Raw genomic sequence first — 144,179 nt, 5'->3', positions numbered from 1 at the left:
AATGGACATTAGATTTAGTTTTTCAAATAAAGGTTTGCAGTGTTGTTCTTTTTAGCTCCCACCATGGCTTAGATGATCTGTGTTTGTAGACTAAAAGTTTTGAGTAGATTAGTTTTTTCAGACCCACAGAAATGAATGAAACAAAATATACGTAATACAAGGGTAGCCATGTGGTCTAAGGCGTCTTGGCACGGTTAACGCGGCTTCCCCCATCGGAGGTTCGAGTCCTCCCTCGGGCATGGGTGTGTGAGTGTCATCCTTAGTGTAAGTGTAATGCCAAACAAAGTGACTAAAAAAGTGCCTTGCTCACAATGAAATACATGGAATAAACCTAATCTCGTGTGCACAAACAAGTTCAGTGTGTTATCAGAAAGCAGCAGCAACTCCATAAATATTGAAAGTGAACAAGCCACCCAACGTGAACATAAAAACATTGTAAGAAGCTGCAAAAACATCACCAACAGCCAGAAACAGTGAACAAAGAAACACAATGTGCTTTTTCTAGCAGACAGCTATGGAAGAAAGATAGCAAATATTCTACAGGATGTGAATACGGATCTTCGTGCAACTGGCATCGTAAAAGCTGGTCTGAGGACAGAAAATATTGTTGAAGACATCTCAGAAAACAAGAATACAACAAGGGACAGTGACTTTGTTGTTTGTGTGACTGGTGCAAATGATGTAGCACATAATGAAGCCAAAAAGTGTATAACAGGTTTGAATTTTTTTTTAGATGTAAGTAAGATGGAAAACACTTTTGTTGTGACGATACCTCATAGACATGACTTGATCTGTAATTCATGTGTTAGCAAAGAGATTCATAAAACAAATATTAAAATCAAACAACTATGTTCCATTTATGCTAAATGCAATGTAGTGGGTATTAGCGAACTGAAAAGAAATTTGCACACTGAACATGGTGAGCATCTAAATTACCAAAGGAAAACATTTTTGTGTCAGGATATAAACAAAGTTGTAAATGAAATACGAACACGCAGCAGCGTTGTCTTAAAAGACAGTCCCACAAAGCATGACTGTACACCTCCTTTTTTTTTTTAGAGAAAACGACATTGCTGACGAAGGAAAGTTAGAAACCACATTAAGTGGAAACTGCAGCAGACTAATTCAGATAATTGTGCAACCCTAGATCATGTAGCAAAAATAAATGAATACAGAATGTTCCGTGAAAGTAGAATACCAATATGCAGCAGGGACAGTTTCCCCCTCCTTCATATAAATGTACAATCTCTTAGGTGTAAAATCAATGAATTACAATATCAATAAAATCAACTGCAGTGTTCTATGCATCAATGAACACAGGATGAAAGACACTGAAATAGACTTGTGTGTTCCTCTTGGATATTCGTTAGTTACAAGCTACTGCAGAAAAAGTATTAAACGTGATGGGGTCTCAATATATGTCAAAAGTAACCTTGAATTGCATTACTCAGTTATAGACCTTAGTAGAATATGCCTTGAAGCTACAATAGAAGTATCTGGTGTGGTAATGCACAAACAGAAAACTGTAATTGTCTCAATCTATTGAATCCCAGTCTCTGATGAGATAGTATTTATAGAAAAAATTAATACTTTAATATTGCTGTTGTCAAAATATAAACAGCATAGAATTGTAATTGTAGGTAATATTAACATAGATATAAGGGCAAAGAGAAAAAATGTAATTCATATGATTAACACTCTGAAGTCATTAAACTATTACTGTCTCAATGAAAAACCCACTAGACTGAACACATGCCTTGATAATATAATTAGTAATGTACAAAGAGACTCCATACAATGTGATGTAATAGAATTAGGAATATCAGATCATGCAGGGCTATGGCTTCAAATAGAAAAGTCAGCCTTCAGTTCTACAGAGAGAGAAGTGACATGTAGAATTCTAGGTGAATCCAATGTAAACAAAATGATAAACCAGTTAAGAGAAATGGATTGGACTCATGTAATGGATAAGAAGAAAACGATTAATAAATGTTTTTCCATTTTCCTGACAGAGGTCAAGCATATAGTAGAAATGACATGCCCCTTGGTAACCAAAAGGTACCAGAGTAATATTACTCATAAGCAACAAATTACTAACAAGTGGTACACACCACAACTTAACAAACTCAGAATACTACTGATGATTATGAAAGACAAATCTCATAACAGTGATAGGGACAAGAAAAATTACACTAAAATGAGAAGCCTTTACGGATTAGAAATAAAAAATGCTAAGTGCTGTGCAAATTATGAATATATTTTAAATTCTAAAAATAAATGTAAAGCTGCCTGGACTTCCATTAAAAGGGAAATTAATAATACCAATAAAGAAAGGAGTATCCCTATTGACTGCAATATTCTCAATGAATATTTTGTAAATAGCGTCACCACCCCACCCATCAATTCTGCCTCTGATGCAGAAGCATTGCTCACTTGTGCGAAACAGACAAGAAATGAGAAGTTGACTTGGACCCGAATCACATTAAATGATATTCATAAGTCAATAAACAAATTAAGTAATTCCAAAACAGAAAACTATTATGGACTCAGTAATCTCATCATAAAATGTATAGCAAAAGAATTTAAAATGCCACTTCTCTCACTATCAAACAGAGTACTTGATGAAGGAATATTCCCTGACTGTCTTAAGCTCACAGTTACATTGCCTGTGTATAAAAAAGGTGAAAGAAACCAACTACAGGTGCATTTCAATAGTACCAATCATATCCAAGTTAGTAGAAAATTGTGTGCATAAGTAGATATACAGGTATTTTGAAACCAACAAAATTTTAAATGAACAACAGTTTGGCTTCAGGTCACACCTATCAACTATAAAAGCAGTAGAAGCTTTGGTGGGCAATGTTTATGAAGGGTATGAAAAAAGGGTATCAATGTCTGGAACCCTTTTGACCTAAGTAAAGCATTTGACTCGGTGTCACATGACATACTCATCAAAATGTTTCAATACTGTGGCATTGAAGATTATACACTCTGTCTATTCAAATCTTATCTAAGCAATAGGTTACAACTTGTTTATGCAAATAAGCAGAGGTCAGAAATACTCCCTATAGAAAGAGGAATACCCCAAGGCTCTGTTCTTGGACCTTTTCTGTTCATTGTCTATGTTAATGACTTCTCGAATTACATACCATGTAAGAGCATACTATATGCTGACGATATGACGTTAATAAGTACAGGAGAGAACTTACAGAGTGTACTGGACAAAAATAGAGAAATGATGCAAATGGCTAATTACTGGTGTCAGGCTAACCAGCTGTGCATAAATCAAACACAAACAGAAGAAATAATATTTAATCTCAAAGTAACTAAAAATGAAAACAAAATAGTGAAATTACTTGGACTAATCATAGACCAAAAGCTCCCATGGGAAGGACACACCAATTATCTATGTAGTAAACTAGCACGAGTACTTTTCTTATTGTATAAATTAAGAAACAGTGTGAGCAAGCAAGCAATTGCTACTCCACTTATACAATGCTTTTTTTCATTCCCAACTTCAATATGGAATATTGCTTTGGGGTAACTCCCCAGGGGCTGAATGTATTTTCAGATGGCAGAAGAAAGCAATCAGGTGCATGGAAGGGTTAGCACCCACAGAGTCCTACAGAAATTATTTTAAATCTCTTGGTGTAATGACAGTACCAAGCATGTACATATATAACTGTTTAATATATGCCAGAGAAAGTCTGAAAAAATTGAACATGAGATGTGATGTGCATGCACACAGTACGGACTTGCCTTCCACAAGACTTGCTGTAGTCCATAATAACTATAAGTACTTAAGCATAAAATTTTTCAATAAGTTACCATGCTCAGCTCGTGCAGTACCACTAAATAAATATAAGAATACATTGCAAACCTGGCTAAAAAACAACGAATTCTATACAACCGAATAATTCTTAGAAACTTATCATCAAAATATATGTTTTACCTAAGTTATGAAGAAAATGTTTTGATATTATATAAGCTAGTTATTTACTGTGATTCTTTTCTTATGTGTGTATTTAATTATTGTATAAAACATTGTTTTACATAATGCTGAAGAAAAGGTCTTTAGTTCCTTTTCTCCCCTTTCTGTAACTATTTGAATGTCGTACTGAAACTAAAACCCTCTGTAAACTTTGACGAAGCCAATTGTATGAAAAATATTGAAAGGCTAATAAAAATATTCTATTCTAAAAATATTCTATTCTTTTCTGTTCTAATTTAGAGTAAGTAGTGTGCAAGACTAGGGACCGATGACTTCAGCAGTTTGGTCCCTAAGTCCTTACCACAAATTTCCAATTTTCCTGCAGAAAGTGTCATCACTTCTGTCTCTAAGCTGGTCATAGTGTGATCTAAAAATGAACAGCATAGAGGCAGAAGTGATGACATTTTCTGCAGGACCTGACCATCATTTTGCAGGACAATGCTCATGCACGTACAGTGCAAACTGTTATTGATTTTTTTGGCTGATGGGGCTGCTAAGTGCTATACCACCTACTGCACTCCCCTGACTTAAGCCCTTGTGAGTTCAACTTGATTTCTAAACTGAAGGAAACACTTCATGGCATTCACTTCAGAACTGCTACAAATTTGTCAGGCAATAGACCGCATCACTTGAACTTTCAACAGAACTGGCACAGCTACGAGTAACCTACGACTTCCACATAGCTGATAATGGGCTCTACACAATGCAGGTGATGACTTTGAATGTCAGTAAAACTTTGAAACACATACCTATTTTGTACGAGCTGTAAATAAATACTTGCCACTATTAAAGTTCCAACCCTCGTGTATAGGTTTTTTGCAGCTAAATCAGTGGTATTATATAGGATATTCATGACATACATGAGACCGTAAAATTGACTTAGTATGCTGGGCATGATTGCTCCACAACATATTTTTATATAATAGTGTGCCAAGGAATTTGACAAAGTTTGCAGTGCCCAATTTTTTATCCATATAATGTATTTCGCTTACACATTATGCACATTGTTTTGTGGTGAAATGAACAATTTCTGTTTTTGCAAAATTTAATTTGAAACTATTATTTTTTACCATGTCTCTATCTCCTCAACTGTCTGCTCAAAATGACAAATTAAACTATTGCTGTTGAGTCATCTGCATAGAGGATGGTATAGGACTGAACATGGCATGGCATATAATTGGTATAATACAAAAATAAATGGTCCTAATATTGAATGTTTGGAACACCTAACTGTGTGCGTGTGTGTGTTTTTCCAGCTATAGAGAAATTTATTGCTGCTGTTATAAACAAGTAATCTTGTTTGCTAAGTATGATGATATCCAACTATGAGATTTTTCTTGAAAACCGTAGTTTGTCAGTTTTAGGAGAGGCAGATCACAATTTACAGTATCAAAAGCTCTGGTGAGGTGACATAAGATGTCTGATATACACATTCACTTCGTTATCATAACAATGAGTTCTTGATACTTTACATAGCATTAACATATCCCATCATGAGCGAATTCACTCTGGGATATGGAATGATTTAAATACATGTTACCACAGAGCTACAGATATGGTGAAATGTTTCTGTAATATTTATTAGTGGTATCCATAATTAATAATATGTGGGTAGACTCATCTATACTGTGGTATACTAATTAGGGGTGTATACCAGACAGAGTACAAATAGAATCTTACTCATTAACAGAGAAGTAACCAGTGTGGTTTTAGTTGCCTAAGACTACAGTTGTGTGTGTGTGTGTGTGTGTGTGTGTGTGTGTCAGTTGTGTGTGTGTGTGTGTGTGTGTGTGTGTGTCTTGTGTTGACGAAGGCCTTAATGGCCGAAAGCTTTAATTGTGAGTGTCTTTTTGTTGAGCCTGTCTATGACTCAGCATTTCCGCTATATGGTGAGTAGCAACTTTCCTTCTCATAATTGTTACATTCCATCCTGGATTTTCCATTGTTTAACAGGAAAGTATGCTACATTGAATGTTTTGTTCTAATTACACTAGTTAGCTGCTGTTTATTCATTACAATATATTTAAGAGTCATGTGAATACACTGTTGAAAATGGTATGTGAATACATACTACATAAAATAAAACCATATTTATATTATAACAAATAATTTGCAAACATGGAGTGCACATATTTATAAAATTTATAATAGCCCTCGCTACTGAGGACATTTATAATTTAGTTTTCAGTTTTTGAAGATTTCGCTTGGATTGGTTTAATTGAGGCCCTGGCTTTGCATCTGATTGATATGGTTTTGCAGGACTTTGTTGGTGAGGGCTAAGGATTGGAGGAATCTGAACTGGTGGAGGTCATTGTGGAAGGAGGGGTGGCAACCAGAGATGGGTAATTTGATGGTAAGGCCATTAGGGGGGATTTCATGACCCAAGCAACAATGCAGGAACAGTATGTGGGACTGGGATCTGGCTAGGAATAAGGAAACTTTTCTCTATTGATGCAGATGGAAGGAGCAAGGATCCATGGTGGTGCAAAAAATGCGAAAAATTATGTAAGAAAGTAGTATTATGTCCAAAAAATTACGCAAAAATACACCCAAATACGGGTGAAAAGTACAAAAAGGACAAAATGGATGCACATGGGGGGAAAAACGAGATTAAATCTGAGGAAGACAATGATAGTGGAAGGCGAAAACTCACTAAAATTTGCGAGAAGTCACCATCCTATGCTAACCTATTCATGGGCCATCTAGAAGAATCCTTCCTAAAAATCCAAAATCCTAAACCCCTCACCTGGTTCAGATTCATTGATGACATCTTAGCTATCTGGATTGAAGGAGAGGACACCTTATTCACATTCCTCCAGAACCTCAACAACTTCTCCCCCATTTGCTTCACCTGGTCCTACTCAACCCATCAAGCCACCTTCCTAGATGTTGACCTTCACCTCAGAGATGGCTACATCAGTACCTCCGTCCATATCAAACCTATTAACCACCAGCAATACCTCCACTTCGACAGCTGCCAACCATTCCATACCAAGAAGTCCCTTCTGTACAGCCTAGCCACCCATGGTAATCACATCTGCAGTGACGAGCAGTCCCTTTCAAAATATTCTGAGAGTCTCAGTGAAGCCTTCACTGACTGTAATTATCCTCCCATCCATGTACAAAAACAGATCTCTCGTGCCTTATCTTTCCAGTCTTCCACCACCTCTCAAAGTTCCACACTCCAGCCACAGAGGAGCATTCCCCTCATAACTGAGTACCATCCGGGACTGGAACAACTGAATTACATTCTATGCCAGGGTTTCAATTACCTCTTGTCGTGCCCTGAAATGAGAAATGTCCTGCCCACTAGCCTTCCCAGCCCTCCAGTTCCATTTATCACTGGGGCAATAACCAGCATTTCAATGGATGTTGGTGGGCCAAATACAGTATTGCTCAAAAGTATTTTGTAGTTAAACTCATAGGTTGTTAGGTGTATTTATACATACACAGAGTCAAAACAAACCAGTTGTTCAGACAGAAGACTGATTAACCTCAAATGTAGTGATTGCTGAGTGCAGGTAACCATGGACTTGAGCCATAAACAGTGTTTCCAAGGGATTCATTAGTATTTTGTAGAATGGGAAGACTGCAACAAACCTAACTACATAAAGCAGATCTAATACTAATATTTTTATTTAGCTACAGCAATGCTTAAAACTAAATAATACTCAGCAGATTTCAGACAAGGTCTCTTAACAACACTGACTCAAAGTCAAATGCAGTCCTTCATTGTGAAGGTATCTGGCATCTCACAACAGCCTGTGAGTGCCTGGGTCCAGCTTTAGAAAAAAAAGGGGGATGATGGAGAACAATGCATGAAGTTGTTAGCTCCAAAAAACCATTCAAAAAGAACATTGGATCATCCGAAGGGAATCAACAGGTGATCCCAAAAAAATCAGCCTGGGCAACATGTGATGATCTACAGGTAAATCATGGGGTGAAATTCCATGTTTCAACAGTTAAGCAGTGCTTAGCAGCTATAGATATGAATGGCAGGTGACCTTCACAAAAACCTATGGTAAGTGTGAAAAATAGAAAGGTCACACTACACTTTGCTATAAAGTTTGGATCAAGAACCACTGAAGCCTAGTTAACATTTCTGTGAAATGATGAAAGAAACTTTAATCTCTACTTCTGAGATGGCATACAGTACAATCAACAGCCAAAAAACAAGGGGAATGACAGATAGTATCAAGTACCCTGTGAAACAAGGAGGAGGAAGTACCACGGTGTATGGTGGTTTCTCACCAAGTGGTGTAGGTTCTCCCCTTGGAATTCATGGGAAAATGGATGGTCTGAAGTATGGTGAAATATTAACAGACCATATGATACCTCATGGAAGATGAAATATACCTCATAATTGGCAATTCCAGCATGACAATGATTTGAAGCATACTTCTGGCTATGTGAAGACAGTTCTAAAGCCATACAAAGTAAAGGTATTCGAATGGCCAAGCAAAGTCCAGACTTAAACCCATACAACACCTTTGGGGCGAGCTGGATGGATCAATGAAATTGCACCAACAAGGAGGCTTTCTAGAAAGAATTATGTGAGCAATGGGAAAAGTTCCTCAGGCACAATTGGTCAAACTCTTGTATTATATGTCAGCCAGATGTGCTGCAGTATACAAGCAAAGGGTTATGCAACTAAGTATTAAGTCAAGAACATCATGGGTCAAGACTTCATTATTGTATTTTTCTGTTTAGTTGTAACAAAATAATTTTGAGCCTGTGTAATTTGTTCATTTGCATTTTATCATTGATGCAAAAATTACAATTGTATAATATTTGTAAGAAATAAAGTGCACATAATAAAGATTTAATAATTAAGTTCTTTCATTTACCTTCTCACCTAAGGGATTTCAGAATTTATCATACCTACAAAATACTTTTGAGTGATACTGTACATGGCATCAGTCACAAGAACTACTCTGCCATGTATAAAAACTGGCTGTCCAGTCAGGCTGGGCATTTTGGCATAGCTGGGCTTTGGACCTGTTGTGTGCTGGCTGCTGCCATGGGGCTGCACGCCACTGCTGGATAAGGTAAGGGCTACGCCGATGCCCTCCTAGTCATCGAGATGCCTGCCAGTGCCTGACATACACCTTAGCTGTGCAGGACACAGCCACTCTGCCTGCAGCATAACAATAACATAAGGCTGCCATACCTGAAGTAGCACTGCTGATGTATGCCAACTCTGCAAGGCCTTTGCACTACTGGGGCAGAAGCTACTGCAGTTGTTGTGACACTGTTTCTCACCACCATGGGCTGTGAGATCAATGTCTGACCAGACCTGGGGAACATGGATGTCATGGGTCAATGCTGGGCCACATCACCAGATGGTGGAGCTCTCCTTTAACTATTGTAGCTAGTCAGAGCCATAATTGAGTTCACATGCATGCCATCTGTCTTCCTCCAGCCAACTTCCCTTATACCAGTCTCCCAAGGTCCTTGCCAACCCATCAAACCCACAATGCCCAGGGTGGGAGAGCCCCTGCCACCCAGACAACTGGAAGAATGGCTGTTCCAACCCAGTAGTGGTCATTGCACCTCCAACTTGCTACATTTTGGTGCCCAACATGAGGCCATCCATGTTACTGCACTGCTGCATTTTGGTGACAGCAGTGGGTTTGGCAAATTGTTATAACCTTTAATCACCAATAATTGCGTGGATATTCAAACACTCTCACTTAGGAACAATAGCTCGTTACATGATAACAACTCTGTATCTCTTATTTGACTGCCGTGGCGTGACATGCAGCCGGTGCCATTCGTAGCTAGGTGGCGCTCCCGCGCTCAGCCGAGTTGCGGAGCGCCTCTATCGCTGTTTGCGCGTACTGTCGTGGTGGCACTGTTAAATGACGTGGCACTGTCACAACACTTTTCCCCCCTTGAAAAAAACACACACACACACACACACACACTTCCTTCGAGACATGGACAGTGCGGAGACATCCATGGCCTCTTGTGAGGCCCCAAGGAGATCCTGTGGAGAGACACGAGAGTATGGTCGAAAATGTTCAGGACGGAAGCTCGTGCGTGGAATGTGCCTCCTGGACGAGATGATGGGTGAAAACTCCGGAGCAGCATCCATAGGTGTCGTGGACCTGGGGGTGTGCTCCAGTGAGATGGGTCCCGGAGAAGGCAGCGTTGCGACTGGGGCCGGTTCCGGCGTACTCGGAAGCGGTAGCGACGTCGGCTGCATCAACACGTACGGTACGGTAGATCGGCAGCAGCGACAGGACTGGCTTCTTGGGCTGGTGGAGGCGAAGGAAGGGGCAGTGGCACCGGCGTGGCCACCACTCGTGGGCGCATCTGGTTGTAATGGCGAACAACCATGCCTGTCTATCTCAGCCTTGACAGGTGCACGCAACGCCACCGGAATAGGGCGTGCCCAGAAAAACTTAGGGCGAGCTGTAGGTTTAAGAGTAATGTGGGCTTCAAAATCCTTGGCACGACCCAGACCAGCAGAGAACACAGACAAAAATTCAGAACACAATCCATCCAGCTGTTGGTACGGAATATCCTCAGATATGAGGTGCACATCATCATCAATGGAGAACCCGAACAACTGGAAAGCATCATAACCGAACAGGTTTTCAGTACCCGCATGATCCACCACATAAAACGTGAGGGGCCTAACAACAGACTTGTAGGCAGTGGAAGCATCAAACTGGCCAATGATAGGAATTTTCTGTTTATTGTAAGTTCTCAGATTTCACGTAACTGGAGACAAGGGAGGGGAGCCCAACTCCAAATACGTGCGAGAATTAATGAGAGTTACTGCAGAGCGTGTCCACTTGCATGCGAATGTCTTTATCCAGAACACGAACAGTAATAATCAACTTATTTGTTTGAGAAAGCCCACAGTTAACATCCATGTCCGATGCCTCGTCCTCGTTGACAGGAGCTTTAGGGGACTGACACACAGAAGCAATGTGGCCTTTTTTCCTACATGAATTACACGTGGCCCAACGTTTTGGACACGTGGCCCTGTCATGCTGTACGAAACAATGTGGACAAGAAGGAAGTGCGGAACGAACCTGCTTCTGTGGTTGCTGTTTTTGCTGCGAGCGTTGTGGCCCAACGCGACGTTGTTTACACGAGTGAACCGCCGACACATCTTCGTTCTCCTGTGAAACAGGCAAATTGTCTGTGTCGAAAGTTGACTGTACAGCGCCTACATCACACCACGCATCTATTTGTGCACCAGCAGCGTGACACACTTCAAAGGATTGAGCGATGCTTAGAACTTCTGACAGCAACGGGTTTGGCAGTTGTAGGGCACGTTGCCGAACTTCTTTATCAGGAGCAAGCCGTAGAATAGCATCTCTAACCATTGAATCAGCATAAGACTCATGATGAGTGTCCATGACAAACTGACATTTCCTACTCAGACCGTGTAGTTCCGCCGCCCAAGCCTGGTAAGATTGATGGGGCTGTTTACGACACCGGTAGAACGCCACGCGAGCGGCAACGACGTGGGTGTTTTTTTAGTAATAGTTAGACAATAAGTCACACATTTCTTGGAAGGACAGAGAGGCAGGTTCCCGCAGAGGGGCTAAATGAGATAGCAGCTGATAGGTCCGTGGGGAAATCCAAGATAGAAATGATGACTTACACATAGGAGCGTCGACAACGCCGAAAGCCAAGAAGTGTTGCCGCAAATGCTTCTCATAATCCTCCCAGTCTTCAGCGGCCTCATCGTAAGGAGGGAATGGAGGCAGAGAAGAGGAAGACAGATGATGAGTAAGCAACGTCGACAACGCCTGAATAGCAGCCGTCAGCTGTGTTTGTTGTTCAATGAGCGCTTGCATAAGCTGTTCCATGTCTGCCCCGTCACGAACACACAAATCCACAACGCAGTGAAAATATCCGACCTCGTCGCCAAAAAGTGTTATAACCTTTAATCACCAATAATTGCGTGGATATTCAAACACTCTCACTTAGGAACAATAGCTCGTTACATGATAACAACTCCGTATCTCTTATTTGACTGCCATGGCGTGACATGCAGCCGGCGCCGTTCGTAGCTAGGTGGTGCTCCTGCGCTCAGCCGAGTTGCAGAGCGCCTCTATCGCCGTTTGCGCGTACTGTCATGGCGGCGCTGTTAAATGTCGTGGCACTGTCACAACACAAATGTGCTACAATCATTGGCAACATATTTTATTTATTTATTTTGAGTTTGTAGATCCATATGAGAATATATCTATGGGTATAGAATGAGTCAAATTTTTACAAATTATTGTTTAGTGCACAAGTACATTGTTGTTATCATACAAATAACAGGAACAGATTAGCTAACACATAACTTTATGTATGAGTTATCATACTTGACTTCTGAATGAATATACAGTTATACATACATTTCAATTTTTAAATTACACTGTAGATAGACAAAGAATGATGATTATGGCCATAAAGGCCACAAAAATAGATTCAAGCATACTCAGGAGGTATTATGCATTTTGGCTAAGAAATTCATCTATACTATTACATTACATCATTTATCTTTTTCCATGGATCCCTTGGAGAGGAGTATCTGGGACTTTTTTTTCCAGATACATGGATATTGTACAATTCGAATGCAAATGGAGTTACGAGCTATAATCCTTGTGAATGTGGCCCCCTTTCCTCCTTACTGTGAAGAATGTGTTGGGTATTAAGCCAAATGTATGCAAAAGAGGTATAGGCAAGTGTAAGTAGGAGATGACTGTGTAAATAGTGAGTGAGTGTAGACATCATTTATTGTTGCCGTGGAGGTTATAAGATTAAGAGTTCTCTATGGGTCTGCTCTAGCAATAATGAGGGTTGTGGCCACAGGATGCCTGAGTTGTATACAGAGTAGTTTTTCCATTGCTGCACTGCACTTCTACTGCTTATTCTACTTTCTAGTAAGGTAGTTGTGAACCACAGGACAGTGTTGACAAGATGAAATGTAGATCAATGGCAGAATAGCATCTTATGGTTTGGTTTCTTTGTCTTTGCATCATGCAGCAACATGTTAAGACACAGCACAGGTGCGAGACAAGTCATTGGTTGTGGCTTTGTCAATTAAACCAGTCTGGTCTGCCGAGGAACAGCAGCTGATAGCAGAAAATCCACCTGGAATAACTGGCGGAATCAGTGTAAGGTAGAACATATCAGTTACTAGTATGTTTTATGGAGTATCATAGATGTACTAACAGATACTGATTGTAGCTGGGACAGTATCTGTGGTTAAAGTCAGTGATGTTGAGGAGCATGTAGTGCAATACACTGGACTAGTCTCTCAGGTAATTTTAAGTTGAGACATTGAGCTTTCTTATGCGATATTGAGGACTGATATTGAAGACGCTGTATTAGGGAGTTATGACATAAGGCTTATGGAATATTGTTGAGTAGTATTGAAGGACACAGGCTGTTGGTGAGAAAACACGTGTGGTTAAATACATCAGTTAGATCATGGTATTCATAAAACACAATACACCAGACAGGTTTCTCTGGGTGAGGGATACAGTTTAAGTAATAGGACTCCAGTTATTACTAGCATTATAACGCAACTATAGTGACCCTACCATGGATTTCATACTTTTTGTGAATAGATTAGGTTAAGCTCTTCTTCTGAACATGTGTGTATTTATATGTTAAGGATATGTCTGAATGCATTTAGGAATGCTGAGATTCAAATTGTACAAGATGTTACGTTCATGCAAGAGGCTTGCATAGCAGTAAGAAAAAGACATTTCACTGTAGTTAAAGTAAGTGATTAGGTAGCATGTTAATCAAATGTCTAGGTGACATGTCTAATAACAGGTATGTGTAATGTGTATAGTGTAAATTTAGTGTGGCTAATTTAATGTGGCAGGGAAACATTGATGTTATGTACCACAACATGATCATCTTGCAATGTGTGAAAACTACAATGGGATAAGTGATATGTTTTTAAGGTTAATTACGAATCAAGGAGGATAGCATATGAGGTTGATTGGGTACATAGTTTTGTAATGGGACAGGATGCCTGCTGGATCTCCACACTCCTATCCTTATGAGATGGGGCAATTGAACGACTGAAGTGTTTTATGGACTACTTTTGCCTAGGCACTCAGTGGGAATGCATAGAAAATTTTGCAGGAAGCAGTAAGTGGACTCTGAAAAGTGGACAAGAATAACCACAGTGGAGTCAAGTGTAGTAATATGTATGAGGTATACGAGTGTCTGTTCACAAGACTTGCGCAAAGTTTTCTGAATCAGCCCATGACTAGAACTACACAAACTGTAGAGAGACTTATCATTTGTAATTGTTCTCAGTGTCTGAGTCCAAAAAGGTGGAACAATGAAAACAGTGTAAGTATAAATTGGAGAACAAAGAGTAGTGACATACTGGAGCTAAATTAGATCTTGTACCCCAAACTAGTGTTCTGTAAAATATGAACTGTAGGAACAGCTCCTTTGTTTTTATTTATTTATTTATTTATTTTTTTTTTTAATTTACATGTCAAGTTCCGTAGGACCAAATTGAGGAGAAAATCTCCAAGGCCATGGAACGTGTCAGTACATGAACTTACAACATAAAAGTAATAACAGATAAAAATAAATGTTCATGAACCTGAAAGAAAATCAGTCCATAAGTTTAAGCAAACGCTATCGGCACTACAATGAGAATCAGCTTAATTTTTCAAGGAACTCCTCGACAGAATAGAAGGAGTGACCCATGAGGAAACTCTTCAGTTTTGATTTGAAAGCATGTGGATTACTGCTAAGATTTTTGAATTCAAGTGGCAGCTTATTGAAAATGGATGCAGCAGTATACTGCACACCTTTTTGCACAAGAGTTAAGGAAGTCCGATCCAAATGGGGGTTTGATTTCTGCCGAGTATTAACCGAGTGAAAGCTCCTTATTGTTGGAAATAAACTAATATTGGTAACAAGAAATGACAATAAGGAATATACATATTGAGAGGCCAATGTCAAAATACCCAGACTCGTGAACAGATGTCGACAAGAGGTTCGTGAACTCACACCACTTATTGCCCGAACCGCCCGTTTCTGAGCCAAAAATATCCTTCTAGAATGGGAAGAGTTACCCCAAAACATAATACCATACGACATAAGTGAATGAAAATAAGCAAAGTAGACTAATTTACGTGTCGAAGTATCACTCACTTTCGATACCATTCGAATAGTGAAAATGGTAGTATTAAATCTTTGAACAAGATCCTGAATGTGGGCTTTCCACAACAGCTTACTATCTATCTGAACACCTAGGAATTTGAACTGTTCAGTTTCACTAATTATATGCCCGTTCTGTGAGATTAAAATGTCGGGTTTTGTTGAATTGTGTGTTAGAAACTGTAAAAACTGAGTCTTACTGTGATTTAATGTTAGTTTATTTTCTACAAGCCATGAACTGAGGTCATGTACTGCACTACTTGAAACCGAGTCAATGTTGCACACAACATCCGTTACTACCAAGCTAGTGTCATCAGCAAACAGAAATATTTTAGAGTTACCCATAATACTAGAGGGCATATCATTTATATAAATAAGGAACAGGAGCGGCCCCAACACTCATCCCTGGGGCACCCCCCACTTGACAGTACCCCACTCAAATCCCACATCACAGCCGTTATCAACATTGTGAATAATGACCTTTTGCTGCCTGTTGCTAAAGTAAGAGGTGAACCAATTGTGAGCTACTCCCCTTATTCCGTAATGATCCAATTTCTGGAGCAATATTGTGAGATCAACACAGTCAAATGCCTTAGTTAAATCAAAAAATACGCCAAGCGTTCAAAACTTTTTGTTTAGCCCATCCAGTACCTCACAGAGAAAAGAGAATATAGCATTTTCAGTTGTCAAACGACTTCTAAAGCCGAACTGTACATTTGATAGCAAATCGTGTGATATAAAATGATCAATTAACCTTACATACACAGCCTTTTCAATAACTTTTGCAAACACTGATGGCATAGAAATATGTCTAAAATTATCTACATTATCCCTTTCTCCCTTTTTATAAAGCGGCTTCACTACTGAGTACTTTAATCACTTAGGAAACTGACCATTCCTAAAGGAAAAATTACAAATATGGCTAAATACAGGGCTAACATGTACAGCACAGTACTTTAATATTCTACTAGACACTCCATCATAACCACGAGAGTCCTTAGTCTTCAGTGATTTAATTATTGACTCAATCTCCCTCTTGCCTGTATCACAGAGGAGTATTTCAGATGTCAATCTCGGAAAGGCGTTTGCTAAGAAATTTATATGATCTCCTGTAGAAACTAAATTTTTATTTAATTCACCAGCGATGCTCAGAAAATGGTTGTTAAATACTGTACATATATCTGATTTATCAGTAACAGATATAGTATTACTGCGAACTGACTTTATATCATCAACCTTGTGCTGCTGACCAGACACTTCCTTCACAACTGACCATATGGCTTTAATTTTATCCTGTGAATTAGCTATTCTATTTGCATACCACATACTTTTTGCCCTGCTAATAACATTTTTAAGCACCTTACAATATTGTTTGTAATGGGCCACCATAGCTTGATTGTGACTACTTCTAACATTTTGATATAATTCCCGCTTTGTTCTACATGATATCCTTATCCCACTAGTCAGCCAACTGGGCTGTCCATTACTGCTAGTACCCCGTTTAGAATGTTCTAATGGAAAGCAACTCTCAAAGAGCATGATAAATGTGTTATGGAAAGCATTGTATTTAACATCTATATTATTGGCACTATAAACATCTTGCCACTCTTGTTCCTTGACAAGTTTTGAAAAACTCTCTATTGCTGTTGGATTAACTTTCCTACATAGTTTGTAATTAAATACGATGTTGGTTTGAGTACAAAAACCTTTTAATGTTAAAATTTGTGCATCATGGTCTGAAAGGCCATGACCCTTTTACTAACAGAATGCCCATCTAGTAATGAAGAATGAATGAAAATATTGTCTATGACTGTGCTACTATTCCCCTGCACCCTAGTTGGAAAAAACACAGTTTGCATCAGATCATATGCATTTAGGAGACCTACCAACATCCTTTTCCTTGCACAATCATATACAAAATTAATATTGAAGTCACCACATATAACTACTTTCTGGTACTTCCTACAAAGTGACTCAAGAACCCTCTCTAGCTTAAGCAAAAATGCTCTGAAGTCGGAGTTAGGGGACCTATAAACAACAGCAATTAGAAGTTTAGTTTCATTAAATTCAACTAATGCTGCACAACTTTCAAATATCTGTTCAGTGCAGTGTCGTGATACGTCTATGTACTCAAATGAAATACTGTTTATTACGTACAGAGCCACTCCCCCACCCCGCAAGGAACTCCTTGAGAAACAGCCAGCTAATCTGTAGCCTGGTAAAGGAAGCCTCTGAATTATCAAATTATTTAAATGGTGCTCTGATATACCAATAATTTCAGAGTTAACATCTATTAGCAGTTCACTAACTTTATCTCTAATACCTCTTATATTTTGATGAAATATGCTAATTCCTTCTCTACTTGGAAACATTACATCCTCTGGAGGTGAGCCCTTAGTTAGAAGCACTTCCTTTAAGCAGGTATACCTATCAGCTGACTTCAGTCTAAAAAAGATGCAGCTCTAACACCAACTACTACAGGAATTTTTCCATGAGTGATACCACTACCACCACCACCACCACCACCACCCACTACACTGTCACATATAAGCTTAGCCAGCCTCCCCTTCCCATACCTATTGAGGTGCAGGCCATGCCTAGTGAAACACCATCTACTGATAGACCCAACTGGCACCACTGAGATGTGATCCATGCCCTCCGCCATCAGTGCCCTCCCCAGCCCCACATTAATGCACCTAACAGCCACATTAAGGTGAGGCCGATCATGACGCTGAAACAGTTGCATGAAATGCACATTAGTGCCACCAGTTTGAGTAGCTATCTTAACCAAGTCACCACTGACATCATATTCCCCGCCCCTACCGAGACTGTTCCCTGATCCACCCACTATCACTACCTGATCCTCTTTCGTAAAATTCTTACATAACTCCCCTATGCTTTCAGTCACCTGAGCCAATCCTGCACTAGGCTTCACAATGCTGGTGACCTGGTACTCACTCCCCAACACTTGTTGCAGCTAGACATTAGCCACTCAAGAATTTGGATGGACAAATTACTCCAGGAAGGGGTGAGTGTATCAGTGCAGGAATAAGATGGGGCCCAATGCTGAAATCTGAACAGTTGCTGACACCACAAACTCTGCAGTTACACCATGCCATCACCTCTGACCATCACAGAGGCAATGACTTTGGTTTTGAGACATTTTGATGGCACTTGGCACAGCCTGTACATGACCTCAACCACAACAAGACCTGCCTTGTCCTGTACAAAAGCTGGCCATGTGGCCATGCTGGGTAGGTCGATGCAGCCAGGTTTCAAACTAACATCCACTTTGTGTTCACTGCTGGTGCGAGGCAACCAACATTCTTCTTGCTGCAGGCTGCTGTCGGATGGAGTGAGGGCCTGACCTATGCCCTCATAGTCACTGAGCTGTAGGTTGCCTGACAACATCCAACACTCACCTCAGCTGGGTGGGAAATACCCTACCAGCAGCATAAGAGCAATATAAGGCTGCCCTGTCTGATGCAGCACTACCGAAGTATACTGACTATGGAAGGCATTGGCACTAGTGGGGCAGCAGCTACTGCCATTCTTATGACAGCGCTTCTCACCACTGTGGGCTAGAAGACAGATACCTGAACACATCCATGAATGTGGATGCCTTAGATTAACACTGAGCTGCCAGATGAGGGTGCACTCCTGTAACTGCTGTATTTAGTCAAAATAATAAAGAGTTTACATGCACATCATCTGTCTTGATGCAACCACCTTCTCCTTATGCCGGTCACCTGTAGACCTTGCCAATCCTTTAGAACCATAACACCCAGAGTGGGAGAGCCCCTGTCCCCCTGACAACTAGAAGAATGGCTCCTCCAACATTCCATAGCGGTCATTGTACGCCTGAACCACTACACTGTATTATGTTAGTTAGTTAAATGTTACATAGATCATCTGAATGATATCTTTCACTGAAATGATGTGGAACAAATTAGTTTACAGGATGTATACACATGACTAATGTTAATATTATTGGATATATTATTTTTTTAGTCGTACTCATGCAACTACACTTAAAACAATTTTTTTGCTGCCTACCAGTTTTTAAACAAAAATTTGTCCATGGAATAGAAGGGATCGTCCAAGAGAAACAATTTAAAGTTAAATTTAAAACTTGCTTTGCTATGTATCAGATATCTTATGTGATTGGGAAATTGATCAAAAATGTTTGTTGCTGCATAGTGAAGCCATTTCTGAGCCATTGACACCTTTAACAATGGGGTAATAAAGGTTATTTTTCCTTGAGTGTCATAGGTATGGACACCACTATTCTTCTCAAATTGCGATTTATTATTTATGATGTATTTCATTAGGGAATATATCCCCATCATTCCCTAGCTATCGTATACGATACCTCAAGGTTTTATTTATTTTTCTTGGTGCCATATGCAGCTGAATCTTTCTGACCTGTGGCCTCATGTACAATAGGTATCACATTTGCTGCAGCTCACTTGTTTGTCCTTCTGCCAAGCACCAGAAGGTGGCAGCACTGATTGGAAAATTAAGATTCTGCAACTGCACAGCATATCTTGGCAAAATGAAGGTGAAGACATATTTTTTCTATTTACATGTTTTCACACGATTCAACAACCTAGTGACACAATACAGACATTCTTCAGTTAATGGTGAACTATAAATTAATGTTATACAGGTTATTTAAGATTTAAACTTTTGGTTATCATTTACAGTACCTTGGGACACAATGCTGATTTTGTTCAGATAATTGGAAATGAGATTATATTTGTTTTCCACGTGATTAACAGGCTTGACTGATGAAGAGATCACTGAGTTAGTCAACAGAAGTAATCCAGATATGTCTGATGTTTGATGAGTCTGTTGATGAATGTGATGTTTGATTCAAAGAAATCAAAGTGAAGAAAGTGCTAAAATTCAAGAAAGAAATGGTTACTTTAAAAAAATATTTTCTTTTTTACTTTTCAGGTGGTTGGCACTTGCAGTAATGTCCAATCTAACATTGCTGCCAGCACGTCAGCAGCCATCAGTGAACTCATGGAGCCATTTGAATATTTTTCCAAGCACTTTCTTGGTCAATTTTTTGAGGGTATGTCTCAGTTCACAAATATTAGGCACATCAGTAAAATAGGAAAATCACTTAATTTGACTGTAGAAGAAATGTACACGTTTTGAAAAGTGAGTATTGTTGCAGACTTTTAGGTGTACCACAACCAAGAATGTGCTGGGAGAGGAAAACTAAGTACCCACTAATTGCAGACAGTGTCTCAAGAGACAGTGTTTACCTACTGAGGAAAAATCTAAAATTTGTTGATGACAATACTGTTAGTGAACAGCAAAAGCAGTATTACATTTGGAAAGTAAAATCAATGTTGTCAGGAAGTGATGTTTAGAAAACATCAGTCAAAGAAAATATCTATCGATGAACAGATGATACCATTTCATGGACAAGTGAAAATGAAGCAGTAATTGCCTCCTCGACAAGTTACTGAGTAACCGGAAAATTACTGCCACTGGCACAATAATGCTGAGTCACTTCCCCTGAAGTATATTGTTTCAGGAAGATGCCACAATGAGACAAACAAGAGGAAGCCATGATCAGGTGGTAAAGAAAGACAGAAAGCTAGCAATTATCAAATGATTTGACAACAGAGTGATTTACTTCAACACAATCTGGCATTGAGCCAATTGAAAACTGCACTCAGTGGTCTTTAGAATATTAACATGGGAGGTATTGGCCTATTAGATATGATGGCACGAGAGCCTGGAGCCACAAATGGACAATCATCACATTATGGATTTTGCAATTGCTGCTGCATGGGTGGAGTACAGGGAGACTGCAATGAGGTATGGTATTGCAAAGAAATGTACAATGCTATACTATCAGTCCAAGCTTGCTATTGCAGGAAATTAATATACTTTCACCAAAGGTCAAGTTTACTGATGTAACCTGTGGAACAAGAACTAGACTCTGAAGATGAAGATTGTTCACAAGATAGAAAAAGACTAAGATGTTCTGTTCCGCTACCACTGATGGAGATAAGGCAACACACATATGTCACTTGCCTGAAATGATGTTCAAAACGCTGGGCAGAAGCAGAGGCCCCACTTTTGTATGGTGTGGGCAATGAAAAGTGTTCCTTTGCTTGACTGCTGACAGGTATTGTTTTAACAAATTCCACAAAAAATAAAATTAAATTAGGATAAGTAATTTAATATAATTTTGCTGTACATGGTAACGTAAAGAAAGCAACAGTACTTTGAAACATTTTGCCAAGGTAGTTTTGTTTATATACTTTGAATTGTTTACTTAATATAAATGAAACTTTTGATATAAAGTTTGTGTTCTGACCCATCACGAAATCTATGGAAGCATGAACAGTGTATGTAATGTTTCTGACTGGGTCTTTTTTGTAACAAAGCGACATGAGAGTGCATAGTTCTGTATATAATTGTCCTGCTTGAGTCCCAAGGTATCACATATGATACCACCTATAAAAAGTTCACTCTGGTTTAAAATTTTCTTTTAGGGTCATTCATAGTTATCTAGCATTAACACAAATGTAACTCACTTGTAGTTTTAATATGTGCTTGGGACAGAAGAGGGTATGGTCTATGATGGTGTAGTTAAAATGCCTCAATCCTTGAAGAGTAACTGTGGGTGAACATCACACATTATTCTTACTGCTTGCATTTGTGCAATAAATACTTCATTTTTAAGTGATAGGTTACTCTAGAAAATTATTCCATAAGGCAGTATTGAGTAGAAATATGCTAAATATGTCTGAAGGTTGATGTGTGTGTTCCCAAGACTAATAATTATATAAAGAACAAAAGTACCTGAACTTAATTGTTTGAGCAGGTCAGTAATATCCTTCTTCCAGTGCAAGTTTTAATCAACAGGTACACCCAAAAATTTGGAACATTCTACACTGTTTACTAATTCATGTTCATGTGCTACAATTGTTGGTACAATTCTATTTTGTGTACAGAACTGAACATAAATTAAGGAAGGCTCCATTTTCAGACAACCCATTAATAGTTATTTGAAAACCATCATTAACAATCTTTTTTACTGCTTTCTCATTAATAGGATTTATTATGTTATTAGCATCATCTGCAAAAGGTACCAGTTCTCCTCGATGAATGATGAGTGGCAGGTCATTCATATACTCACTGACAGAAAAAATTCACAACACCAATAAATGGAGAGTAATGACATTTTGGGAATACATTTGTCTAGATAACATATTTAAGTGATTATCATTGCAAGACAACAGGTTAATGTAAATGTGAGATAAGCTTCATGACCGAGTAGGTCAAGGCAACATGTTGACACTTTGTAGAGCATGCTGGGTTACAACAGTGGTAACTGGTATGTAGGTGAGTGTTATCCTGTTAGAAAACACTCCTTGGAATTCTATTCATGAATGGCAGAACAACAGGTGAAATCACCAGACTGACATACAGATTTTCAGTCGGAGTGCTTGGGATAACCAAGAGAGTGCTCCTGCTGTCATACAAAACTGTATCCAAGAACCCTAACTGCTGTTGTAGGACCAGCATGTCTAGAATGCAAACAGGTTGTTTGCAGGTCTCTAACTTGTCTCCTTCTAACCAACAACCGAGCAAGGTGGTGCAGTGGTTAGTACACTGGACTAGCATTTGGGAGGACGACAGTTCAATCCCGCATCCGGCCATCCTGATTTAGGTTTTCCATGATTTCCCTAAATTGCTCCAGGTAAATGCTGGGATGGTTCCATTCAAAAGGCATGGCCGACTTCCTTCCCCATCCTTCCTAATCTGATGAGGCCGATGACCTCGCTGTCTGGTCTCCTCCACCAAAACAACCCAACCAACTCTGTAACCAACACAGGGCCATTACTGGCACTGAGGCAGAACTGGCATTAATAAAAACACACTAGGCCTCCACTCCCACCCTCGCCCACTGAGCTCTCACTTGATGGCACTGAAGTCATGGTGGTGATTTAGAGTCAGTTGATTGCACATTACAGGGCATCTGGGATGGAACTGTCCTTGAAGTAATTGATTTGTAACAGTTCGTTGTGTCACTATGATGCCAACTGATGCTCAAATTGTGGCTGCAGATGCAGTTTGGTGCAACACAACCATACGCTGAACATGATGGTCTTCCCTCTTGGCAGTGCCATGTGGCCTCCCGGAACCTGGTCTTCTTGTGACTGTTCAATCTTGTAACCACCGCTGCCAGCTATCATGTACATTGGCTACATTCCTGCCACAACTTTCTACAATGTTGCAGAAGGAACACCCAGCTTCTCATAGCCCTATTACACATCCTCATTCACACTCAGAGAAGTGTTGATAATGGTATCTTTGTCATTTTAAAGACATTCTTTGCTAACATCAATTCACACGTCCAGTCTTAAAGGTAATCCTTACGACCATTATAATTTGTCTTTAAAGCAAACCTGATCTGCATCCTTGTAGTAACATCACTCTTATGCGACTGGTTCAAAATGTGAATAGACACCATCTTTCAGATGTAGAAACATGCCTGCCAACTTTCGTTTATGTCGCACAACTCTTGATGTTGCCATTTTCTTTTTCCGTCAGTGTATAAGGAACAGTATTGGACTCAAACTTGAACCTTGTAGGACTCCCTTTATGATTTCTCCCAATCACTAAAATTTTCTCTGCTTCCAACATTGTTTGAATTATTCAGCACAAGTTTTTGGATTGTTTGTTAAGTGTGATGCAGACGTGTTACATCTTGAGGTATAAATTCTGTAATACGTAAGTTTTCCTAAGAAACATTGGCAAACAATCTAAACAAGAACCCTAAAAAGTTTTGGTCATATGTAAAATCGGTAAGCGGATCTAAATCCCCTATTCAGTCACTCGTTGACCACGATGGCACCGAAACAGAGGACGACCGAAGAAAGGCAGAAGTACTGAATTCAGTGTTCCGAAACTGTTTCACTGCGGAAAATCGTAACACGGTCCCTGACTTCAGGCGTCGCATGGACGCCAAAATGGAAAATATTGAAATAAACGATATCGGAATTGAAAAACAACTGCTATCACTTAGTAGCGGAAAAGCATCCGGACCAGACGAGATACCCTTAAGATTCTACAGTGATTATGCTAAAGAACTTGCCCCCTTTCTATCAGCAATTTATCGTAGATCGCTGGAAGAACGTAAAGTACCTAGTGACTGGAAGAAAGCGCAGGTCGTTCCCATTTTCAAGAAGGGTCATAAATCAGATGCGAATAATTATAGGCCTATTTCGCTTACGTCAATCTGTTGTAGAATAATGGAACATGTTTTGTGTTCTCGTATTATGACGTTCTTAGATAATACAAATCTCCTTCATCATAAACAACATGGATTCCGCAAACAGAGATCATGTGAAACTCAGCTCGCCCTATTTGCCCAAGAAATTCACAGTGCCGTAGACACTGGCGAGCAGATTGATGCCATATTCCTGGACTTCAGGAAGGCATTTGATACGGTTCCGCACTTACATTTAGTGAAAAAAATACGAGCTTACGGAATATCGGACCAGGTTTGTGATTGGATTCAGGATTTCCTAGAAGAAAGAACACAACATGTCATTCTTAACGGTTCAAAATCTGCAGATGTAGAGGTAATTTCGGGAGTACCGCAGGGAAGCGTGATAGGACCTTTATTGTTTACAATATACATAAATGACTTAGTTGACAACATCGGTAGCTCCGTGAGGCTATTTGCAGATGACACGGTTGTCTACAAGAAAGTAGCAACATCAGAAGACTCGTACGTACTCCAGGAGGACCTGCAGAGGATTAATGCATGGTGCGACAGCTGGCAGCTTTCCCTAAACGTAGATAAATGTAATATAATGCGCATACATAGGGGCAGAAATCCATTCCAGTACGATTATGCCATAGGTGGTAAATCATTGGAAGCGGTAACGACCGTAAAATACTTAGGAGTTACTATCCGGAGCGATCTGAAGTGGAATGATCACATAAAACAAATAGTGGGAAAAGCAGGTGCCAGGTTGAGATTCATAGGAAGAATTCTAAGAAAATGTGACTCATCGACGAAAGAAGTAGCTTACAAAACGCTTGTTCGTCCGATTCTTGAGTATTGCTCATCAGTATGGGACCCTTACCAGGTTGGATTAATAGAAGAGATAGACATGATCCAGCGAAAAGCAGCGCGATTCGTCATGGGGACATTTAGTCAGCGCGAGAGCGTTACGGAGATGCTGAACAAGCTCCAGTGGCGGACACTTCAAGAAAGGCGTTACGCAATACGGAGAGGTTTATTATCGAAATTACGAGAGAGCACATTCCGGGAAGAGATGGGCAACATATTACTACCGCCCACATATATCTCGCGTAATGATCACAACGAAAAGATCCGAGAAATTAGAGCAAATACGGAGACTTACAAGCAGTCGTTCTTCCCACGCACAATTCGTGAATGGAACAGGGAAGGGGGGATCAGATAGTGGTACAATAAGTACCCTCCGCCACACACCGTAAGGTGGCTCGCGGAGTATAGATGTAGATGTAGATGTAGAATAGCATCATCTATGGAATCAAATGCCTTGGGAAGATCACAAAAAATACCAATTGGTGTTATCTTATCATTAAAGAAGTATAAGGTTTGGTGAGTATATATGTAATATATATGTGTTAAGAAACTGATCATATTTAAATGTGAGACTGCTCTTGAGTGCATCACTTTTTTTTCCAAATATTTTGGAAAAAGACTTCAGCAAGGAAATCTGATGATAATTATTTAAGTCCTTTTTTGTCAGCCTGAACAAGATTTATCAACCACATATTTTAATCTGACTAGAGAAATTCCCTATGCCAGTGATGCATTACATATATCACTAACAACATTACTTATTAAGTTAGAAGAGCTCTTCAGCATTTAGTACGAAATACGATCAGTGCCATATGAGCTTTTGTTTCTTAAAATTTTTATAATTCTATTAATTTCAGTGAAGTATTTTGGTTGTATTCCTAACGGCTTAAGTTTTGCGCGATGACATTTTTCACATATTCTCTTGCTTCTCAAACTGAACCATTCATTGCACACTATTTTTGTCGCTACATTAATAAAGTGCTTTTTGAAAATACTTGCAACTTGTGCATTATCAGTCACAACATTGTCATGTAGTTCTGGTATGTTGTGCACTTCTGGTTAAAGGTACCTTTATACTTCCATTCATTGTTCAAGTTTATCTGTACTAGAAGCAAAGACAAAGGTGGTTCAGAAGTGTTCCATTAACATGTATTTCTCCTCATTTTCTCTAGTTTGTGGCTGTAGATACTACTTCTGGGACAGCTGAGAATAATTTTGGTGGTAGGGGATCTCCTTCCCCAGCTCATCTTTAAGGTCCGTATTTACTACTATCCTTACAAAATCTAATGGGCACTGTGGCACTGACATATATATTTTGCAGAATACTAAATTTTGTAAAGGTTAGTGACATACAAACCTAGTGGGGCCTTGGACCAGTTTAACAACAGCGAGATATATACAGAATGCTTGTCGGAGACAGTGCATGCTATCTCCAGTTCACGTGATTACAGTTCTACCTATGACGAGAAACACTGCCCACAATAAGACAACATAGTCAAATCATAACATACTTGAGGTGCACTCCACAGATCATATCACAACTGGCTCAGATTGGTCCTTTGCTGGCTTATATGCACGATTCTGGTGTGGTCTTGGCAGAGAGTGTTTCTGATGACAAGTGATTTATGATTAGAGGTGCTATGGTAGTTGAACCATGAACCATGGACCTTGCCGTTGGTGGGGAGGCTTGCGTGCCTCAGCGATACAGATGGCCGTACCGTAGGTGCAACCACAACGGAGGGGTATCTGTTGAGAGACCAGACAAACATGTGGTTCCTGAAGAGGGGCAGCAGCCTTTTCAGTAGTTGCAGGGGCAACAGTCTGGATGATTGACTGATCTGGCCTTGTAACATTAACCAAAACGGCCTTGCTGTGCTGGTACTGCGAACGGCTGAAAGCAAGGGGAAACTACAGCTGTAATTTCTCCCGAGGACATGCAGCTTTACTGTATGATTAAATGTGATGGCATCCTCTTGGGTAAAATATTCCGGAGGTAAAATAGTCCCCCATTCTGGTCTCCGGGCAGGGACTACTCAAGAGGACGTAGTTATCAGGAGAAAGAAAACTGGCATTCTACGGATCAGAGTGTGGAATATCAGATCCCTTAATCGGGCAGGTAGGTTAGAAAATTTAAAAAGGGAAATGGATAGGTTAAAGTTAGATATAGTGGGAATTAGTGAAGTTCAGTGGCAGGAGGAACAAGACTTTTGGTCAGGTGATTACAGGCTTATAAATACAAAATCAAATAGGGGTAATGCAGGAGTAGGTTTAATAATGAATAAAAAAATAGGAGTGCGGGTTAGCTACTACAAACAGCATAGCGAACACATTATTGTGGCCAAGATAGACACAAAGCCCATGCCTACTACAGTAGTACAAGTTTATATGCCAACTAGCTCTGCAGATGATGAAGAAATTGATGAAATGTATGACGAGATAAAAGAAATTATTCAGGTAGTGAAGGGAGACGAAAATTTAATAGTCATGGGTGACTGGAATTCGTCAGTAGGAAAAAAAAGAGAAGGAAACATAGTAGGTGAATATGGATTGGGGGGAAGAAATGAAAGAGGAAGCCGCCTTGTAGAATTTTGCACAGAGCATAACTTAATCATAGCTAACACTTGGTTCAAGAATCATGAAAGAAGGTTGTATACCTGGAAGAATCCTGGAGATACTAAAAGGTATCAGATAGATTACATAATGGTAAGACAGAGATTTAGGAACCAGGTTTTAAATTGTAAGACATTTCCAGGGGCAGATGTGGATTCTGACCACAATCTATTGGTTATGAACTGCAGATTGAAACTGAAGAAACTGCAAAAAGGTGGGAATTTAAGGAGATGGGACCTGGATAAACTGAAAGAACCAGAGGTTGTACAGAGTTTCAGGGAGAGCATAAGGGAACAATTGACAGGAATGGGGGAAAGAAATACAGTCGAAGAAGAATGGGTAGCTCTGAGGGATGAAGTAGTGAAGGCAGCAGAGGGTCAAGTAGGTAAAAAGACGAGGGCTAATAGAAATCCTTGGGTAACACAAGAAATATTGAATTTAATTGATGAAAGGAGAAAATATAAAAATGCAGTAAATGAAGCAGGCAAAAAGGAATACAAACGTCTCAAAAATGAGATTGACAGGAAGTGCAAAATGGCTAAGCAGGGATGGCTAGAGGACAAATGTAAGGATGTAGAGGCTTGTCTCACTAGGGGTAAGATAGATACTGCCTACAGGAAAATTAAAGAGACCTTTGGAGATAAGAGAACCACTTGCATGAACATCAAAAGCTCAGATGGAAACCCAGTTCTAAGCAAAGAAGGGAAAGCAGAAAGGTGCAAGGAGTATATAGAAGGCCTATACAAGGGCAATGTACTTGAGGACAATATTATGGAAATGGAAGAGGATGTAGATGAAGATGAAATGGGAGATACGATACTGCGTGAAGAGCTTGACAAAGCACTGAAAGACCTGAGTCGAAACAAGGCCCCGGGAGTAGACAACATTCCATTAGAACTACTGATGGCCTTGGGAGAGCCAGTCATGACAAAACTCTACCATCTGGTGAGCAAGATGTATGAGACAGGCGAAATACCCACAGACTTCAAGAAGAATATAATAATTCCAATCCCAAGGAAAGCAGGTGTTGGCAGATGTGAAAATTACAGAACTATCAGTTTAATAAGTCACAGCTGAAAAATACTAACAAGAATTCTTTACAGACGAATCGAAAAACTGGTAGAAGCGGACCTCGGGGAAGATCAGTTTGGATTCCTTAGAAATGTTGGAACACGTGAGGCAATACTAACCTTACGACTTATCTTAGAAGAAAGATTAAGAAAAGGCAAACCTACGTTTCTAGCATTTGTAGACTTAGAGAAAGCTTTTGACAACGTTAACTGGAATACTCTCTTTCAAATTCTGAAGGTGGCAGGGTAAAATACAGGGAGCGAAAGGCTATTTACATTTTGTACAGAAACCAGATGGCAGTTATAAGAGTCGAGGGGCATGAAAGGGAAGCAGTGGTTGGGAAAGGAGTGAGACAGGGTTGTAGCCTCTCCCCGATGTTATTCAATCTGTATATAGAGCAAGCAGTAAAGGAAACAAAAGAAAAATTTGGAGTTGGTATTAAAATTCATGGAGAAGAAGTAAAAACTTTGAGGTTCGCCAACGACATTGTAATTCTGTCAGAGACAGCAAAGGACTTGGAAGAGCAGTTGAACGGAATGGACAGTGTCTTGAAAGGAGGATATAAGATGAACGTCAACAAAAGCAAAACGAGGATAATGGAATGTAGTCAAATTAAATCGGGTGATGCTGAGGGGATTAGATTAGGAAATGAGACACTTAAAGTAGTAAAGGAGTTTTGCTATTTAGGGAGTAAAATAACTGATGATGGTCGAAGTAGAGAGGATTTAAAATGTAGACTGGCAATGGCAAGGAAATCGTTTCTGAAGAAGAGAAATTTGTTAACATCGAGTATAGATTTAAGTGTCAGGAAGTCGTTTCTGAAAGTATTTGTATGGAGTGTAGCCATGTATGGAAGTGAAACATGGACGATAACCAGTTTGGACAAGAAGAGAATAGAAGCTTTCGAAATGTGGTGCTACAGAAGAATGCTGAAGATAAGGTGGGTAGATGACGTAACTAATGAGGAGGTATTGAATAGGATTGGGGAGAAGAGAAGTTTGTGGCACAACTTGACTAGAAGAAGGGATCGGTTGGTAGGACATATTTTGAGGCATCAAGGGATCACAAATTTAGCATTGGAGGGCAGCGTGGAGGATAAAAATCGTAGAGGGAGACCAAGAGATCAATACACTAAGCAGATTCAGAAGGATGTAGGTTGCAGTAGGTACTGGGAGATGAAGAAGCTTGCACAGGATAGAGTAGCATGGAGAGCTGCATCAAACCAGTCTCAGGACTGAAGACCACAACAACAACAACATGGTAGTTGAGAATAATGTTGCACTAGCTACTCAGTTTCCACAAAACTGTTGAGTGGTACCACCATATTCTGCCCTCCCCCCCACCCCCCCTCCCGAGCAGTGACCACTTGTGGAGCAGAATGTAGGTGGTGTCTGTGTGGAGGAACCACCACTGGGAATGGCTGCTGAGTGATGTACGTGCGCATTGCTGCCAAAGGCCAGGACAAGACAAGGTTCAGTGTAAGTTGTAAGAGTCAGTACAGGACTGGAGGATCCACCGAGGTCACAGAGACAGGCAGCTGCTGACCAGGATTGCGGAGGCGAAATTGATTGCAGCGATGCTGCCATGGATCCAGGAAGGGTAGCATCTGATCTCTTGGGCCCATGCTGGGGTGCCCACATGGAAGGAAGAGGCCTCGGTGATGACATTCACTGATAACAGATGCAGCATGTCTGAGAGGGTGCGGTAATGGGTGGCCATGAAATCACTCCATCTAGCCTTTAAACAGGCTTAGCCTGTAAATTGGAGGAAAACATTAGAGAACATTAGGTATTGTATTAGACAAATTTCCTTGTGCATGATGACTGCAATACAGTCCTTCACTGATGCAAATCCATTGGCTGAAGATTTGAAACCAAAATATTCCATTTATGGTTGCATGAGAAAAAGCTCACGCAGGTTCCATTTGAGTCCGTTTGCTGCTTTATGAATTGTAAAACCAAAAGTGTTAAAATAGTCTATCCCAAAAACATTTTCCAATTTGGGATCACCTACCATAAGAATATTGAATGGATGTGTTGCTTAAACTGGAAGCTTTCATAGCAAGGGCACATGATGGTGTCCAGAGGCCAACAGGTTTGTCATGGTTGTCTGCAAGGGTTATGCCGCTAAAGTTACGAAAGTAGATTGCTTTACCAAGGGCACAGATGACTAAAAGTAATTTCACATGGTGTTTGCCTACAATGTTTCATCTAAGAACATTTACTGGATTACATCCTATGAAGTCTGCTCTTCCATACATTTAATACTCACTTTGTACACTTCCATAGGCTGAAATGTATCTGCATTGGAAATGTGGCAACTTACTTCTTACAGCAGACCCCTTTGCTGGACCTGTAGCATACTGAACGCTACTGGGGGCAGAAGTTGCATACGTGGTGAAGGAAGCAATGTTTACAGCCAGGCCCTGACACTGATGTGTCACTAGTGAAGTTGTTGAAGAGGTGAATTCCATCATACATGAAATCTAGGCTGCATGGCTAGCTTCAGCTATTCACGTTTCTTCCCTCAGAGAAGAATCCAATTTCTACAATAAATGGTTTCTCACTTACGTGTTGAGGAAAGATGGACTATAATGTCCCTGATTAGTGTATCTAAATGGTTTCTCACTTATGTGTTTAAGAAAGATGGATTATAATGTCCCTGATTAGAGTATCTGTGTAGTTTTCCCTGTACCAACATCTCAAATAGCAATTCCTACTTAATACATGCGGGTTGGTGGCCCAGTATGCATCACAATGCCTAGGACCCTTTGCCCTCTACCTGAATTCTAACCTGACAGCAATAACACGCTTATTTGTCAAAAAATGTTTTTGCAATAACAAAAATATTCTAGGCAACTTAAGTCTTGGCAGGTTTGTTAAAATACATCTAATTTCTGTATTAGATGATACAGTTCAGAATTTCCTGACAAGAACATGGCCTTTTGTCTTTCTCAGTCGGAAATACGACAAACTGAAAAAAATAACTGCAGTCATCATCAGTAACTGTACTACTCTTCACTTTGTTTAGTAAGTGGTATGAAAGCCACAAACACAGGTGGCATAGAAGATGTACTTGTTACACTTGCTAATGCTTGCACTGCCTGTAATATTGCTGCTGTTATCTTGTGGTACCCTTGTGTGGTTTTTGTTAATAGTTGTAGTTCCTCCATGGCTGAATAAACCACTCTCTCACCTAATCACAAAAAATGTTCAAAGTCTGATTTGTTCACATCATGAATCCCATCCTTGTCGTCACTGTTGTAAAGACGAGTGTCACACATGACAAGTTGGTACTTGCCCACTTTTACTAACAACAAAAGATATATACATAACACTCCTCACAGGCAATACAAGTTATCTTTTGTCCATATCCAAAAGCACAGTCTAGTATTTGCCTGAGTCCCATCTATGACAAAAGAGAGTCCACAATATAAAGCTGTACAAGCCAAACCAAAAACACACTCGATGCAAACTCCAAAGACTTCATCACTGACTCAGACCAGGCTTTTGCTGGCTTATATTGTCCAGTTTGAGGTGGTCTTATCAGGGGGCTCTAATGGCAATAGGTGCCATCTGGGTAGTGATACCATGACAGTCCACAGTAATCGTGTGCTAGCTACTAGGTTTCCATTGCAACATTGGGAAGCACTATTATGATAACACAGAGTGAATCAGTGCTTTGTTCTTCAAGAGCTATTAGCACAGATTTTGTTAAAACTGAGTCAAAACCTCTTTAAAAATTATTTTGAGCAAAATGCTGTGGATACCCAATCCTCTGTTCTATAATTTTGCTCACTGACTGCAAGTGATTCATTGCACTAACAAATTTCTGAAGCTAGCTTGTTAATTTGCCTGATCAAAATCCAAGGTTTTTCTCTTATTAGCTGATTTTAATATTAATGAAGGTCTTGTGCAACACAAAAATAATACAAGGTAATTAGAGGCGGAGCACATGCTCAGACTGGGGAAGAAAGTCAGCCATGTAAAGGAGCCATTCCAATTGCTTTACTGAATTATAGAAACCACATATTTTGTTGTATGGTTAATTTGTAGATTAAAGGGACTAAACTGTGTGATTATCAGTCCCATGAAATTTGAGAGTCTAGGTCGCTGTGCAAATTAATCCCGGTTTCCCCAAATATGGGGCCAAGTTCTGATCATTGCGCCACATCTTACCTCCTTTTGTGTGAAAATGCAACAATTACAGTGGTATTACAGTTTTAATGGAAATAAATAGCGGTCTTTATGAATACTGATGGAGGAAAAACCAAAATCATTTTGCAGTATTTCATTTTTTAAACAGAGCTGTAGGAGTTAATGATTTTGTAGCTCATCTGTATGTCAAATGAAAATTTGCACCAGACTGGGATTCCAACCCAGATTTCATGCTTATCACAGGTAGCCATTTTGCCCAATTACGCCAGTCAAGCCTGCCTCCAACACTGACTAAAAAACCCTCTATGTCACTGATGTTTCCTTTTTGTTGCGCAACAACCAGAGCCTTTTCCCAAAGGGTAAGTGTTAATAAGCACTCTTGGGGGGAGCCTCTGGTTGTGGTGTTCAGAAGTGTAGGAGAGAAACATCTACCACTGAAAGTTTGAGTTAGTTGTGAAGGGACACTCAGATGGTCTATTTGCTGAAGGCAACTGCTCCTGGCAAATAGATCTGGGTTCAGATCCAGGGTTGGCACGAATTTTCAACTGGCACAAAGTGTCAGTGCATCACTGGAACTATATTATTGAACTAGTTTAAGTGCTTCCTTTGATTTCAATGTTTTAATAGATTTTGTTGACACTGAATTATAACTTTCCAGAAAGCTATGATTTATAGGCCAAATAATAACTTATACTCATTCCTCTGTACTCTAAGTACTTTCACAATCTGCAAATGGTTGACCCGCACTGTCTCTGCTTTTAAAGTGAGCTTGCTCCTATTTCTTTCAGTAGGATTGTATCTCATGTTTATCACTTTTTCTTGTAAAGCAGAAAAATTGCACCATTGCTCCAGTTATAACGGAGTGAACCAATGAAAAGGACTCAAAACTGGAGTGAACGGAGAGTCCAACAACTTCTCTGTGTTGTCTCCATCCTCACACTGGTGAAGAAACTTGCAAGCACTGTCAAGGTGTTGCTCCTTGTGTCCATCAGTCAGCATCTGGGGACCCAGCCAGCTCACACCTTGTGATAACCCAATGTTTCTTTTGAGGTTCTTTCAATTGTCCCATGGGAAGCTCCAGGAATGCATTCAACAAGTTCATGGACAGTGACCCTTCGATCTTTGAGCAGCTCACTGTTGATCTTCTGGACAATCCCAACCAAAACCGGAGGTATTCCACTCTGTTCTTATCATGAACTTCCATGCGACCCTCAGGGTAAACCCTGCACCTTTTGTGGACGTGCTGAACGGACATGCACTCTTCCCCATAAACCTCAGTCAGTTGCCGATGAATCTCTACAGGCGGTAACTTCCTTGCATGAAGAAACCGGATTACTGGTCGAAGCTCGCACTTGGCGGAAGCGGTGATCAGCACTTCCATCTCTGACGGCTGCCAAGCAAACACTGAGGGACATAGCGAATCACGGACAGAAGGGCTCGAGAGTGGGGGGAACCACTGTGCATGGCACTGCTGTCGGATTTAGCCTAGCACCTTCCCTCGAGGCTGTAGCTCATTGGGAACCTTACTTTTGGTACAACCCTCATAACTTTTTCATGTTGGAAGCAAATGATGTGTATATACTTTGAAATGTAGCGTAGCTTTTGTTTGCCCATCTAGAAGAAAGGAGACAGTTGTAATGGAAGAAAAGATCACAAAGAACAATAGTAAACTTTACTGGAAATGTACTATCCTTATATTTCAATTATGAAATGAGTAAAGGTTGTGATGAGTTTTGAAAAGTACAGTATTATCAGATGAGCTGCAGCTGACCACTAGGTAACCACGCAATGGCAGAATCAGATTTTCTGAGCTCTTACTTATTTTTTGTGACTTAGTGATATGTATAATAGGAGACTGTAACAGAAGGAAACAAATCTAGACATGTTAGTCAATTAGTCATTGTTAAAGGTCCATAATATACTTTCAGTACTAATATGTATGGACATCACGTGGAGAGTCATATGAATTTAGTATTACTAATAGTTTTACCTAATTTACATCTAATTACTGCAACATAAATATTATATTTAGATTGGAATAAATCAGACCCAAAATAGAAGAAAAAAGATTAACATTGACTTTCAACTGTAGCCTGAGCTGATAATGATTCTCAGTATAGGACAGGGCGAGCCACGGCGTGCCCAACTTCACACATGCTGCGTGTGCAAGCCGCAGGTGGGGCAGGGCCCACCATGTCACTTGCCTTTGCTTGCCCCTTCTTGGAAGTACCCAGAACAGTGTGATACTTCATTTAACATTGCGGTGCGGCATTTTTCGGTCGGCACAACTCTCTGAGTTTGGCAGAGTTATATTGTCAGCACTGTTTAACCTTCACTATTTGTTCATGGTGTGAAGGACATTCACAGGACCAATGGCTGTTTTCACAAAAAGAGGCAGTCTTCCGATCTATCTTCACAATCATTTTAAAATGAATGGGAATTCATTTATGTTAAAACAGAAGAGAAGAATGAGAGTTCTCAATTTGCATCAGCAGCAGTTACTACATATAAACTATGAAACGGCATTACAATACCACACAGAAAGAATTTAAAGATTTAGTTGACAATGAAAGAGCAAGAAATTATGATCAACAGCCTGGATTCATTAGTTTCATTGTTCTGTACATCAAAATGCACTTTGTGCTAAATTTCGAGGCCTGGAGCACATGAAGAAAATGGTGGTACAAATAATAAAATTTCTGACGTAACTCTCATTCATTATTCCATTGTCTGTTGCAACAGTTTTCAATGGCACTCAACAAATAGTGTGGATACCAGACAATAATGCAATGTATGCTGATTAAGTCAAGGGGCATCCCTGGAATGACTTTTCTATTCAAAACTTGATATTGTTAAATTTATGAAGGACAAAGGAGTGCACGAACAAAAATTAGAGCATCTGGAATGGAGTGTAGACTCCGCAGTTTTAAGTGGACTCGACTGCACACTGCTCACAGTAAGACATTGCACAGTAACTTCTTTCTGATTGATGGGGATGCTTTTAAAAAGAAAATCACATTGTAGAAGGGACACATTCTGACAAAGACAGTCCAGTTCCATGCACTCATTGGCTTTAAAGAAAATGGGAGGTTTGAAGAATTCACTGCGGCATTGAAAGAATTACAAGGATAGTTTTATAAAGATTTTGAGGATCTGTATATCTTACTTCTGCTTCCAAGCTATTATTGAGAGCATTTGCAATTCCAGTTGAAAGCGCCACTGAAAATGTGCAGATGTAACTGCCTGACTTGCAAGGTAATTCCAGGTTTCATGACAAATCTTTTTATGTTAAAACTGTCCAGGAAGTCTACACTGCCTTCCTTACGTAGAGTTTCCAAATTGCCATAATGAGACTGCAGAAGCGTGCAGAAGCGCTGCAATATTTTGATCAACATATTTGTGTGAAAGACCTTTTCTTGTTTATGGAGCTAAATAAGTAATGATTTACTGTCAAAGAATATTAGTGTTTGACAAGAAATCAGGTGTAATTAAAACCTATGAATACCGCATGGAGGTGAAATCTCATGAAATCTTTTGTAAAACCACCTATTCAAATCAGTCATCTAAGAGAGAGGCTGTGTGTCAAGAAATACGGTGCATGTTAAAGTGGGGGTCATCGAGCCTTCATTCTCCCCTAACTGCACTTAGTTTCTTTTTTTTTATTATGAAACTAATTAAGTCACAATTATGTGGAAACTTGAGTGTGAAACTCTATGAAATTGTCTGTGTCTGTCTGTATGCTGACAGTTTGTATCAGATAAAAATTATATTATGTCTTCAGCATGAAAATTTGTTTTATCTTTGACCTATGTTGTTGACAAATGTGAAATATGAAATGAAGTAGTACACAGTGCATCTGTACTGCTATTTAAATGTGATGCTTTTGCAGTTTACCCCTCTCCCCCCTACTCGCATGCAGACAGCATGGCATGGTGGTGGAGGAAATGTGAAGCAAGGCTGGGCACTTTGGCACTTGGTTCTGGGCCAGGCCCACATGCTGAATTCTTAGCCGCCCCTGATATACGCATTTTGCAAATTAAATTTTCATTCTACAGACTACATATAAAGACGAGAACAGATAGTTACTCAGAAGTTTTTGATGGAAAGGCATCTGTAGTTTCAAACTGCTGTCATATAACGCACACTCATAATTGGCTGCTCTCTTGACCTCGTGGCTCAAAAGGTGGTAAGTTCCTATGTGACCAAAATGCTGAGATCATTGGTCCTGTGGCTCAAAAGATAGAGAAGTTGTGTATATGTGTTATTCTGCTGAAAAATACCACATGTGTAAGTTGTGTTGGTGACCTTCTTTACTTGCTTATCTGCTACTCAGTTCCTCTTCTTTACAGTTCATCTTTCTTCCAATGAATAACTTTATTACACTACTAACATACTCACCTTCTATTGTTTGCAATGACAACTTTCTTTGTACAAAGGTGAAACAGGCTTTATAATGAAGACATTTTGATGATGTTGGGAACATCAGTGGTCATATGGCGTCACTCTAAAAATTTGTTTCAGGAAAAAAAATCTCAAAACTGCTTTGAAAGATAGAGTAGGTGGAGATGTCGGTGTCTTCTTTCTCAATAGGAGTACTTCATACTGACTGTGTCAGCATTCAGAAAGCTGTTCCCAAAAGAACAGATACCATTGATGACCATGCAGCTTCTCTAGAATGAAATGATAACTAAATCAAAACCCTTAGCTGCAGACAGGTGTTGTTGATACACATCAATGGGGACAGCTGAAAATGTGTGCCTTGACTGGGACTCGAACCCAGGATCTCCTGCTTACATGGCACATGCTCCATCCATCCGATCCACCGAGGGCACAGAGGATAGCGCCACTGCAGGGACTTATCCCTTGCACGCTTCCTGTGAGACCCACATTCCCAACTGTCCACAACCTACATTCGTAGTGTTCCTAATAGATATTTTCCCATTCACTCATTACTCACGCCAGACTAAGCTGACGAGTCTCGTAAGAGTTCGGGCAAAGCGTGTGCATTTGCACAGAAGGAGGTCAGTGGGTGGGCAGCCTTTAACTATATGAAGATGGTATCTACTCCCGAAAGAACAGACACCATTGATGACCGTGCAGCTTCTCTAGAATGAAATGGTAATTAAATCAAAACCCTTAGTGCCGACAGGTGTTGTTGACATACATCAATGGGGACAGCTGAAAATGCGTGCCCCAACCGGGAGTTGAACCCGGGATCTCAGAAGATACCCCAATGCTGTCCCAATACAATACATTTGAAGAATGAAGGTACTGCATTAAAAAATCCTTCATGGAATGAGGAAAAGAACATCTCCCCCCCCCCCTCCCCCCCCAAGACGTACACACACACACACACACACACACACACACACACACACACACACACACACACACACACGGAGGGGAAGGGGGAAAGGAGAGCAGGATGGAGAGTGAGGGTGGGGGAGGGAGGGAGAGAGGGAAGGAGGGAGCGAGGGAGGGAGGGAGGGAGGGAGGGAGGGAGGGAGGGAGAGGGAGAGGGAGAGGGATGCTAAAAGTTAGAAATTCAGCTAAGCTTTTACATTTTTGTGACTGACAACCCCATTAAAGATGTTCTTTGCCCAGCAATTGCTAAGTATATGCTCTACTTTTGTTACAAATTTTATTAGTGTTTCATTTTTTACTACCATTTTCGGTGTTGTGAAGCATGGAGCATAAGACACAACACATGGGAGCAAATGTGTTTATTACCCATTAGAGAAAGCAACTTAAGATAATGTAGATCAATCTGTTCCAGCTTGGGCACCTGCCCTGGTCAAGTGCCCACAGTCAGAAGCGTACAAGTGGCTAGTGAGTCCACATAGCATGGTTCAATAAGACTACCTGGAGGATAACCTATGATAGCTGCACCTTCCTGCAGGTAGCTGATGGGCGTCTAAGGCTGCCCGTGTCCCACTGGGAAGCAGAAGCAGCAGCGGAACAGCTTGATGTAGAAGGTAACTTGGAGACAATAAGTGAATGAGTGCCAAGACAGCAGCAACTGATGTCATTTAGACCTAATATCTAGATATAATGCTCCAAGTGTGATCATCTTAACTACTGCAGATTAGAAAAAATTGCAACTGATCCAGTAACAGTACAGCTTTTGATTTTCACCATTCAACTTTGCTTTCGCCATTCTTCTCAAACATTTGAGGCTTTAATAAAACAAACTGGTTACACATGTATCATTCAAAGTATTTTCCATCGCTGGCCACTACTTTCTCCCATATTTCGGGCAGCGTATGAATCCCGCATCGAAAAAATTGTTCATCTTTTGAAGCGATCCACAAATCGATCCAATTTGCGCTTTCTTCATGAGATCGGAAGTGTTGTTCAGCCAGGCCATGCGCCATTGATCTAAACAGGTGATAGTCAGAGGGAGCAATGTCTGGAAAATACGGTGGGTGGGGTAGGACTTCCGATTTTAACATTTCCAAGTACGTTTTGATCTCTTTTGCAACATGGGGTTGAGAGTTGTCACGCTGCAAAATCACTTTATCGTGCCTCTTGCTGTACTGTGGCCATTTGCCTTTTAATGTTCTGCTCAAATGCAATAACTGCATTCGATAACGAGCACCCGTGATAGTTTCACTTGGTTTTAACATCTCCTAGTACATGATGCCGAGCTGGTCCCACCAAATGCAGAGCATGATCTTGGAGCTGTGAATATTCAGTTTGGTTGTTGACGTGGAAGTATGGCTGGGATATCTCTATGATTTTTTGTGTTTAGGGTTATCATAATGAACCCATTTTTCATCCCTGGTCACAATGCAATGCAGAAATCCATTCCGTTTTTGCCTCTGAAGCAACTGTTCGCAAACAAAAAAATCGCTCTAAGCACTATGGGACTTAACATCTGAGGTCATCAGTCCCATAGACTTAGAACTACTTAAACCTAACTAACCTAAGGACAGGATTCGAACCTGCCACCATAGCAGCAGTGCCTAGAACCGCTCGGCCACAGTGGCCAGCTCACAAACCTCATTCAACGCCTCTTGGTTTCAGCTCACATACTTCTTTCTTAATCATGCCCATAGCCTTGAGACGTTTTGAAATGACTTGCTGTGCCACTCCTACTAATCATGCCAATTCTTCAAAAAATGTTAAAATGTGTGTGAATTCATAAGGGACCAAACCGCTGAGGTCATCGGTCCCTAGACTTACACACTACATAAACTAACTCAACGCTAAAGAAAACACTCACACCCATGCCCGAGGGAGGACTCGAACCTCCGGTGTGAGGGGCAATATGATTAGTGACATGGCGCCTCTAACTGCGCGGCTGTGCCAATTCTTCTTGAGTTTGACGTGAGTCTTCACTCAGCAATTTCTCCAATTCTGCATCTTCGAAAACATTCTCTCTTCCACCACTATGCCAGTCTAAGACATTAAAATCATCATTCTTGAAGCACTGAAACCACTCACGACACGTTCTTTCACTAACAGCATCCTTACCATACGTACCTGAGAGCATTCGATGAGACTCAGCTGCTGTTTTCTTCATATTGAAACAAAACAGTAACCCCTCCCGCAAAGGATGAGAATTAGGCTCGTAAACTGACATTTTCAATCAAGAACAACTTTATGATGCAGACACAAATCGATTAATGTTTGAATGATGTTATGTGACCGGAGCCCAAGGTAACTGCCTGACGTCTGCGATCTGTTTCTTTCGACTGCTACTTACCATTGTCGCCACCTATTGGCAAACAGTGGAAGCAAAGTTGTACACCTTGTATGTGTATGGCTTGTTTCATCACCACACACTGTTTATATAGCAAATTATTTTTGATCACAATTTTAGTAATGAATTCATATTACAGCACCTGAATCAATAACACTTTGTAATGATGAAAAATACAAACACAACACTTCAAGATTCATAACTAAAGATATTTTCTCACAATCTATACAGGGAAGCCATAATGGTCAGTCATAATGATCATGCCCTTATACAAAACATGTTGTATATGTGCTGTATAATTGCTTTTAATTAATAAATGTAGCATACATACTCATAATATGATGCAATCAGTACAATACAGTTCATCACCAGCAAATTCTTTATATAAATAATTACTGGAACAGAACACCAAAGTTGTGTATAAACAATAAGGAATTAATAGTCATATACTGTACTTAGGCTGCAAAACTGAAGCACAACAAATAGGCATAGATTATACTGCATTAAATTATACATTTCTTAGAGGCTACCCGTAACTGTACATTTCTGTTTTGCCCCTATACTGAGTTTCTAGGTTTGAAGTAACCAGTGCTTAGAATTCCTGCAGCAGTTGGCCAACTTTGTCTGTACATGGGCAAAACATTTGCACACCCATCTTCACTATTTGTGTTCTTACACACACAACTTAGTCTTAGTCTGTAAACAGTCATCTGTCCAGTATTTATGGAAAATGGTGTTGGCTCAGGCTTCTTTTCCACTATTTTTGTGTTATAACACTCCTTAACTACTCTCATCTTAAGAGACTCTTTTTCTGCTCCAAAATATTTGCCTGAAAAAGACAGTATAAGAGTTCATTAACAAGACCATTAAGAACTACACAAATAAAAGTTTTATGTTAGGTGTTGCAACATAATTTGTACAAATATACTTCACTTGTTTACAGGCTTTATTTTAGTGTTTCATTTAAATGTCCTTTCATTACCCAGATCACAGAAGCAAATGCTTCCTCAAACCACACCAGAATGGAAGAAGGAATCAGCCAGCTCCATAATACAGAAGCCTATCAGCATTCTACTACAGTGATTTAATTTAAAAGGCAATGGCCCCACAAAGACTGCAGCAATTGCACCATATTAATGATGAAGAAGTGGAAGTTTCTCCAATGTAACAAGATACTAGCTGGGTGGTAAAGAGAGACAGTTCACAGAAGGTTTTTTTTTTTCTTTTTTTTATGAAATCTTCTTAAGCATTACTGAGCAAGGTGATGTAGTGCTTCGGGAACAGAATTAGTATTCAGGCAAAGTGGGATTTAAATCCCCATCTGGCCATACATACAGGTAGAGCCCATTATGAGCAGATTCACTACCTGCATTTCTCCATAGAGATGATTTTAGTTTTAAGCAACGTGCTGCCATTTGTTAACGGTACATTGGAGTGGTAATAAGTCAGTGCATCTTTTTTCATGTTTGTTGAGATGTGAATTGTCAGTTCAGGTCAGTAAAGTTGTGAAGTCCCACTTGACAGAGCCTGTATTTAAAATGTCAGGTAAGAAAGTGTGCCTGTCCAGCGAAAGAAGCACGTACAAAGGTTGTATTCAGTAGGAACAAAGTTAGAAGTTTTGGATCACTATGACCTTCAGTGTGTTTTGATACTTTGTGACTCCACTGTGAGAATTATTCATAACACTGCAGAATCAATTAGAAAAACTATTCAGTTTTATCTAACTTAAGTGTGACTAAATCTTGCATCGAGGTGATGGAAGAATGGAAAAAATACTAAGCCACTGATTGAGCATGAAAACCAACAACACACGCCTCTCTCTGGAGCTTCTGTGCGAGCTAAAGCCAAGACAATCCAGCACCTTTCTCAGCCAGCTGGGGTTGGTTTTATTACAAGTTGTAAAGCTGTGATGAATGCAAGCACCATAACGTGTGTGTTCATAGCTTTTATTTTAAAATCGACATGCTGACTTTTAGTATAGCTCATGATACCAACATGGACATACATTGTACAGCACAAATTCTTGCACTGAAGGAGAAGATTGTGTGATGCTGTAAACATAGTGTTATAACGTCAAGTTGAACAATCATATTTCAAGGACAACACAATACATGTAAGTCACAGATCAAGTAAACAAAGTAAGACGTGTGTACACTGTAACAGTCAAATCAGAACTGGGTCCAAGTCTAGTGGCCGCTGGCTGGCTGGCCGCTTAGGTGGCGCTGCTGCTGCGTGGCTGGCAGACAGCGCCGCATGTAGAGGACACGTGCAACTGCGCGGCGGCACTTTGAAAGATCGGCAAGTCACAACACATAGATCCAAAGATGGCAACAGAGAACCGCGAAAACCAGTCATATATATGAATAAATGGTCTAAGGGATCTTGGCAGTTAAAAATTTATTCAGTATTCATACATTCAGTTTAATGTTCAGATGGTGATTGATGTTTTTAGAGATGCAGGGACTGACATCGTTCCAAAATGTATGAATGATCTAAGGAGGAAACTGTGTGCCAATGCTAGAAGATGGAGTGATCAGTGATATCATCAATGCAACAGGAGAAATTGCAGACATGGCATGGCCGATTGAGTTTACTGATGTTGATGAAGAGAATGTGTGTGACCTCCTAATCTCTCATTCCAAGGATATGAGAAATGAAGATCTGATACTGTTCAGTGAGAATAGTAATAAAGAAGAAATGGGAGTCAAGGAAGTTCTGCCTGCTAGCATGCTGGCATGAAGAAAATGGCCGAGGCCTTTGAAACAATCCAAGCTGCAATGACAATTTTTGAGGAATATCATCCTGAAGAAGTAAGGAGCGCAATAGTGAATGGAGAAGTTAAACATTCTCTTAAATGTTACAAAGAGTTGTACAGTCAACTGGCAAAGAAGAGTACACAGCTGACAATTAAACATTTCTTTGTAAAATGGTTTGGTACTCTGAAAACATCAACCTGGTGAGAACACTTCAACTAAAGAGGATCTGCATGTAAGGAAACTAAACTGACTGTAGTTCTATCAAATTATTCTGAACTTATATGATCCAGAGGCTATTTAGCCTAATGAAAATGATTTTAATGTGTTTAATGTGTTTCAGTGTTAAATTTCAGAATGTATAAATTTTACATTAAAATGCATTTCAGAAAGATGATAATGGTTCCTTTTGGTAAAAATATTAAAAAATTCTATTTTAAACTTAACATGTGAGTAAACAAGGACCTGACCCTAACCCTGTATTTTACACATAAAATGACTTGATTTAAAATGGATACAGTATGCGCGGTGACTCTGCGGAACATAACTATTGCATACAATGAGATTTACCTGTATTTTAAGTTTTACACAGTTTCCCAAAATAAATCAAAGAGAAAAGGTTACAGTAATAAATATTCATTTTCGGCATTTAATAACAACTATGGCTCCACAGTGGCACTACCACAAATTTTAATAGTTTTGTCCTTTTCTCTACCAATTTCATATCTTAATGAAAAATCAACAAAGTGTTAATTAAGACTTAATGAAAGGAACATTAATGGCAACAGGAAAATACTCATATAAATAGAAAATAGAAAAACCTAATAAATATCTTTGGATTCAAGTAGACCATTGACCAAAAGTCAGAAGCATTGAGTTATTGACAGGAATACACACAAAAAAGAAAACTTGCTAGCTTTTTCAACACACACACACACACACACACACACACACACACACACACACACACAAAGCGTGAGCCCATATGTGCCTATGTCACAACGCAGTGCTGGCTGGACTAACAGTGCCAATACTGTATTTCAGCACGTGTACTTGTTGTGGAGGGGTAATGTCGGGTGGAGTGAATAGAGGAAGCAGAAGGCAGAGAGAGGGACTTGGAATGGGTGGTTAGCAACTCAGAGGGAGACAGCCAGTCTTCTGCTTAGGAATGTCAGAGGGAGGGGTGATAGGTATACAGGTAGACTTGTAATGCATGACTGTATGGGCTGATAGGGAGTAGCACATCTAAATGTTTATGATGTCATATCTTCCTCAACTGTGTGTTGTACAATGATATAATTTTGCAGGTACATTCAGTGTTATATGTGGATACTGTACGCAAACTACGTTGCGAATAGAGTTGCCAGTAAAGAAATATAAACTAAATAGTCATACCTGATGTCACAGTTTTACTGCATGAAAAGAGAAAATGTACTAAGTGATAAACTATTTTCACTATTTTGAGGGTGGTGTCAGCATGAAAAAGTTTCATAAAGCTTTGTAACAACACCGTGAAAAGGAAAGTTGCTACTCACCATATAGTGGAGATGTTGAGTAGCGATAGGCACAACAAAAAGACTGTCACAAATATAGCGCACAACAAAAAGACTGTCACAAATATAGCTTTTGGCCAGTAAGGCCTTCGTCAAAATTAGATGACAAACGTACACACAAGCACTCAATCAAACGCAACTCTCTCTCTCTCTCTCTCTCTCTCTCTCTCTCTCTCTCTCTCTCTCTCTCTCTCTCACACACACACACACACACACACACACACACACACACACATGACTGCAGTCTCGGGCAACTGAGGCCACACTCAGTGTGGCCTCGTCTAATTTTGATGAAGGCCTTACTGCCTGAAAGCTATATTTGTGACATTCTTCTTGTTGTGCCTGTCATGACCCAGTATCTCCGCTATATAGTGAGCAGCAATTTTCCTTTTCATGGTGTCGTTACATTCCATCCTGGATTTTCCATTGTTTGATTTCATAAAGCTTTGAAACTATGTGTGAAGGTTGTTGAAAGTCGCTATGTGATCTAATTCTCAAATACTGATTGAATATAGTCTAGGATTTGTACATCGTCAGTTATGAGAGCTTTTTAAATTTTTAAGTTAGGCCAATAATCAAGTGAAATATTGAAAAATCAAATTTTTGATGGCCCTGGAAGCTATTAGGTAAGCAATCTGCAACTGATACTGGGTTGTGCAATAGCGGTTTAGTAATACAGATTGTAACACTCTTTTAAAAGCAATTTAATTTCATGAACAATTTTCAGTTTTACTTCTCAGAGAATTTAGTTTTACCCCAGGGTGGGAATCACTTATGTGGGAGGTTGGTGTGTGGGGTGAGTTGTGGTGAGGAGGGAGGTGGACTCAGTCAGGGGAGAGGTTCAAGAATTGCCTAAGGATTTCAATGGGCATGAAGGACATCTGGGATGGGATCACTCTGGTAGAGCTTGTAGGTGAAGGAATCAGACACTCAGCACAGGCCTCCCTTCAGGTAATCACTAATCATGACAGTGGTGGAGCCTTTGTCTGCAAGGAGGGTGATTAGGTCAGGATTTGTTTTCAGGTAGCACATCGCTGCCCTTTGTTTCGCTGGAAGGTTAGTGTTCTTAGGAAGAGACCTGGTGAAGGATGGTGAAGCCAAGTTCGATGTAAGGAATTCCTGGAAGGTGACAAGGGGGTGGTTAGGTGAGAGCAGGGGAGTGTCATGGTTGGATGGTGGTATGAACTAGGAGAGGCAAGGTTCAATGTTCGGACTAGACTGACTTTGATGGAGGTATTGGCAGCTAAAAAAGGTTTCCACTGCAGGGATTAGCAGAAGGAGAGAAGGTCTCTGACAAGTAATCATAGTTAAACCTGGGTGTAGGACTGAAGGTGATGTATGTGGATAGGACTGAAACTTCTACCTGACAGAAGGCCTTGACCAAATGCCTGATTCCTCCACCTACAAGCTCTGAGTGATCCCATCCCGGAAGACTAACATAATCTCTAATCCTTACTGAAATCTGCAGGTCCTTCCCAGAACCTCTGTCCAGAGCCTACCCCCTTCCTCATTCCAACAACACCTTGTACATACACCTCTACATGCTCCCCAAAATCCGCAACTCAGTAATCCTGGAAGCCTCATTATAGCTGGCTATTGTGTTCCCACTGAAAGAATTTCTGTTCTTCTTGACCAACACGTCAACTAAGTGCTGAAAACTTAGCCTAAACTTAGCCTCCTACATCAAAGATATTAACCAATTCCTTCACTATCTTTCCATCCCTACTTGACACTGCCGCTGTCGCCTTATACATCAACATTCCTCATGCACATGGCATTGCTGCTATCAAACACTACCTCTCCAAACGCCACTCAGACTTCAAAACCACCACTTCATTCTTATACACTTTAACTATATATATCCTGACCCACAACTACTTTTTCCTTTTAAGGAAAGGTGTACATACAAATCTGCAGCACAGTCATGGGCATCTTAATGGCACCTTCCTATGCCACCCTGTTTATGGGCCACCTAGAGGAAACCTTCCTAGCCTCCCAAAACTCCCAACCTTTAGACTAGTTCAGTTTCATTAATGATAAATTCATGATATGGACACTGGGGCAAGACACCCTATTCACAGTCTCTCACAACTTTGTCACTTTCTCTGCCTCTTGCTTCACTGTGCCCTACTCTAACCAACACACCACCTTCTTGGACATTAACTTCTGCCTCTCTGATGGCTTCACCCACACCTCTGTTCACAGCAAACCCTCTAACCACCAATAGTACTTGCATTTGAAACAACTGCCATCCTTTCGACACAAAAAAATTCCTCCCATACAGCCTAGCCGCCAATGGATGACGTATTTGCAGTGATGAGAACTCTTTTGCCCAGTATGCTGAAGTCCTCCTACAATTGTACATCACTCTTATTCATTATTTAAACATAGTTCCATAAGCATGCTCTGAACACCACTCAATGCCGACTTGCTGTCATGTCATCCTCTGCCACAAAAGCCTTTGGATTGGGTCCGTATACTTCTCTTGCAGTCAATGTTGAGAAGGAAAAATCTCTGTCAGAACTGGGAATCAAACCCCTATCCTCCACATGGCAATTAGACACGATGACTGGCCAATGACAGAGGCAGACTCTTTATTGATTACATCAACTCTAATTTTGAACAAGAGTCAGATTATCTAGTAAGAAGATGAATAAATAAATAAATAGTACCCAATGAGCTGTTGAGAATGAGTCAATCTTTGCACACTCAGTAAAGTTTGATGAAAACTGAGCTTTAATATCCAAAATCAAATAATGGAAACTACAGGTTGCAATATCAACAATGTAAGGAAAAGAAAGATTGCTACTTATCGTAAAGATGTCACTTTAAGTTGCAGCCAGGCACAATTAAATGACACACGTTAGCTTCCAGCCACTGCCTTAATCAGAAAAAGTAAGAGAAACACACACCCACATTCATTCACATAAGAAAGTACACCTCACGCACAGATGACCATTAACTCTGGCAGCTCAGACGAGAATCTGATTCTGGTTCGAGATGCTGGAGATTATGGCCATACATGTGTCAGGTGTGCTTGCTTGTGTGAATGAATATGTATATGTTTCTCTTCTTTTGCTGACTAAGGCTGTTGCCGAAAGCTAACAAGTAAGTGTCTTTTAATTGTGCCTGTCTGCAGCTTAACATGTCATGTTTATGGTAAGTAGCAGTCTATCTTTTCTTTACACTATTGATAAACTTAAATATCCAATTTTGCATGTCTCAAACTTTTTCATTTGCAATGTCTGTAAGCTGTTATTTCAATGCTACTCCTTTTCTCATCAGTTGACTGTTGCCACTTTGACATAGATTATTAAATATATTTTAAGTTCATATTTTGCATTGACTTCTCTGATTTCAGTTTTTTACATCACATAATGAATTTTAGATTCCTTAACCTTCCATTTCCCTTTTCTCCTACACTCTCTTTTCTCACTGACCTTGAAATTCTGTTTCTGAGCAAATGAAATCATATGTTCTGTTCTGCTTCTTGTGTTCATCCAGACTATAATCTTTGAAATTATAGGGAAGTTCCCAGTTTTTCACTTGTCTGTTGCAACTTGTATAACAATCCTTTGACATTCACCATATCATAAGTTGACCACCATGTTTCATGATGCTATTAATTAATTAAGATAGCGCCCCACCACAATATGTTCCAATGAAACAACAGAATATATGTTAGAGATCCATCTCTTTGACATTTATAGCTCATCACATATAGAGAAGAAGAAAATTTCCAAACAGTTTGGAAATTTTTCACGGGATACCCATTCAGACAAAAATGTCAGTTGACTTAGCAATATACAATAACAAAATGGAAACAAGCAGAATATTTTACTCTAACACCAAAAATAACAAGTAGAATCTGTACAGTACACAACTGGAGAAGAGCTTTAAAATTAGAAACTATGATTTTTAAATAATTTGTTATAAAAACTATATTTTTGTTGCAACTAACAGAAAATTCTACATAGATTAAATGAGAGAAACTAGTGGCAATATGAAGGTTCAAGTTGGCCCATGAGGTATGCTCTAACAGAATAATTTGATTCTGCAGTATGTAAGGGAGCAAGAAAGAGCCAAATTGGCTATATGAACAGACCAATGCCACATTTTGGATACTATTCAATACAGTTCCAGTTCAGTAGTTTATGATCCATATTTACTGACAATTTACTCAATATATTTAGCCCACTGCTGTCACAACACTACATTTAATTTGAGAATAATCTTTTTAATTGTGATTTTTTTTGACACATGTAAGCATAATATTTCATAATTGAAGTCCATTATTCTGTTCTTTACCTTTTGGAATATATACATTAAAAAACAGGTAGAAATCCATCAAAACTGTGAGAATGTACAATGATTTTTGTTCATTATTCTTATTTCTTATTAACTGTATTCTGAAAAGTTTGAAATCACCCAAAACAAACAAAACTTTATTTGAAGGATTAAAAATAATGATTATTATTCATTACCTTTTATTCAGTTTGCTGATTGCAATTACATAAAAAAGTTCAATGAAAATAATTCATATGATTATAGAAATGTAAACAAAACTGTGAAGTTGAGAATTTTTGTCTGATATACCCTACATTTTGCAGCATTAAATTTGTCATTGCTAAAAAGTATGATTTTGTTATAACAGTGGTCTCACATATAAAACTAGTGTATTAAAAATTGTAATCTTCAAGAAATTTCTGGCACATAAACATAGATTATAAACAGAGTAAATGAGGCACTGAGAACCGTAAGAGTTCAAAGCACAGACATGATGTTTTGAGAAAAATAGATTTTTGTGAAAATCAAATTTGTAGGCAAACAACCTGTCTCGTAGTTTTGACTTGTTTTTTGACCATGTCTAAACAAGTTAATATTTTGGATTATTAATATTAATGTTAATTCACAAAATTTTCATACATAGGCTAATGAAAATAGTGTCTTTTTGACAGATGTAAAGTTTTTAATTAATGTGAAACTAGAACCAGAATGTAAAGAACAGATACTGACTGTACCCCACCTATTTCAACACTTTGTGGTCCTTGTTATCATCATCAGTGTTATGTGACTAGAGGTTCAGATGAAACTGTCTGTCCACTTCAGGCATGGAATCTAATACTTTTGTTAAGTCTCTCTGTTTCAAGGTTGATATTTGCCTTCCACCTACATATTTGAGCACTAGGTTTTGCAGGGCATCCACAAACTGTGGTGAAATGACAAATGGTGATATCCCTCGACATGGTTAATGGAAAATGGTGGCCTCCTGAGATTCCAGTGAATAGTACATCACTTTAAACAACAGTTTCTGGTAATCTGTTGAAAAAGTAATCACTGTAAAATTTCTGAAATATACACTGTTTTCATACACATTGACTTCTGGTTGGATAATGAGGTCATTAACACTCTTAGAGGTTCTGAATTTCTCAGCATCCAATTTACTGACCAGAATGCTGAAACCACGGAAGGTGACGTTATGGTGGGAAATTTCTTTATGAGCTTCCAGCTTTTATGAAGAAATAGGCACCTGCGTAGCCAGTGAGCACTCTTACAACAATGAAACTTTGTGCTCTGAGTCCATATGGAAGTAAATGTCAGAAAAATTGGTGAGACAGCTTTTTGCGAATGTTCATATATACAGTGTGCGTCTACACCAGAGATAAAGCTGGTTCTCTGTAAGATCAACAGTTGTGAGGAGCATGCACACATCTACATCTACATCTACAACTACACTTGCGGATCGCGCGAGGGAAAAACGACTGTCTGAACGCTTTAGTACAAGCTCTTATTTCCCTTATCTTTGAATGATGATCATTACGCGATTTGAAAGTTGGTGGTAATAATATAAGCTCTACATCCTCAGTGTGCGTCTACACCAGAGATAAAGCTGGTTCTCTGTAAGATCAACAGTTGTGAGGAGCATGCACACATCTACATCTACATCTACATCTACAACTACACTTGCGGATCGCGCGAGGGAAAAACGACTGTCTGAACGCTTTAGTACGAGCTCTTATTTCCCTTATCTTTGAATGATGATCATTACGCGATTTGAAAGTTGGTGGTAATAATATAAGCTCTACATCCTCGGTGAAGATTGCATTTCGTAATTTAATGAGCAGCCCCTTCTGTTTAGCGCGTCGTCTTTCTGCAAGTGTGTCCCACTTCAAACTTTCTATGAGATTTGTAACGCTCTCACAATGGCTAAATGTACCAGTCACGAATCTTGCTGCTATTCTTTGGACCTTCTCAATCTCTTGAGTCAGACCCAACTGGTAAGGGTCCCATACAGATGAACAATACTCTAAGACTGGACGAACTAACGTATTGTAAGCTATTTCCTTTGTTGAAGGACTGCATCGCTTCAGGATTCTACCAATAAACCACAATCTAGAGTTCGCCATACCCGTTACTTGTGTAATCTGATCATTCCATTGAGACCATTTCTAATAGTCACACCCAGATACTTGACTGAGGTTACCGCTTCCAAAGACTGATCATTATTTCGTACTCATACATTAATGGGAATTTTCGCCTTGTTATACACAGTAGGTTACACTTACTAATATTGAGAGATAACTGCCAGTCATTACACCACGCATTTATTTTCTGCAAAACCTCATTGATTTGTTCACAACTTTTGCGTGATACTACTTTCCTGTAGACTACAGCATCATTGGCAAATAGTCTAAGGCTGCCGTCAATACCATCAACCAGATCGTTTATGTAAATCGTAAAAAGCAGAGGACCTATTACGCTGCCCTGGGGCACACCTGAAGTTACTCTTGTTTCTGTTGAAGTTACCCCATTCAGGACGACATACTGCTCCCTGTCTGTTAGAAAACTTTCTATCCAGCCGAATATGTCATTGGATAGACAGTAAGAGCGCACTTTTTGTAGCAAGCAACAGTGCGGAATTGAGTCGAACGCTTTTTGAAAGTCGAGAAATATGACATCAACCTGGGAGCCAGTATCTAGAGCCTGTTGTACATCATGCTTTAGTTCCTTATGGTTCTCAGCACCTCAAATGCATACTTATGTCAGTTCTGTTGTTTCTTAGCCTTTGAACACACAAACTTTATTGTAGTCTTTCAAATACACAAAATAAATGTTGATTGTTTCAATCATTGTATTGTCTTTGAGAGTTTTTTTTGATATTTACTGTAATGCAACGAAGTAGTAGTTGTGTCTTTTAAAAAAAAAAGCTATCATGTGTCACCACACAGAGAAATAACAAATTGATAATTCAGCAGAGTGTTTTAATTTCCATATACAATGAAGTGGAACCCCTAAATCAAAATAACATGACTGAGTTTACCAATAAACTTCGAGTCATCATGAGCGCAGTTAAGTAACAAAACTTGACTACATTATAGCATCCCCTTTCCAGTTTATCTACTCATGTGCTAAAATGGCTGTAAATAATGCTGAACTACACTAACTGTTTTCTATAACTGTATCATGTATGGAAAGTTGAGTTGTAATAATTGGTTTGTTAAGCTAGGATTTCATATCTCAGATACAAACTGGAAAGGTATACAGATGTTGTAAGTTTCAGCAGAGATCTGGGTTTGAGCACTTATCGGGTGCACAATTTTAAAATGACACAAATGTTGATAAAAGTCTGGCTTTTGTAATTATACTTTAGCAAACGTTCATTGACATACCTTGAAGTTTTTTCTCTATACATTCAATCTGTTTTGCTGACAGAATATTAACATTGGGAGATGGCTGTATCCAGTAAGTAGCAAAAATAACATCAATGCTTTCAGTGTCACTTGCAATTACAGTTGGTGTTGCTAACACACCTGTGAAAATTTTTTGTAAAAAATATAATTATTTGAAATATAATTTAATATAGAAAACAATTTGTACTTCAAGAACAAACAATGTCATATGCATTATATACAAAACTTAGAAACAAAAAAACAAATAATCGGTCACTTAATTTTATGCACATTGCCTTGAAGGCTATACTATATTTCAGTTCATCAGCTGAACATTTAGTCACCAGTTCTATCAAGGGTAACATCGGAGATGGTTCAAATGGCTCTGAGCATTATGGGACTTAACATCTGAGGTCATCAGTCCCCTAGAACATAGAACTACTTAAATCTAACTAACCAAAGAACATCACACACATCCATGTCCAAGGCAGGATTCGAACCTGTGACTGTAGTGGTCATGCGGTTCCAGACTGAAGCGCCTAGAACCGCTCGGCCACAGCGTCGGTCACAGCGTAACGTCAGAGATCTGTATATGATGAGAAAAAGCAGAATAGTTCGCAGCTGCATGAGAATGTAGACTAGTGGTCAGAGTGTCACCAAAGTGTTAAAGCTGAATGCATATCCTGTTCAACATGAGCAATGTTACCAAAATGCTTATGTGCCAGAATGATAAAAGGGGTACTTGGTTTCGGGCATACCAGAGAGAAGTACGTAGCAAATTTCACAGATATAATGCCATACACTGTCACAGTGATTTACCTAAATTGAAAAAAAAAATTCTAGTCAACAAGACTTTTGTGTCAGAATCTCAGTCAAGAGACACTTACAACAAACCAATACTGTGTCTCAGCTTGTAGACAGAAATTCCTCTCCACTGTAAGAAATCAATGATGGTCCTCCCATCCCATTTTCCAGTGGATGCGGCAGAGGGATTTGCATCACATGGACGTTCATCAGATAGTTCCACTGTCCAGAATGTGGCTCAATTACAGCGGTTGAACAGAAATCAACAGCAGAGTACGCAACACTAGGAATGTATTACGTGGTGAGACACATCATGTTTTTGTCTGTATGTCAATGGTAAGCCTCAGTAAGCCTTTTGGCAAGAAGGCATGTGAGAAGTTGTTCAAGGTTGATGTGACAACTATCTTGAGTAAGAATGGTTACACCGAGATGCTGAAATACGAATTTTACTGTTTGCTCATTGTAGTAATGAAGGTTGTAACACCATGAACCCTGTTCCCCAAGATCACAGTTTGCAAGCACCCTGGAATTACAATGTGACTGCAAAAACAAGGAACATCCAGCAGCAATCATACATCTCCACTGACCCACATAGTACCCAGATTTGAACTTCATTGAAGATCTTTGGGAGTACTAAGAATATTGTGCCAAACATCAAAGATAGTATTTAGACAGCTTGGCTGAACTACATGGTTCACTGTGGCAGGAATAATTAGGTGCCATTTTCTCCTACTTCCGGAACCTTGTGCAATCTAAGCCACAACAAATCTCAAAGATAGTACTGTTGCAGTAGGGCTAATTGGGAACTTTTTCCTCCTCCTTTTGGAGTTTCGTGCAGTCCACAGAAAGAGAAAGAGAAAGAGAGAGAGCGAGAGAGAGAGAGAGAGAGAGAGAGAGAGAGAGAGAGGGGGGGGGGGGGGGCGGGGGGAGGCGAAGATGAAGTAAAATAAAGAAAGGAAGATAGATGCAAGACTTAGGGAATTAGATTAGAAAATGAGACACTAAAAGTAGTAGATGAGTTTTGATAATTGTGCAGCAAAATAATTGATGCTGGCCAAAGTAGAGAGGATATAAAACGCAGAATGGCTGTAGCAATAAAAGAATTTCTGAAAAAGAGTAGCTTCTTAACATTTAATACAAATTTATTTGGTAATGAAGGGAATTGTGGGGCGCATTGTAGAGGGAGACCAGCAGAGGAATACAGTAATCAGGTTCATGTGGATGTTGCAGTAGTTATTCAGAAAGGAAGAACCTTGTACAGGATAGATTAGAGTGAAGAGTTGCATCAAACTAGTCTTCAGACTGACAACCACAACAATAACACATGCTGTTGGGGAAAAGGTGCCGTTTTTTCAGTAAGCTTTGAAGGTCTCTCTGAAAATACTGAGATTTCCTGTGTTTTTTGATTGTTTCATTCTCAAGAAAGGTGATTAGCAGTGGCACTCATAGTTAAGAAATCATACAAGTTTCAGCTTGGTCAGCCAGCAGGTTTCACTATGTATGTCACTTAGAGTAAGCCATCAATGGCACTTAACTGGTACTATTTCTACATTTGATTTTAATGCAGGATAGAATGCAAATCAGTATTTGATACACATGCAGCTGACTTTTGACGACTCTTCAAGTTCCAGAGCAACAGTCTGCTGATGATTTAATGAGTTCAGACGCAAGAGAAACACTCTTGAAAATGAAAGCCAGCCAGGATGTCCAGTAACACTCAGAAATGAAGGAAATAAGAGTCACATCTGAACATTGATTGAACAGGATCCTTGATGCACATACCATATCAACAAACTGAGTACTTTCTTAGGATTTGTTTGGCAATATTTTATAAGATCCTGCACAAGAATATTAAGGTTAGAAAGATATGCTATCATTAGATGTCACATCTTCTAATCCCTAAGAAAAAACATCTTATTGCTGAATTCTATTAGAAATCACAAAAAAAACTTTTATTTCAGCAGTCTCTCTTTAGTTTCTCCTGGTGTATTTTAAAACAAAATAATCCATGGGTGTACCACCAGCTGTTAGTCTCAAAAGGACACAGTACTTCAGTGACTGATCCTACCACCATGATCATGTGCATTGGTGAACTTACTATCTGATGGCTTGAGAGGTGCTTACATCCACGCAAACCCAATGATGCCAACTGGATCAACTGCCAAAATAACGAGCCCTTTGGACATTTGCAAACTGTCAATGTTATTTGGTACTGTTAGGGAAAAGAAACAGCAGAAACTGTTAAAGGACTACAGAATGGGTATTGAGTAGGAATTGAGGCATAACAAACAAGTTGTAGTAGATGTCATTCAAAAATATAATAGAGCATTTCACTTATCTATTTATCTGCTCATTATAGGTGGGAGAATTCTCAAAATTTCCAGTGTCAAAATTAATATCTATTTACAAAACTGATGTGAAATACATGGCAATGACCTACTGACTCATCACAATATTCTCCTTTACAGTGTGGTTATAATTAAACTTTTGCTACTTGAGATGGCCCCTGTGAAAAATAAACAATCATAGAACAATGAAACTTTGTGGAAACATTTGTAAGGGCATGCAGAAGAGACATAACAAACAAAACACTGAAAGAAACAAATTTTAACTTCTATGAGAGGGTAACTTTTGTTAATTGCATACCATGTTTACATTCCATATTACAGACATTCCTCAGTGAGATGACCATATGCAATTGATTGAAGCTCTTTTCAAATGGTGGACCATAGAATGTGCAGCTGTTGTGACACAGATTGTGTACTGCTTGAAGATAGCACACTACATTCAGCATTCTTAGCCATGGTAACAGTAATGTCTTCAACAATCTGTGGTGAAACTGGCTGTTGGCCTCTCTGGGGAATGATTTCCGAATCGCCAGATACTTCAAACTTCCAAATCACATTCTTCAACCCCAGCATGTGCCAATACTCCGCAAAGAACAGCAGCACCGTTGCTGTTGTTTTTTTAAGCAGCTTTATGAGTAAAGCCTTGCTCACCTTGCACAAACCCATGCTGATTGTCTGCAACTGTAATGCACACTGATGCTTGTGTTTCAACCTCATGTCACTGTACCAGAACCAGCACCTAAAGGCAAGTCAAGACACTAACACTACTAAGAACGCAAATCCTGCAGCACACATTCCGAACATGATTCCTATAAAGTTGGGTGCCCCTATGGTAAATAAATAGTAAATTTAATTATAACCAGTCTGTATACCTAAAATAGTGGCAAAAGCAATGGCTATCAAGATGATAAGCTTTAAAACAAGAATGGCATATGGCATATAAGGGAATCCTCAACATGACTTCGAAAGCCATAACTCAGCAGAGTCCTGGCTATGATCAAATAACACTGATTCAAAGTCAAGACAATCAGTAACATCAAACAGATGTATTTGTAGTCAACAGCAGCTTTATGGGTAACTTTGCTTGCTATTATAGCTGTCTGCCCTCGGTAGACAGCCACATCTAATTACTTGATATATCTGTTACAGAATTGACAAAGCTTTTTGAACTGTAACAGCATAATAAAATAAATTCATTTATAAATTAGTGGCTAATGGCTCCATTAACAGGTTTTCTGCTTAAAATGTGTGTAGTTTCTTGACTGAAATGCAATTAGCTTTTCATGAAATTCTTCACAGTCATTGTTTTTAGTGGTTCTTTCATAGAGTAGCAGTTTTGTGGGAGCTGGAGTAGATTTGTTACAGTGCTAAGAATGGTAAGGTACAGTTTCAACAGATTTAGTAAATCCCACATTTTTATTTCAGTAAAAATTCTATAATAATTTAAAAATTTAATATAATTCTTTATTACCTACATTTAAACTTTTAAGTAAATTAGTATAAACCAGTTTCATAAAATTAAGACATGAGCATCAATTAACACACCTGCAGAAGTGAGCCGTTGTATTCCAAGAACATCTGCACTAGATTGGATTTTTTGTTTCTGATTTAGTTCAGTTTGCTGACTACTTCTTTCGTCCCTCTGTCTTGGGTGAACAGTTAATGAGTCTTCTGCTGCTGGGTCATACATCAAGTCATAATCTGAATCATGGGTTGGCAATGAATTTTCAAGAACATCAGAAGGTGGGTTCATATTCTGATAATTATTGATTTTATGCTTGTCAACTATTCTCTCATCCTGTGTTGAGATAGGTGAGTTCTGCCACTCATGTCTCCATTCTGAATTTGATTTATGTTGTCTTGGCAAACTGATACCATGTTTCCTCACGTCTGGATAGTCATTATTTCCATTGTAACTTGGCAATGTTTCCTCATCTTCTCCAATAAACATATGGCTACTGGGCTTCCTGTTGCGACCACGATTCATGACTTGGTATGGCCCTCTTAAATAATGGTCCTGAGTATTTTTGTGCTCACTTTCTGGAATGTGAGATGAGCTGCCTTTCGATCTGAAATTAGGCTCACTCTCTGCAAGTTCCTCTCCCTCAAATTCAGCTTCTTTTCCCAGAATCTTCTGCCTTCCATACATTTCCCAAAAGTCTGGATGTTTATCAATGTAATTTTGCAATTCAGTAGACCCATTAACTGTGTTGTTATATTCAAAAGCCCTGTAGTCCTCTGAAAGTGAAAGAAAATTCTATAGTTACACTGCAATATTATTGTAGTAACTTAAGTTACACTAAGAATGAAGCCTTACAACCTCCAGTGACTAAACCTTACAGAAGACCTATGGTAAAGACTTTGGATTGAATTTACAAATTACAAATCACATGCAAAAACAAAACAATCCAGTATGCCTTCATTTGCTCTTCATAGTCTATTTTTTTAAATATTTAGAACCTATATTGTAGAGTATATGTCTGACAATATTATTAAAAAATTGTATGCTGTTACTCCTCTACTTCAAGGCATATATTGCTACATCAACTGTCAAGAGTTCTTTCATATTTCAAATTATATATCCAAAGCACAAAATAATTTAATTTGCTCACTTCAAATACCAAACTCTTCACTCACATTCTACCACGATAGCTAAAAATTTCAGTGCTCACAGATATGTTAAATTTTGCTCCCCAAGATCTTTCTTTATCAGTGGGAATCACCAAAACAGTTACTGGTAATCAAATGAAACTACATTGTTCCAGAGACCTTCTCGAGCTTCATACATTGTTGATGTATACAGGGTGGCCGGAAATTCCTGATACAGACTTCTAGGACTTGTGTAGGGGAGTGAGTACATCGTGTTATGAATAGGAACCCATGTCCGGAAATGTCATCCAATGAGACTACAGAGCGACAAAGTTATAGGCGCAGGTGTCATGATATTACAAACTTTCTAGGATGATGGAGAACAATAAATGTATTAATTTGAAGTAAGGATCCCCGTACCGGAAACGAACAAGTTGAAAGTTATAAACGAAAACCATTCTGATACCTCTAAAAGTGAAATACTAGTACCGGTTCCTGTGTTGCGAAGAGTGTAGGGTTGGTAACTTTCAGTGGTGGTAGTGTGGACAAAAACGAGAAAAAATGTGCAATAAACATGGGCTCTAAATTGCATACCTGATGAGCTATGACCATTTGTTCATCTTCGATAATGTGAAACACATCTCTCTACTGAGCAAGTGTTCATAGCTGTTAAGGTACGCACTTTAGAGCCCAAGTTTATTGGACATTTTTTCTCATTTTTGTCCACACTACCACCACTGAAAGTTACCAACCCTACACTCTTTGCAACACAAGAACCGGTACATGTATTCAACTGTCAGAGGTATCAGAATGGTTTTCGTTTATAACTTTTGACTCATTCATTTCTGGTACAGGGATCCTTACTTCAAATTAATACATTTATCATTCACCATCATCCTAGAAAGTCTGTAACATCATCACGGAACCACCCTGTGTATACATACATTTACATACACCCACACCTATAACTTTGACGCTCTGTAGTCTCGTTGGATGACATTTCTTGACATGGGTTCCTATTCATAACACAGTGTACTCACTCCCCTCTACAAGTCCTAGAAGTCTGTAACGGGAATTTCCGACCACCCTGTATATGCACACTGAAACAATGAATGCAAATTTGTACCAAGGATGGGATTTGAATCAGAGTCACCTGCTCACTTGATAGTTGTGCTAACCACTATGCCACCCTGGCACAGTGGCTTTGCACAACTGCACAGACTGCACTAGCAAGTCTCCCTCCTCAATCCAAATTCCCAATACCACCTCAGCCCACTGGTATTCCCCTAGACTCGAACATTGCAGGGGCTCTCCAACTGTGTTGCAATAGCACCTCAGCATCAAATGAAAAGCGGGATCAGGTTTAAATCTTTAAAACCAGTTGTGGCAGAGAAAATAATTATTTGGACTTCACCAAGTAAACTGCAATTAATAATAATAAATACATTCAACAGGTTTTTGACGTCTTCGGTGTATCGGTAGCTGATCACTGAAGCTACACAAATGCTTCGTAAGAAGTAGAAGCTAAAACCAGCATCTGAGAAGTGTAAAAGGAAAAGCAGTGGCTATCACCAAGTACCTGAAGAATACACAGCCACTCCAGGTGGTTCCAAATGCTGACTCAATGCTAGCAGCTTTGTTATTAATGTGGCATTGAATCGCAGCTTACAGATATTGGCTCTGCTCTGCACTTGTATAGGTGTATCTGAAATCAAATACACACAGATCACATATCTAAATAATTTGAAGCACTGATATATTGGCTGCCCTGCATTATGTAAAATGACTCTTATAAAACAAACACAGAATTATTTCCTTTGTTTTGCAGGCAGTGTATAAAATAGTTCATCCATTTTACTGGTTGTTGAGGTCCATGGCTCTGGATTACATTATTTTAATAAAGTTATGTAAGTGGTTGGTTGCTGTATTTCTTAGAATAATTGGAGGATATGTACACAACATGAACATTTTCTCATCTGTAAATGAGGCTACGTAATCTCCCCCCCCCCCCCCCCCCCCATCCCCCGTCCTCTTCTCTGCCCTTATTTCCCAGCATTCACTCATCAACAAGTAAGTCATGGCCTGCACTATATTCATACAAAACAGTTTATCCAAACCATCACAAATTATAATCTTGTATGACAGACACCTGTTGATTCAATTAGAATGGTGTTGTGTTCTTTCACTCTGAAGACTGGTTTGATGCAACTCTACACATTTGCCTGTTCTAAGCCTCCATCTCTGTGTAGATATTGCAACCTACATCTATATGAATCGGCTTAATGCAGTCAAACCCTGTGGCCCCTCTACAAGTTTTACCTCCCACACTCTCCTTCATTACTAAATAAATGGAATATTTCTGATACCACAGGATGTGTCCTATGAACTAGTCTTTTCTTTTAGTCAAATTGTATCATAATTTCTTTTTTCCCCTGTTCATTTCTGTAGCAATCCATTGGTTACATGATCTACTGGTCTAATCTTCAGCATTCTTCTATAGCACCACACTTGAAAAGCTTCTACAGGATGCGGCAGAACCGACTAAGAAGTTTCTATCGATTACCGCTGGGGCTGTGGTGGGGGTAGGTAGTTGCACGTGGTCTGCCTTTGTTCAGTTATTGACCCCATTTCAGTAGCCAACACGGTCTGGACCAGTGTACACCACGGTCTTGCCGTTCGCACTTATTATGAAAACAACAGATCTGTGATCGCTACACAACGAGCTTTTCGGTGACAGTCCAACATTCCGTGCAACAATGCTGTTCCTAATGCAAACACAAGTCGGTCCTGGGTTTGGCAGTTGGAGGAAACTGGTAGCACACTAAGAATAGATACACATTGCCAACGCAGATCTGTCAGACCGCCAGAAAATGTGTAGCAGGTGAGAAACAGCAGTTCAACAATTGCTGCAATGTTCTGCTCAAAGACGAGCTGTTGCATTGGGGATTTCAGACCACAGTTTGAGAAGGATTCTGCAACATGATTTGAAGTTCCATCCTTTCAAAATAATGATTGCTCAAGAATTACGCCCAGCAGACTGTGTCAACCATCAAAATCTGTGTGAGCAAGTGCTTGCTCAGATCCCTCCGAATGCAGCTTTCTTCAGTAGTGACGAGGCAGATCTTCATCTTAGTGGGTGCGTCAATAAGAAGAACTTTCATTGCTGGGCTGAAAATAACCCCTGAATTATTCATGAAAGACCGCAACGTTCTCCTAAAGTGACAGTGTGGTGTGCCATATCTCAATTTGGCGTGGTAGGCCCTTGCTTTTTTGAGGAAGGAATGGCCGTGACTGAATTCCACACGTTAGGTTTCAGTGTTGCAAAATTTTCTGCAACCCTGAATGGACGAGATTGTTGAAGAACATGGACTGGGGAACCTGTGTGGTTCCAACAGGATGGAGCTACTGCTCACACAGCTCGAATTTCACTTGATATTTTGAGAGAAATGTTTCCGGGATGCCTTGTCTCTTTGAGGGGTGATGTCGGGTGGCCTACATGGTCACCAGATTTGTGCATATGTGACTACTTTCTTTGGGGACATCTGAAGGAAAAGGTTTTCAAAAGCTGCCCTCAGACCTACCAGAGTTAAAAGAGCCGATTATTGATGAAGTGAATGCCATACCCCGTGATATATGTGCAAGAGTTGTTGAAACTTCAGGGACTGTCTACAACAATGTACTGATGCTAACAGCCACCATCTTGAGGATATTATTTTCAAAACTAAATGAATGTAAAATGGTATATTGTACTAATTTAGAAAATAAAAACATTTTTTCTCTATACATCCAGATTTACTTTTTATTGCTTTGCTGCTTAGTCTGTTCCGCCAAACCCTGTATTTGCTTCTTGTCTGAACTGCTTATCATCCCCACTTCACACCTGTTCAAGGATACACTCCATGCAAATACCTTCAGAAAGGACTTCTTAACACTTAAATTTATATTTGATGTTAAAAAATTCATTTTTTGCTCTTCTTGCTATAGGCAATCTGGATTTTCTACGCTGTCTAAGTTGGCCTTCATCAGTTATTTAGCTGCCCAAACAGCAAAACCCATCTACTTTTAATGTCTCATTCACCAATCTACTTCTTTCAGCATCTCCTGATTTAATTCGACTACATTGGATTCACCATGTTTTACGTTTTTCGATGCTCATCGTATAACCTCTTTTCAAGACCATACGCATTCCATTCAACTGCTCTTCCAAGTTTGACTTTCTATAAACTACCTTCTAAGATAAGTTTTAGGGACAGTATTGCATCATGTGTTCCTATATTTTTCTGGCACCCTAGCTGATTTTCCTGAAGGTGGAATTCTACCAGTTTTTCGATTCTTCTGCAAGGAATTCACATCAGTATTTTGCAACTATGACTTATTAAACTGATCAGCTGTATAATATTCACACCTATCAGCTCTTGCTTTCTTTGGAATTGGAATTATTCCGCATTTCTTAACATCTGAAGCATTTCGATTGGATCATATATTCACACCAGTCAGCACCTGCTTCCTTTAGAATTGGAATTATTCCATTCTTCTTTAAGTCGGAAATATTCTCTTTGTACCTAGTTGATCCTCTGCTGCCTTCACTATTTCATTTCTCAAAGCTATGCTTTTGTATACAGCAGTATATCCCATACATATGTATATCTTGATCATAATTTTACAGGAACAGGTATACTCGCATAATGATTCATGTTTTATAACACCATCCAAGATTTAAAAAAAAAGCTTTGGTAATTTTATGTGACAGTATATATAAAGAAAGTCATGTATCTGAATTTTAAAGGAGATGATGAAATTATTGAATCAGTGACAAAAAATTTCAATGGTCTCATTCAAGATCATTATATCTGACATGTAGGTCCAATACTTACACTTTTAACTGAATAATAACATGCTACACTCCTGGAAATGGAAAAAAGAACACATTGACACCGGTGTGTCAGACCCACCATACTTGCTCCGGACATTGCGAGAGGGCTGTACAAGCAATGATCACACGCACGGCACAGCGGACACACCAGGAACCGCGGTGTTGGCCGTCGAATGGCGCTAGCTGCACAGCATTTGTGCACCGCCGCCGTCAGTGTCAGCCAGTTTGCCGTGGCATACGAAGCTCCATCGCAGTCTTTAACACTGGTAGCATGCCGCGACAGCGTGGACGTGAACCGTATGTGCAGTTGACGGACTTTGAGCGAGGGCGTATAGTGGGCATGCGGGAGGCCGGGTGGATGTACAGCCGAATTGCTCAACACGTGGGGCGTGAGGTCTCCACAGTACATCGATGTTGTCGCCAGTGGTCGGCGGAAGGTGCACGTGCCCGTCGACCTGGGACCGGACCGCAGCGACGCACGGATGCACGCCAAGACCGTAGGATCCTACGCAGTGCCGTAGGGGACCGCACCGCCACTTCCCAGCAAATTAGGGACACTGTTGCTCCTGGGGTATCGGCGAGGACCATTCGCAACCGTCTCCATGAAGCTGGGCTACGGTCCCGCACACCGTTAGGCCGTCTTCCGCTCACGCCCCAACATCGTGCAGCCCGCCTCCAGTGGTGTCGCGACAGGCGTGAATGGAGGGACGAATGGAGACGTGTCGTCTTCAGCGATGAGAGTCGCTTCTGCCTTGGTGCCAATGATGGTCGTATGTGTGTTTGGCGCCGTGCAGGTGAGCGCCACAATCAGGACTGCATACGACCGAGGCATACAGGGCCAACACCCAGCATCATGGTGTGGGGAGCGATCTCCTACACTGGCCGTACACCACTGGTGATCGTCGAGGGGACACTGAATAGTGCACGGTACATCCAAACCGTCATCGAACCCATCGTTCTACCACTCCTAGACCGGCAAGGGAACTTGCTGTTCCAACAGGACAATGCACGTTCGCATGTATCCCGTGCCACCCAACGTGCTCTAGAAGGTGTAAGTCAACTACCCTGGCCAGCAAGATCTCCGGATCTGTCCCCCATTGAGCATGTTTGGGACTGGATGAAGCGTCGTCTCACGCGGTCTGCACGTCCAGCACGAACGCTGGTCCAACTGAGGCGCCAGGTGGAAATAGCATGGCAAGCCGTTCCACAGGACTACATCCAGCATCTCTACGATTGTCTCCATGGGAGAATAGCAGCCTGCATTGCTGCGAAAGGTGGATATACACTGTACTAGTGCCGACATTGTGCATGCTCTGTTGCCTGTGTCTATGTGCCTGTGGTTCTGTCAGTGTGATCATGTGATGTATCTGACCCCAGGAATGTGTCAATAAAGTTTCCCCTTCCTGGGACAATGAATTCACGGTGCTCTTATTTCAATTTCCAGAAGTGTATTTTATGCTTGTTGGGTTGAAACAGGAATTTTTATGACTGATATGCAAAACTCCACACAAGCCCATGGAGAGACAGGATGGGCCCTGGAGTAGGTCTCATTGGGTCCTCTGACTCGACAACAAAAAGTATTCTGTATCTTTGGCAACTTCTGAAGTCCTGTAAGTGGGCTATGAACCAATAATTTTGGGGAAAAAGTTACATTTAATACTCTGTATGTCATTTGAAAGTCTCAATGGGACCATTAGGCAATGATTAACTGAAGCAGGGGAAAGGAACACAACAGAAGACAAATAGGTACTTTTGAGAGATGCAGATTTTAAGGCTGCAGAAGAACAAGAAGGCATAAAGACAAGGCCAAATGGGAAACCTTGGATAACACATGAGATACTGAATTTAACTTTGCTAACACGTGGGATACTGAATTTAGTTGATGAAAGGAGAAAATATAAAAATGCACCAAATGAAATCAATGGAAACCTCAGGTTGGAATATCAACAGCATAAAGACACATTGCTACTCATTGTAAAGATGAAGTGATGAATTGTACACAGGCACAATGAAAAGAGACTTACACATTAGCTTTCAACCAAAGAGTTCTTCAGAAACAGAAATACACACACATTCGTCCACATAAGCAACCACACCTCATGCACACATGACAGCCACCTCCAGCAGTCCAGGCTAGAATGTAACTATTATGTAGAATGGAAGCAGCAATCTGGAAGGGGCAGAGAAGGGGAAGGTATAGCAGGGTATAGGTAGGGGGATTGAATATCGCTGTCTGACAGAGTGTGCAGGGACTAGAATGCCAACAGGCACAGCATCAAGAGGTAGTGGGTCAGGGAGGTGGGGAGGAGATGGGCAGGGGGGGGGGGGGGGGGGGGAGGGAACGGGAGCAGAAAAGGAGAAAGGAGAAAGACGAGCTGGTGCATTGGTAGAGGGTGACACACGCAGAGGATGTGGTGACAAGAATATGGAGGAAATGATATGACAGAGGCAGTGGAAACTATTGATTGGAGCATGTGGGGACAGTAGGTTTCCATAGGTTGAGGCCAGGATGATTTCGGGAGTAGAGAGTGATGTTGTAAGGATAACTCTCATTTGCGCAATTCAGAAAAGCTTGACGTGGAGGGGAGCACCAGACGGCTTGGGTACTGACGCAACCATTGAAACCGAGATCCTTGGGAGAACATACACGGACAAAACTACTCTATTTCATGTGCAACACATGTGAGACTGACAAAATAACATAACTCTGAGAAGAGTGTGACAATTACAATTTCACAAAACATTATTTATAGAAGAATGGAAAGAGTGATACAAGCTGACCTCAGGGATGTTTGGATTAGAGAGAAAAGTAGGAACATGTATGGCAATGCTGACGCTATGACTTATCTTAGAAGACAGGTTGAAGAAAGTCCAATTCATGTTCACAGCATTTGTAGATCTAGAGAAAGCTTTTGAAAATGTAGAATTAAATATACTCTTTGAAATAATGAAGGCAGCTGGGATAAAACACAGGAAATGGAAGGTTATCTATAACTTGTACAAAATAAAAAAAAAAGGACATGAAAGAGAAACAGTAGTTGAGGATTGTGAGAAACAGGGGTGTGTCTATGGCCTATCCCACATGTTAATATTTGAGATATTTTCACAATGCTTTGCACACACATACAAAAACTCAAAAAGTTTTTTTAGGCATTCACAAATGTTCGATATGTGCCCCTTTAGTGATTCGGCAGACATCAAGCTGGTAATCAAGTTCCTCCCACACTCAGCGCAGCATGTCCCCATCAATGAGTTCGAAAGCATTGTTGATGCGAGCTCGCAGTTCAGGCACGTTTCTTGGTAGAGGAGGTTTAAACACTGAATCTTTCACATAACCCCACAGAAAGAAATCGCATGGGGTTAAGTCGGGAGAGCGTGGAGGCCATGACATGGAATTGCTGATCATGATCTCCACCACGACCGATCCATCGGTTTTCCAATCTCCTGTTTAAGAAATGGCAAACATCATGATGGAAGTGCGGTGGAGCACCACCCTGTTGAAAGATGAAGTTGGCGCTGTCAGTCTCCAGTTGTGGAATGAGCCAATTTTCCAGCATGTCCAGATACACGTGTCCTGTAACGTTTTTTTCGCAGAAAAAAAAGAGGCCGTAAACTTTAAACCGTGAGATTGCACAAAACACGTTTTTGGTGAATTGCGAATTTGCTGCACGAATGCGTGAGGATTCTCTACCGTCCAGATTCGCACATTGTGTCTGTTCACTTCACCATTAAGAAAAAATGTTGCTTCATCACTGAAAACAAGTTTCGCACTGAATGCATCCTCTTCCATGAGCTGTTGCAACCGCGCCGAAAATTCAAAGCGTTTGACTTTGTCATTGGGTGTCAGGGCTTGTAGCAATTGTAAACGGTAAGGCTTCTGCTTTAGCCTTTTCCGTAAGATTTTCCAAACCGTCGGCTGTGGTATGTTTAGCTCCCTGCTTGCTTTATTCGTCGACTTCTGCGGGCTACGCATGAAGCTTGCACGCACGCGTTCAACCGTTTCTTCGCTCACTGCAGGCCGACCCGTTGATTTCCCCTTACAGAGGCATCCAGAAGCTTTAAACTGCGCATAACATCGCCGAATGGAGTTAGCAGTTGGTGGATCTTTGTTGAACTTCGTCCTGAAGTGTCGTTGCACTGTTATGACTGACTGATGTGAGTGCATTTCAAGCACAACATACGCTTTCTCGGCTCCTGTCGCCATTTTGTCTCACTGCACTCTCGAGCACTCTGGCGGCAGAAACTTGAAGTGCGGCTTCAGCCGAACAAAACTTTATGAGTTTTTCTACGTATCTGTAGTGTGTCGTGACTATATGTCAATGAATGGAGCTACAGTGAATTTATGAAATCGCTTCAATCATTTGTAATAGCCCTGTATGTCAATGGACTTGGAAGGTCAACTGAATGGAATGGATAGTGTCTTGAAATGAAGTTATAGGATTACCATTAAGAAAAGTAAAACAATGGTAATGGAATGCTTTTGGATTAAAACAGGCGAAGCCAAGGGGTTAGATTAGGAAATCAGACACTGAAAACAGCAGATAAGTTTTGCAATTTGAGCTGTAAAATAACTGACAATGGCCTAAGTAAAGATGACATAAACTGCAGATTGCTAATAGCAAAAGAAGGATTTCTGAAAAAGAGGAAGTTCTTAATACTGAATATGAATTTAAGTGTTAGGGAGCATTTTCTTAAGTACCTGTCTGGAGTGTAGTCTCATACAGAAGTGATACATGAATGATAATCAGTTCAGTCATGAGGGCAATAGTAGTTTTCAAAATGCAGAACTAGAAAAGAACAGTGAAGATCAGGTGGGTAGATTCAATAACTAATGAAGAAGTAATGAATCAAGTAGCGATAAAAGAAATTTATGCACATCTTGACACAAAGAAGTGATTGCTTGATAGGACACATCCTGCAGCATCACAGAATCTTCCTTTTTTTTGGTGATGAAGGGAAGTGGTGGTGGTGGTGGTGGTGGTGGAGTGGGGGAGGAGGGGATAAAAATTATAGAGGGGGCCCAAGGGATGACTACAATAAGCAGGTACCAACACTGTAAACACAGACTGCAATAGTTCAGATTGATGACCAAAACATCATCATCATCATCATCATCATCATCAACAACAACAACAACAACAACAACAATTAATTATAACAATACACACACAGCAAATGACTCAGGCATTAGAAAAGCATCTCACAATATTTTGTGTCATTGTTGCTTGTACAACATTCATTATAATTTACGATGTGCTGAACAATTTTTCAACTGAGCTACAGATACTGACAGTGAAGAACATGTTCTTGGAGGAATGAAGATGTCTGGAATGTTGTTCAGTTTTCAGTCAAGAAATGCACTATGACTATGATGGAAAAATAGATTACATCAATAGTGGATACAAAGCAGGAACTGAAAGTGAGGGAGGCAAAGCAAAAATAGGAATGCTTAGCTACGTTTCCAAATGTTCCTTTACAAAGTAAAATCCAAATCCCTGTACCACTGAAAAGTGGAGTAAAGCATCTCAGTGTCAGTGGTGTTGAGAAACAACTGAAATCATGAAAACTGAACAAATCTCCAGGGCCTGATAGAATCCCTATCAGATTATATATTGAATTTGTGGCTGAGTGAGGCCCTCTTTTAACAACAACCTATTGTAGAGTCCTTGAACAAAAAACTGTGCCCAGTACTTGGAAGAAAGCACATGTGACACCAGTTTACAAGAAGGGTGGTAGAAGTGATCCACAAAACCACCGTCCAATATCCTTGACATCGATTTGTTTGACTTTAAACATAAGGAGGTATCTCAAACAAAATAACCTTCTCCATGCCAATCAGCATGGATTCCAAAAACATAGATCATGTGAAACCTATTTTGCATTTTTCTCACACAACACACTGAAAGCTTTGGATCAAGGCAGGCAGGTAGATACAGTATTATTTGATTTTCAAAAAGCATATGACTAAGTATCACACCTATGCTTATTATCAAAAGTATGATCATATGGGGTATCAAGTTAAATTTATGACTGTATTGAGAATCTTTTGGCAGAGAGGACAGAACAATTTATCTTGGATTGAGAGTCATTGTCAAATGCAGAAGTAACTTTAGGAGTGTTCTGGGGAAGTGTATTGAGACCCTTGCTATTCACGTTGTATATCAATGGCCTTGTTACAATATTAACAGTAACATCAGACTTTTTGCAGATAGCACAGTTATCTATAATGAGTGCTCGTGAAAGAAGATGCATAAGATTTAAAAGTGGTGCAAAGATTGGTGACTTGCTTTTAATGTTCAGAAATGTAACTCTTGTGTGTTTCACACACACACACACACACACACACACACACACACAAATTAATAATATCTTATGACTTTTAATCTCAATGAGTCAGTTTCAATCAGTTAAGCCATAGAAATACCTGCGTGTAATACTTTGCAGGGGTTTGAAATGGAATGGTCACACAGACTCTTGTCATGGGTAAAGCAGGTGGTAGACTTCAGTTTAATGGGGGAATACTAGGGAAATGCAATTAGTCTACAATGGACATTATAAATAACTTGTACGAACCATCCCAGATTATTGCTCAAGTGTGTGGGACTCATACCATGTAGGAATAACAGGAGATACTGAATGTATACAGAGAAGAGTAGCACAAAGGGTCATGTTTCTTTAATCCACTGGAGAGTGTCACAGAGATGCTGAGGAAACTTAATTGTCAGACTCTTGAAGATAGACACAAACTATCCAGAGAAAAGCTACTTACAAGTTTCAAGAGGCGGCTTTAGGTACTGACTCTGGGAATATACTACAACCCCAAACATATTGCTTCCTTAACGATCGTGAGGACAAGATTAAATTAGTTGCAAATAGTTGGAAGCATTTAAATAATCATTTTTTCCAAGCTCCGTATGTGAATGGAACAGGAAGAAACCATACTAACTGATACCGTAGGGTGTACCTCTCACCATGCACTTCACAGTGGTTTACAGAGTGTAGATGTAGATGTTACTAACTCTCTAACAGCTCCACAAAACCTCTGTCCATGTCCAGTCCACTAACCATCAACAGCATCTCAGTTTTGGTAGCTGTCATCTCCCCACACTAAAAAATTTTTCTCATGTAGTCTGGGCACCCACGAATGGCACATCTGTAATGACAAATAATACCTTGAAGAGCATGCTGAAGGTCTTAGTAAGGCCTTCACATATGTGTCCCATTTCTATGTATGCCTCTAACCCTTCAATTGCTCCCATGAACAAGCTGCAAAGGAGCTCTCTTCCCCGTCATCGCTCAATATGATCTCAGACTGGAACTACTACACTATGTCTGTAAATGAGGAACATCCTGCACTTAATCCTCCCATCCCTCCCAGTGTTATGTATCACCTCACACCTAATGTATTGCATATACTAGTCCATCCTTATGCTACATGTACTCTCAGCCCTTCCCACATGGGTCTGACACCTAAGGAAGACCTAGGTGCAAGACATGTCCTATGAACCCACTCAGAACACCGTATTCCAGTGCTGTAACAGGCATATCCTGTCTTGTTAGAGACATGGTCACCTGTGAAAGCAGTTGTAGGATTTGTGAGGAGTACAAACCTGGAACATACAATATATTGAAGATATCACTACAAATAATTTAAATTCTTCAAAATATAACCTTTTGGGATCTACATAATTCTGTCAATGAGTTTACACACTTGGGAAAGTGTCCTGGGTGTCTCTTTCCAGAATGTCCTCCAAGCAGTGCATTAGGTTTCTGCTATGGCCTTGTAGTGTTGCCCTTTCGGGATGTTTTCATTTGGGAGAACACGAAAAAGTCTGCCAGGATCACCCATAGGAAGGCTGGGGAAGTTTTGCAATGACAGGTGGTCACTGATCACGAAACATGTATGACTTAATGCATCGTCATGATCCAGCTTTCAACTGATGGCAATACCTGACCTTATTCAGTTATCACTTTGCACAGTCATTTTATCAATTCCGTAATCCTTTGAACATTTAACGGTTGATCTGAGTAACACATCATGCAGATGTTGCACACTGTCCTTGTTTTTAATTGTGGATGGGCCTCATGCTGAGGGTTCACTTTGCACACTCTCTCTCTCTTCTTGGCACTTCTGCAATCTCAAAAGAGCAGCTTTTGATAGGTTTTCACTTCTGCACACTTGCTAGAGTATGGCCAACACCTCCATAGTCAGTTTCCCAAGTCCCACACAGTATTTAGTAACATAGTGCTGTTTGCTTAGAATGTTGCAATTTTAAATTTCACTTGAGCCTATAGACAGAGGCAGAGCAAACATGCTCATCTTCTATCACTGCTTCAAAACCCAAGACAGCAGGTTGCTCACCCCAATACAAGATTCTGTGAATCACATGGATGGAAAATGTCAATACAATGCATCCTTTGATCCCACAATCCATTTGACCTTAATCTCTGTCACACACCCGCATCCACCCCTACTCCATGCTCCCACTTCACTCATCCTGCACTCAGATACTCCTCTTAGCAATCTACTTCTTCCTCTGTTGTATCCTCTTCTCTCGTTCCACACTGCACACCACACCCAACTTCCCCTGCCTGGACTAGAGTGAGTTCACCAGTACCACATTCCTACCCTGTGAACTTGCTACCTCTGTGTGTGTGTGTGTGTGTGTGTGTGTGGGCGCACACGACTGTGCGCATGTGCACTGTCAGATAGTTCTACAGGAATATTTTCCTAAGGTTTAATAATGTTCTAAGTCTTGTTTATGTGGCTACCAATGACCCAATACCTCATATGTATGGTGAGTTGTTACCTTCACTCCTTCCATTATTTATTTTCCACCAAGGACATTTCTCTATCATATTCCAACTGATGATTTGTTTTGTCTATACATTTTCCATTTCTGAAATTCATCATAAACTCTGAACCAGCTCCTAAATTGGATGCCTTCTCATAGATATATTTGTATAACACACAAACTAGTACACGCACATGCACATGCACATGCACATGCACCTACTGTATACGGTCATTATCACTGTTAAGACTCGTAGTACAAATTTGATACCAGTGACTCACGCATTAATAAATTTGCCTCATAATACATCTGGACAATGAAAAACATGGTCAATACTGAGTGTCCTCCTCTACAAATTCTCCTCTATCTTATGTTAGTTTTTTATCCTAGTACCTCTTGCAACATTCATTAAGTATCTCAAAATTTTGGATAGTTACACTAGGCCATAAACTGATGTTCAAATCTCCAAAGTGCAATCACATTTCAGTATGAATGATTACAGTAGAATTTACATTTTGACTATAGGCTGCACAACACTCTCCCCATTCAATTGTGTACAAACAACAGAGAATATGTGTGTGATTTTATTTCATCTCAAAATTTCCATTTGTGTCAAATAAAAGCTATTTTAATCAAATTACTGTCTTTTGCAATCATCAAATGAACTATTATCACCTGAATAATTTTTCAGTTTCTAAGATGATGAATATTCTTCCCCCACAATCATATTTTTCTGGGTTCAGACCTGACACTGTTAAAAATAAGTAAATTAATGAAGATGTTTGCTTCCTTTTTTAAGCTGATTCTGTTGATACAGACAGATATTGTCAACTGTTTTGTGCTGGTGTTTGGTTTATATGAGACGAGAGAGGTTTCAAATAACGAAAATGCCCATACACTGTATAGTTTTATTCCTTTCCCCCCTGTTACTGTTTTTTTTCCCTTTTTGCTTCCATCAGTAGTTAAAACATTGGTGATAATTTCAAGGAGATTTTACAGTGAGGCTTAAGGTCAAATTGTGAGGGATATTAAGAGTACTGCCCATAGAAGACTAAAGTTTGAGTCATGAATATGCAGACAATTGTAATCTCTCTGGAAGCTTGTTCTCAGTGAGCAATCAGCTACAGAGTGAACAAGTCATTCTGGAACAATCTCTATCTATAATATCAATTTGTTACCAGAAAGTGATGACTAAAAAAACTCATTACCTTTAACATTAGCATTTGAAAGTGGTGACCACTGGTGCCAATGAAACATTAGACTCAATGACTGTATTAAGGATATAAATTTTAAAATCAGAAATTCGTTTCAATGGAATGCAAGCCAAAAGCACTTGCAACCTATTAAGAGCAACATTCATTTTCAATGATGAAGCCAGCATAGACACGAAGTAACAATTTTCACTATTCATAAGCCCTTTTACTTACTTGGCATGAACGCATACACATCCTGGGCTTTTTCATGTCCCAGACAGTCAGCACTCCAATACAAAAACACGTCATTTCCCATTCCATCCATGCTAATAGTGAGGCCTCCAGTTTGAGAGCCTGCAGTGTCAATTAGTGGTTCATCTATGATAAGAGCACCACTTTTGCCATCAAGTATTAATGTCTGAAAATTGACAAATACTGCTTATATAATTTAATTTTGTTTTGGACATAGTTGTACAGACAAACACTGTGATAAAAACAAGACTGATGAGAGATGAAACAAAAAAAGGCAATTTTCTTGAATAAGGTGTGGGCACTATAAACATTACTGTTGATGAATAAATAACAAAAGACACTTTTATCTACATTTGTGGACAAATTACACTTATATCAGTATCAAAATGAAGCTGTGGAATTTTTTAAAGTTATTATTAAATGTACATTACCCTACAGCTATGAATGCAGGGAAATATATAATTACAGGCACAAAGTATTACACAGAGATAGCACAGTGTGGTGTCACCGCCAGACACCACACTTGCTAGATGGTAGCCTTTAAATCGGCCGCGGTCCGGTAGTATACGTCGGACCTGCGTGTTGCCACTGTCAGTGATTGCAGACCGAGCGCCACCACACGGCAGGTCTAGAGAGTCGTCCTAGCACTCGCCCCAGTTGTACAGCCGACGTTGCTAGGAATGGTTCACTGACAATTACGCCCTCATTTGCTGAGACGATAGTTAGATTAGCCTTCAGCTACGTCATTTGCTACGACCTAGCAAGGCGCCATTACCGGTTTATATTGAGATTGTAATTATGTATCATCAAGAGCGATGTTCTCCAATTATGGATTAAAGTTAAGTATTCCAGAAGCTATGTACTATTTTTGGCTACTATAATTACTTTACCTTGTTCCAGACCTCACGCCAGTCTGCGTGAGCTTACACGCGTGCATTTCAGCCTCCTCTAGCAACACGGTGTTGGCTCTTCTGCCAACACATCATATGGATCCCATCCTCGTCGCCATGCGCGACACATGGGTCTGACGTATACTACCGGACCGCGGCCGATTTAAAGGCTACCACCTAGCAAGTGTGGTGTCTGGCGGTGACACCACACACAGAACACTAATGTCGTAATGTAAGGACATGATAATAAAACTTATTGAAATATTTTACATAGAAGAAGATGAAAGGAGTTCAGCAAGAAATTAAATGAGGTTTTAAGGGCAGAATACAATACAGCTGAAAGTGAATATGGAAGTAACAGAAAAATAAAGGAAATAATAAAAAAACAAAGCTGTAGAATAGTATAATGGATGCAGAAAATATCAACTGGGACAAAATGTAGGAAAGAATAAATGGACAAATAAGAATGATGGTAATGGAGTTAATGACTAGGGGTAAAGTGACAATCAGTGTTTGTGAGATTTATAATTGTGAATTTAACCATCACCTGTCTGGCAAAAAATGATGTGTGGGCACTGAGGCTTGCTTTAACACTACTGCTAGACCTAAAGGGCCAGTTTTATGGCTTAGCTGGCATTTATCTTCAAGAGTCTGCCAGTTCAGGTTTTGTAGCATTTCTGTGACATTTTCCTATAGGGATTGGAACAACTGAATGAAAACAATCAATTCATCAGGTTACCCTCCATTCAGAGGCTGTTGCATACAGCGACTGTTATATTGACTTGTAAATAATAGATTTCAGCTATCAGTCGTCCTTTGGAATTTTTATTGGCAGATCTAGATTTCAGCTAGAAACTAGCCATTCTCAATGCACTATCATTTTTGATCAATGTATGTAGTGCCTGTTGGTCGGGCTTCATCCACAGTTCATTGAATACTAATGTTGCATTACATTACATTAGTATTCAATGAACTGTGGATGAAGCCCGACCAACAGGCATTACATGCATTGATCAAAAATGATAGTGCATTGAGAAGGGCTGGTTTCTAGCTGACATCTAGATCTGACAATAAAAATTCCGAAGGATGACTGATAGCTGAAATCTATTATTTACAAGACAATCAATTCAGCTGGTTGTTGGAAAACAGTTGATTCACTTGACTGTACTTTCTGCATACCAGTTGAATTATTTATTCATTCTTTTGAGTGAAACCTGTCTGTGGAATCAACTGAATAAAACAATCAATTCAATCAGTTGTAGTTTTACATATTGGTTGGATTATTATTCACTCCTTCCTTTCAAGTAAAACCAGTCTGCAATTTTACTGCTGGCTGAAATTTGAATTTGTTTTTTCAACTGAAACCATCCTTTACTGTTTTAGCTGACTGAACTGTCCATTCATTCTTTCGAGTGGAATCAGCCTGCAGTATTTTTGTAAGTTGGACTCATGCAATGGTATACATCCTGGTTATACATCCACTCAGAGGGTAGCCTTATCCCTCGTGGCAAGTGAAGACATCTCAGGAGGTACACCAAAGTTAAAATAAACTTCATATATTTTCATTTAATTATTTTATGAGTAAACTAATACTTCTTTTCATCATGGAAAGTTGATCAATATATTGCTGTGGAATAAGTTGTTCCAGATGCAGTTAACACATAACTGATGAAGCCGATGTATCATTAGGGGTATAAAACTGAGAATAAAATTTCTGCTAGGGGTACATGAAGAAGAAAGAAACATCGCTGAATTTAGTGACATTTGCAAATACTTCTTCAGCCATTTATTTATGTCAAAGGTAAATATATTGTGCAGAAAATTACATTATCAGCTAGGTATGTAAAAATCATACTCAAGCACACAAATCTATTTCCAGCCTTTGAAAAGTACCATGTACAGTATTTCACAGGAATCAAGAAATACTATTCACATTTATATATTGGTACTTCAATTTAACAGTTTTGCCTATCTCTAGCCATTACTTAAAGAGTGTGACACAACATTTGAACTTTTCTGGACTGCTGGGAGTCACATATTACATCACCTGCACTGCTGTGTAGGGCAGCAGGAGCAGTCTCTCAGCTGCCAGTGGAGATACATGTGACCTCTTGGTGGTGTGTATTGACTGCCAGTTACAACTGCCGATTATAGCACCAGTGTTTGCAACCTAATGCACTTTCCTGCCCTCCTGACTGACCAGAAGACTGGCATACACTCTGTCCTGCATGGCAGGCATGCAAATTGCTGGAGGAGGAGGAGGAGGAGGAGGAGGAGTGAAGGAGGGAGGGAGTTAATATAAGTAGTAACCTCCTGCTCATATGAAGCCGCTCTCAGAACCGTTGTTGCTGCACTACCTAGTAATGGTCTGCTGAGAGTCCCTTAATTTGAAAACGAAAAATAATGTTTCCACCAACAAACTACTATTTTTATAAATATACTTTTTATTAACACCTCCTTGAAATAAGATATATTACTTGACTCTAAAAAAGTTGGCAACCAAAGCCATAGTTCATGTATAACTAAAAAGACTGACGAAGTAAGTGAAATTAATCAAACATGAGAATGAATTGAAAACACTCATGTAACAGACATAACCATCATGTGTCTGTGACTTATCTCACAATAAATGAAACCACTCAAACCTGGAGATTGAGTGAAAAAACTTTCATATAGCTGACATGGTCGCAGAGACTAGTTTCATTCGAATGAAAAATCAACTAAATGAAAAAGCAATTGAGTGGACAATTGGTTGTTAAACATAGTCGATTCTCCCATCACTACTTTCCTGCGAGTCAAACAAACTTGTCATAATTCATGTGGCTCCTCTGTACACATTCACTATCACCCTTTACTTCTATTTGGTATAGCTCCCATACATTTGAGCAATATTCTAGGATGGGTTGCATGTGTGTTATCTACATAATTGATTGAATTTCCCTATTATTCTACAAATGAACTGAAGTCTGCCACTGCTTTACCTATGATTGAGCCTTTGTGACTATTCCATTTTGTATATGCACATATTATTATACCAAACAATGGAAAATCCAGAATGGAAAGCAACTATACCACAGAAGGAAAGTTGCTACTCACCATATAGTGGAGATGCTGAGTCGTGATAGGCACAACAAAAAGATTCACACAATTACAGCTTTCGGCCATTAAGGCCTTTGTCAGCAGTAGACACACATACACACAAGCGCGTGTGCGCCCCCCCCTCCCCCACCCCCCCCACCCACACACACACGTAAACGCAACTTGCACACACGTCTGCAGTCTCAGAGAGCTGAAACTACACTGTGGGCAGCAGCACCAGTGCATGATGGGAGTGGCAACTGAGTGGGGATAAGGAGGAGGCTGGGGCAGGGAGGGGGAGGGATAGTATGGTGGGAGTGGCGGACAGTGAAGTGTTGCAGTTTAGACGGAGGGCAGGAGAGAAGGAGCGGAGGGGGGAGGGGGTAAGTAACAGAAAGCAGAGAAATAAAAAGAAATTAAAAGACTGGGAGTGGTGGTGAAATGACGGCTGTGTAGTGCTGGAATGGGAAGAAGGAGGGGGCTGGATGGGTGAGGACAGTGACCAACGAAGGTTGAGGCCAGAAGGGTTACGGAAACATAGGATGTATTGCTGGGAAAGTTCCCACCTGCGCAACTCAGAAAAGCTGGTGTTGGTGGGAAGGATCCATGTGGCACAGGTTGTGAAGCAGTCATTGAGATGAGGGATATCACGTTTGGCAGCTTGTTCAGCAACAGGGTGGTCCACTTGTTTTTTGGCCACAGTTTGTTGGTGGCTGTTCATGCGGACAGACAGCTTGTTGGTTGTCATGCCTACATAGAATGCAGCACAGTGGTTGCAGCTTAGCTTGTAAATCACATGACTGGTGTCACAGGTAGCCCTGCCTTTGATGGGATAGGTGATGTTAGTGACTGGACTGGAATAGGTGGTGGTAGGAGGATGTATGGGGCAGGTCTTGCATCTAGGTGTATTACAGGGGTATGACCCATGAGGTAAGGGATTGGGAGCAGGGGTTGTGTAAGGATGGACGGGTATATTGTGTAGGTTCGGTGGATGGCGGAATACCACAGTAGGAAGGGTGGGGAAGATAGTGAGCAGGACATTTCTCATACCAGGCTACGACGAGAGGTAATCGAAACCCTGGCAGAGAATGTAATTCAGTTGCTCCATTCCCGGATGGTACTGAGTTACGAGGGGAATGCTCCTCTATGGCTGGACTGTGGGAGGTGTTGGGAGACTGGAAAGATAAGGCACGGGAGACTTGTTTTTGTACATGGATGGGAGGATAATTACGGTCAGTGAAGGCTTCAGTGAGACCCTCGGTATATTTTGAGAGGGACTGCTCATCACTGCAGATGTGATGACCACGGGTGGCTAGGTTGTATGGAAGGGACTTCTTGGTATGGAATGGGTGGCAGCTGTCAGAGTGGAGGTATTGCTGGTGGTTAGTAGGTTTGATATGGATGGAGGTACTGATGTAGCCATCTCTGAGGTGAAGGTCAACATCTAGGAAGGTGGCTTGTTGGGTAGAGTAGGACCAGGTGGAGCAAATGGGGGAGAAGTTGTTGACATTCTGGAGGAATGTGAATAAGGTGTCCTCACCTTCAATCCAGATACCGAAGATGCCATCAATGTATCTGAACCAGGTGAGGGGTTTAGGATTCTGGATTTTTAGGAAGGATTCCTCTAGGTGGACCATGAATAGGTGCCATGCGGGTGCCCATAGCCGCACCGCGGATTTAATTGTAGGTAATGCCTTCATAGGAGAAGTAATTGTGGATGAGGATAAAGTTGGTCCTGGAGACTAGGAAGGAGGTTGTTGGTTTGGGATACATAGGACATCTGGAAAGGTAGTGTTCGATAGCAGTAAGGCCATGGGCATTAGCAATGTTAGTGTATAGGGAGGTGGCATCAATAGTGAAGAGCAGGGCACCGTGTGGTAAAGGGACAGGAACTGCGGAGAGTCAGTCGAGGAAATGGCTGGTATCTTTTATACAGGGTGTTACAAAAAGGTACGGCCAAACTTTCAGGAAACATTCCTCACACACAAATAACGAAAAGATGTTATGTGGACACGTGTCCGGAAACGCTTAATTTCCATGTTAGAGCTCATTTTAGTTTCGTCAGTATGTACTGTACTTCCTCGATTCACCGCCAGTTGACCAATTGAAGGAAGGTAATGTTGACTTTGGTGCTTGTGTCGACATGCGACTCATTGCTCTACAGTACTAGCATCAAGCACATCAGTACGTAGCATCAACAGGTTAGTGTTCATCACAAACGTGGTTTTGCAGTCAGTGCAATGTTTACAAATGTGGAGTTGGCAGATGCCCATTTGATGTATGGATTAGTACGGGGCAATAGCCGTGGCGCGGTACGTTTGTATCGAGACAGATTTCCAGAACGAAGGTGTCCCAACAGGAGGACGTTCAAAGCAATTGATCGGCGTCTTAGGGAGCACGGAACATTCCAGCCTATGACTCGCGACTGGGGAAGACCTAGAACGATGAGGACACCTGCAATGGATGAGGCAATTCTTCGTGCAGTTGACGATGACCCTAATGTCAGCATCAGAGAAGTTGCTGCTGTACAAGGTAACGTTGACCACGTCACTGTATGGAGAGTGCTACGGGAGAACCAGTTGTTTCCGTACCACGTACAGTGCGTGCAGGCACTATGAGCAGCTGATTGGCCTCCACGGGTACACTTCTGTGAATGGTTCATCCAACAATGTGTCAATCCTCATTCCAGAGCAAATGTTCTCTTTACGGATGAAGCTTCATTCCAACGTGATCAAATTGTAAATTTTCACAATCAACATGTGTGGGCTGACAAGAATCCGCACGCAATTGTGCAATCACGTCATCAACACAGATTTTCTGTGAACGTTTGGGCAGGCATTGTTGGTGATGTCTTGATTGGGCCCCATGTTCTTCCACCTATGCTCAATGGAGCACGTTATCATGATATATACTGGATACTCTACCTGTGCTGCTAGAACATGTGCCTTTACAAGTACGACACAACATGTGGTTCATGCATGATGGAACACCTGCACATTTCAGTCGAAATGTTCGTACGCTTCTCAACAACAGATTCGGTGACCGATGGATTGGTAGAGGTGGACCAATTCCATGGTACCACGCTCTCCTGACCTCAGCCCTCTTGACTTTCATTTATGGGGGCATTTGAAAGCTCTGGTCTACGCAACCCTGGTACCAAATGTAGAGACTCTTTGTGCTCATATTGTGGACAGCTGTGATACAATACGCCATTCTCCAGGGCTGCATCAGCGCATCAGGAATTCCATGCAACGGACGGTGGATGCATGTATCCTCGCTAACGGAGGACATTTTGAACATTTCCTGTAACAAAGTGTTTGAAGTCACGCTGGTACGTTCTGTTGCTGTGTATTTCCATTCCATGATTAATGTAATTTGAAGAATAGTAATAAAATGAGCTCTAACATGGAAAGTAAGCGTTTCCGGACACATGTCCACAAAACATATTTTCTTTCTTTGTGTGTGAGTAATGTTTCCCGAAAGTTTGGCTGCACGTTTTTGCAACACCCTGTATAGGAGGATAGGTTCCGGGTAATAGGTTGAAGGTGTTGGTCTATGAGAGCAGAGATTTTCTCAGTGGGGGCACAGTAACTGGCCACAATGGGGCATCCTGGGTGGTTGGGTTTATGGCCTTTAGGAAGCATGTAGAAGGTGGGAGTGCAGGGAGTGGTAGGGGTAAGTAGAGAGATGGACTCTAGGGAGAGGTTCTGGGATGGGTCTAAGGATTTGAGTAGTGACTGGAGATCCTGCTGGATTACTGGAATGGGATCACTGTGGCATGGTTTGTAGGTGGAAGTACCTGACAGCTGACAGAGTCGTTCTGCCACATAATCCCTGCGGTTCAGAACAACGGTGGTGGAGCCTTTGTCAGCAGGTTGGATTATAAGGTCGGGATCAGTTTTTAGATGGTGGACTGCGGTTCTTTCTGCGGATGTAAGTTTAGTTTGTATGTTGAGGGATTTGGGGAATGATTTTGAGGAAAGGTTCAAGGTTAAGAAATTCTGGAAAGTTAACAGGGGGTGGTTTGGAGGCAGTGGGGGTGGATCACAGTTGGATGGAGGAGTGAACTGAGTTAGGCAAGTTTCAATATTTGGTCTTAGGTCGAGTCTGATTGGTCGGGTTGGAGGCTAAAAAGTGTTTCCACTGTAGGGACTGGGAGAAGGAGAGAAGGTCTTTAACTAGTCGTGCATCGTTGAATTTGGGAGTGGGGCAAAAGGTGAGAGCTTTGGAAAGGACTGATATTTCTGTGGGACTAAGGCTTCTGGAGGAAAAGTTCATAACTGTGTTGCGGGTCTGTTTAGGTTCTGGGTTGTGTGTGGTGGTGGGAGGGAGCTTTGGAGGGTAGGGTAAGTGTAGTAGGTCTGCGAAACAGGGTTTGTCAGCTATGAGGGGGCATGGGGGAGGTTTGGAGGTTGTTGTAGAAGTGGTGGACAGTGGTACTCCAAGGCGGGAGTTGGAAGTGAGTAGGATGGGAAGCTTTTCGAGGGGGCATTGTGCATGTTGCTCAAGTTCCTGCATGGCAAGAGTTTCAATGTGTGTTATGGGTTCCAGGAATTTGGGATTACATAGCAGGAGAATTTTGCAGATGGAGGGAAGGTACTGCAAGGAGGATTGGGCTTGGTTGACATGGTTTTGCAGGACTATGTTGGTGAGGGCTAAAGACTGGCAGAATCTGAACAGGTGGAGGTCATACTGGAAGGAGGGGTGGCAACCAGAAACAGGTAATTTGATGGTAAGGCCATTAGGGGGGATTTCATGAGCCAAGCAACAATGCAGGAACAGTATGTGGGACTGGGATCTGGCTAGGGATAAGGAAACTTTTTCTGTAATGACGCAGATGGAAGGAGCAAGGATCCACAGTGGTGCAAAAAATGTGAAAAATTACATAAGAAAGTTGAATTATGTCTGAAAAATTACACAAAAATACACCCAAATACGTGTGAAAATTACGAAAAGGACGAAATGGATGCATAAGGGGGAAAAACGAGATGAAATCTGAGAAAGACGACGATAGTGGAAGGCGAAAACTCACTAAAATTGGGAGAAGTCACAAGGGTCAAACTAGAGAATAACTAATCAATAATAAATACATGTATATTACTGTGGATAGCAGGTTTGACGGTGGATAAGCCTAGGGGGGACGGCAAATGTGACTGGATGAGGTGGATTTAGTGGGTGCGAACAGGGACAGAACGGGGAAAGTGTGGGGGGTGGGGAGAGGTTTGTAGTTAGAGATGTAAGATCAAGTGGCACCGGAAAAGTGAGGGAGATAACACACAAAAATACGGGAACTGACACAGGATGCATGATCAGTTTGAAGGTACAGGCTTCATTATATTGGTGGGAGTAATGTGGGACCTAAGATGCTGCACTAACAATCAGCGTGGTCTTGAAGCTGTCTGCTGCGCGCGGCCGAGGCGGTTGAAACAGTGTAGCTCATAAGCAGAGCGTCAAGTGCGGTTTGTAAGGCGATAAGGGAAACACAGGAAATAAAAGAAAGAAGGTGGACATTGAGTATAGTGGATGCAAAAGAATGTAGTTACAAAGGAAAACAGCACAGGGTTAGGATTGAAGAAAAGCCGTCAGGCAAAAATGAAACAATGGAAAATCCAGGATGGAATGTAACAATACCAGAGAAGGGAAGTTGCTACTCACCATATAGCGGAGATGCTGAGTCGCGTTAGGCACGACAAAAAGATTCACACAATTATAGCTTTCAGCCATTACGGCCTTTGTCAGCAGTAGTCGCGCACACACACACACACACACACACACACACACACACACACACACACACACACACATGCAACTTACACACACATCTGCAGTCTCAGAAAGCTGAAACTACACTGCGAGCAGCACTTTCCCTGCAATACATCCTACATTCCCGTAACCCTCCTGGCCTCAACCTTCGTTAGTCACTGTCCTCGCCCATCCAGCCCCCTCCCTCTTCCCACTCCAGCACTACACAGCTGTCATTTCACCGCCACACCCAGTCTTTTAATTTCTTTTTATTTCTCTCCATTCTGTTACTTACTCCCTCCACCCTCCGCTGCTCCTCTCCTGCCCTCCGTCTAAACTGCAACACTTCACTGTCCGCCACTCCCACCATACTATCCCTCCCCCTCCCTGCCCCAGCCTCCTCCTTATCCCCACTCAGTCGCCACTCCCATCATGCACTGATGCTGCTGCCCACAGTGTAGTTTCAGCTCTCTGAGATTGCAGATGTGTGTGCAAGTTACGTTTACGTGTGTGTGTGTGTGTGTGTGTGTGTGTGTGTGTGTGTGTGTGTGTGTGCGCGCGCGCTCGTGTGTATGTGTTTCTACTGCTGACAAAGGCCTTAATGGCTGAAAGCTGTAATTGTGTGAATCTTTTTGTTGTGCCTATCGCGACTCAGCATCTCCGCTATATGGTGTGTAGCAACTTTCCTTCTCTGGTATGTTACAACTATTATACCAAGGTATTTATGTGAGTTGACTGATTCCACTTGTGACTCAATGATATTGTAGACACGGGACACTATGTGTTGTATTCTGAGAAGTGCACAAGTTTACATTTCAGAACATTTAAACAAGTAGTTTAAATGTATTTGGAATCTTATCAAGATCTGACTGAATATTTGTGCAGATCTTTTCATTATAGATGAAAGCATAATCCACAAAAGTCTGATCTTACTATTGACTACCTGGTGATTAAAACACAACAGTATCAGCAAGATTCCTAACATACTGACCTGGGGCACATGAGGTTACTTCTTCCTCCAGCTGATGACTCTCCATTCAGCATAGCACACTACATCCTCTTTACCACAAAATCTTCAATCCGGTCCCAAATTTTGCTTGATAACCCATGTGATCATACTTTCGATAGTAACTGTAGATGAGGTACTTAATTGCCTGCTTTTCAGAAGCGAAGAAATATTGCATCCTCCTGGCTACCTTGATACATGGCTTTCATGTTGTCATATGAGAAAAGTGTGAACTGGGTTTCACATGATCAATGTTTTCAAAATCATGCTGGTTGTCAGGAGGTCATTCTGTTTGAGATACGTCATTATGTTTGAGGTCAGAATATGTTTTAGGATTCTGCAACAAATGCATGTCAATGATATTGGGTGGTAGTCCCGTGCCTCACTTCTGCTACCCAACTTGTAGTTGGGTCTGACCTGTGTTTCCTTCCAATTACTGGGTACAATTTTTTGTTTGTGGAAGCTACAGTGAATTATGGTTAAGAGAGGGTCTAAATCCATTGAAAATTCTGTATTGAATCTGACAGGGATTCCATTGGGCTGGAAGCTTTTTAAATTTTAACAGTTTCAGCTTTTTCTCAACACAGCTGACACTAATATCTAAACTGTTTATCTTTGCAGTAGTGTGAGAATTAAACTAGGCCAGCAATCCTGTACTGCATCTTTGATTGTTTACTTATAAAAGCTGATGTGGTCTTCCGGCACTTACTCCTCTCTGTTCCAATAACCTGTCATAATAGAGGAGGTATGGTAACAGAGAACACTTCAACCATCATATCATTACTTCACAATTTTGACTACACACATTATCATAACTGCTTGCAGTCTTTGTGTTTGGCATGGATGCAAGTCCTTATTCTACACTGTGTGTATTGGCCATAAATAGTTAGAGATACTGAATGCTTTGCTCTTCTGCCAAAATTATGTCCAGCAACAAGCAGCTCCATCACTAACTTTCTTACCAAGGCTGATCCTTAAGCACAAAATCTGGTTACTTTAACACCATTAACACAAACAAACATTTGTGTGTCAGGCATAGACTCAAAGAAAATAAACATATACCCAAAGAATATAATGAAAGGCAAAAGCCAAAACAAGGTGAACATAGGATTGCAAATGAATACTCAGCTCCAGCTTCTGAGTAACATTTTAATGTCAGAAATAAAGCTGAGACTACTTCAACAGAGAATGAGCCTAACCAAATCAAATAAAAATTTCATTTTTGATATTTTCAGCAGCATATTAAGAAAGAAATATTCTGACTGGAGAAAGGATGCACAAAGAATGTCTTCTGTATTTTTTGTCAATGATACAGTACTCAAACAATAGAAAATTGAGGGTGGAATAACACATGAATTAGGATGCGTTGCTACTCACCACACAGAGGAAGTGCTGATTGACAGACAGGTACATCTAACAGTAGAGTAAGATATAGGTATAATTCTTTTTCAGATTTAGAAAAACACAAATACAGATTCGTACATGCACAATTCCCACACATGGGGTCATAGTCACTTATGGCTGTACTGAGTTGTGATCTTGACTCAGATGGGTAGTGGTGTGGGGTGCGACAGCAGAGTAAGGGTGGGGGAAAATGCTATAATGTCTATGGGAGTGTGGTGAGGACAAGCAGTAGGAGGCTATACTGGAATGTGCAGTGAGGGGGGATGAGAGTTTCTTCAGGTACACCATACCTAGCTGAAGCCATTCATTGATCATTAAATCCAATAGAGCTACCAAACTGTGGGGATCCTGACTGCTAAATTTCACCTGCTATTCAAAACAGTCCCAGATATTTTCTGTAGGACTAGATTCAAGTTTTATAATAGGGAGGTTGAAGTGTGATAGGGTACATATACACTCCTGGAAATTGAAATAAGAACACCGTGAATTCATTGTCCCAGGAAGGGGAAACTTTATTGACACATTCCTTGAGTCAGATACATCACATGATCACACTGACAGAACCACAGGCACATAGACACAGGCAACAGAGCATGCACAATGTCGGCACTAGTACAGTGTATATCCACCTTTCGCAGCAATGCAGGCTGCTATTCTCCCATGGAGACGATCGTAGAGATGCTGGATGTAGTCCTGTGGAACGGCTTGCCATGCCATTTCCACCTGGCGCCTCAGTTGGACCAGCGTTCGTGCTGGACGTGCAGACCGCGTGAGACGACGCTTCATCCAGTCCCAAACATGCTCAATGGGGGACAGATCCGGAGATCTTGCTGGCCAGGGTAGTTGACTTACACCTTCCAGAGCACGTTGGGTGGCACGGGATACATGCGGACGTGCACTGTCCTGTTGGAACAGCAAGTTCCCTTGCCGGTCTAGGAATGGTAGAACAATGGGTTCGATGACGGTTTGGATGTACCGTGCACTATTCAGTGTCCCCTCAACGATCACCAGTGGTGTACGGCCAGTGTAGGAGATCGCTCCCCACACCATGATGCCGGGTGTTGGCCCTGTGTGCCTCGGTCGTATGCAGTCCTGATTGTGGCGCTCACCTGCACGGCGCCAAACACGCATACGACCATCATTGGCACCAAGGCAGAAGCGACTCTCATCGCTGAAGACGACACGTCTCCATTCGTCCCTCCATTCACGCCTGTCGCGACACCACTGGAGGCGGGCTGCACGATGTTGGGGCGTGAGCGGAAGACGGCCTAACGGTGTGCGGAACCGTAACCCAGCTTCATGGAGACGGTTGCGAATGGTCCTCGCCGATACCCCAGGAGCAACAGTGTCCCTAATTTGCTGGGAAGTGGCGGTGCGGTCCCCTACGGCACTGCGTAGGATCCTACGGTCTTGGCGTGCATCCGTGCGTCGCTGCGGTCCGGTTCCAGGTCGACGGGCACGTGCACCTTCCGCCGACCACTGGCGACAACATCGATGTACTGTGGAGACCTCACGCCCCACGTGTTGAGCAATTCGGCGGTACGTCCACCCGGCCTCCCGCATGCCCACTATACACCCTCGCTCAAAGTCTGTCAACTGCACATACGGTTCACGTCCACGCTGTCGCGGCATGCTACCAGTGTTAAAGACTGCGATGGAGCTCCGTATGCCACGGCAAACTGGCTGACACTGACGGCGGCGGTGCACAAATGCTGCGCAGCTAGCGCCATTCGACGGCCAACACCGTGGTTCCTGGTGTGTCCGCTGTGCCGTGCGTGTGATCATTGCTTGTACAGCCCTCTCGCAGTGTCCGGAGCAAGTATGGTGGGTCTGACACACCGGTGTCAATGTGTTCTTTTTTCCATTTCCAGGAGTGTAGTTAGCAAAACCAGCAAACTCAAAATATCACACAACCACCATCAACGTGAACTATACTTTCCATACACTGCAGGTTAAATGCCTCATTGGCTGTTGCTACATTCAACCTGACGCACAACTTGAAAGAGGCAAAATTGCAACTTGTCGGACCACATTACACACCTTCAGTCAGCTACTGTCCAGTTCCTGTGTTGTTTGGCCTACTAAAGATGTGTAAATTTACATGCCACTGTGAGAAATGGCCTTTCGAAAGGTACTAATTCCAAATGTTCATTGCATGCAGTTACAATCATAATGCTTACTCCAGTACTGATTGAAATGGACCTGTATTAATGTGACAGAAGCAGCTGCTATTAGACTTGAAACCCACTGTCATCGATAAGGTACAACACTTTACTCTGGTCCCCATCATCAGGATCTTTTTATGACCACTGTTCTTATGCTGTGTTACATGATTGTAAGAGGTACACCATTCCTTATACAGGCACTGGGCAACACCATTGACAGTCTGGTCATGGGTTCCTCGAAATCCAATAATTCCTTTCCTCCATTCCATCACATCTCCATGTTGACCAATGTTACTGTGCTGATTCCATACAACCAACTGGGATATACATACCACTTCACTGCCATGACTTTCAGTTGTGCAGTACCACATGACCTCCTGGTACCAGTTATACACCACCTACAGTGCTCCAAAGAGACCAATGTGATATTTAAAGGAATATTTTGTTTGGTGAGCTTAATTCCTCAGTGACATTTCCAGTCATGAAAAAATAAATAGCTATCTAAACCAGTATATACTACATGGGTTTTTACAGTATAGATGAATGATTAAGTCTGGAAGGGAAGATGTGAAAAAATTTCTACAGCGAAAGAAATTTTATCATTTTACTCTACCTGACAGCTATATTATAGTTAGTCATAAAGTCTTAATTATCACCTCAAAAAAATAAATTTCTGTAGTTAATTTTTTGATTCTTTGCAGGTGCATGTCTGCAGTTCTGGTAAACAATGAAATCCCCATTGTACATTACCTCAGCATGCCACCAGAGAAGTTAAAACAAAATAGCGCAAAATGGTGCAAAACACAATGTAGCATACCATCTCTCTGTGAATATCCAAAAATTGCAAACGAAATGGATGCTCTGGTGTTTGAAGACAGGTGTATCACAATTGAGGTGATAACAGAAAAAGTGAAAAGCATGACAAGAGTCACCGTCCACCGGATCCGGCGACTGCTCACACTCATTCAAAAATCCCACAGAACGAGGCGGCAGCAGCAGATACATTGCAGCTGTATGAGGTTAATCCATGTTACTCTTTTAGCTGCCGAATCACCATGGGCATGCTGGGTGTACCATTGTGACCTGAGGCAAAGAGCAGAGCAAGCAGGACAAATATTTGGATTCACTGCCACTGAAAAGGATGAAGACCCAGCCAACATCACGCAAGGTGATGCCAAGTGTTTTGTGGGATTGCCATGGTGTGTTGCTAACATATTATGCTCTTATGGCACAGATCTTCACAGGAACATGTTACCGAAATCTCCTGACGAGTTTATGGGAGGCTGTCAAGTACTGCTAGAAGTTGTCGGAGCAGGTGTTTCTGCTCTGGGACAATGCTTCGGCTCATTATGTATAGGACACAGACACATCTGATGCTCCTTTGGGCTATCAAATTTTTTTCATCCCTCATATTTTCCTGATATGGCACCCAGTGACTAGGCCCTCTTTACTCCATTGCACAGCAGGTATTTCCAAAATGACAACAAGGTGATTTTCAATATGGAGAATTTTCTGGACAGCTAGAATACAGGCTTCTACAACTGAGATTTCTGTCAAGTTTCCCACTGCTGGCAAAAACGTAGCACTGACAAATGAGTATGTAGTGAAGGACTAGCACCATCAGCAAGTTGAGTGTTCATTGTTTGATTTTTTTCAAGGTGATAATCAAACCTTTGTGACCATACCTTGTAGAAGTGAGAGACGTTAATACAAATGCACCAATTTTAGCTTACCTGTGAATAATAGTAGACTGGAAAACCAGGTCCTGTCTGGTATTTCACCAAAAAATCTGGCGTATCATCATCATTGAAGTAACCAGGTGTGGGCATACTTTGTACAAAGAAAAATGAACATTATGATACTGTTTGAAATATCTTAACTCAATCAAAAAATAACAAATTAAAGTTAAGATATTAACAGCTGTTCATAGTATACACTAACCTGAAAGTCTCAGAATTGGGAACAGTGTAATTCCACAACATTTTCAAACGCTGCCCATCAAATGCCAGAACAGTTGAATTGAAAGCTGCAGTTATTATATCCTCTACATCATCATGAGTTATATCAGCTAGTACGGATGGTGACATTATGCCTTTGAACTCATCTCTATAGAGGACTTTTACCTAAAATTGTTTTATTACATGACTGCAGTAACCATAAAACAAAATGCACAAATCAAGTTTAAGTTAGTCATATTAATCATAAAGATTACAGCTTTCAAATTAATATGATGGTTATACAGACTGAAATTTATTAACATGACTTGCTACATACATTTGACTCTCCAGGTTCATTACCATAGCCTAATTTCGACTTTGTGTTTTTATCATCACACTTATTTTATGATATATAAGGTGGAAAGTAACATGTTGCTTGCCTCTTCTTGAAACTAATACTCAATGCTTACATAGCAGATGGCATTTTTGCTTTTGTAGGAGAGTTCAGCTATAAGGTGGTAAAGAAGTATGCATATTTGGAGACAGATGACACAGCTAACATGATTTGGTGTTACCAGATAGTGTGCTATTATCTGTTAGATACTGCTAGAGCAAAAATAACAGTGATTCATAGATTAGTTTGAATTTGGCAGTCGATTCAGTACGTCTTGCCATGTCATATTCATGGAGATGGTAAAAGTGGGTTATTGTTCTGTGATTTGCCTTTTGCTTTTGGATGGAAAAATGGGTGATGAGAGAAAAATGAAATTGATATAAACTGCAATTATGGAAAAGTTCTGATCACATAATTCTTTGTTCAGCGTTACGTGTTTCACAAAATCATTGTCAGCCATATGTCATGGGACATTGTACAGAAATTATAAAACATAAGTAACACATGATTGTGGCAGACACTGTATGCACAATTATTTCAATACTTAAACATAGATCTAGTTTTAGGCTCAACACACTGAGCACACGAACTGTATATAGTAAAACAATTCTCATTTCATAAAGAGCGCATATAGTAGTACAGTTGTCAGTTAAATGAATTCAAGTATCAAACTGGCTGTACCATATTAAATTGTGAAGGAAGTAACCTATACTGATAGATGGTGATAGCATTAACCAAATACAAGTTGCATCTCTGCAAAATGACATAAAAACTTCAGTAAAATATGATATTTTAAATGCCATTGTTGGGTAAAAGTTAAATGACAATAAACTGTCCATCACAATATAACAATGACACAGATAACAGGTAAATGACAACAAAACCTGCATCAGAATATTACAGTAAAACAGTAGATAAGAACTGTTTAACTGCATGAGATTCACATATGTAGGATGTCAGTTATAACCTATGCTAGTATTATAGACAGTAGTAACAATCTAGACTGTGACAATCTAGGTCCTAGTGCTGTAATTTAAGTCAGGAAGCAAGGCAAAGGGAACTGCAAACGATTATGCAACAAATGGCTATAAAGCAAAAAGTGTTTGAAAATTGCTCTATTCTATACAGAAGAGGAAATACAATGTCGTGAACAAAAAAGAGGAAATACATGGTAGATTTCTTAGCCTGACATATAATGGCACCCACTGTGATAAAATTGCAAAGTCTTGAAAAAGGCTAATATCAATGTTACAATTAAAATAGGAGTAACTTGCACATGTGATTAAACTATGATGTAGGACAGAAATCTAAAGTAGTTTTAGTAAACTAGCTGCATATATAATAAAGTGGATTGATCGTGACAATTTTTACATTGGTTGCAAGGGGAGGGATTTCTTCACATAATATATGGAGCATTCATATATTATAATGCTAATGCTCTGGGACAGGCACAGCTTGTTGACTATTAAACATGGCCTTGAAGTTTTGCATGTCACCTCTCACAGCCATCTGTTAGACATTGTGGAAGAGTCTGAGATACATAAGAGTTTGAGATACATATGCATTGAATCTGTCAGCCGTACTGACTATTAAATGAGCAACATTATTTCAGTAGAGACTGCGTCCTAGACATATTCAAAAATACCACAAAAAGGGAATTTTGATCTTATCCCAGAAGCACAAATAATTCATATGCAAACCATTTTTGTCTAACCCAAGAATGTATCATCTACTGTCAAACATTCCTTGCTTTTTCTTCCACTACACGAGATGAAGCCAACATTTCTGCACGTCATTTGACACCTTGGTGTGCACTTGACTTTACTCCAAAAGTTCATTTCACACCAAGTGATAGTACCACTAGCATCACACATCACTAATGTAAATATCAGTCCCACGAAGCAGCATGCTCAATACAGTTACAAAAATCCTCTAGGCTATTTTACAGTATTGGTCCTTCATTCGCTACTTCATTTTACTGTTACATATTAGTAATAAGGGCATATCTACATGGAACATGATTATGGTTTACATCATGACATTCATATTAATGTGTTCCCTATTTATCATTTTACTTATACCAATGGCTTCAGCTTCGCACTTCATAATTTTAACCTCATTACTGTAACCTGGATTTCTCTACCATGTTATGTATGTGAATGATATTTGCACTTCAACTATTTTCTAATATATACTACACAACGAACTTTACTCAGAATTAATTGTGCATATCACTCATGACCTTTTATATTTGTATTTTTTTCCATGTATTACTGCCTTTTGTTTGTTAAAAGACTCTGGTACTGTTGACAAATAGGAACTAGTATGTATTTCTCTCATGTATGTCACATATGACACATTTTGTTGTATATGTTTTGTAACTTCATTTATTATTTTAGTTATCTGTGTAGTAACACCTGTTATAACTGACATCCTCTGTACATGAATTTCATGCAGTCAAACAGTTCTTAAATGCTGTGTTAATGTTATGTTTTGAAGTACATTTTATTGTCATTTAAATTTCATTTGTGTCACTGTTATATTTCAAAGCACATTTAACTGTCATTTACCTTTTATCCAACAACTTTTAAAAATCTTCTTTCATAAAAGTTCTTATTCCATTTTTGCTGAGAAAGCAATCATAGTATACTTACTTGTTGATGCAAATTTTGTCTTTGGTTAATGCTTTCACCATCTGAATGTATAGTTTACTTCTCTGACAGTTTAATATTCTATAGCCAGTTTAACAACCTGCATTCATTGAATTGACAGCTGTACTACCATATACAATATTTATGAAATAAAAATTGCATTACTATATACCGTCCATATGCCCAGATTGTTGAGCCCTGGGATGTACATGTAAGTATTGAAATAACAATGTATCCTCATCAAAAACAGATGTTCAGCGATATTTAAATTTGTTGAACCAATGTCTAGTTTTTTTGTCATGTTCATCTGTTACAATGGTATGTTTACTCACTTTTCATAATTTCTATACATTGTCCCTCAGCTTACGTCTGATGATGACCTTTTTGAAATCTATAGCACTTAGTAAAGAATAGTGTGATCAAGGTTATTCCACAATTGCAGTTTGTGTCAAATCTAAATGGTCGTCTACCTCCACTGTGGAAGAATTCCCTGATCAAATATTGGAAAAGTGAAATTGGATGCTGTTTATAGTAATACATCATCACTGGCAAGTTAGATATTGATTCAACAAATTTAAACATGGCTGAACAGCTGTTTTTGACGACCATTGCCCGGATTTCTAGCTCATATGCTTACTACAGAAATAATTGAGAAGTCAAGACAATAATTTAATTGATTGAGAACAAAAGTGCACGAAAATGCAGATGCCCCAGTTGTCTCGACAGGAATGGTAATTAATACTAAACATGAGTCGACACAGAAAAAATTTTTAACTCAGTAAGTTCCATGGCTGCTGATGGTGGACAAAACCTGAGTGTAGAGTTATATAAGTGAGATCTTAAAAGACTTTTTCAATTCAGTTGTCACTGTCCATGAAACCTGGACTCATTGTTACGCATAAGAAACCATGCAACAATCTAAACAATGGGTCGCTGCTGGTGAACCTGCATCAAAGACGGTGTCCACTGACCAGAAATTTTTTGGATGGTACTGAGGACATCACATTCATAGATTTATTAGAAAAGGAAATGCCCCACTGGACAGTGAGAGTTGGGCTGCTTCAACATGACAATCTGCCAGAGCATGCCGAAGAAGTTGTTGTAGAAAACTGCAAGCACTGAATTATAAATTGTGGCTAAAACCCAGTATTCAATAAGCCTGCTGTCTGTTCTCATTAGTATCCCCACCAGTGGACATCGTAAAGGAGGCAGATGAGCTGGCAAAGCTAGCGCAGTGGAATAGTGCGGAAACCTTCCATGGAGGGCACACACGACACATAGTGTGGGCAGACCTGCTGACGGAAGAGTTTGCCTGTGGGTGGCAGTAAGCTGGGTGGGCAGTGTTAATGCTGAGGTAAACCACTGTGGACTCATCTTGTGCTTTGTGCTGAGGGCTCAGTTATTCGCTGGCCACTGTACCTGTGTGCTGAGTTTATCCCTGTGTCTCTACGTGGTTTTGGACTCTGCTTCCCTGTAGATTGACTTGCATGCTGAGTTTTCTTTTCCTCTAACTGGGGTCTGTTCCCCAATTACTGCAGAGCTGATGTTGGCTTTCAGTTAGTCGATAGAGTGCATTTAGAGTCTCAATATGTTCCTTCTCATGATTTAGACTCTTTACTGCAGTCATACATACAGCTGTTTCAGATACATTCTACTGTTTGAGCACCCTTGGGGCAGGGTGGAAGTTGGTATTGCACGTACTTTTATGAGTAGCATGAGGTTGTTGTGATCAATGCATTGTTCAATTTTCCATACGTAGCCAAGCTGTCCTTCATATTGTCAACTGCCTCTGTTCTCACATTGTCAGTTATTTTTGCTACAGAGGGAATCCCCAAGACCCTCATGTCTGATAATGGTAGGCAGTTTGTGTCTCAAGAGTTTGAAGACTTTTGCATTCATAATGGTATCTAGCATCTGACTACCAACCTGTTTCACCTGGCTTCAAACTTGGAGGTGGTGTGCTTTGTGAGTACATTCAAGACCCAAAAGAAGTAGTCCATGTCTGCCTCTTCCTGCGACGATGTGTTGTCAAGATTTCTGACTACATACCAGGTGATGCCGGTCAATGGGTACAGTCTGGCAGAATGTCTGCATAGGTGCCAGCCACGGGATCTCCTGGATTTGTTGTACCCTGTGCCATGTGCCATAGGCTACCATGGCTTGCCCCATTTTTCTCTTGAGGCTGTCGTTTGGGCCTGCTCATTTGGCCAATGGCAGGGGTGGCAGCTGGGCATTGTGATGGGCCACATAGGTTGGCAGGTGTTTATGGTGGATCTTGGCAGGGGACCAGCTGACCTCTCATGCAAGTCAGTTGCACTCGCACCCTGTTAGGGCATCACTGTCATGGTATTCTGGTCAGCTGAGTGGCTGAGTTATTACTATTATTATTAAAAAAGCTCTATATTTTGAACTGGGAAGGATTAATGTTATTACAGTGACAAAATCTTGACGATACTGTGGCAGTCTGGAATGAGCAATTGTGCCAACTGGTTGTAAAATAATGCTATTTATCTCGTACAAGGGCAGTTTGAAGAAAACTGAAGGATTTATCTCGAAAAAAAGTTACAATGAAAACTTAAATTTTAATGTCAGTTATACTACAGTGTTAAATAATAGGAGTAAATGTAAAAATATAAAATTGTAGCTCAGGCATTTAACTCTCAATAGTCACATGAACAAGACTGAGAACATTGCTATGTTTTCAGATGAATCCTGAGCTAACAGAACACACACACACACACACACACACACACACACACACACACACACACACAGAGAGAGAGAGAGAGAGAGAGAGAGAGAGAACAGCTGGGTGGGTGGTGGTCACGCCCACATAAAATACTTAGCAGTAATAACTGCAGACCTAGTATACGATGTGACTGCTTTTAGAAGTGGCCATGCTTATGACAGGATGTGCTACACCTAATGGCATAGGAAAAGCTAGGTGGGTGCATTGGACAGGTTTGCACCTGGGTCTTCAAGAGGGGTACGACTCATGCGGCAAGAGCTTTGAAGTAGGTGTTGTGTAAGGCTTGACTAGGATATTTTTGTAAAGTGAGATGGTGGGAGAATACTGCTTTGGAAGGAGTAGGACGGATTGCAGGTATGATGTACCACATTAGTGGATATGGTTAATCTGTTCCAGTCTGAGATGATAATGGGTGATGAGCCGTGTGCCGCTTTGCAGCTGGTCCACGGAGGTGCTCAAAGGATCAGGGACGTACATTAGGGTCACCATATTTACAGACACAAAAAGTAGGATCTACCAGTTATGCAACATAATAGACCAAATTGACCCTATTTGTTTTTATTTGCATTTTGCAATTGATTTAACAGAACATGCAACAAGTATAACAGTCATTCAATCAACACCGTAACACTCTAAATATGGTGAAATATGTTATAATAATGAAATATAATCAAGTATATTTTTCACTTGAATTAATTGCTTTCAACATCTTTGGATTTCTCGGAGGTATATTACAGAACTCCACACAGTTTTGATTAAAATTACATTTTGTAATGATGAAGTGTTTGAATGTTTCTGGCTTAAGTCTGGATTTTTTTGTCCATGTATTGTGCATTACAGAAAATGCTCACTCTGTTGGAGCATTTGTGGCAGAGGGGCAAAGGTTAAACTCTACAATGTTACTGACATTGCCAAAATAAATATTTAACACATTCGATTTTGCAAATATTTCAACCCATCTTAAATGACTTAGTTTGTGATTTGCATTTCATTCCTTTACTGCAGGATTACTAACATTTTACATTTCGTCAAAAAAGTTTGTGTCGAGAATTTCCTTTACAGTATATTTAAGTACAAAATCCAAAGATCTTTTAACATGACACCACTCAAACACAGAACTCAGGTTAGCCTACCACAGTACTTCCAGTGCAGAAAACTGGGAAGTCCATTGGTCCAAATTTGCATACAAGTGGAATAAAAAGGCTTCCATATTGATTTTAAAATCAGAAACTCTAACTAGGCCTTCACTCTCCAGCATTTTTAGTTTTGTGTCTACTACTAAAAATATAAATACAAAATCCAATCTATTTGAAAGCTTTTTTCCTTGTATCACCATGTAGTTTACAAACACCTACCATATTACTCCCTTTGATGATTGTATAGCATTGTGAAAGATGGATGCCTGATTATTTGCATAACGCAACCACACTTCTAGCACAGGGCTATTAAAAAACTGCTTCATTACAGTAGCGCATTTGTTTTGCGATAGAAAATATGACTTTAGTACTGGAAATATTTTCAATACCCACTCAGTTGAAGACAGTGTAGACAGCCACCTTGTTCCACTGTAACCAAGTACTCTAGAATAATCAATTACCATAAAAGCAAAATGTTTGCAAGGAGGCTTCATATAAATGTACGTCTGAAAATAAGGATAAAGTCTTTGAATTACACTTTCAAAACAATTGGAAGACAGTCTACAGCAGTTTGTATTATATTGTTAATAAAATGGACACTGCAACCTATTCCTACAATTGGTCTATCAAACATTTTCTGAACAATGGAATAAATATATTATTATTGCCTTTCCATGAATTTGTGTTGTGTTTGAGTTATCTGCACAAAATCCAATAATATTCCTTTTCCAAGGTTATGATCACTCAATGCATTCAGAAAACATGAAGAAACAATGTCAGAATGTTCTCCAAACTCTTCTTCAAAGTCCAGAACTTTCACCTGCATTTCCTGTCTTGAAATCAAAATGTGGAATCAAAAGAGGAAAAAAGGTTTTGCAAATTGTGATTGGATGAGTATGTGTACATACTAATATAATTCACCTTCTACACCTACATGGATACTCTGCAAATCACATTTAAGTGCCTGGCAGAGGGCTCATCGAACCACCTTCGCCATGTCCTTTTCCACTTCGGACACTGCAAATGGGCTAACGACGTTTGTCACAATAATCTTACATTCAGTTTTTGCACATGAATATTTAGGATCGAAGCACTTTTGAACCAGCTTTGATGTGAAGTCCTTTGCTCTAAATGTGGTTATATTGAGTGGTGTAGAAGGCAAAACACCTAAAGCAGCAGCCAATTTTTCTTCAGATGATCCCAGTTTTAAGAGACATGGTGGATACAGCAGAATTATCAGGCAACCTATGCTAATTTGTTTGCATGTGTCCAGATATTTCACTTAATCCTCTGTTTGCTACTGAGAAAACAACAATGACCATCACTATTGGATTTATCTTTAACGTGTACAATAAATCGCTCCAAAGATTGTAATTTGGGATTCAAGACACATTTTCCTTTCACTTTTGACATGATGATAAATCAAACAAACACCACTCCACAGCTGACCCACTAATGATTTGCACCGACTTGCATGCCACAGATCATTCTGGTTGAATACTCTGTGATTATCAGTTTTGCCAACTGCTCTCATCAACACTTTCTTCCTCTGTAAAAAGAGTCCTACATACACAAGTTTCATCCTCCTTTAGCTGTCCAATTACTAATTTCCTGTGAATAAGACAATAACCGAATTTTGCATGTTATTTTGCACAATAATATTGAAATGCAGGATATTTTTTAGGATTTTTTTAACTCCATTGTGTGCAGGAGGATAAAGCCTAAAAACAAAAGGGAGTATCTTGTGAAATGTAGGACATCTGGCCACCCTAGCATACACAGACATGGCACAGATGTGTGAAGGCCTTACTAAGACCTATAGCATTTTCTGTAAGGGACTGCTTGTCACCGAAGATGGGCTGATCAGTTGTGGCCAGACTATATGGGACTGAATTTTCAGTGTGGAAGAGACAGCAGCTATCAAAATGCATGTACTGTTGATGGTTAGTGGGGTCGATATGGAGTGTTACATTACTATCCTGTGTGCTGGCTACCTCTCTCTCTCAGCCACAAGCTACTTTTCTCCAACTTTATCTCCCTATCATCTCATTTTTCCCCCTCATCTGCTCCACCTGACAACTCCTCTGTACCAGCTGAACTTCAGGGTCAGAACGATGTAGTCAGCCAGGAAAATGTAGTCATGCCAGAGTGTGTGCATACTTTTAGTTCTAAAGAACAAATTGTCTGAAAGTGTAGCAACATTATCTGTCTTATATATGTGATTATTGATGATTAGAAACCTCAAATATGTGCTGAGTTGCTATCTTTACCCCTTCTGTTATTCTATTCAGCCAATAACTTTCTAGTCCATATTATACTACATTATTTGGCGGTCTCTGAGTCTTCAAATATAAGTGACAGTTATAAAATACGGCTTTATATCTTGTGAAACAATGAACAAGTTGCCACTACAAAACAAAAGTTATGCAATACCAATTGTTTTTCAAATCAATGCAATGCACGCATAATAAGAAATATGTTGTCTGCACGATTAGCCACTTCCCTCCACACTTTCCACTTGCAAAACAAAGGTTCACTTACAAAATTACAAACCTTGTATGTAAAGATCGTACAATACACACACACACACACACACACACACACACACACACACACACACGTACGTTCCAAAATTACCTTTTTTCTATAGTAATACTAGAAAATATTTACATCCACTGTTCTGCTACAGCCACTAGACAAAGAACATAAGTAGATATCTCTTCTTTTCTTATGACACAAATGTCTATTTTTCTTTCTCTGTCATTGTAGAGGTATAAAACACATTTTGAGGAAGTAAACTTACATTACTGAAATAATGGCAGCTTCAGCAATACTACTGAACAAAATGCTCCTACAGTGCAAACAGAAAGTGACAATATACATTAAAAAACTAATTGGAAATATGTATAAACAAAAAAGTAGTATTTCAAAAGCATCTAATAGGTTGTGACATATCTAAGATTATACTCTGACTTTAAAAGAGATAGGAACAAGGAAGGCACACTTACATGTTGCATTTCTCCTAACATGAGTTCCTGTAATGAGACGACGTAGAGACCTCCAGCTGAGTTGTGGCCACCAGTTCCAAATATAACTACATTTTCTCCATCTGAACGAATAAGAATTTGAGGAGCATAGTAGCTTTCCTCTCTTCCTGGTGTAGGTACACTCTGGAGCATTCTGCCATGACGGCCACTCACAAGCATGAGATGACCCAGCAAAGATGTCACTTTGGTGCATGTACACATTTATAATTACTGTAGTGAACAGTTAAGCTGTGGTAAATGCAACATAAGTTCTGCTGGAAAGCTAATTTTACATTAAAATTTTACAATATCAAGAGCTCAATAACACTATTTAACAAGAAACTCCTCATTTCTTACATTATCAAAATTTGGATTATGGTTGGTTTTTCTGATTCTTACCCCCATCACCATCTAAAGTCTCTTCTGTATGTGTTGCCACGATATCCAGTACACCATCACCATCAACATCATGGATAAAACGGCCAGTGTAGACATTCAGATGATGTAATGGAGAGGAAGTTTGCGACTGCATATGCCATACAAGACTGCCATCATGTCCATTGATTACTCGGAATACCTGTGACATTTCCCCCCATAAATGTTATTATTTTATCTCATGGTTTGTGCTGTTACTGAAATGTGCTAAAACTTTTACATTTTATATTAAAAGTGAAATGAGCAGGGTTACTGTTGGATAGCTACTCACCATCAAATTGTGTCACAATAAATCTAAAATTTAAGTACAAACGAAAGCTTTGAAAATTATTTAAAATCCCAAGATGTCAATAAAGTACTTGTCAGCAATGTAACGAGTTTTATTACAAACAATTTGGACTACATTAAACAGATACTGATACATTGTTTGTATTGTAATGTACAGCTGTATGTCTCACTGAACAGATAATTTATTGAAAAGGGACCATATGGAATGTAAAGAATTATATAAATTGGTATCAGCAAAACCCTGCTAAACTTGATGCCTGGGGTAGGTCATAAAGGAGAGTGCAGCTGTGGTGGCAACTGAATGTGTGCCACTTCATTTTAAAATTGAACTGAGTAGGATTACTGCTGAACAGCCACAAACAATCAAATTTGGATAACAGCAAATTAAAAAAAAAATAATGTATATGAGCAGTCACAAAAGTGACAAAAACCAAATGAAAATTAATTAAAACCCAAGATGCTGAATGTATATCAGCAAAGTACATTTCAGCACTGTAATGAGTTCTACACCACACCATTTGGACTAAATTAAACACATAGGGAACTGGCAGTTACTATTGGTCACTGGATAGTATGAGCCACTTAAGTGTTGTTTGGGTCTGCTGCAAAACAAGTGATACATGTAGTGCTTGGAATAAAGTGTAGACATTACTCCATCATTTCCAAGAACTTGAGTTATTAGCTGTTAAGTTTGTGCCCCAAGTAAATTTTATTTGTTTTTGAGAGTCAAATCTTGTGAATGGTGTTGTTTTCAGCATTGGTTTATACTTTTAAAGGTAAAAAGTAATATTATCATACCAGTATTAATATTTAAGTAGTCTAATGTAGATTGCATCATAATAGTGATGCTGCCCTAACTCAAGCAGGTTTCTGTTTCCATCGTGTTATAATATGCAGTGTCAGTTGGATAGTATTGGCTGTACCAAAGTCAGATGGTATGGGCCATATTAGCAATTTTATTTTTGTTTTTTAGGGCACAATGTTACAGGTGAAGAAGTGTGCGCCATGTGTTGTGGGAAGCAGTCAGACACTGCAATAAGCAAGGGATTTCAAGTATTTTGGGTGGCAAAATGACCAAAAAGGTTGCAGCTGATCATTTTAATGTTCCTAGAACTACAATACAAAAAAGATTAAAATCAATATCAGAAATCAACTCTGTCTCTGTGTTGAGTTGTCTGTCCTGTAGGCTCAACACAGAGAAAACTAAGGACAACCAACACAAGCAAAGACAAACAAAACACATCTGGCATTTACCAACTAACATGTAAGGACTGCAAATCAGTTTATAAAGGGCAGACAAGCAGAAACTTTAATACCAGATACACAGAACACTATTAAAAAGTAACAGCTGTCATTTCACATATTCTGAACACGTTATGGACAAGAAACATAACCCAACAAACATCAATATTGATTTGAAAATTCTCAAATGCAGCAACAGCCCTCTACAAAAACTAATAATTGAAGAAAATTATCGGATACAAAAAGCCATAGTGGGAGGAAAACAAGTGATGAATGAATACACAGTTCTCTGCAATGAAACTCTGTTCTCTGCCCTCAAAGAATTATTAGACAAGACCAACCTATAGAGCTCACACTGCCCCCCCCCCCCCCCCCACACACACACACAAATAAATCCTAAGACCTACTGTCTCTCTCTCTCTCTCTCTCTCTCTCTCTCTCTCTCTCCCTCTCTCTCTCCCCCTCTCCCTCTCCCTTTTCACACACACACACACACACACACACACACACACACACACACAGAATTAATTGATTTCAGGCATAGAATAACAATTTTCAAATCGTAATTTTGGCTTAAACAATTTATCTACTTTAAGGCGTAAGTGGTTGCAGATTACAAACTGTGGAACAAATCAGTCACTGTAGAAACACAATACATCAGAAAAACCACACCATGTGGTAAAAAGGTATGAATTCATAATTTATGTGTTTTTTCAAATATCTGTAATGAGTTAAAAAACTAGTAGTTACATGTATACGAACAGTAAAGAACATTATTTATCTTTAACAGATGCAAAATAAAAGCCTACTGAAATGCTGCAACTGCAGTGAAACATGTTTGGGTTAAAAAACAAAATAGTGTTTCACTAAAGGCAGACCCTACACAAAAACATACGTATTGGTAAAGCAAACACAGAAAAAAGAGCTTCAATCCCAAGATGATTATCTATGGCACCTCAGATGGGGTTTTTCAAACCAACATTTGAAGAAAATTATGACAAAATGCTTGTAGCACACAAGCTGAATTATGAGTTGGCAGAAAATTTAAAACTGCCTTACAGATTTAACACAGAAAAGAAATTGGCAGGTATGGATTTCTATCAAAACTTTGTGTTAAGCACCCAGAACAGTATTATCAGAAAAAAGTTTAATGCTTTATGTCAGATTCAGTAGATCACAAGAGATAAGGTTTTTCAACCAACTGAGTTTATTATTTTATACTTCTGATATACAGGGTGTCCCAGGAGGTATCATCAACATTGAGGGATATGACATGAACTATCATATGAAGAAATAAAGAAACTTGGGGTTTATAATGTATATCTTAAGAACTATGAGCACTACTTCATCTTTGATACAGCGAAACAAATCTCTTCTACTGCAAGCTCTTTGCTTTCCATAGACTGTTTTGCTTCAAATGGCTGTTCTTGTCATATCCCTGAATATTGACCATTCCTCCTGTGACACCATGCATAAACAGATCAATCTGTTTGTGAACCGCAGAAACAGGTTTTTTATTTAAAAATTTATAATTTATTGTACTACATGACACGCCTCTTAAAATTTCAAATCGTAAGTCTTAGAAAATCTCTGCTTACTGTGTGTCACTTTGGTTGGAATTCTTTTAACCATTTAAACCAAAACAAACCATCAAGTGAAGATTTCATGCACTTATTCCTTATTTCAATACAACAAAGAAATTTTTTACCAATTCTAGGTAGAGGGGCTCATACTAGCTGCTGTTTTCCTACTAATGCATACTGTATAGCACAGGTGCATATCTTACTCTCACTGGAGAGAGATAACTCACTGAAAAGAACCATACCCAATGTAAAGAATTATATGGACTGAAATCAGCAAACCCCTACTGAACTTGATGCCTAGGACAGATCACAAAAGCAGAACACAGCTGTGGAGGCATAGACTAAGGTTATCAGGTGAATTCGACAGTGACAGATGGGTGGTTGAAATTGAAAAGTTTGAAAGTGCAGCAGAAGAAAATAAACAAGTAGAAAAGAATGAATGATAGAACGAAGAACACAATAGGAAATTAAAGGGACAAAGACATCTTAACTCTATGACAGGATGTTATTCAAAATATGAGAATGAGAGTAAAAGGCAAGGGCAAAAGCTCTAAATGTTAAATATTAACAGTTGAGCTGAAGGTAAAAAATGCTGGAAAGGAAAGATAAAAGAATGAATACATCTGAATCTACAAAGGCATGGCAGATGCTACTTCTTATTGAGACATGTATTATAATTTCTTTCCATTCGTCTTGCAAATGGAGCGTAGAATATGGCTGTGGGGCACTGTACTAAAACTAATCTTATCTTTGTAGTGTCTTTGAAAGTGATATACAGGGGGCTCTAAAACAATTCTAGATTCTTCATTTAATACTGGTTCTTGAAACTTAGTAAGAAGATTTGCCTAGCTGTCGTCTATCTTGAAGTGTCTGTCAATCAATGTTTTTCAGCAGTTCTGTGATGCTCTCCTATGAGTTAGACAAACCTGAGCCCATTGAACTGACCATCTTCATAGACGTTCAATATTTCCTGTAACCACCATTTGGTATTGGGGCCTACACCCTGTTTATAATGAGTTAACACTGAGTACAAATGTGTGTTCGCTAAACAGTAATCTATTTTGTACAGCAGTTCATTGCTTAAGCTGTCCAATTGAAACATCTTTTCCCAAACTTTTAGTAATTCCAGGAACTGTATTTCGATTCGTACATGACAAACTTTTTAATAGCTACTGCTGGAAAACACTCCCATGTTCTGGGTGTTGACAGCTCGCATATCCCTGTTTTCATTATTGCATGTGTTATAAATGTGAATATTGCACTTGTTGCCACATGTTTATGGTTTTCCTACACATAAATGAGACAGTTTAAGACATAATGACTGTCATCAGTTCTAGATGTGTGAAATGGGTTTGCAGTGGTTCAGTTTCCTGCTTGATGTTATGATTCTTATTGCTTTCTTTTCAGTAATGGTGCTTTCTTGCAGTTTCCAGAGTGACCACAAAGTTTAAGTCATTTTTGGGTCTTTTGTATATTTCTGGTATTCTTCATGGGGCAAAATGAATATGCAAGAATTTTGGGACACATGTGGCACAGGGACTGAAAACTTCCTTCCAAGTATGTCACTGTGATGTAGCTGATATGGCTGGGAAACAGTGAAGAAAATATTATGAGCAGACACTGATCAGTTTTCACGTTTCAGTTTTCTCAGGAGGTATATGACTCATGAGAGTTTGTCATACATGTGTGCAATGTGCTCATGCCAAGTGAATTTGCTGTTCACCATGAAATCCAGAAGTTTCACAGCACCTACACAGTTTGGGTGTCCATCACTAACACTACATACCAGTTTTTGCATTTTTTCTTCACTGACTTTAATTTTGTTCACAACAAACTGTTCCCTTGTCAAAACATCTGCTTCTTATTGAGCCTTGCTAGCATTGATGCCTTTAGAGTACAAAGCTGTGTCATTTGCAAATTGCAATAACTGTCCATGTGAGCTTAAATCATTTATAAAAACTAGGAACAGGAGGGGGCCCAAGGGCTGATCCCTGTGGGACACTGTATTTCAACTTCTGTTCAAATGATGTGTTCCTTGTACAGATACAATCTGTCTGTTTTCTAAATAAGATCTGAGGATTGCCAGAAGTGCTTCCAACTGCATATTGACTGAGATTGGTTAGAATAATCTTATGAGCTATGCAGTCAAATGCCTTAGTAAGGCTCAAAACTGTCAGTGCTAAAGATTCTTTTTCTTCAAAATTAAGATTTATGTTATTAGTCAGATCTTTTGCTGCTGTAGTCGTAGATTTGCCTTTCTGGAAGCCATTCTGTGCATCTGTAAAGAGTTCATTAATTTCAATGTTGTTTGGGATTTGGTCTCTCATAGCAGACCCAATGACTTTGGCAAGGATTAGAATTATTGAAATTGTCCAAAGCTTGCCACCAAACCAGGGTCACCCTTTTTATAAAGTGTCACTGTCTGTGCAAGTTTCAGTAAGTCTGGAAACACACCAACAGAGAAACAGTTATTAATTACCATGGTCAGTGGTTCAAAGCTTTATTCTTTTAATTTTGTTTTATAATTTTGTCCAGTTCATGATGGTTCACATTTTGACATTTCTTAAAATGGCGGCGGGGGAGGGGGGGGGGGGGGGGGGGGTGTCTATATTCAGATCTGGGATTGCATCCATAATGTTTTCCACAATGACAATAAAATAATTGTGGAATTCATCTGAACTACAAAAACCAAAAACTTAAGGAATATGTAGATTTCTCTCTGTGTTCGTTGATCAGGTCTCAGGCTGCCTGGCATGGGTTGTGAGCTCTTTCAATGAATCTATTATTGCTTTTCTTCTTGGCTTCTTCTACACCCTTTCCATAAATTATTATTTAGCAGAAAATATTTGCTGTAAAACATTTCCTTTGAGATGGTATCTGTTGCTGCTTTGAAGTGATTATGTAATAACAGTGAGATGAATTTTAATTTTCCCAGCTCACTAGAGTACCATGTTTTTCCTTTCATAGCATTTTGCCTGCTCGGAGGAAATATTTTGGTAATCTGTAGACATAAATAGTCAAATCTGGTTTTGATGGTCTAGAAGAATTCTTTAAATGCACAAGTTGCTGCTATTTCCCATAATCATGGCTGCCACTCTAGTGCAGACTGTGCTGTTTGAGAAACATTTAACCTAAGAACAGGCAGGCAAAGAAAAATAACATAGATAGAGAGGCTGGGTCTAACAGACCCAACATTTATTTAAATTAAAAAATATGTAATACATAAATTCTAAACAGCTGTGCCAAAAATACTTCTTTCAATGTTTATTAGTATTTAAATTTATCATACATTTCTTTGAAATAAGGTTGTATTCCTTTGAAAACCTGAAAATTTAATTATACAGCATTTAAAAAATATTCTTGAAGATTTAAAACTTTTTTGGGATTTTAAAAGTTTATGCCCTCACAAGCTATAAATTTACGACTGTTACACACAGTATTACACATTTTAGTGCATAATACAGTATAACACAAAATGGTTGCCAATCTTTATGATATATATGTTACTGATCTGAATTTTCGGCACAATTTTCACATAACATAGAATAAGATAGAAACAGCCACTTTCCATAACTTTTTCAGATTCTTTTGTTTTATTGTCTTTGCATTTATAAAAATGACCTCATTTGCTTCTTGGAACCACTTCCTTCCCTGAGGTAATCCATGCTGCCAGCTGGGGAAGTGTTCCTCAGGAGATTCTTCTGGTTAGCCCTCTATGTCAAACCCGTAGCTCTTTCTGCCAAACCCAACTGCTTGAGAAACAGCCTTCTTCAAATATCCAGTCCCGTGTTTGCTTCACATACTACAAATGCATTTATACAAACAGGGTTCAAAATGGCATTAAACATGCACAATGTTAAGCATCTTGTTCACCTTCCAACATTACATTCTGACCACAAGACATCAATCACATCCAATCCAGTCTCTATTACCGAGCGAGGTGGCACATTGGTTAGCACACTGGACTTGCATTCGGGAGGATGACGGTTCAATCCCGCATCCGACCATCCTGATTTAGGTTTTCCGTGATTTCCCGAGATCACTTCAGGCAAATGCTGGGATGGTTCCTTTGAAAGGGCATGGCCGATTTCCTTTCCCATCCTTTCCTAATCCGAGCTTGTGCTCCATCTCTAATGTCCTCGTTGTCAACGGAACATTAAACACTAATTTCCTCCTCCTCCAGTCTCTACTGCATTATGGAACGTGACAATCTCTGGCTTCTTCCAATCACCTGTTTCTTCATTGATCTTATGGTCTGTATGCACTGATGACATCAAGGTTACACATTTATTTTTCTTTGATACACATAACCCCAATGTGAATATGTCACTAATTCTGAATATAGACAAATGTCTGTCTCTGTTTCTGTAAGGTGAGAATTCCAAAGAATTTTTTATTTTTATTTTAGTGCAGTGTTCTCACTGGTGTAAGCTTACACTCTGTGTAAAGTTTTCTAGCATATTTCGATCCCACACTTCCCAGATTTCAAAGGAATGTACATTCTAAAAGAAGAATGCCCCCCCCCCCCCAAAAAAAAAAACATTTCATCCACTATAAGGTATTCATTTTCTGTAATGCTGCTTTTTTTTGTGAATCTCTCAATAACATCACATATAGGGGGCCAACTTATCATTTTTATGTTCCTGTTTTGTGTGAATATTATTAATCCAACATATCTCAAAAGAAACCGAAATCTTCACAGTGAAGTAATCGGAAAGAAGATTTCAGTCCCTGCGACGCAAGTGTCCCAAAATTCTTGCATATTGATTTTGCCTCCATAAAGAATTCCAGAAATATACCCAATAATTACTTAAACTCCTCTTATTTCATGTTTCTTGCACTATCTGGGTCACTTTTATATAACTGTTTTATGTGATACGTGTAAGTATTTTGCTCTCTAGTATAAAATCAAGCAACGTACCATTAATCAACAGTTTCCAGGCCTCAATGGTGACTGTTATCATTTCATGCTTCACCACCAACATCAGGCAACTGTGTGACTGTATTGTGAGATACGGTGCAGACATTTTAGTTCAGAACATTTTTCAGCCATTTAGTTTGTCAACCTCTCAACAAATAGTAAGAGAGGATGGCACCAGTCGCACTAGTTCATAGAGACTCTTGATGGGTGTTAGTGAGTGCACTCACATTTATGATAGGAATGACAACATTAGCCTCACTGTCCAGTGGATGGTCACTTATTTCACTTTCTGTGTCATGATCACCCTTAGGAACAAAATTAGCATACACATTGGAATCGTCAGTATCATTTTCTGACCTAAGGGACGCTGTCAAGCTATTTTCGAGCAGTTTTATTACACACAGTCAGTATACTAAGAAAACAGCAAAAGCAGAAAAAGCTAAGCTGAAGTACATAAGTAGCATACTCTTGCAGATATTTTTACGACAAAATCCACCTGGGTCTGAAAGACCCAGCCAATCCATTCCTTATTACCTCTGTTTGTGGAAACAGCTGGTGGATTTTTAATTCTTTTTGCACAAATCTCCATAACCAGTGCTCTGTGGTCAGAGACCTTTGGTTCAACTACAGCTATCTCATAGGCACCCGTATTTAGATTTTCGTCAAAGCGCTCATCTCCTCTGGCTGGCAAATCGTTTGCTACAAACAGTACACAACTGGCTACTAAGTTCATAAATTCTCTCCTCATGGTACTCTCCTTACCAAATTGTACACTGAAATCACCACACAACAAAATTTTTTTTATTTCAAGTGATTGAACAGCACAGACTACCAGCCACAGCTTTTACAACTTTTATCTTATTATTATAGGTTTTAGTAAGAATTATTTTATCCTATGATTATTAGTGTTGTTTTACTACATTAATCAGAAACGTTAAATTAGTTTTGAAGCTCACTTATTCACAAAATACATTTAAACTGATGATAACCTAGATGTTAAGCACCCAAAATCCCAAACAATAACAATACTAGAATGAGATTTTCACTTTGCAGCAGAGTGTGTGCTGATGTGAAACTTCCTGGCAGATTAAAACTGTGTGCCAGACTGAGAATTGAACTCGGGACTTTTGCCTTTCACGGGCAAGTGCTCTACCATCTAAGCTACCCAAGCAACACTCACGACCCGTCCTCGCAGCTTCAATTCTGCCAGAACTTAGATGGTAGAGCACTTGCCTGCGAAAGGCAAAGGTCCCGAGTTCGAGTCTCTGTCCGGCACACAGTTTTAATCTGCCACGAAGATTCAAATCAGCACACACTCTGCTGCAGAGTGAAAATCTCATTCTGGAAACATCACCCGGGCTGTAGCTAAGCCATGTCTCCACAGTGACCGAGCGAGGTGGCGCAGTGGTTAGCACACTGGACTCGCATTCGGGAGGACGACGGTTCAATCCCGTCTCCGGCCATCCTGATTTCGGTTTTCCGTGATTTCCCTAAATCGTTTAAGGCAAATGTCGGGATGGTTCCTTTGAAAGGGCACGGCCGATTTCCTTCCCCATCCTTCCCTAACCCGAGCTTGCGCTCTGTCTCTAATGACCTCGTTGTCGACGGGACGTTAAACACTAACCACCACCACCATCTCCACAGTGTCCTTTTTTCCAGGAGTGCTAGTTCTGCAAGGTTTGTAGAAGAGCTTCTGTGAAGTTTGGAAGGTAAGAGACGAGGTACTGGTAGAATTGAAGCTGTGAGAAATGGTCTTGAGTTGTGTTTGGATAGCTCAGATGGTACAGCACTTGCCCGCAAAAGGCAAAGGTCCTGAGTTCGACTCTCGGTCCGACACACAGTTTTAGTCAATGACAATACTGATGGCTGCTTCTTCGTTATCATTAATGATGCACACACAGATATATACTTCTGGCTGTGTGGCCCAACTTAAGGATCTAAGACAGCAAAATTCGTTCACCCCATCTGCCATATGTTTCCTTATTGCTGAAATTTATTATTATTATCACTGTTGTTAAGTTCATTATTATTAAGTTATATTTTTGTTAAATGGTGTACTGATCAACACTTATTAACTACAGTCCAATCACTGGGTACATCAAATGAAATTTGTGAACAGACAGGGGATTTATTGGTTGGGAGGACACAGCATGGTATCTTACAAGGAGAGTAACTGACAGACATAGAAGAACTTTGGGTATGACCCAGAGAAGTGTGACAGGAGGATTCCTTTCCTGATGTATATTAATGCTTGGTTACAATATTAATAGCAGCTTCAGAGTTTTTGAAGATGGTGCAGTTACCAATAATGAAGTAGTATACTGCCTGAAAAAAATCTGTACAAATATCCGGCCAAATTTTGATACAATTTCAAAGTGGTGCAAAGATTGGCAACTTGATTTAAACACTGAGAAATGTAAAATCGTGGTCTTCATTAAAATTCAAGTAAGTAGTAGCTATGACTACATCAACAATGAGCAACAATTGGAATGAGTCAACGCATAAAACAATCTAGATGTAACAATTTATGGCACTAACGTAAGAACTGGGGTGATCGCATGGGCTCAACTGTAGCACCGCAATTCGTCAACAACAGTTCACTGGTAGGATTCAGTGAAAATGCTGTCAGTCTACAAAGTGGGCTCCCTAAAAAGTGCTCACGCATCCTCTTTTACACTACTGCTCAAGTGCATCAACCAATACCAAGTAGGCCTAATAAGGGGTAAGGAATGTTTACAAATAATGGCAGCACGGATGTTCACAGATTTGTTTGTCTCACAAGAGAACACCCATATACCTCACAAAAGACTATTTACAATGTTTCAAGAACCAGTATTACATGAAGAATGTAACCAGCCCTCTTTGTATCACTTCCTAAGGGACCGAAGAGATTAGGTCAGACTAATTACAACATGGATAGAGGCTTTTAAATTGTCATTCTTCCTGCACTCCATGTGCAAATGGATGAGGAATAAACCATGCACTTCACAGCAGTTTGTTGAGTATGGACGTAGATGTAGTGAATCAGAGGCCAGTTTGGAATATGAGACATTAGGTAAATAAATATCCACCAACGCAGAGTCCAGCATATTTCACTGGGACTTACAGAACTGAGCTGCACCTGACTGTCACGTAGCAGAGCCTATAGAAAGTTGCTTTGTATCATATGAACTTTGGAGGACACAGTTCATCAACAAGTAGAGATAAGCATAGTCTAAGTAGGTATTATATACATGCATCTTCATCTTCAGAGTCAGCAGCCTAAAGTGCACAAAATTCATTCTATGATCAAGGTACTTCGACTTCTTGAGCAAAGACATCATAAAAACTTCTGCATCGTTGTGTATGTTTATTTGCCTTTGATTGTTCTCATTTGTTGGTCGTTTTGCCATTTATGCTGTCTAAATAATATATTTCTATTCCAGAATTTGAGGTATTTTTCTATGTCAATTCCATCTATAGAGGGTGAGTTATTTAAGACAGGTCACTTGAATAACTCAGCCACTTTTAGTGATAGAAGAAAGTGGAAATAGTGTTGAGTTCATCATTTTTTTGTAGGTGGAAGGGTAGAGGAGATACAATAGTCAATTTTGTTCTTTTAAATGGATTGGCATGTTATATTATTTACTTTTTAATAACACATCTGAAGATTAGGTTCTGTTAGGTTTGGTTATGTATGGGGTCTATTAACCACTTAGTATCAGCAACAGAGAACAGGCACACTACATTGGTTGCTTTAGTGTACAGTTTATATTGAATGTACACAACATTCTACCCATATCAGGCTTCATGTTTTTATTTGCTGCATGAAGAGCATCAAAAGTAAACAACATCCCACACACTGCAGGGTTTGCATGTTTATCTGTTGCATGAAGACCATTGGTTTCTGGCTTGCTGCTGTACAGAGTAGGTGATATCTTCATAAATTTATCAGATCTTCACAGCATTCTACATAAAAGCCAAGAAACTGGATATGGTGTTTGTTTATGGCAAATGTCACCAAAATATGAGAGCAGCATGGCGATTGTATGCCAAGAGATGTCCTGAACATGGAGCACTCTTGCAATCTAGCTTTGCAAAGGCAACACAAACATTTTCAGGGAATGCCAATACCAAAAACGTAAATGGCTCAAATTAGCAACCAATTGTGACATGCAATTGACATCTTAGCAGCTGTAGTAAACAATCTGCATATCACTACCAGGCAGCTCAAACGTGTGGGTGGACTTATTTGATGTTCTGTGAATACTACATTCCAACAAACTTCACCCGTATCACACACCATTTCATCAGGAGCTCCTTGGTGATTAATTTAGACAAAGGGTACAATTCTCTCAATGGGGGCTACGGAAACTGCAAACCAATGATAAGTTCTTGACAAAGATGTTATTTACAGACAAAGCATCATTTACAAACAAAGACACATTAATCTTTGCAAAATGTACTACTGATCCTCCAAAAACCCAGAATAGCTGAGAGAAGTGGACAAACAAAACCTTTCTCAGTCAACAAGTGGGCAGTCTTCTAAATAATCAAATTATGGGTACATATTTTATCAATGCGAACTTAAATAGTGCGAGTATTTTGATTTTTTAACCGAAGTATTGCTACTTTTACTAGAGGACATTCCAATGGATGTATAACAAGCCATGTAATACCAACACACTGGATGTCCTGCACATTCTGCACAGTGGTTCTGAACAATATAAGATTGTTGACTAGTTAGTCTGACAACACAAAATGGCTTGCATGTTCACCAAACCAAATGCCTCTGAACTTTTACTTGAGGGGTAAACTGAAACAACAAGTTTACAACTAAATTCCAACCACTCACAAACACATTAAGAATCATACTACATGAGCTTGTTCTGCTATTAGCTCAGATAAAATTGAGTGTGCAGTGTTGTCTACATCCAACTGTTTTACAGTGTGTATGACCTTAATGGTCACCATTTTGAACACATGTTGTAACAATGTTATCTGATGTCATTAGATTACTTACTGTACATTTCATCCTAGTCTCACCAAATGTGTTTGCAAATGCACTCGTAAAAGGCCAACATCACGATCTTGATAGAAGATAATTACTGTAAAATCTAATGTATTGTATGCATCTACAAACATATTATTATAAGGTAAACAGTACAACATACCAAACCCTTTATGCAAAAATGAAGAACACACACAATATGTCCCCATCACCAGCAGCTTTTGTTTGAAAGATTTTCTTCTATCACTAGGTGGTTGAGTTATTCTTGTGGCCTGCCTTAGATGTGTCACCTTGTTATTACTGCACCTTTCTTCTCTATTGTTGCAAATAGTACAACTGGTATTCTTCATGTGCCTTCACACATATCTTTTCCTTCTGCTATTTTCATGACTGCTAGGTAATGGTTAACTAGTACAATGAGATATATGAAGCACTATTAACTCTGTCAGATGGATATGACCGTGGACATTTGCTTTAACACAAACCCATCATATAACAAATGGAAATACAAAGCACTGTAGTTTCCACTGTGGGTACTATAACTGAAGCTGACATTAAGATTATTTGGGAATTGCTTTAGTAACGAGTTGTTTGGAAGTTATTGAGGTCCAAATGAACAACCTCTCAAATAAACAGATATCACAGAACATATACATACAAGTGTTCTCAGTTACAGTCATGACTGTATTCTGCTAAACATGAATGGAACATCATAGTTATAACTTTCATAACAGCAACAGTATAGTTTTCACCTACATCAAATTGTCATGTCTTTACAAATGGTTTGAAACTGGTAATGTAAAACTGTTTAACATATGTCATAGCTATCTTGGCACAACACTCTGTACTTACACCTCCTTTCCCAGTTGCCAAACAGTCTTTAATCTTATCACCCGTAACATCTGCATTGCAGTCAACTCTAAAAACAGTGTGGGGTGCCCAGTGTTGCCATAAAACATTCCCTGTTAAGCCATCAAGTGCCAAAAGGCCACCAAAACAAGGTGAGGCCCCATTAAAGTACACAGTGCATACAAATTTTGGGTCTGTATCACCATCAGCTCCTGGAAGCAAAAAGAAAACTTACAACGTACATGAAAATCAATATACAACAACTTATTCAGTAATTTACAGCAATCTCTGAGAAACAGAGACATAATCCAGTTATGCAACCATAATTATATAATTTAAGAGGGATATTAATGTGAGTTTGGAATGTAATGAAGAACGAATTATAGTGGAGAAGAACTGCACTAAAAGTGCCCTGCAAAGAAACTAATTACTTTGAATCAAGAGTCATTTAAAACATTACCAAGTGCAAGCAATATAAGGATTCACTGAAAGGCTGGCCTGACATATCAGGTCTACAACTTTGCTTTCATAATTTTTTCTCAGAGTTTGAGGCTTTATTGCAAAAAACTCACAAAAAATTTATGACACAAAGTATTGGTCATTGCTGACTACTAATTTCTCCTATCTTTCAGGAAGCATATGAATCCCACAGTGTATGGACTGGGTATTTTTGAGGAGATCAATCAACTGATTCAATTTTGCTCTTGTTCATTTGACTGGAAATGCTGGCCAGACAGGTCGTGTGCCATTGATAAGGTGGTGGTCAGAGGAAGCAATGTCTGGAGGATACGGCATGTGGGGTAGGACTTCCCATTTCATCATTTATATGTATGTTTAGACGAGTTCTGTGAGATGGGGTCGAGCATTGCCATCCCGCAAAATCAACTATTCATGTCTATCGCGGTACTGTGGCCATTTATCTTTCAGTGCTCAGTGTGAATGCATCACTTGCTTTTGATAATGATCTCCTGTGATTGTTTCTGTCAATTTCAGTAGCTTTGAAAACCTTCTCTCTTCCACGGCAGTGCTGGTCTTCAACATCAAACTCACCATTTTTGAAATGTTCAAACCATTCTCCAAATGTCCTTTCACTAACATGTGCCTCAAGATAGGCCTTACCCAGCATTTTATGGGCCACAACCTTAGACTTCTTCATATTAAAGCACAAATGTCCCACAAATGACAAGAATTGGGCTCATAAGTTGACATAATCAATCCAGAATAACTTTATGATGCAATTGCAAATAAACTAATATTTTGATGATGTTATGTTTATAACTGCCTATGCTTATTGTATGACACTTGTGACCTAACACTTGCAACAGCACTTGCAACTGCGGCCACCTATTGCAAAACAGTGAAAGCAAAGTTGTAGACCTAATAGAAACAGTAAGTGACAGCAACAAAAATTTGTTTTTGTTATATTAAACATAATGAGTAAAATATAACTAAAGTTTCAATTTGAGTAACAGAATAGTTTTATTTATAAAAACAAAGATGAGGTGACTTACCGAACAAAAGCGCTGGCAGGTCGATAGACACACAAACAAACACAAACATACACACAAAATTCAAGCTTTCGCAACAAACTGTTGCCTCATCAGGAAAGAGGGAAGGAGAGGGGAAGACGAAAGGAAGTGGGTTTTAAGGGAGAGGGTAAGGAGTCATTCCAATTCCAGGAGCGGAAAGACTTACCTTAGGGGGAAAAAAAGGACAGGTATACACTCGCACACACGCACATATCCATCCACACATACAGACACAAGCAGCTTGTGTCTGTATGTGTGGATGGATATGTGCGTGTGTGCGAGTGTATACCTGTCCTTTTTTTCCCCCTAAGGTAAGTCTTTCCGCTCCTGGGATTGGAATGACTCCTTACCCTCTCCCTTAAAACCCACTTCCTTTCGTCTTCCCCTCTCCTTCCCTCTTTCCTGATGAGGCAACAGTTTGTTGCGAAAGCTTGAATTTTGTGTGTATGTTTGTGTTTGTTTGTGTGTCTATCGACCTGCCAGCGCTTTTGTTCGGTAAGTCACCTCATCTTTGTTTTTATATATAATTTTTCCCACGTGGAATGTTTCCTTCCATTATATAGAATAGTTTTATTTATATAGATTTTAAAGCAATCACATTGTGTGTGCTTTGCACAAATGGATAACAATATTAAGAAAAGGACAACAATCAGTCACAATATCCATCATTTATTGGAGCAGATCTATATTTCGACTGTTGCATAGTCATCATCAGTACAGTTTCCAACAGCTAACATAGCCCCCAATGAGTCAGAGTATAAACATTAGTACATGATATGGGTGCGTCTGTCAGTCACCTGCATGCCCACCATTTATTAATGTTTATACTATGGCACAGTGCGACCTACATCAACTGTTGGCAACTGCACTGATGGTTAACGGGCATCAGAGTTCAAATCTCAGTACACTTCTCTTGAAGACAGGCCATACGAGGCTTTTCTTGAAGACATCCTTGTGAAGCACACACCAGAACAGTAACCACATTCAAAAAATTCTTTAATTGAATTTCTCAGCCTAGGTCACACAAATAGTGCCATTATCAGTTTTGAACTTCTTAGTAACGCATCACCAGATGTTGAAACTGATAATGATATTATCTGTGAGACCCGAGGCTGAGAAGTTAAACAGAATAGTTTTGTTGCACAATGGTCACTTTGTTCACCTTAGGCAGTTTTTATAATCTGTGTGCACATGAAGAAATCAAAGAAGTGTACAATATGGCATTGAACAATCAATAATTAATGAATGCAATATTTGATGCCATAAGAACATACAAAGAAAGGGTACGGAATTATTATTATAGTTTTTTTTTGAGGAATTAACCCTGAGAGAGATGTGATAAGATGGGTGCAGCATTTGTTGAATGCTGATCAAAAGAAAACATTTTGCATTCGGGAGGACGACGGTTCAATCCCACGTCCGGCCATCCTGATTTAGGTTTTCCATAATTTCCCTAAATCGCTTCAGACAAATGCCGGGATGGTTCCTTTCAAAGGGCACGGCCGACTTCCTTCCCCGTTCTTCCGTAAACCGACGAGACTGATGACCTCGCTGTCTGGTCTCCTTCCCCAAAACAACCCAACCCAAGAAACCATTAGCACAAACTTCTGAATAATGTTCAAACAATTTTTAAAATAATTCTGTGCACTGATTTGTACCATGGATCAAAAATGGATCCACTCTGTCATTGCAGAGGCAAAACAGCAGATGAAGTAAGTTTAAGCTAATGAGCCTGCACCAAAAATGGACAATTCAGTTTCATCTTCTGGAAATGTTATGACCAACTTTTCCAATCCACCAGATTTGATACCTTGTGAGTATCATTTATTTTTATATCTACAGAAATTTGTTTTGGAAAATGGGACTAAAAGGGTTTTGACAGCCACATAGACGAGTCTTTTCAGTTCTGCTAGAATTTCACTTCAGGAATAGAACTAATCCACTGGAAAGAGTTCTGAACAATGCACTGACATGAAAAGGAATTAAAACATATTCCTTTATTTCATAACACACTGACGTAAGCAATAAAAGCTCTGTCTTGGTGCCAGTATGTTAGATCAATGGATAGATTCTGATGTATCGACAGACTTTACGTTATACAAAAACTTCTCATAACAACAGTATGAAATAGGAAAGATTGCTACTCATGAAATAGGGGAGGCATTGTACAACAGATGAGCACATTGACTGTTAGATATTTTGGGCTATCGGACAAAGTACTTCTTCAGATCTCTCTCTCTCTCTCTCTCTACACACACACACACACACACACACACACACACACACGGCCACTGTCAACTGCAGCTGCTAAGGCGGCCTGACTGCAATGAGCAGGGATTTCAGCTGCGATGGTAGTGTGGGGAGGGGTGTCAGTTTGTCAGTTACATTAGAGGTTTGAGAAGAGGAGATGGATAATGAGTACAGTAGAGGTAGGAGAAGATGCTGGATATGTGAAATGCTTTAAAGAAAAGCTACTAGAATCCTTAAGTCCAAACCAATGTGTTTCTATCAATACATGGATGACACGTTTCTGAAGTGACCTTGTGGAGAGGAAAATCATGAAGCATTCCTGCAAGATTTAAATTCCTATTCTAACACAAAATTCATGAAGGAACTTGAAAAAAGAGGACCAGCTATTTTTCCTTGACATGTCAGTCAAGGAAAATACCAGATGGATCCCTGGGTCTCACTGTATATAGAAAATCCATTCACAGTCACTGTCTTCAGGCACTGTGCCATCATTACTCATTCCAAAGAATTCAGTTATAGACTCTGGACCATAAAGCTTGAACACTTTCAAACAAGGAGAGCTTAATGGAAGAACTGAAACACCTACAAATAGCGTTCTAAGGAAACGGGAACTCAGATCATCAAACTGAGTGGGTATTGCAGTCAAAATCAGGAACAGTCTGACAAAAAGATCGAGACCAGGACAGAAATGCCAAAAATCACTTGTCTACTTTATGCTACCTGAATATCCTGGAGGATTGGTAGACTCCTGTGGAAACATGGCATCCAGTATATTTTGCTCATGTCAACAAACAGAAAAGTTTACTTTGTAATGTTAAGATGATACAGGTCTCTAAAAGCCAGGTGTGTATTGCATCCCATGCAAATTTTATGTGTCTTGTGTGGCAGCAAATTATTAGAAAAACTGAAGAGAAATGCAAGGGATGTAAGTGACACACCCAACTAAAACTACAACTCAAATCACTTGTAGTCTCTCAAATACAATTATAAACGAAATACAATATCAGCTTCATAGTGCAAACACCAAGTTTCTGTGACAGTATGATTAAAATAGTTAACAGTCAGACTGGAGTTCAGGCTTTGATACAAATAACAGCACAATAAGCAGGACCCGAAGAAAAAGACGACTTGGTCAATTGTTGAAATATTGCAAGATATGGAAACAAAACCTACTGTGAACTGGAAGCACACCATCAGTGTGTGTGAGTGTGTGTGTGTGGGAGGGGGGGGGGGGGGGGGGGACTCGCATGAACTGACACACCACTTGATGCCTCTTCTATCTAATCAGAAGCAAGCTATCCTATGTAGTTTTTCATCATTTTTACACATGAGATATTGTGATAGACTACTAGTACCAATTTCTTGTACTAGTCTCCTTTTGACTTTGCTCAGATTTTTCCACAATAAGATATTTGGTTTGTTTAAATCTATGATTAAATGCTATTTAAGTTTATAGCAAATTTCCAACACAGTTATTGCATCAGGATGCTTGCATACATGTCTCACAACACTGTTAAGCACATTCTTATCTCACTGTATTGAACAATACTCAAATTTTATCCACTGATACTTCACATTTTTCAGCTCCAAAAATGACTGGTCAGATAGTCTGCAATCTGTTGCAGTCATACCTGCTAAGCAGACACATCTTTTTACTCCACTTAACTTTACTTGTGATACCTGCAGTCAAGTTAAGTGAGTCAAAAAGGTTGGGACAGGAGGTTTAGGACATTATTATTACCAGTGGCACGAAGCACAATAAAAAGTATTCTCTGGGATACACATCATTATGGTTTGCAGATTATTGATGTAGAAGGGCACCTGGTAATTTCTGAATACATTTAGTATAATGTTACATAAATCCCCGCTCTACTTGTAAGTTCCCCAGTCCATAACTGGTACAGTGCAAACTTCCCCTTATACCAATGGAATATTGGGAAGTTATTGAAGACATTTTTTAAGTTTTCTCTGGATCATTTTGCTATTAAAACATCAAGGACAGGTGGTCTACAAAAGCAAGACATTACAATGTCATCCACAGTGTTTATTTTCACTCAACTTATTTCATGTTTGAAATCAGCAAGTCTCTCTAATTATGCTTCTCACAGCTAAAACTTCATCATCACAATACATGTGTAGCATATCCATGTGCTTTATTTCATTTAGAATTTAGGTTTTCACTGCTATGTGCTTCTGGTTCCTGCCATCTTTATGCTTGTAATACATGGATATTGTTACGATTATTAAGTGAGACTTCTAGCAGTTAGGCAGTAACATATATTAATTTGAGTATATGGCACCCCCCTCTGCCCCCCACATTAAAGATAAGAGTAATTTTCTCTTCACTCCAAGCAATATGTTTATTATAAATACCCACTTCCTGAAACTACTCAAACCTTAAAGCTATGTAAACCTGACAAATGTCTCTGAATTTTGTCGATACAGTAGGACAGATATTAGATCACATATGCAACATATTACAACATAATAATCTTAAAAATTATTCAGAAGAGAATAAAAAGAAGGAAAGAAAATTGCTTTCTTGTTGGTTAAATGTAAAATGGAGTACTGTCTCTCACTGAATAAAAAATGATTGTAACAAGTTACAACATACTCACAACATTATAGTACACTACTTCGATATCAAAGGCAAAAACAAAAGCAGCAAATCTGAAAATAAAAACAAAAAGAAAAAAATTTAAAGAGCCTCTTGAATATAGGAAAAAATATTGTAAAAGTAAAAAGTTAATACATATGCAAAGAAATACTGGAATAAATAAACAAACTTACAGCAGAAACAATAATAAACAAAATGCACAAGAAAGCACAATAGAACCTTAGTGGACAAAGACAGTTAAAAGTACAATCAAAATCAAACAATAGAGTGTGGGGATCCCATTGCACACTGTGGGCTTCAGTATTCACGCTGACATGATAAAGTTACAAGATTTCTTCCACACGTATTCCCATCCACAGTAAATGTTTGTTTGCAAACATTTTTTTCAGATAGTTTCTATCTCCTTCAAATCCTAGAATTTGCATCTTACAGCAAAGAAAGAAAGTGTCACAAACTATGCCAAACATTTACAACTACAATAACAGTTAAAATCTTACAGTAATTAGGCCAATCAACTCATCCAGATTTTATAACGTGTGTATTCTTCCAAAAAAGAGTCTTAGTGGCATCTAGTTCACATGAACCTGCCAAGAGGATGGTAATTTCTTTGTCCATATGGAAATGATGCAGGAAATGTACAAGTGGAAGCGATTGATGGTTATAAGGAGAACTGGATAACAGAGCATGAATTCAGGGAGTGAAAAGGACAGAATAAATTGTGCTGAGGGCAATAGGGTAGTTTTATGACATGAGGATATTTGAACACGTGCCATATCTTCTCACACACCCAATACTCCCACCACCCCTCACAAATCAGCTACAAAGGAACACCCCTCCTCCCCTCTTGTTACCCATAATCACTCTGAGCTGGAACACCTGAACCACATCATTCGTCAGGGCTTTGATTACCTCTCTTCATGCCCTGAAACGAATGATATTCTGATCCTTGCCACCACTCTTAAAGTAGTGTTCTGTCGTCCACCTGACCTTACAATATCCTAGTCCATCCCTATGCTACTCCCACTCCCAATCCCTTGCCACAGGGGCCATACCTGTGGTACACCAAGGTGCAAGACCTGCCCAATCCACCCAATCAGCACTTCCTATTCCAGTGCTTTCACAGGCTTATCCTAGCCCATCACAGTCTGTGAAACCAGCCATGTCGCACACCAGTTCTGCAGCAATCACTGCACAGTTTTTTTTATGTCAGTACAACTATGAAAACGCTGTTCAACAGGATGAATGGCCACTGCCAAACTGTGACCAAGAGCTAAGTAGACCACCCTGTGGCACAACATGCATCTGAACATAACATGCTTGAATTCAATGGCTGCTTCACTGCCTGAGCCATCTGAATCTCCCCTTCACCACCAGCTTTTCTGAAATGTGCACATGGGAGTTATCCTTACCATACATTTTCTGTTCACAACCTACGGTAACCTACTGTCCCCATACATCCACTCAACTGTTTCTATCCCCTCTGTCCTATGACCTCCTCCTTATTCTTGACCCCTCACCCCCTTTGTGTGCCACCTTCTGCTGATGCATCCACCCATCTTTCCCTTTCCCCTGCTCCTCTCCTTTTTGGCCATCTGTCCTTCTCCCTCCCCTCATTGTTCCACAGCTGCCTCACTCTGCACCTGTTGGCAGTCCAATCCCTGCGTGCACTGCCAGACAGCACTCTTCCCTCAGCTGCCTTCCACATACGCTGCTATACCTCCCCTTCCCTGCCCCCTCCAGACTGCTGCTTCTGGTTTTCATAACAGTTGCATTTCAGTTCCAGTCCGAGATGTCAGAGATCGGTCATGCAAGTGTGAGGTGTGCTTGCTTGTCTGTGTATTTACTTTTCCGCAGAAGGTTTTGGCCGAAAGGTAATGCATAAGTGTCTTTTCATTATGCCTGTCTGCAACTCAATGTGTCATTTTTGTGATGAGTAGTAATCTATCTTTTCCTTAAGCTGTTGATATTCCAACCTGGAGTTTCCACTGTTTGATTATTACTACATAATATATTTAATTGTATACCAAATAGCTGTTTTTTTTTAATGTATTGTATAGTTGTCACTGGATTTGACACTCTATTTACTGTTAGTGTAGGCATGCCAAGTATCATAAAACCAAGCAACTCATAATCCAAATGGGACACAGTTGCTCAAGTTCTGACAAGTACCACAAAAATTTTGGGCTTCATTTAGAAAATCAGGTTCCTGTACAAGTAGTATCATTGCTAAGAGTTGTGTTTTACTGAAGACAGTGCAAAGCTGGTAGTTAGAAGAGTTTTAGTTTCTACATAATGCGAGAAATGGAGAAGTCTTATAAATACTTTATAACTGGGGTATAAATATAAAATTTTATATTACTGTATTGCATTTTTATTGGTAATAATTTTTAATATTTTTTATTATATTTTTATGTTATTAATATTTTATTAAGCTGGAAAAACATAAATTTCGAAATATACTATTGTTGTAAAGAAATTAAGACAAGTTTATACGACCTGTTTTAAGCATGTTCTCCAACATGTCATGCAGATCGGCAGCTTAAAAAAAAAGTTATCACATGTTTTCAGTCACACACACCATCTCAAATCTGTATACTGCACGGTATTATATGTTTCCTGAAAGTGTACCCCCAAATGTATGAAATCAGGGTCAATTACAACCTTATTTCAAGACTATGTGTCAGACCTTGTCTGATACCTTGACTGTGTAGATAAAAGGAAGAAATGTAATACACACTGTGTACATAACAGCCCTGAGCAGGCAATGTAAAATTATGAGAATTTACCACACAAGTTTTATACATGTCTGCAGTACACAATCAGTCATGACTCAAAGAGCAAACTTAGCACAGTTGCTTAGAAAGCACAACATGAATTCCCAACTTACCTGTCCCGTAACCAATGATCACATCATCTATTCCATCATCATTAACATCATTCAGCTGAACTGCAGACTCTGATGTAAACTTAGGAAAATTCTTCTTCCAGATGTCAGTTACTCGTATTTCTGTACAAGGAGCTGAGGAACCTCCAATATTGCTGTGCTGACCCAGTCTCCAGAATGCAACTTGATCCAGAGGAAATGGGAACCACATAATAAGAAACACCACAAGCATTATCAGACCTGGAATAAAAATTTCTCATTAGTAACAATAAATAGTACTAATAGATGCAACTGATTTTTCTCCTCGTATAGTTCAAACAGCTACCAGTTTATTATAAACAAAGAGACATATGGCAAAAAACTTCTGGAAATACGGAAGCGTCCGATCCCACCCGTCTGCTTTGACCCATGACGTCACAAATATGGCGGAAACAAAAACAAACACACACACTTTCCACAAGAAGCCTAATGACACTAACGGGACAAGCGCGGGAAATGGGGTGTTTTGGGTGGGGGGCAAACTAAATATAAACAAATTTAGGCGCCTTGCGTAGCTACAACGTGTAAGTGAAGACAGCCATGTATGAATACCCACCCACCTCCCCAGGGGTCGTAACCCCTGCAACCCATAGAAGATAAAGATGCTTCAGTAGCTGATTAGTGTTTTTTGTCTTTAAAAAAAAAAAAAATCTCACGGGATAGAACGAACAGATCAGAAAGATAAATATAATAAACTAAAACAGAAATTCGAGGAAACAGATAATTAAAATAAGGAATATGTGTTTATAAATTAAAAAAAAAAAAATCTCACGAGATAGAACGAACAGATCAGAAAAGTAAATAAAATTAGATAAAACATAACTGGAGACAGCCACAGTCAAACCAAACTCCGCGCCGTCATGACGTTACACACGACAACACCCTTACGTCACGGGTCAAAGCCGACGCGTGGGATCGGACGCTTCTGTCGATCCAAACTTCTTAATATGACTAATACTGAGCATCACATTGGTTGTCAAAATAGTCAGGTAATTAACATACTTTCTTTTTTGGTTTGAGACTATTATCTTCACTTGGGCATCACATGTTATGTACAGTCCACTGTTATATGCATTCATAATTGTTGGCATCCATAAAAACTATGCACTCTTTGTCAATTGATTATGCATGGTGAATTTGAACTCTATAAATGTATCATGTGATAAAGTTGTCATTAATAACATAGAATATTTTGTGATTCTTAATCACACATCTGAAATGAGCACTAGTGCAACCATGCAGCAAAAAGTAGTCAAAGCCTGGGCTGAGGATGTAATTAAGCTATCCAGGTTGTGGTAGTATTGGGTAAGAAGCAGCATATTGGTGGAAGTAATTGAATATGTGAATATGTTGGTGGAGGTTGTGGTGGTAGTGGCTGATCTGCCTGTGGACTAGCTTTGGTGTGTAGGTGCTATTCATGACAGCCTTGGCAATACTTTCAGAATTACTAGGAAAGGGATTGTTGATCACTGCAGGTGTGCTGTCCAGGATTGACGACTAGGAGACACGTTTAATTTTCTGAGCAAAATTTATTGCTTATTCAATAAATACCTTCAATCAATTAAAAGTATAATCAAAACTGTTCTAAGACGCCATTAAGAAAGTCTACTATTGTGTTGGCATAGTTGAATACTTTTTCTAAAGCAGAAACTTCAATCAGTCTCTAAGGTTGCAAGTACCATAAATCTAGCAAATAACGCTGAGAACGTTACTGGCTGGAAACACCCAAAGTAGCTGAAAAACTATTTTTCTACTAGAAATATGAATAAAGTCATTGTATCTTGCCACAAATATCATCAGACTCATTGACACATGAGTATCTAAGAAAGTCGCTTTCTCTGAGATCTATTACATAGAGGAGCCAAATGCATCACCATTTTTGACAATTCTGAAAGGCAGAACAGGAGAAGGAAAGTTATGTTGAAGTTAACATCTCATCAGTAACTCAGAGACAATGCTTTAGTGAACTAAACACATTTGAGAGAGGAATTTATGACATTGCTGAAGGTGCCACCTTGGTACAGTATTTACTTTAAGTGATTTAGGAAAATGATGAAAACCCCAGACTAGAATACTGATTTGAAAGTTTCCGTTCACTTTACCCATTACATTTAAGTCCAATGTATTAACAAAGGTAGCATCCCATACATAAAAAGAAAGCCCAAGGTATCTACATTATAAGATTACAACTTTCATTTTGTTCACCATTGACCAATTACAGTGGAACAGGTTTGAACATTAAATATACAATTAAGAATAATTTTTACAGTGAAGCATTTACAATTTACTCCCATTCAGAAACTCTCTGGCGACATCAATTTCCACATGAAATAGCTTACTTTTACTATTTTCTTGCAGACATGGCTAATGTGTTCCTCCCAGTTTAATCTTCCATCAATGTGAAAGCCTAGTAGTTTTACTGATTTACTTTCCACAGCTGTAGTCAGACCCAGAAGTAGTTCTTGTGTTTTATCAGGACTCTGACTGAACTCTTGAAGACTGACATAAACTATCATGTTAACAAAGTTTCAAGAACCAGCTTTAAATGATGGCTGTAGGAATATACTACAGTTCCCTAAGTACTACTCACACAGAGATCATGAGAATAAGATTAGAATAATTGCTGCACACACAATGGCATTCAAACAATCACTATTCTCTAACTCCACACATGAATGGAACAGGAAGAACCCCTAATAACTGGTACAATGCGATGGATCCTCTGCTATGCACCTCAAGGCGGTTTGCACAGTACAGATGGTGATGTAGGTGCATAGGAATCCATTGGAAGAAAACCAATTCATTGCTTGTTCTAATTTTCCCTTTGTTGCCAGATGCAGTTCTGTCATGTCATGGCATGGTGCACTAAGCAGTGTTGTGTCGTCCTCAAAACACACTACTGAATCTGCTCCTGCATGGTTTGGCACATACTTAACTGCAGTGATGAACAGAAATGGACCCAGGACCGAGCCCTGTGGCACTCCGGTCCAAACTTTCTTCAAAGAAGAGCATCAGTTTTTGACTGATGCAAACTGCTTTCTGTTGCTTCATTACGACTTTATCACATCTAAAGATGGGCTGAGTATACTAAAATATGCATTTTGCAAGTAGGGTGTTAAATGGCATACAGTTGAAGGCTTTGCTGAGATCACAAAATACAACTAATACTAGATCCTTATGTTCAAATGCACTTAACAGTTGGTTAACAACTTCAATGACCACATTAGTGGTATTTTTGCCATGTTGGAATCCAAACTGTCTGTTGATCATGCTTTCTAAAATAGCTATTTAGTTGCTTGTACATTAGATTCTCAAAAACTTTGGAGAAAATTAAGTCAATTTGTGAATGGCAGCTAGCCTCAAATGTGGAAAAATGTAATTTAATGTGGATGAGTAGGAAGAACAAACCTGTAATGTTTGGATATAGTATTACTAGTGTCCTGCTTGACACTGTCAAGTCACTTAAATATCTGGGCATAATGTTGCAAAGCGATATGACGTGGAATGAGCATGTGAAAACAGTGATAAGGAAGGCAAATGTGCAACTTTGGTCTATTTGGAGAATTTTAGGAAACAGTGGTTCACCTCTTACAGAAGGCAGCATACGGGACACTGGTGAGACTTATTCTTGACTACTGCTCGGTTGTTTGGAATCCGTACCAGGTCAGACTGAAGGAAGACACTGAAGCAATTCAGAGGTGGCCAGCTGGCTTTTTTACCAGTAGGTTCAAACAACACATAAGAGTTGCTGAGATGATTTGGCAATCCAAATGGGAATCCCTGGAGGGAAGGCAACATTCTTTCCAAAAAACACAATTGAGAAAATTTAGAGAACCAGCATTTGAAGCTGACTGCTGAACGATTCTACTGCCAACCTAAATTGCATGTAAGGACCACAAAAATAAGATACAAGAAATTGGGACTCTTACAGAGACATACAGACAGTTGTTTTTCCCTCACATGGCTGGAGAACTAATAACAGTCCATACTTCTGAAGTTTGAGAATCTTGATAGAGATTTTGTAACATCCCTGGGGATGATGGCATTCCAATGGAAGGCACAACCCTTAGGTGGCTCAGCAACAAAAAGATGTAAAGTACAAGTGCCATTTTCTTTAATTTTGTCTTTCAGTTTGCTCAGATAGTTAATAAAGTAATCGTTTACTTCCTCAGGGTCCAGTGTTGCAACTTGTGTGGGGTTTTCGACTTTTCTTCATTGATTGTGTCCCACGCTGCTTTACGTTTGTTGGGAGCACCCTCTATGTAGTATTCACATGCCAGATTTTTGGCCAGGGTAAGTTTGTCTTTGTAGTTCTTTTTACATCATAAATGAGCTCTATATATGGTGTTATCCAACTCAGGCTCTTGTTTACAATATTTTTTATATATTCTGTACAGTCTGAGCACATCTTCCCATATGAGTCAGCTCATCCTTATAGCATCTGAGCTGTTTCTTTTTCTGTTCATGCTTAGGGGCTAACTTTCATTTATGGTGAACGAGAATACCATATTTCAGGGAGTTTTTTCAGGAAATTATCAAACACTGCTCCCCAGTGCCCTTCCTGTTGTTTGTTGTACACACAGTAACAGCAAACATCAGCTAATCTGTCAGTAAACAGATTAATATATTCATCTTTCTGCCTATTTTCCACATATACTGAAGACAACTGAAGTTTAAAAATGTTCTATCACATTATGTCAAGCTACAATGATTTTAGATGCAGACAACTTCCATTTCCCCTCTCAACCTGTTACTGGATTTGTTTGTCAGTACCAATACAAAAAAGTGCATCAGGAAAAAATCCATAAAGTGTATTTTTTAAAAAGACCTACCCACTTAAACTGCATTGAACAATGACCAATGTCTCTTTCTTTGAATAGCACGCACTCATTTCAAAGAAAAGATGTGCAACTGTATAATGTATTTAGGTCTACACCATGAAAATACAGCTACACATCAGCTTTACAGCAGCTGCATCAATGTTACTGTATTTTGAACATGATAGGCCTATTTCCACAATTTTAGTACAGTGTCACCAGGTCAATTTCAGCAAAGTGTCATATAGTACTTGTGATACATCTACATCTATATTCACAATGGTACTTTGTTTACCACTGTCACATCCCCTTTCCTTGTCCACTTGTGAATGGTTTGTGGGAAGAACAGTTGCTGGTACACCTCCATGTAAGCTCAAATTTCTCTATCTTACCTTCATAGACTTTCTGCGAAATATAAATAGAAAGATGCCATCTGCTGATTTCAGCTCTCACACAATGCAGTCAGCTGTAGAAAGATTTATATAGTCTATCCCTGCTCATGGTCAAAGATCTGGAAACCTTACATAGCTATGCAAAAATGGGGCACTACAATGGATGTTTGACTATCTGTATGAGCTATCGTAACATATGCAGTAGAATATTGGAATAACTAAGCCTACAATTTGTTTTTAAAACTCAGCAAATAACAACGATTTGTGACATAAAATATGTAAAATAGGCTACCTCAGATAGATAGTATAATGTCACATAAGGGACATACTATAACAGCCTGCAAATTTTAAGATAAAATTGTGGCATACACACACCTCATTCTTCCTATACTGTAAATAGCTGCATTAAGTTGTTAAAGAAAACCTGTCATTCCATAGAACATTACAGACATAATTAATAATAATAGTATTATTTTTCAAATAAAACTGACAAAGAAAATATATTTATTGACTCTTCTGAGTTTTTAGTGGAATCATGCAATTTAAGGAGAAAGTTGTATCAAACTATGACTTGTATACAGTGTTCTAATGTTTCTCTTTTCTTCCATATGGCGCTGCATGTTTATTTAGTGCTAAGTGTTGTTTGAGAAATATTACTTGGTATAGTGTCCTTGGGAAGTAGCCTTTTCGGACACATAACTGTGTCCACAAACATATGGTAGTAACTGCCAGAACTTGCCAACTGCGAAATTGCAGTGAACTCTGTAGGTGCTTTGTGCGTATATTATCTATTGGTTTAGCAATGTACTTAAGAACTGTTACATCGTTATCTAGGAATAAAATATAACACAAAACAGGAAAAGAAAAACACGGTGTTACAGAAGTAATCCAATAATCTACGAGCAGAGGATCAGCTAACAAGTAGAGACCAAGACGTGTTACCTAAAAGTGCCGTCAATGCTATTACACCGTAACAACAAGGTACGCAGAAAACTTTACAGGACGAAACTTTGCCAGTTTCGTTTTGAAGATGTGTGCTTTTTAATTTCCTTCTTGGGGCCATAAGTGGTCGTTTCACTCCTCTTTCTTCGTCCACTTTGAAACCATTTCTACCGTCACGAATAAACACTTCGTCCTCAACATCATCGCTCCCATCATCTTCGTCGAAGCTGTCTTTCACAGCTAGTTTCGGAACAGTAAACGACATCACGCTACAATAAATTGTATTACGAATGGAGCGACGCCGTGAAAAAGGGCAATTTTAGCAGCAGTTCCATACGTATTTCACTCTCACTGTATCTCCTACACTGACGCACAACAAAACACCTCCTAGTGTCAACATAATCCACAGATAAACAAAATAAACAATGCGTCTAATGTCAAAATGTGCATAGAACCTCTTTAGCGGGTCAACTGTTACATGATCGATGTTACCCTATCGACATGTTATATGCTGAATGTCTATCGAATTGCCACCAAGAAAAATACTGTAATAAGAAATAAATTTAGCTGACAATGACCTGCTGTAAAAAAGATTTGGCATACATTCGTGTTGATCCTTAACAAAATTTTATAGCTTTTATTTGTTTTTCCAACGTTATTTATTAACTAGTATTCAGGTTTATTGTTGAGTTAATGATAAATCTAGTACAGGGACTATTTCTGTAAAAGCAGCAAATAACGTAATAAACGGCAGAGCCCCGTATGTTTTTGTCTCAGAAATATTCGTCTCTAAACTGACATCGTCTTTAAAATTCGATTGGTAGTTAACCTATGGCATTATATAAATAAATTAAAATATTAGTAACACTTAGAAAACGAAAAAACAAAAGTACTCTTTCTAAATAAGAAGATTATATGGAAGAAGGTTGTTCATTATCAGAGAGAATTTATAAATTTATGGTTTATTAGTGTATGGTACAATAAACGCAATATTTCAGAACTTACAAAATTGTTAGAAATGATGTTTGTCATCGTAATATGAGTGCTAAAGTTGATTTGTATCAAAACACAGTTAGTAAATAATTAGGAATATCCACAAAATGAATTTATAATCTACTGTACTCTGTCTATAAAATGCTGTTTCCTGACTACTAGAAAATCATGACAATAATAAGTTTTAAGGTTTGTACTGTACTGTAATCAATTACTAAATTATTATATGCTTGTGGGAACTCTTCTCATCAGAGATCATAGTCCTTAATAATACATTTATTCTTTGATGAAGTATATTAAATTTTATCTTTTTCTTTTGTTCTGTTGTGTAGTTGCTTCTGTTTTGCTATACACATGTTAATTCGGGTGTAATTAAAGTGCCCAAAATTGACAAATAAAACAAATGCATCAATGATCGAAGTACCACAACATTATTCAGAGTACTTCCTGAGTAGATCCCCTACACTGGTGACCCCAGTACAACAAAAGCAGATCCTACTTCTGAAGTTTGCTCTGCAGCTACAGTACCTACACCAGACATGGAGAACCTTCAAGAACATCCGTTCTTCGCACAAATACTTCAAAGCAACCTCTTCCACAGACAAACATTCTCATGCTCCTTGCGCAACACGAGGTGGAACCGAAACACGAGAGTCTTGTGCGAAGCAGCATTTTGCCGACTATGCAAATGGCAGACAAAGACATGACCAACATTTGTACCATACAGACGTACTAGTTGAAGCCACAGCAGAAAAACTTTGTGCTGCTTACCAACAATATTCAGTTTAGATGACAAATGCACGAATTTGCAATGAAGATGCATGAATGTTTCCCAGTTGTTTCGCTTCAGTTCCACCCTTGGTGAATTTCTTCGTTAAACAATATGCAGTCCAGCTGATTGGGCCTTACAAGGTACGTTCAAATTTTGATCCTGCACTGCAAATGTGCTGTGAGCCCAGGCTGAACACGCTATCACAATGTTATCTGGATTTTAATGCTGTTCCGCTAAGACCTGACACCATTTCTAAATTAGTGGCTTTCCAACCTTGGCATGTTACATTGCGTTTTGAAACCAGTGCACTAATTTTAAAAAGTCACAGTATCGTGGAAGATAAACCCAAAATTATGGCCTTATTGAGTGGTATTGCGAATTATGCACCGGTTATCAGTGAAATCGTCCATGCCCCGCTGGCTCTTATAAAATTCGACACCGCAAAATGGGCTCTATTTCAGTGACTTGGCAAAACTCTAGCACAACACCTATGTCAAGTTATCTACAAGAAAAGAATTGGTAGCAAAAAACCCTCTCAACTATGGACGGCAACTGTGAGAGGCTGTATTTCCAAGCAGCATGCTGGACAACACTCTCTGGTTGATCTGATTACTCAAGTTATCCCCCCTAACTCAGTGTGTGCTGATTTCGAAGGAATGTGATCCGCCGGACTAAGTTTAACTTGTAAACTTGATGCTATTCCACCACAACGACAAAGAGCGGATGACTGGAACTATAAGGTCCGCTACTCAAATTTATTGGTCGCATGAGATTCCCAACAGACGAGTCCTATGGTCCCCAAGTGCTCACGACCATTGCTAATGGTGCCCGGGTGTGGTGCACAGCAGCTGGGGGACCATGCCCTCAGTGGATGTCAACATGTAATCTCCCCACGGAAAATTACCCTCTACCACGCAATAATTAATAATGGTCAGCCAAATCATCCACATGTATTTACGTTTGAAAAGTATCTGATCAGATTTTCTTGTAATATATGCGCCGACAGCTCGTCGACGCCAAGGTATTTTTCTAGTACGTTTATTCTTTGGAACAACAGAGGTACAGAAATGTATGCTCCATGGTTATTATAGAAAGAGAGAGGAACAGCTTCGGAAGTATCGGTTGGAAGATTGTCGGATTGCTAAAGGAGATTTATTTACTCTTCTTCGCGCTAAAGCGAGCTAGGAAAGTTTGTGCCGCTAGCGTGATAGATAAAGAGAAAGAAAAACCTGTAAAAGAAAATTACATGAGACTTGGAACCAACAGAAAACGGAACATGTACGGAAATGGATTCAATATACAGTTTTCCTCAGAAATAAGGTTTGTGACCATTTTATTCTAGAGTGAATGACGAATGAGTTCTCTGTCTGAACCATTGATGATTGTCTGGGCCCTGTAATTAATTGGGAAGTTTCAGCTGTGACGAAGAGAGCCTGCAATCTCTGAGTTTTTTGAAATCGTCCAAAAAGGCTTCGTCCACATCTGAAATTTTAGATCTGTCGTAAACTGAACGAATTGTTCAAACGATCGATTTTCCCAACTGAATGCAGCGCTTAATAATAATAACAAATGTAAAGATCTTTTCTAGCAAGCCAGCCGCTGAATATTAAGACGAAGGGCTCCACCAGAGATTCTACTAGGCTGATTTCACGTAAATAATATATTTAAACTGTACACAGATAAAGGACAGAGAGAGAGAGAGAGAGAGAGTGAGAGAATCCTCCATTAGCATAATTGTTTCTCTGTCTTTTCACGGATCAGCCTAACTAGAAAACACAAAGCCCTGACTTTATTGTACCGATTTATGTGTGAGAGGGAAAGAGCGATAAAGGCGACAGATACACTTCTGTACAGACAAAACATTACACCAAGTTAGCGGCAAGCTGCATTCACATAGACTTTCATCATTTACAAAAGCAGAGTAGAATTCATTATAATGGCCAATCCGTGACAGGACACGTTTTTGGACGTTGTTAAAATAATTTTGTTCTCTGTTTCATGTGAACTACGACGAGACAACTTAACTTGGAAAAGAGAAGAAATACTCGCAGGCAAATTAAGTGGATCTACAAATAAAAGCAGCACGCTGGGCACAGAAAAAAGGCCAGATCTATAATTTTTTATTTAAGCTTGCTAGTATTGAGGAAGTAGACGTAGATTTGAACAATTACTAATTGTGTTCATGCCAGACGTAGTTTGATTGACCTGCCCTAGTTGCATTTACCTGTATAAGTACTATAAGAAAGTAGCCACAGAAGTATTCTTGTGTGAAGGGAGATATATACATATTGACTGTAGAACATTTATATGGTTTTAACTAGGGCAATGTTTAAGATGAGTCAAGCAGAGCAGAGCAACACGCAACAGCCCTCAGCTGTGAGCACGGATAATAGTGATGTAGTAAGAAGTGTTGTAGAACCGATCGCTACAGATAGTGCAATAGAACGCCCGGTAGACACGGCTGGAGATGTAACAGCAAGTATGCAACATGGATTAGATCCATTAGTAATTATCATGAGACAGATGCAGATGATAACCGAGAGCATGAATAATATGAAAACCGACATTAATGCGAAGTTAGCCTCAGTTACCGAGGGGCAAAATGATTTGAATGCGAAATTAGCCTCAGTTACTGAGGGGCAGAAAAATCTGAAAGCTGAGATTAAGCAGCAGTTACATGACAGTTTTTCCGAATTAGAGCAGCGGATAGAGGCGAAGACAAAGGAACTTAAAGATCAGGCTGAAGAGACAGAACGAAAATTAACTGCACAAATAGAATTGGTTAAAGCTCAATGTGAGGAATCTACTCAACGCGTACGTGTAGAAATGAAGGAGTATGTGGCTATTAAGATAGATACCGTACGGGAACAGGTGGAAATGGTTCCGCAATTAGTACAAAAGCAAGATGCCATGTCATGTGCAATTGCGCAACTTCCTGAAGTGGCACGTACGCAGACGAACCTAAAGGAAAGTGTTGAACATCTGACCGAACGTCAAGACGTTATAGACCACCAAATTAATGTATTAACGGGTAAATTATCCGAAATCACATTAGAAAACAAAAGGCTAATGTGTGAAAACGTTGAGCAAAATGTTAAAGCAGCATTCCAGAGTCTATGCGGCAAACAGGAAGAGAATTTGTTTGCGAAAGGACTTGAGGAAGTGCGACAGCAGTTAGGTGCTGATTTCGAGCATTGGAAACAAACGATAGAAGAGTCGATACGCGTTTCACAACAAGGCTCAGAACAAATGAATACCGGCCAGCAGCAGAAGTTGGCAGCGTCTGTAGAGCCAGTTACTGCACATTCGCACACGATACCGACTTGTGTGAGTAACTCGAATATTAAATTGCCACGAGCTAGTTGTTCGCGTGAAGTTTTATCTGACGGAGATTACGAAAGCCTTTGCCATGCTGAAGAAAAAATGATAAAGCATCGGCAATTCCAGATTTTTAACACTGACAAAAGGGGGGTCCATCCGATTGTTTTTATCCGAAGTTTTAGAGGAGTGCTACCCAGAAATTGGTCGGAGTGGCAGAAAATCAGTTTCGTGACTGGGTATATGCAAGGTTCGGGGGCGATCTGGGCCTCGGACATGACTTCTGTTTGCTCGACATATGACGATTTTGAGAAAGCGTTTTTAGCAAAATTCTGGTCAGAAGGGGTACAGGAACGCCTAAGGCAGGAGGTGCTCTACCCAGAGCCTTTCTCTTTTTCAAAAGGAAGCCTTAGGAAGTATTTTGAAAAATATATAAACAAAACTAGATATTGGGACAGACCTATGCCTTTGCCAGACATAATAAACATACTTAAGGCAAGATTACCAACTAACATCCGGAATCAATTAATTTACGGGAACGATAAAGACTTGGAGTCGTTCCTCACGACGTTAGATCATATAGACATTATAGAAGAGAGCAACCAGATTCCAATATAGGGAGATAGAACCTCCGCCAAATGGTAGGCAAGAGAACGCACAGAGATCGATAAATAGTGGAGAAACCCCTCAAAATCTCAATAATAATACCGGCAATAGTCTTGCGAGGGGCTATCCAAGGAACAACAGGAATGGGAAACGATACAATCCCGTATGGGGGAACGAAAGGAATTTCAGACCGCAAGCCTGGAACAATAACAGTAATAGAAAGTGGAATCAACCGGGGGGAATAGATTCAAATAACCAACATCAGTGGGGACGGACATCTACGAATCAACCGGTAATTACCGAAGTGACGGACGATGTCAACCACCAGGCGAATCAAAATCCAACAAACTTGTAAGGACCCACTCGTGCCCCGGAGGAGCGGTCAACAATTGGTTGAGGGGCAACAGGATATGTGTACCCATGCTAACGTATAATGATGGACGATTACTGGCAGATGAATTGACCGAGGACTTAGAACTCCAAGATGAGGATAAGGAACTGGTGGCAGTAGCCGAAGTGCAAGTCATTTTGGAGACTGTACCTATAGTGGCGGTTTTGGACACAGCTGCAACCACGAATGTTATTTCGGAGGCTCTATTCAACAAGATCAGAAATATAAGACGAGTACCAATTTTTCAAGTTCAAAATTGCAGAATAATAGGCGCCGTTGGGGCTAGATCGGCTAATGTAAAAGTGCAGTCACTACTTAGTGTAGAAGTCGGAAATGTAGCAATATTAAGCACATTCCTTGTTGTAAAAAATTTGGTGGTAGACTGCATTATAGGAGTCGACAGCCTACGTCAATACGGATGCAGAATAGATTTTAAAACAGGAAAAATTTGGTTAAATGTAAATAAACAAGAAATTGAGTTGGACTTGTTGAAAAAGGAAAGCCTTACCAGAAAATATAATAGTGGGATCAGCGTGCAAGTAATCAGGACTGCACAAAATTCTAAACAGCACGTAAATAATGAGTTCCAAGTCAAAGGAGACTTCGGTCGATTAGTGTATGAGAAGTTAAATGAATCCGACTGCATTATTGAAGAGCAGAAGAAGGAGCTCAAAGAATTATTATTAGTGTATGAAAACGTGTTTGACGAAAGGCCAGGAGTTATTAAGGGATACATATGCCATCTCTACGTTAAGCCACACGAAACGTATTGTAGAACTTTCTATCCTGTTCACTGGAGGTTAAAGGCTCAAGTTCAAAAAGAAATAGATCGCATGTTGAAATGGGGTTTGATCGAACCCTCTACAAGCCCATACTGCTCCCCATTGTTGGTCGTGCCAAAAGCAAATGGAACTGTGAGACTGGTACTCGACGCCAGGGAAATAAATAAAATCATAATTCCAGTGAGAACACATCCGGAAAACATAGACGAACTGATACAACGGTTCCAGGATGTCCAATATTTGACGAGCATCGATTTGCAGAGTTCGTATTGGCAGGTCAAGCTGGATGAGTTATCAAGGAAATATACAGCTTTCATTTATGCCGGAAGAAGTTACCAATTTACTGTAGTTCCTTTCGGACTCAACATTAGTGCTGGAATCCTTATAGCAGCTCTAGATTATGCTCTAGGCCCAGAACTAAGAAGCAGGATAACAGTATTTGTTGATGATATGCTTATTGCATCGAAGACCTGGGAGGAGCATATTACCTTACTGAGTCGGGTGTTGGACGTGTTCAAAACCATGGGAATAACTGCTAACCTACAGAAATCCCATTTTGCACTAAACAGAATCAAGTTCCTGGTGTATATAGTTGACGCAAAGGGAATTTTACCGACCAAGGAGAAGCTAATTGCGATTAGTAAGTTTCCAACACCGAGAAATAGGAGGCAATTAAAAGGGTTTATGGGTCTTGCCTCATTTTTTAGAAGATTTATAACGAATCAGGCCATGAATGCAGCAGCTCTAAATAGTTTGCTGAAGAAGGATGTGCCCTGGCTCTGGACATTAGAGTGTCAAGAAGCATTTGAAGAGATAAAGAAGCAATTAGTAAATGCACCGCTTTTGTACCATCCGGACATGCAAGAGGAATTCTACTTGTCAACAGATTCGTCAAATGTGGGTCTTGGAGTGTGCCTTTTCCAAGTACGCAAGATAAATGGACAGCTTACCTTTTGTCCTATTGCGTTTGCTAGTCGTGTTTTGACCAACTGTGAACGAACGTACACGACGACAGAATTAGAGGCTCTTGCGGTCGTCTGGGGATTTAAAAAATTTCATTATTATTTATATGGGTCGAAGACTATCGTATATTACGATCACCAATCATTAACGTTTTTACAAACGTGTAAACTGTTACACCCCAGGCTGGCTAGATGGACGCTCACTCTGCAACAATACCAGTTTAAGATCGTACATGTCTCAGGGCAGCAAAACATTATTGCTGACGCTCTATCAAGGTCACCGCAGGGTTTAACAAAAGAGATTGAAGTAAATAATTCCTCAGAGTTCCCTGTACTGCTGCTGCAGGAAAATCCATTTAAGACGTACTACGTCAATTTGTGTGTGCATATGGCCCAGTTACAGAAAAAGGATGCTCAATGGGGAAGTGTCATTCAAAGGTTACAACAGCAACCTTCGGATCAGATGGCAAACTATTACAAGCTGGTAAATGGCGTATTATTTTTCCGCTGTGGAAGGCCAAACAAAGTCCGTTGGTGTGTTTGTATACCTGACGCACAAATAGAGAAACTTGTATGGTTCACTCATTTAACCTGGGGACATTTCGGTGCGACAAAATGTGCAGACAAAATAAGTGGGTACTGTTATTTTCCCAACATAAAGCGCAGAGTGCATGAGGTCTTAAAGAGATGCATAATATGTCAAAAAACAAAGCCGGATTCAAAAGGGACTAAGCACCCATTATGCTCAATATTAGTACAAGAACCAAAAGAATTAATTTCATGCGAACTGTGTGGACCGTTACCTACTTCAGGAGGTGGTGTTAAATATGTGTTGGCATCTCTCGATGTGTGTACGAAATACGTAAAGCTATACCCGATAAAGGCGGCTACAGCCAAAGTAATTGTATTAAGATTGATAAGGGATTATCTTCCACATGTTGGTACACCTAAGGCGATCATAACAGACAATGCTAAAATATTCACGGGACTCCGATGGAAGCAGACTTTGTCTCAAGTCGGTGTGAAACATATACTAACATCATTTTACCACCCACAAGGCAATTTGGTTGAGGGGATTTTTAGAGAATTCAATCGATTTATGAGGACGTATTGCCATAATAAGCAAACTGCGTGGGCAAATTATGTGGAAGAGTTTGAGCAGATATACAATAACATGCCCCACTCCTCAACTGGATATACACCTTGTGAATTGATGTTCGGAGCAAAAGAGGAAAACTTCTGGACTGACCGTATCCCCAAAACTCAGGAAACTGAGATGCCTTGGGAAGAAAAAATAAGACAAGCTATCATAAATATGACGAAAAAGGCTGATCAAAGAAAACAACGATATGACAAATTAATCAAAAGGGTACAGACATACCATGTCGGAGAGAAGGTACTAGTTAAATGACATACCAAATCATCCGTAATAAAGAAAAGTATAAAGAAATGGGAGTTACTATATACTGGACCATACATTATCCTACAAATTCCGAATCCGGGGGCTTATCTGTTAGCATACCCGGGATCGAACAAAATAAAAGGGTTATTTTCTCATAACGACTTAAAAAAGTATAATGAAGATTAGAAGATAGGGAGGAATGGTGTTCCGAGTGACAGAAATGAACGCTCGTAAAAAACATAACAATAAACTGTGTGTGTAGTGATAGAAACCTTTAAATTGAAATAGTTAATCAGTGACATAGAGTATAGAAATAGTGACTAACTATTATTATCGAGTGTTGTAAAGAAGATAGTGGAGATAGGCTTCACCTGTGGTTTGGGTGAACATAGAACTTTAGCATTGCTAATGTCATCAAGAATGATTAGGGATCTAACTGACCTTCAAGAAGAATGAAATGTTTCCCGCAAATGACGCGGAATAATCAAAAGAGGTTCCGAGTGAATATTCATATACAATCTCATGTGAACGCTTACATGTGTAAACGTGTGAAGGGATGTGTTGTGGTAATGAATCGTGAGTGACGGTTAACGCCGCAAAGATAATTTCCCGCGCAAAACAGTTGACGTCGACGCGAGAATTAAAATCGATATAGACGATACAGATATGCTTTGTAAGAGACTCGCACCAAACGCGAGGATAAACTGATTCATGTTGAACTCTAAAAGGAATAGGTGTTAGAATTAGAAGTTAAGAGTTTTTAATTTATTAATGAATGATTAAAGAAAGTAATATTCATAGATTCAGTAGTAATTTAATGGTTCGTGTTCGTTTGGGAATTTTGTGTGAAAAATCCATTTCCATATATGAGCATGGATGAACACCGTATGAATCAGAGAGTAATTGAAAGAAGCGAATCTGCATTCCTCAATGCTAATAACATTTACATTTCAGCACGCAAGCGAAGAAATATATGTATTTAGAATAAAAAGTTTTGAGTATAGCTAAATTATATGACTTATCAAGGAAATATGGATGATGTCTTGGTATAAAATGAACTACACTTTCCATTATTCGATGATTTGAATCCAAAATCTATAGTAAGTTACATGAATCCTTTAAATTATGAAGAACAAATCAGTGATAGAAAATGTGTTAGAACTTTTGGACTTATAAGCACAAGTGGGGAGGCAAAGTCAAAAGGAGTATTCAAAAGGGAGTAAATCGGATGATGCTTTTGGCAACATCATTAGTTAATGGTTGAATTCCTTGAAGTACGTCATAACAGAAAGGATCCATGAAGCCATAAGGATTTTGCTTTCAAAAAGGAGAATCTTGGACGGTGCAACCTAATCAGTTCTCTTACAGGAAGAGTTTTCCTTTTGGTCATTGGTAATTCTTTTGGAATGAATGTTGCATGTGAATTCGAGTATCCCTGTTCCTTCTACTCTTCCCATTGTGGGCCGCGTAGAAGATCAACTACAGAGGGGGCCGCGTAGAAGACCGACTACAAATGTGGACGTCGGGGACATGCAAGACCCGGGGGAGTTTAGCACCGCAAGATATTGTACCAGGAGCAAGATTGTAAAACGAGAATTCACGTTATTTATTGTAAAACGTTTTTTTTTGCTAGAGGCACAAACCACTCTTCTCCAAATCGTGATACAAATTGATCCCTGTCTTTCCTTTAAAGATCTATTTCAAAATTATATTTTTTTTTCCTTCTATAGGCTTTCCTATCTTCTATGTACCGTAGGCTGGGGGTCTAGGCTTAAGAGGTTTTCCAAGGTTTCCCTGCTTAAGAAAGTTCCCGAATGGGTAGACCCTGACATCAGTTCATGAAAGATCATCTTCCTTGGTTGTGCACAGCAAATATAACACCTAGATGCACGTAAAAGCAATACAGCCGCGGTACCGGTCTCTTCATTTCTTCTGTCTTCAACATTTCTTTTCTTTGTCTGTCTCAAATATAATATTCTTTTTCAGTCAGAGGACTGACAATCATCACTTCCGGGTTATCCACGCTAATAGATAGCTCGCGAAGTGTGTTCGGTGAATCAAAATTGAGCTCACAAACTTCGCTCGCTGCGAGGGGCATTGTAATCTCCCCACGGAAAATTACCCTCTACCACGCAATAATTAATAATGGTCAACCAAATCATCCACATGTATTTACGTTTGAAAAGTATCTGATCAGATTTTCTAGTAATATATGCGCCGACAGCTCGTCGACGCCAAGGTATTTTTCTAGTACGTTTATTCTTTGGAACAACAGAGGTACAGAAATGTATGCTCCATGGTTATTATAGAGAGAGAGAGGAACAGCTTCGGAAGTATCGGTTGGAAGATTGTCGGATTGCTAAAGGAGATTTATTTACTCTTCTTCACGCTAAAGCGAGCTAGGAAAGTTTGTGCCGCTAGCGTGATAGATAAAGAGAAAGAAAAACCTGTAAAAGAAAATTACATGAGACTTGGAACCAACAGAAAACGGAACATGTACGGAAATGGATTCAATATACAATTTTCCTCAGAAATAAGGTTTGTGACCATTTTATTCTAGAGTGAATGACGAATGAGTTCTCTGTCTGAACTATTGATGATTGTCTGGGCCCTGTAATTAATTGGGAAGTTTCAGCTGTGACGAAGAGAGCCTGCAATCTCTGAGTTTTTTGAAATCGTCCAAAAAGGCTTCGTCCACATCTGAAATTTTAGATCTGTCGTAAACTGAACGAATTGTTCAAACGATCGATTTTCCCAACTGAATGCAGCGCTTAATAATAATAACAAATGTAAAGATCTTTTCTAGCAAGCCAGCCGCTGAATATTAAGACGAAGGGCTCCACCAGAGATTCTACTAGGCTGATTTCACGTAAATAATATATTTAAACTGTACACAGATAAAGGACAGAGAGAGAGAGAGAGAGAGAGAGAGAGAGAGAGAGAGAGAGAGAGAGTGAGAGAATCCTCCATTAGCGTAATTGTTTCTCTGTCTTTTCACGGATCAGCCTAACTAGAAAACACGAAGCCCTGACTTTATTGTACCGATTTATGTGTGAGAGGGAAAGAGCGATAAAGGCGACAGATACACTTCTGTACAGACAAAACATTACACCAAGTTAGCGGCAAGCTGCATTCACATAGACTTTCATCATTTACAAAAGCAGAGTAGAATTCATTATAAACACTTCACGTTGTAACAGGACATCCTCATCTAACATTACTTTTTCTCAACAGAGTTATCGATAGTAGCGCTATTTTATTCGAATTTTGGACAGGTCAATATTATCTCAGTTGCTTTTCTGAGAACTTTCATATAATTTTATACACAGCATGTTATATTTCAAGCTAAAATTTATGAAAAGCAATTACTTTATAAAATATTTTAGTTTCTATGTTATAATCGATAAGTACAGTTAAAATTATTCTTTTAGAAACATTTGAAGTTACGAATTATTTGCACACCTAAAATTTCTACTATTAATTACACAATCCTGAACTGTTCACTATGTTTGTTTCTGGATTCATTTATGAAATAATAATCGAAATCAATAATGTAACAAAAACTAGTAGGCATTCATTGGTTAAGAAAAATTGCAAACCCTTAGGACTATTGTTATTTCTGCAGAGTATGAGAGTTGTAAACTTGTCTCTGTTGTGATCAGATGTATTTTTGTATAATAGGGGTGAGCAATGTAATTTTGGCTTTGTTAATGTGAAAAATCAATATACTATATGATATACTAAAATGTGAGTAAATCAGTGGAAAATATATTTAAGTAAAAAGTTCTGCAACAACAATCTTCCAATTTATTTAGTTCAAACCACTGTGAGAACCTGGAGTTAGATTTCCAGCTTCAAGAATCAGGCCTCTAGACAAGAAGAACTGGAGCCATCTCAACATGACAAGTTAAGTAAACTTGAAAGTTTATTGTAGCCATCTGTGTGAACCTGATGTTAGATTTTCATCTTCAAGAATCAGACCTCTAGACAAGAAGAACTTCAGACATCTCAACATGATAAGTTAAGTAAACTTGAAAGTTTATTGTAATCTTTGCTCCTCTCAAATCTTCATAAAAGATTTTTCTTATTAATTACTTTGACTGGGTATTGTTTAAAGTGGATAATAAATGGAAGAAGGAAAGAGGGGGGGGGGCGTTACAGTGTGTCAATGACACATCGTGAAAATAATGGTGATGGTTCCATGCTCATTTTGGCAAGAGAGAAAGCAACTGCTCACAACCATGCGACTTCTCAAAACTTCAGAAGTCGCCCACAATAGGTGCTCTAAACCACAACAGACAGTAGAATCTCTTGAGGATCAAGAGCAACAGGTAAACAAGTTTGACTGAGCCAGCAGGAGCGAATACAAGGCTTTACATGGAGGTCTACACCTCTAACAGCCTCTTTATAATTGACACAGGTTCCACAGTGAGCATCATTTTTTCAGATGCACAACTATGCACCGCAAACGACACCTCTGTCAAGCATTTCAGAACTATGGAACAGACAATAGATATGGGGCTACACGAGGTACTTACTTGGCAATTCATTGTAACCAACTTGTGCAACACTATGAAAGTTCCACATTTCATCCAACTTGACAGAGCTGTTCCTTGAATGACAATTAGTGGAGAATGTGTGAAGGGCATATCGACTTCCCACCGACGTTTGAAGTGGTTACTACCCTTCGTGTCACACAGTATGTGCTGGAATACGGCCTTCAGAATATGATTATGAAATATACATATCAAAAAAGTTTTGCATCACCTCGGTTCCGAAAGTTCAGGAACCTGTACAGAAAAGAGATCAACATGAACATCAGTTCCGCCCTTTTTATTGCTCATGAAAACCACACATTGCACATTGTACCACCATACAGCAAGCCCTTCAGAAATGGTCCTATTGCATTGATGCATGCCTGTAGTCGTTGTGGCATACTATCCACAAGTTCATCAAGGTACTGTTGGTCCAGATTGTCCAACTCCTCAACAGCGATTCGACGTAGATCCCCCAGAGTGGTTGGTGAGTCACGTCGTCCATAACAGCTATGTCAGGTTATTAATCTATCCCAGGCATGTTCGATAGGCTTCGTCTCTGGAGTTCATGCTGGCCACTCTAGTCGAGTGATGTTGCTATCCTGAAGGAAGTCATTCATAAGATGTGCACGATGGGGGCGCGAATTGTCGTCCATGAAGACCAGCGCCTCCCCATGCTCGTGATATGCTTGCACTATCGGTCGGAGGGTGGCATTCACGTATCGTACAGCCAATATGGCGCCTTCTGTGACCACCAGTGGCGTATGCTGGCAACACATAATGTCACCTCAAAACAGCATGGAACTTCCACCTTGCTACACTCGCTG

The 144,179-nt window shown here is 39.6% G+C and overlaps 1 protein-coding gene across 1 annotated transcript; it reads right to left on the bottom strand.

Moving 5' to 3' along the window:
- Nucleotides 1-41,090: 41,090 nt before the first annotated feature.
- Nucleotides 41,091-130,063, bottom strand: LOC124616060. The gene is made up of 12 exons (XM_047144294.1): nt 129,592-130,063; nt 123,405-123,641; nt 114,125-114,333; nt 100,213-100,390; nt 99,796-100,016; nt 89,862-90,043; nt 89,654-89,750; nt 73,618-73,801; nt 60,102-60,227; nt 57,479-58,171; nt 52,782-52,922; nt 41,091-41,634 (listed from the first exon to the last, which is right to left on the bottom strand). Exons 1-12 carry the CDS (start codon nt 129,854-129,856, stop codon nt 41,363-41,365), a joined length of 2,805 nt encoding a protein of 934 aa, XP_047000250.1. The 5' UTR covers nt 129,857-130,063; the 3' UTR covers nt 41,091-41,362.
- Nucleotides 130,064-144,179: the final 14,116 nt, after the last annotated feature.

This window comes from Schistocerca americana, chromosome 5 (genome assembly GCF_021461395.2).
Source record: "Schistocerca americana isolate TAMUIC-IGC-003095 chromosome 5, iqSchAmer2.1, whole genome shotgun sequence".
NCBI lineage: Eukaryota > Metazoa > Arthropoda > Insecta > Orthoptera > Acrididae > Schistocerca > Schistocerca americana.
The sequence above is the reverse complement of the archived record's forward strand: the minus strand, read 5'-3'. Positions and strand labels throughout refer to the sequence as shown.

Excerpts from the sequence above, each read along its gene's own strand:
- LOC124616060 (XM_047144294.1), bottom strand. The coding sequence starts at position 129,856 with ATGTCGTTTACTGTTCCGAAACTAGCTGTGAAAGACAGCTTCGACGAA. Across the intron at positions 73,802-89,653 it reads CAGTCTACTATTATTCACAG|ACATTAATACTTGATGGCAA; the intron begins GTAAGCTAAAAT and ends GTCAATTTTCAG. Across the intron at positions 58,172-60,101 it reads AGTGGCTGTGTATTCTTCAG|AGGACTACAGGGCTTTTGAA; the intron begins GTACTTGGTGAT and ends TTTCACTTTCAG.